Source organism: Liolophura sinensis, chromosome 1, assembly GCF_032854445.1.
Source record: "Liolophura sinensis isolate JHLJ2023 chromosome 1, CUHK_Ljap_v2, whole genome shotgun sequence".
NCBI lineage: Eukaryota > Metazoa > Mollusca > Polyplacophora > Chitonida > Chitonidae > Liolophura > Liolophura sinensis.
Genome location: NC_088295.1, coordinates 94,594,828 through 94,739,006, shown reverse-complemented (window position 1 = coordinate 94,739,006; position 144,179 = coordinate 94,594,828). Strand labels below are relative to the sequence as shown.

General features: G+C 42.0%; 3 protein-coding genes across 6 annotated transcripts in view; 2 read left to right on the top strand and 1 right to left on the bottom strand.

Annotated features, from left to right (window-relative positions):
- Positions 1–489, bottom strand: part of LOC135462164 (Golgi pH regulator-like) — a 19,055-nt gene extending 18,566 nt beyond the window's left edge. The window contains exon 1 of the mRNA XM_064739541.1: positions 418–489. Coding sequence (XP_064595611.1) covers positions 418–459 — 42 coding nt within the window. The 5' untranslated portion in view covers positions 460–489. The remainder of the gene's footprint in view (positions 1–417) is intronic.
- A 60,287-nt stretch (positions 490–60,776) lies between these two features.
- LOC135466006 (fibrillin-1-like) lies at positions 60,777–85,466 on the top strand. The gene is made up of 26 exons (XM_064743394.1): positions 60,777–60,831; positions 60,932–60,979; positions 62,601–62,720; positions 64,029–64,151; positions 64,685–64,810; positions 65,978–66,100; positions 66,864–66,986; positions 67,811–67,933; positions 68,181–68,303; positions 69,063–69,185; positions 69,751–69,873; positions 70,299–70,421; positions 71,516–71,631; positions 74,732–74,888; positions 75,474–75,596; positions 77,046–77,168; positions 77,700–77,822; positions 78,044–78,544; positions 78,679–78,798; positions 79,156–79,278; positions 80,509–80,631; positions 81,092–81,214; positions 81,834–81,956; positions 84,227–84,349; positions 84,695–84,817; positions 85,112–85,466. The coding sequence occupies exons 1-26, from the start codon at positions 60,777–60,779 to the stop codon at positions 85,285–85,287; spliced, it is 3,510 nt and encodes a 1,169-aa protein (XP_064599464.1). The 3' UTR covers positions 85,288–85,466.
- Positions 85,467–86,534: 1,068 nt separating this feature from the next.
- On the top strand, positions 86,535–138,462 carry LOC135462159 (uncharacterized). Of its 4 annotated transcripts, none has more exons than XM_064739535.1 (31): positions 86,535–86,654; positions 87,056–87,185; positions 88,874–88,996; positions 89,182–89,304; positions 90,117–90,239; positions 90,705–90,827; positions 91,190–91,312; positions 91,496–91,618; positions 91,959–92,081; positions 107,132–107,254; positions 107,854–107,976; positions 111,964–112,086; positions 112,367–112,489; positions 115,711–115,833; positions 116,313–116,435; positions 117,045–117,167; positions 117,603–117,728; positions 118,134–118,256; positions 119,067–119,189; positions 119,726–119,845; positions 120,384–120,488; positions 122,715–122,834; positions 123,816–123,938; positions 124,253–124,360; positions 125,457–126,696; positions 131,251–131,368; positions 132,116–132,269; positions 132,817–136,581; positions 137,058–137,174; positions 137,435–137,611; positions 137,996–138,462. In XM_064739535.1, the coding sequence occupies exons 2-31, from the start codon at positions 87,080–87,082 to the stop codon at positions 138,451–138,453; spliced, it is 8,805 nt and encodes a 2,934-aa protein (XP_064595605.1). In that variant the 5' UTR covers positions 86,535–86,654; positions 87,056–87,079; the 3' UTR covers positions 138,454–138,462. The 4 variants fall into 4 exon arrangements, with proteins under 4 accessions (XP_064595605.1, XP_064595604.1, XP_064595607.1 ...); XM_064739534.1 differs by having other exon boundaries at positions 123,795–123,938; XM_064739537.1 differs by lacking the exons at positions 86,535–86,654; positions 87,056–87,185; positions 88,874–88,996; ... (6 more) ...; positions 107,132–107,254; positions 107,854–107,976 and adding an exon at positions 107,995–108,079 and having other exon boundaries at positions 123,795–123,938.
- Positions 138,463–144,179: the final 5,717 nt, after the last annotated feature.

The window sequence follows — 144,179 nt, the reverse complement described above, 5'->3', positions numbered from 1 at the left end:
CAAATAGGTACTCTTTTTACGATTCTTTGCTGTCTACAAACATGCAATATTGAATATTCTCCATGAATTTGTAGTATTTGGCAGACAAATCGCTCTTACTGCAATATTTTTTATTAGTAATCATTTGTTTCTCCTGTCAATCATTATTTATGCATATCCTACATTTTGTACGTAAAACGGAACACTGTGAGCACCATGTGAAAATATCACTTAAGCAAGAGCTATCAGTAGCATGATCGGCACCATAGGCCTTCAGTACAGCGCGCCTTTCATTCTGACAATACATGTTGTTGTTGCAAGCAGACGTCAACGTGACAAACACCTGTTCGTTTTAATTTGTAGCCTTAGAAACGCTTATTTATTGAATTCCAAGAAACAAGGGGGTAGGTGTTGTCATTTAACTTACTAACAGTTTACCTGAGAAAACAACATAACAAAGGAATCAACCAAAAACGACATGTTGACAACGCCACAACGCCAGCGTGTAACTTTTCGGTGACTCGTACATTGTAGATAAAGTACGAGACACGAATGAAAACTGATAACCACTTGTCCAACAGTACTCGTCAGCCTTGTCGCCTGCTGGATCCAGACTGATTGCTCAAGTATGCTTATCGCAACTTCTGCTTCCTCCAGGTCACCAGTGCAGGACATAAGTGCAAGGGTCAGCGAACTGTGGATTAGAAATGTCACACCTCTGAAAAAGATTAAACGGTAACATTTTTACTCTAGAACTTTATATTAACTGTAACTAAGCTAATATGAAAAGGCAAAGCCTAAGATCTAACGTAGTGTGTAGACCAACATAGGCCTATACATTAGCCTATAGGCCTACATCTATTTGGCAAATAATAGGTCTAACTACATGTATATATTATCTGCTATCAACATGTAGGCCATTTGATTTATACAGAAGCTGAAAGAGTAAACAAAGAATTTGTCAAATATATATTCGTGTTGTTGCATTTGGTGAATTTCTCCATTATTTGCCCAGAAGTAAGGGAGAGTGGGGTATAACGGACCCAGGGGGCAAAACAGACTTTCGCGCCACAACTTATGCTACATGTCATACCGTCTTTATGGTCATCTGTAGTGTTAGATATAACTATTTGTATAACATAAACGTTGCTGTCGATGATAAATGTCAACAAATAGTAATCCTAGAGGCCGGGCAAAATTTCGATCACCGATGGTAAGCATGTTTTTACCATCAGTGCACACAGCTTTTGTGTGTGCCTGTAATTCCAAAGTTGCATTTTGTTTCCACGACCATATCAACAAGCTCAAAAAAAAGATCAAGACGTAAACGACTGGTGAGCTTCTTTTGAAACGTGTCAACTTTAAAGCAAATTAACCACGTGGGGGCAAAACGGACCGCAATAAGTACGGGCAAAGAGGCACACTAGTCCGTTTTGTCCCGATCCACGTTCCATTTTGCCCCGTTACCTCGTATGCTCAATTAGGCCTAAATACCTTAATTTAGGCAAACACTCTTCAGTCTATTAAAGAATAAACAGCAATTTGAAAACAACAACCATAGCAAATGAGAAGAAACATGGAGAAACCCATAATTTATATAAACGTATGATGTATGATGGTTCAAACGTACAAAGCGTGTATCATGTACACTTTCACAGGAGCCTGAAATGGTAGTCCACGATGACAAATTAAACTCCCAGCCCTTCAGATATTGTTTTTCTTTGTCAATAATGTGAAATTATCCAAGCGAAATACATGTCATAAAATATACGCCTAAATATCAAGCAGACCCACACGAAAACACATTCCAAGAATATTATATTAGTGCATGACAAGCTGCTTAGCCACAATAGCATCCACACAGAAACATTTTATTCAACAAAAACCAGTCTAGATAAATGGAAATGAAGAAAAAGGTACCAACATAAGTATCTGCAATTAACAAAGGAGTTTATAGTGATCTAGGGTATTGCAACCTCTAAGCTTGCTGATCATGTGGTCCTTGAATAGTTCACTTACAGACAGATATACATATTTTAATTATCTATGGATGCGTGTGATTTAATTACCTACAAGTATATATATACTTGCACCAACTTTTTAATTTTATTTAATATATATGGGTATTGAAAATCGACATTTTTCATGAAAATGAATTATAATAATAATGAAATACATATGAATGTTATGGGACATTTGTCGGAAATCATACTGTTATTCATATAGGGGCTTATTATATATTTTACTTTTAATCTGAAAAATATAGTCAAAATCAAAACCATGCATATGTAGGCCACATATTACAAATTAAAATCAAAGTTACTCATCAGAGTTTATGTTTGTGTTATGGGCCATGTAAACGCATTTCAACTCCAGCCTTGGATGGTGTTTAGGTGTCCTCACACTTGCATGATTTCGCACATGTAAATGCAGGCAACTCTAGTAAAGCAACAAACTGAGTTCATTGTCTATTGAAGTCTTTCTAATTCCCTCTAACAACTGTTTTCTTATACATTAAAATTAAGTCTCCTTTATTGTTAAAATTCATCTGCTAAAGAAATGTGAAAAACGTTTTTGAAAACAATGTCTTTTGGGGCAAATTGAAACCCTAGACGTATAGGCAAAGCGGACTTTTCTCGGGTGAGAGTTTTTCACCTACTGCCGAAACTGGTTGTGTTTATAATGAAAGCTGACGTAGTCTATTATAACATGATCGTTTGTACGCTATCCAAGGAACTACTGAGACTCTCACCAGGGCCTCCGAAGTTAGCTAGTCCGTTATGCCCCACTCTACTTTAAATGCTGTCTGGCTGCGCATTATGTTGTTATTGATCGTTCCATCAGTCCCACGCCCTTCTACAAAATGGATAGTTAACAATGGGCAGATTGGGGAAAATGTAAATTTGAGGATAAAAACATATTATTGGTCGTTATGAGTTGCTAGATTCCTAGTAAATGTATGTCATTGATGAAATAAATCAATGAGCATACAAGTCCTATACGGCCTATCATAATTCGATATCGCAATGTATCTATAGCCTTATGTCTTAAATTATTTTGGTTAACACTCTTTTCTGTCTTACATGTTTAATATCATCAGTGATTACCGTCTATGTTTGTAGCTGCCAGAAAAATGTGATACCGTTTGCACGGTTTTCAGCTAGACCTCAACGTTTATTTTAATTTAAACTAATGTTGAATACAGTGTGAATAAAACTGAAGAACATGCCTATAAAATAGTTTTCGGATGGGCTTGATCGGTGAATAACAGAAAACTGTAATTCACAGTGGTATGATGCATGGTTCTATATGGTTTAGAATTGGCACACAGCATATAAGTAAAAAATGTTCGTGTATGGCATAAGAAACAACTGAATAAGCTACAAAAGAACTAAACGAGGTACCATATAAATTAGCTCTGTCTGCAAAATATATGCATTTAACAGAAGTCTGAAGAGTTTATAGTAAGGGTGTTGCAATGTCTTATTAGATATACATGTACATATATATGCCAGAAACATTTTGTTATTTAAAGTATCACCTGTACTATATAATTATTTGTTATTTTATTTAAAATTTTTTCATGTAGGCTATAAGGCTAATAAAATTAAAATTAAAGAAAAAAACGGATGTAGGAGATGAAAACATGTTTTTAAGAAAATGAAATACATGTATTAATAATGTATTCAGATGTTATTTACACTTGACTTGGTGCACGCCACTTGGCATAATTCGCTGTAGGCCTACACATGTTCAATGGTTTTGTATTTCTTTCAAATAATTGTCTCGTTATATATATATATTTTGAATCGAGTGTGATGTAGTTGAAAAAAAAGGATTTGCTAATGAAATACAAGCTACGTTAATGAAAACAATTCGTATTAAAACTGAAAAAAACGCTTCCACGGTCGGTGCTATTTTTACATCAGGACCAAGAAAAAGAGAGAGAAAAAACAGAATGAAAAGAGCAATGCCTGTGAATAGTAAGTATTGAGTAAAGTATCTGGCAAGTGTTAAGAGAACCCTCTCCATTTGAAGAAACATCAATTTACTTTCAACTGAGTCATGTGAAAAGCCCGTTGAAGCTAGCCTACAGCATGAGCCGATCGCTGATTTGCGCCTGATCACTAGGATAGACCCACCTCAAGGCTGAATTTCGTCGAGTATTCGTCTTTGGGCTCTTACGTCAACTACGGCTAAGTCACAGAGAAAGAAAACGCCATTCAAAAGATTAATGGTGATTATGTGTCATAAAACAAAAGCGATCAGCGCAGACAAATTCTAGAATCTGGAGAGGTTGACACCTTTTGGTACTTTTCCCATCATGATTTCAACGTAACAGCCATCATGAAAATCGGTACGGTATTTCAGTTAAATTAAACGTTGGGATCTATTTTCAACAATTCCTGATATTTACCTGCCTAGTTGCCGGTAATATCAGAAATTGTTGAAAATAGACATCAACGTTTAATATAACTGAAGTAAAAAAGCGGAGGTTTGGCGGTCATATTTACTGTGTCACACGAATATGACGGGTAAATGAATTAAACTTACACGATACATATAGGCCTCTCTTCGCTCGGCTCGGCTGTCGGCCTCGCCTCACTACGTCCGCTGTAAATCGGTACAGAATCATATTTGATTGCACATGCATGTAGGCCCAGGCTATAGGCCGATAGATGCCAATATTGGCAAAAGGCAAAAACGATAATACTATAAAATACATTAGTAAATAGTCTACATGAAAGCATTCAACGTGTGGAGAGCGTCGCAAGGTATAAAAGTACGCACGTGTGTGGGTGGGGGGAGGGGCGCAGAGGGGATCTATCCTAGCACATTTTGTTTTAGACAAGTGTCCAGTGACCCTACACTTCCTGCACGGCGCAATGACCCAGAAGCCTCTCACTCATCCCTGTGAGTGTAAGTCCACGTCATGCTGGCTTCCTCTCCGGTCGTACGTATGCCGGAAGTATAAGAGAAATGTTCTTCAGTATGGCGTAAAACATCAATGAAATAAATAAATATATTCTTATTAGTATGATCAATATGAAAGTCAAGAAACAATTTTATCAGGCTAGTTTTTTTTTAAATGAAGGACAGAAATAAATGTGACATTAAGACTCAATCGGAATCTTGGATATAGTTCTTCGCTCCAAGAATCGTGGACGTCGATGGGGAAATTTCTATCGATGACCTGAAACAAGACAAGGCTCGAGGCAAAAGTGCATTCACAAAAGCAAGGCATCATCTTTTACATCTGCTTGATGTCAAATGGAGAAAACTTGCCCACAAGTCGAGAGGTAAGAGCTTTGACAGCGTTTGTAAATTGTGTTCCAGCGAACCTGGGGTATAATCTTTTGAAATTGCGTCAGTTCATGAGCGGTGACGCTCTCACAGCAGTAGAAAGCCTCGGTCCCTCCACTTCAGCATGTGAAGCAGCTGCAAAAGATAGGCTACAGTGCAAATTTGGTGGACATAGTGGAAAGTTGGTAATTTACCTGCCCGAGCTGGAAATTATGACCACATTGTGAAATTCGCAGATTTATTAGATGTCATAAACTTAAAGGAAGTAGACAAAAGTGATGAATTGTGTGCAGTCTCAATCTGTCACAGTCAGTGGAATTTGTTCAGCAATGGATAAACAAAGAAACAGAATTCCAAGCAATTGCACATGAAACAATAAAAGTACTTGTTGTAAATGAAAACAACAAAGAAACAAGGAGAAGTAAAGGCAAGACAGAACAAGAACAATGTTTGGTACTGACATCGCTGCGTCTCGAAAACCGTGTGAACTATGTATTAATGCTCACGGTATTTGGGCATGCAGCAAATTTTGAGGTATGACAATTTAACAACACTGGGGCTATGCAAAAGAAAATCAGCTGTGTTACATGGGTGATAAGGTGATAACGACAAAAGTCAAGCTTGTACACGAAGTCGTATTTGATGCGGTCTAGATGGCTGTGAAAATAACCACAACATTTTACATAACGGACAAACAAATGTTAAACAAGCTAACACAGGTAATGCTAATTCTAAGTGAAATACTGAATCTACATTTCAACCCAAGGCTGATAGACTTTGATCTCCACCTAGAACAAGTCCACCTACGTACGTTCAGTGTAATACTGAAACGTGGAATTCGCAGAATAAAAGTAAATGCTATCTTAGATGATAGAAGCAGAAATATAAAAATAAATTTCGACAAAGCAGGCGAACTCGGACTTCAAGAAAAGATTCAGAAAGTTGCTGTCACTGTATCAAATGGAAACATTCGAGACCATGTCAGTTGTTCTACATGTAGGACTGGAAAGCTCGGACGGTATAAACATACAGATTAGTCCTTTTACCACAAAGTCACATGTTACATACGTGTTACATACTGGAACAAAGTGGAAACACCTTAAAACCCAGTTTTGGTTCAAGACCTAGTTGTCTGGTAGCAAACTTGAATTGAAAGTGAATACATCTTCGGCTGTAACCCATTGAAAGACATAACTGTACGAAATGGGCTTTTCTGTAGATCTGTCTGCGGAAACCTGTCTGTTGAAGGGATGTTAGCTAAAACTTTATGTGGAGTTTGATAGCCACTTGCGGAAAAGCATTCCTGCTGTGCTGAACAGTTCTATCTGCACAGTTCTACACCTTCTTTATCATCCATTACAGAGTCCATGTTATGATCGATGTATGATGATTTTAAGACTGTTTTAGATACATTTGGAAAACTTCAAGCATTTGTTTGTGACACAAGGTGCGCAAGAAACGGAGACGAATGCACTGCAAAAACCACACGAGTAAATTCGTGTTCATCTGTTGGTATACTTTGGTCCAAATCTCTCCATACTAATCTGTGGTATGGCCTATCATCTGGCTCTTTCTGGATTCACGGATACATTTTAGCTGTGCCAAAAAGTATACCTACCGGGTTCTTCCTGAATGTCAATAATACATTGAACAATTTTCTGTGTCCTTAATGTATAGCATTATTCGACACAGCCCGTCCAAATAAATTGCCAACAACCTTGTCGCCAAATTTACGCTCTAGTCTATTTTTTTCAGCTTCATGCGCTGTGGTCGAATGACCGAGGCTTTCTACTGCTCTGAGAGCGTCGCCGCAGTAAAAGCAGTTTTCCAACTCTCATTTGTTTTCAGATCTCCTGAAGAAGTGGAATTGATAATCCACGGAAAGTAGCAACTGTTTTGATCCGTTAGGATTTTTGTCGCCTTATGTTTTTTGGGCGAAGATCTTACCTCAGGAAATGGGGGCCGCAGGCATTGACTTGGACGATGACATCGAAGACGCCACAGAAGGAAAGCTCAACAAATGGTTTAAGGAACTGAACGATTTAAAGGAAAGGAAAGTGTACAGATGCCTCGGACTTCAAAACAACCAATTAAGTTTACGACATTGACTCTACACACATTTGTGGATGCTTCATAAGACGTGTACGATGCACGAGGACAATGAGTCTTCTATACGGCTGGTGACATGAAAAACTCGGTTGGCTCCTCTCACTGCAGTTAACATTCCACGTCTAGAGCTAAAAGGGCAGCCGTAACAGGACTTCGATTGGCAATTTCAACTTTTGGTGAGATGGAACTGAATATGACAGAAGTTTTGTTTTGGTAAGACAGTCAAAATGTGTTGTGGTGGGTAAGAAGAGGTTACAGCCATCAGTTCAAATGATTTGTAGCAAACCGTGTTGGTGAGATTCAAGGAAACTCCAACCCATGTCAGAGGAGATGACTTTGTACCGACTTTGCTGAATCCAGCGATAGGGCAACCAGAGGAACATCGGTTCAATGACTGGCAGAATGCAATGTGTGGTTGATTTTCTGTCTGGGCAAGAATCTATTCGACCAATAAATAAGATTCAGTCTGGTCAGCCGAAAAACCAGCTCAAATCGGTGTATAGAACACACTCAACAACAGTCATAACAGAAGTCGTCACGACAGTGACGAAGTAACAATCACATGTGGTGCAGAAGTTCGCTTAATGGAAGGCGACATTCAAACTGGTTGAAAATCTCAAGAATCCAGGCATGGTTATACAGATTCTTGGGAAATTGTCGACAACCGAAAGAAAGTAGAAGTAGGCCCTAGTGGAGATCTAACTCTAAAAGAAATCAAGGTTTCAGCACTCCAGATTATTAAAGGTTCTCAACGCAATGCCTTCTCAGTTGAATTCAGGCTTCTAGCCAGTGGAGAACAGATTCCCAACAAATCACGACTGGATCGTGTCTGGCCTCGAAAAAATTCAAGAATAGAAGAGAGTGTGTACCTTGAGATAGGATTGAAAGCATCGCTACGTGCCTTTTCCGAAGTTGCTGTAGATGACTTGTGTCCTCAGGGGAGAGGTATAAAAAGAATCAAGCGGCATTTACGCCTTTTCACATGCCGCTTATCCAGAGCTGTACATTTAGAGATGGCATATGCTCTTGACACGGATTCGTTTCTCAGTGCCTTCTACAGGATGGTAAGACGTCGAGGGCTACCTGAAGAGGTCATTTCTGATAGCGGAGGAAATTTCGTCAGAGCAGATAAAGAACTTCGGGAGCTTCTAAAGTTAGTGGACCACAAGGTACAGAGTTCAACGGCTAATCGGGGGATAAGAATAATAACATTTCAATCCGACATTTGCAACGCATTTTAGTGGGGTCCATGAAAAGATGATCAAAGCAGCGCAGAGAGCGACATACGCAGTCCTGGGAAATGCTGATGTAACGGACAAGAAGTTACAAACGACATTCACTGGAACTGAGGCACTTATCAATTCCAGACCTCGAACGTATTAGTCTGCCCATCCAACAGATGATACGCCTCTTAACACCACACCACTTCATCAGCGTTCGGATGGGAGGTCAGTTGCCCCTGAATTAGTCGATTCGAACGATATTCAATCCCTAGCGACGATGGCGGAGGGTCCAGGAACGTGTCAAGCATTTATGGCGTCCATGGCTGAAAGAACGGTTGCCAGAACTGACACCCAGAAAGATATGGCTTTTAATGCACAGATATTCACGTCGGAGTTGTCGTTATTGTGATGTCTGCGGATATTCCCAGACACTGTCTGCTGAATGACAAGATAACAGAAAGGTTAAAACTGCTAAGGATGTACTAATCAGACCTATCTGCAAACTCTGCCCCTTTTAAAGTATTTAAATGGACTATCGTAAAAAAAAATAACTGACTGTTTGCTGATGAATGTGTGAACACAAAACAGTAGCTCAGCGTGCGAACACAATGGTTATTACTGTAGGGCCTATAAATGACAATACTTCACTGTTACATGTTATATGCTAGCAGAAAAATGTTAAATGTGATAGTTAAGAGTGTTCTGTAAGACGGCTATTTGAAGAACTGTTAATTTTTAAATGCGCATTAAATTTACTAAATTGTTTTAGGGTTATTGAGATTTTATAGCATATCGAGAAAGAGTAGCATGGTGAGGAGTATGGTAATGAGAGTTATTTGTAATAGTTTAAATGTTTTAGTGTAACTTATATGTGCCTATATGGCCTGTACAAATAACTGCGTAATCCCTCGTCCACGCATAAGAAGATAGAGATTTGTATTGAAGAGTCAGTCGTCGTCGGTGTTAGGCACGTGGAAATGTGAAATGCTATGTTGTCAGTCGTCGCTCAAAATGCTGAGACGATAAGAATGACATCAAAACGGAATCGGAATCTTGGATATAGTTCTTCGCTCCAGCCTGTTCATCACTGCCTGTCTCCTTGTGTCCTCTCGCTCAGGATTTTCTTCGCTCCACCCTCCTCATCACTGCCTGTCTCTTGTGTCCTCTCGCTCAGGATTTTCTTCGCTCCACCCTCCTCATCACTGGCTGTCTCCTTGTGTCCTCTCGCCCGGAATTTTCTTCGCTCCAGCCTGATCATCACTGCCTGTCTCCTTGTGTCCTCTCGCCCAGAATGTTCAGCGTTAAAATTCATACCGGCCCAAAAATTAGAAAATTTCCATCGTTTTATTTTTAGACATTTTCCATACACCATAAAATACAAAGATAATTTTTCCACCCGAAAAACGGAAATACCAATAGAATACTGATTCATTGCGCCAATTTCAATCGACATCACAAGCTACTACAGGTATTTTTAAACAAACCTAGTATGTCAAGCACATTCCATAAAACGTCTTCGACTGAGTGTCCAATATCTCAGTGTCCAAATCGGCTTAACCTGGTGATAGCGGCTGTATATTCACCATGTTGAATTAAAGTGCTGCGTTGGATAGGCCTATAGGAACAGGTGCATTCAAAGCACGACTGGAATTCATATTTTATTATTAGCCACTTATATACCAGCATGATAGAACATTCATTCGCCTTGAACATTCCTTGTGTCTTTCCATCATCAATGAAAACTGTTTAATGCTTCTCTTTGCACGAAGATTTCTTACTGTGTATGCTTTCTTAGTTCTTTACTGGTTTATTTGGAACGTTGGTTTGGAAACTGGCCTTGCCATTAGTGACACGGAACGTTGATTTTGGTTGGCAGCTGGTCTGCGAATGTCGCCTAGAAGGGGCTAAGTGCTATACAGTTCATTCAAGAGATCGTTGATGAAGGTATAAAACACATTAAGTGCGCTTAAAACATTGCCCTGATGAACTCTCTGATAACACCGACAGCGTGTTGTAACCTGAGGAACAAGCCCTCGAAGCACACAGTGTCAAATGTCATGTTCAAATCTATAAAGAAATAAAATACTTTATTTTTGCCCTTTGAGAATCAGCAGTTGTTTTCAATGTAAAGATTTGGTCGGAGGATTGCTGACCTTTTCTGAACCAGATTTGAGACAAGTAAGATTCCACTTGTTTCAATATAACAATATAACAGTTTCCCCGGGCAGCTGTTGGCAGTTAGTCCTCTATAATTTTTTGACACTGTGGGCGACGTGGGCACTTTTATGGATGGGAACAGTCAAACCCCCCTCTCAAGCCTGAAGGAAGGCGCATTTATCAAGAAGCTCGTTCAAGACACATGTACACAGCAGTAGTGGAGTGAGAACAGGCAATCTCGATTTGATCATCGTACTGGTATACTCCTATCGGAGTCGGCAGCTTTGTTAGCTTTAAAGAATTTCAGAGCCAAAAGTAGTTCAGCCTCACTAATAGAGGCTATTCAGCGCAGACCGCAAGTGGCTGTCTCTACTGAATATAATTGACGTTTAACAATCTTATGTCTAGCTTCAGGAAAACCATCGTCAGACTCAGTTCCAAGGTGTTCAAACCAATCGTGGATTTCAATGTTTCCAGACACATCACAGGATCTTCCTAATTAAACTTTTCTAATAATTTCCATTCAGTAAATGAATCGCGGTCAAAATCGTGATTTTAATGTTCATTAAGTAACTGACACCAGTGGGTCAAGTCACACAGTTATGTATACTGCGCGTACCGCAAATCTGCCATGAACAATATCACTAACCACATGCTTTTGAATGTGGTTTATGATACCGTGTACGTAATGCTATAACCATGCCGATCTGGAGTACGTACTCATTATCATGTAACCAATGCCATAACGGTGCCGATCTGGAGTACGTACTCGGTATCATGTAACCAATGTCATAACCGTGCCGATCCGTTGAACGTACTCGGTATCATGTAACCAATCCTAGAACCGTGCCGATCTGCTGTACGTATTCAGTATAAATGGAACTATTTCCTGGGCCACCGCTACATGCACTTTTGCCAACTGTTACGCTACTGCAAAACCCCAGTGTCTTGAGTTAGATACAATGGACATATTGTTTGTGTTGTAAAAGATAATGCATTCTTGTGCCGTCTGCTTTCTTCCTGGAGTTCTGCTACGAGACTCAGATCTCAGGTCGGGATACAATATCTTCCGCTGTGGTGATGCACGCATGTGTTTCATGGACGCTCCTGTGGAGAATGCTTTATTAAGGTTGTGGTATTTATTTTATGTATTGAATTGTTTTTTAACACCATACACCAGGATTTTCCCTTATGCCTATACAGCGCTCAGTTTTAGGGGTGGAGGAAACCGGAGTGCCCGGTGTAAATCCTGAACATGTGGCGAGTCACCGACAAATTTTCCCACTTGAAGTACAGAGACCATATTGGTCAATCTGCATTGAACATTAGACTGTGCAAACATTCACCCGATCGCCGTTGTGCGCTTATTGAGCTCTTGGAAGGAAACGAACTGCGAGGGGAACTTGTGGTAGGACAAGAAACTATGCTGTAAATGAAACCTTCAAGCGACATATTAATATACACAAGGATCAAAGCGACCACTTATAAGGACTAAAATATGATTTGGGTTCAGCCCGGGGTTCAGGTTGTAGGTTGTTCGTGTAGCCGTGACCTGATCAATACGCGCTACGGGGCAGAGACTCGTACAAGTGGAGGATAACCAGAACGTATATAGACCTATACACAGCACAGAGGTATACACACAACACCACGGAGGTATACACACAACAGCATAGAGGTATACACACAGCAGCGCAGAGGTACACACACAACAGCACAGAGGTTTACTCGCAACAGCACAGAGGTGTACAGCACAGAGGTATACACACAACAGCACAAGGGGAAAACAAACAACAGCACAGAGGTATACACTCAACAGCACAGAGGTGTACTCGCAACAGCACAAAGATAAATACATAACAGAACAGAGGTATACACTCAACAGCACAGAGATATATACTCAACAGCACAGAGGCATACACACAACAGCACAGAGGTATACAACACGTAACAGAACATAGATACACATGCAACAACACAGAGGTATTCACACAACAGCGCAGAAGTATACACTTAACAGCACAGAGGTATGCTCAATACAGCACAGAGGTGTACACACATCAGCACAGATGTATACATACAATAACATGGAGGTATACATGGAAATACAAAGGTATACAGGCAATAAAAGAGGTATACACGCAATGACAGGTATACTCGCAATAACACAGAGGTGTACACGCAACAGAACAGGTATAAATGCAATAACAGCGATATACACGGAATAACATAGGTATACTCGAAATAACTCAGAGGTATACTCGCAATAAGACCGATGTATACACAACAGAACAGAGGTACATGTATACACATTAAACAAAGAGGTATTTGATTCTACCTCTTAGATAAAAGACCCTGACTTGTTCTCAGGATCTACGTCTTCAGCAAACCAATCGGAAACTCCAAGGCGTAAGCTTGTTTCTCCTGAATCTCATCTATCACGGGATGTCTCGTTGCAGTGGACAGTGTTGCTAATGTGTTTGCAATCCCCGGGGCCATGTGTTATCGAGGTTGTCCCGTCCATTGCGCCCTGCAGACTACAGAGACGGCCACTATGAGGTGTAGCGTAATTGCTGACTAAGACCGTCTCTGACTGTAGCGCTAAGAGAAGCCCCTGAGCTCCAGACCGAACCGTGCCATCTATAATGTGCTCATTTGCTCTGTCACATGACAACCCTCTTCTATTTCCGCCCAATTTATTTACTCTCAGGAAATGGCTTGATGGAATCGTTTTGGGAAAAGGTCACTATCCAGTGGCTCGGACTCCGACGCCAGTGAATCACAAACTTGTTGGATTTGCCAGAGGTAAGAAGAAACGAAAACATCGGTCTGAAAATAGAGAATACCGCATACAGGCAAGGAAGGTAAGTGGACAGTGCCATATCGACATGCCATGTAGCAAGCCGTTTGCTGCCATTTTACTTTTCTCCTTTTTCTTCTGATTTTAAGTACTGTAGCGGTTCAGATGTTGTAGGTATTTGTCCTATGTGCTTTCGTTTCTTATGGTGTCTTCTCAAGCATGCAGGTACCTATGAGTGCGACACCATTCAATTAATTTAATCCTGTTTGATATTTAACGTGCCGAGCGAAGCTTGTTAAATGAACAAACCAATCAGGATTCTTTCCCCTTAACTCGGAGACGCCGCTACTATTTGGATCCGATTTCATAACATTTCCTGAACTCGGGCTGTTATCCAATATGACTTGTGCATGAGATTTGAAATTCCTCTACGAAATGAAAGTTCTCCAACAACAGATTTCAGTGAATCAGATGATGAATATTTATTATGACGAGGGAGGAACCAGCAGTTGACACAAGTACCAAACAGTTGAGTGCCATATGGGACAGAGTCCCAGTTAAGTGTCATATGGGACAGAGTCCCAGTTGAGTGTCATATGAGACAAAGTCTCACGAGACTCTTGTCTCAAATTATGATGCCAAAGCTCAATTGATTTATTCTGGTATATTGTCCACTGTGATCCACTTTTGATATCTCAGGTAATTTTTACTTGCATGGCACTGGAGCTGGATTCCCAGATTTCGTGACACTGGAGAGTCCCAGAATTTTGGGACTGGGAAAGGTCTCACGAGACTCCTGTCTCAAATTATGGTACCAAAGTTCAGTTGATTTATTCTGGTGTATAGTCTCTGTGGTCCACTTTTGATATCTCAGACAAGTTCCACTTGTTTGAGACTGGAGCTGGATTCTCAGGTATCGTGAGACTGATGAGTCCCATAATTTTGGGACTGGGAAAATTCCCAGATTTTTGACATCGTATTCCCGGCTGCCTGGGACTGGTTCCCACAAAGTATCAACTGTCTGAATTCTCAAACTGGATCACAAATCACTTTTCCCGATACTGGGACTATTTCCCAGCAATTTGGTGTCAACTCTCGGCAAATTCCAAGGCCATCTGCAAACGCTGAAAAGTCAGCCTATTTATAGATTTCCACATGGTGTGGGAGGAGCCAAGAACCAAATCAGGAGACTCTGATTGGTCACAAAAGACATTTTTGGCAGTTTGTAAACACAGATGACACGATGACGTCATCACGATCACAACCAAGAACTACAAAATAATGGCTTTGCTTTGAAGCCAAAATGTAAATGTCAGTGTCTGAAAAGTCCATATTTTTATCCATATTACTCAAACAGTCTAACCAATTTCCACACAAGGGTATTAAATGATAAATTCCTTTTCAAACTGTGGCGAGAAAATCCTGGTCCGATTTCTAAAAGCCTGTAAGTGCGGGTTCTAGACACCCTAATGACCATAAATGTACAAAAATGGCGGCAACACAAACTTCTGCTTTCGAGGTTGAACTGAGGACAATGCATGTCATATTTTATGTGTGAAACAAGAACGAAAATAGAAGGTAAATATTTTCCAGATAAGGCAATGACATAGAATTTAGTAATTTCTACATTATGATCATTACATTGCTGAAAAGTACTTATAATTATCCCAAATATGTAGGAACGCCGATACAACAACAACATCACTCGTCCATGAAACAGATAAACGTAAGTTTAAAACTTCCTACTAGAATAAATAAACGCTATATTGGCAAATACTGACTTTGTAAATTAATTAGTATGGCCTCAGATAACGATCTTAACAAAAGCCCAATATTGTAAAGATATATTGATATCCTGCTTTTGGGCCACGCAGGCCTATGTTTGTGTTGTCAAATGCCGCGCCTTTCCCCGACCAGTGGCGCACCTCTCCCTGACCAGTAGCTCTCCCCTCGCTCTCCTGATCACTGGCGCCCCTCTTCCTGAGCAGTGGCACACCTCTCCCTGACAAGTGGCACACCTCTCCATAACCAATAAGGCATCTTTCCCTGAACAGTGGCACACCTCTCTCTCACCAGTGGCACACGTCTTCTAGACCAGTGGCGCACCTCTCTCTCACCAATGAGGCACCTCTCCCTGGCCAGTGGCACACCTCTTTCTCACAAAGGTGGCACCTTTTTCAGATGGGGAATTAGAACCACTGAATTTAGTGGATAATTTTAACAGCAAGCTTGGACACTGGAACAATACACCTTAAATCCATCACGGAATGATGTGAAGTTGTTGAGTATGAGCGTGATGTTCAGATCATCTTCTTGTCATATGCCATCTGACCTACAGTAGCTTCATGCGGAAGTAACAGGGATGTCTAAGTCGACAAAATCTTCACGTAGGCTATGGTTTGAAAAGATATTTCACTTTATCTATAATGAAGCTTGTTACTGTATCATTAAAGTCTGCCATTGTATACAGAAAAGGGTAAGCCAGAAGTTTCCCATAGCAATAATGGTGTGGAAGAGTGTTAACGTTGGGAAGATCGAAACTGAATGGAAGAACGAGCCTAATGAAGCCAATTAATCTTTATGTTGCCAACATTGTCGCTCTATCTCCAGACGTGAAAACATGGGTCAGAGATTAACATTTCTGTATCAACAGTAGAATCATGTTTATTCGTTTCTTTGTTTTCTGTTCTCTGGTTGTATTCGTGTTTGTTCTCTTTTTTTTTCTGGTATTTGTTCGTGTTTGTTTTCTGTTCTCTGGTATTTGTTCGTGTATGTTTTCTGCTCCCTCCTCGTACTTATGTTTGATTTGTATTTGTTTTCTGTTCTCTGATATTTGTTCGTGTTTGTTTTTCGTTCTCTGGTATTTTTTCGTATTTGTTTTCTGTTCTATGATATTCGTTTGTGTATTTTTTCTTTTCTCTGGTTGTACTCGTGTAAATTTTCTGATCACTTTTATTTGTTTGTGCATGTCTTTTGGTATTTGTTCGCGCATGTTTTACATTCTGTCGTACTTATTTGTGTATATTTACAGTTCCCTGGTATTTGTTTGTGTATGTTTTCCGTTTTCTGGTATTTTATTGTGTATGTTTTACGTTCTCTCGATAGTATTTTTATGTGTATGTTTTCAGCTCTTTGGTATTTTCTTATGTATATTTTCCGTTCTGTCATTTTCAGAGTATATTACACAGATAATATTTATTTATTTGATCAGATTGATGATTAATGTTTTGCTCGAGAATTTTTTCCTTTATATAACCGTGGATTTCCTGGGTGGCGGGAACGGGCTACCACCGCATTTTGAGTAATGTTTCTGTACTCCATGCCCCCAGACTAGCAGTGAAGATGAGAGTACTGGTGATTGGATGCCTGTTGGTGCTTCTCGTGTCCGCTGTGTGGGCGGAGGAGGCTGAGGGACATGGACCATACAGTGGTGCCAGTGTACAGCGAGGGCACGGAAGACTCGGAAAGGTAAAGTCAGCGCTCGTCACTTTCCATAAAAGCCTACGTCACCAGTCTAGCCAACCATCGAGCGGTGATTTCAGCATGACAACCTCCACAGTACTCAATATATGCAATTAATTGCAAATATTAGATACACCCAGACAATTTAACTGTATGTCAAATGTCATTTCAAATGGTCAGATAGTGAGCAAATCCAAATGAATTTACAACGAATGAATTAATGCTTGGGGTTTAACGTCGCACTTAACCATTTTCAGTCATATTACGACGAGAAGTGCATATATTGCGTAGTCTTGTGGCACGGCGAGTCCATGCCGCCAAAGGGCTGCCACCAATGAAGTATCATGCCTAGGACACAAGACATGAAACCCCATCTAGTCACATTATACTGACACCGGGCCGACAAGCCATGTTTCCATACACCAACCTGTCCATGATGAGCGCCAAGCGAGATAGCAGCAAGTACCATTTTTCTGTGAATTGATCCCGGGATTTCAGGACTTCGGGGCGGACCCTCTAACCATTAGGCCACCCAAGCGGTCTATAGAATTTAGAGCAGTTCAAATAATTACCTTTCAAAAAATACAAGCCTATAATCTGTGCAGGTGTTACCGTTCAAAATCGGTAATAAAGTTCCTCAGATATATAAAGCAGGTCGCATTATAAGATTTTTCGAACTTTGCACCATTTGAAGACTACCTGTGTTTTAATAGGTAGAACTGAAGAAGGTTTGAATGTTTTTGACGTTAATGTAAAGGTCATTTTTGAGTTCTTATGAACCCTGACATAGTTGACGCCTGAATGTTTTGCAAATACACATTGCCTTCCAAAAATTACTGATTTTGTCGCAGTTCCTTCGTCAAGACAATAGATATAAGTTTAGTGGTACAGCTTCTTACTGTCCTGAAATAAAGAAAGGAAATACATATTTGGTGTGATGGGATGCTATATCGGTGTGACGGGATGTTACAGGTAAACTATCTTTCATAAAGAAGTCATGATGTTTGCTTGTAAATGTTTTATTCACAACGTATGCGGTGATAGAATACGATAACGTCCCAGAAGCCCTTGTAGCTGTGTTTAACACCTCTGCAACAACTTGATAGTAATAATTACCGCAGAAAGTTAAAGTAGTCTGTTTCTGACAGAAACGTTTTTACTCCTAAGATCATAATAAGTCTGTACCTCTGTTGGCAGTTGTTTCAGCGGAAATCGGAGGGAGGGCATAGGTCGAAGAGAGCGTGCACCTGGTGGTTTGAGTGGAAGGTGAATGGTGCCAATGTAAACAATGAATACGTGACAAACCTTCTCAACAGTAAGTGTGCGCTGTAGAGGCGTCTCTGTGACAATACGTGGCAAACCTGTAAACAGTAAGTCTGTTCTGTAGAGGCGTTTCTGTAACAATACGTGACAAAGCCTCTTAACAGTAAGTCTGCTCTGTAGAGGCGTCTCTGTGACAATACGTGACAGACCTTCTAAATAGTAAGTCTGCTCTTTGAGAGGCGTCTCTGTGACAATACGTGACAAACTTGTGAACAGTAAGTCTGCTCCATAGAGGCACTCTGTGACAATACGTGATAGACCTTCTCAACAGTAAGTGTGCGCTGTAGAGGCGTCTCTGTGACAATACGTCACAAATCTGTAAACAGTAAGTCTGCTCTGTGGAGGAGTCTCTTTGACAAGACCTTACAAACATGGCCTTTGGGGGTATTTTTACGTCATTTTACATCTGTGCTGTATGACAGTGCTTATGTGTGCCTGATCTACAACTACGTCGTTTCGGACACTTGACAGATTTATCTAAGCTTGGGTTCTTGTAAATGTATAAGTTGTAATAATTTACAGCTCCCTATCACCCTGACGTAAGCAGAATTCAGTAAAAACAATACAGTGGTGTTAGTTATCATTTATTTGACGTCACTGGTCTAGAATTTCTTAAAATATTATGCCATCCAAACCTGTCATTACATATTATAAACAATCATGGAAAACATCGTGGACTTCACGGCCCAAATACCAAAAGAAACATTTCTCTGAAATTTAAAAAACTTGTTTCTGTTTGTTCTAGTGTTCTTCAAGAACGTGTGTGCGAAGTTCAGCTAAGCAGAGATTTTACCGGCAACACTTCTCGGGACTCCTTATGTTGTATTGTGTGTAGGGTGCGTCATTTTCACCGTAGTCAAGCGAAGGTAATGTGATCTCATCGCACCATGCCGTCTGTAGGCCTAAACTGTGACTCCGCACATTCTGACTTCAGAATATTGTGTGTATATACATCTGTACATTATCTACTACGTACCTTTACTTTTAGCTCTTCTTCATATCATGAAGTCGGTGTGTGTTGTTATCTGTTGACAAAGTTTTCGCGTTACGTTAGTTTGAACTCCAACGTGTGGTAACTCCTGGGCAACAGAACTCCTAAACATCGTAGCACTTGTATAGCGTGAGTGGTGAGCAGCAAGACTCCCAAATGCCTGGCTTCACATGCCAGGCTTCTGTGCATCACGATCTTTTAAGCAGTATGATGTATGGTGCTGTACCTCCCGTAACATTCTCAGTGGTTGAAGTGTAACTAAATGACATGGCTGGGCCAGTAACGAGAAGGCACAGAGTTCCGTACTTCTTGTATATCAAGTAATTCATACCTTCTGATCCATGTGAAACGGTGCTCCTATACTCCTGTGCAACATGACTACTGTAGGTTCGGAGTGTTGTGTGTCCTTAATTGTGTGCAACGGGATACCTACAGGCTCATACTTCTGTATATGGTGAATTGTGTGCAGCAGGATATCTACACATTAGGCCTACTTTGCAGCATCATGTTGAACGGAAATTTGTATACAGACAGACGCTCATGAGAATACCTGTGCACCACGACACCCACACAGCCAGACGTATTCACACCATGACAACCTTACTGCATGACCGCTGTATGTCGTGCCATCCCCACATGAGGATACCTGTGCACCATGACACTCACACAGCCAGACGTATTCACACCTTGACACCCTTACTACTTGGCCGCTGTATGTCTTGCCATCCCCACATGAGGATACCTGTGCACCACGACAGGCACACAGCCAGACGTATTCACACCTTGACACCCTTACTACTTGGCCGCTGTGTTTCGTGCCATCCCCACATGAGGATACCTGTGCACCACGACAGGCACACAGCCAGACGTATTCACACTATGACATCCTTACTACCTGACCACTGTATGTCGTACCATCCGCACATGAGAACACCTGTGTACAATGACACCATGTTTGTGTGCAGCACGGCCTGGGTAACACTTGTGATTCTGCATCTCTGATCTCTGTTCATCATTGCTTATTTATAACGCAAATGCTTCATAAAATTGCTGGCCTACTGTACAAAGCAAAGCGTTCGAGTACATGTATATGTTGATGTAAAAAGTGTGGTATTTCATGAACACACAAAAAAAGAGAGAACGTTGAATATATCAGAAGTTATATTAGCTATGCTTTATAAACGTAATTTGGTAAGTGGCTATTACGTGTACTTATGTCTCCTTCAACAGAGCTGGCCCGCCTCAAAATACCCATGAGGAAGTTATCAGGAACTATACAGTCCCATCATGTCGGCACAGGCCGTGTGCGCGCTTCTGTGTGTGTGTGTGTGTGTGTGCGTAATTGTGCGTGTGTGCGTGTGCGCGTCCGTGTGTGTGTGTGTGTGTGTGTGTGTGTGTGTGTGTGTGTGTGTGTGTGTGTGTGTGTGCGTGTGCGTGTGCGTGTGCGTGTGTGTGTGTGTTTTGGGTGGGGGTCAGAGGAACATGAGAGTGAAACAGGCGATAAAGGCTATAACCCCAGCACACGCGGCATGCCACAAAGCCATTTCTGACCTACGTCACAGTGTTTAAGCAAGTTACAGTAATAGAAGTTGAAAGTGAAATTTATATTTTACACCCTACTCAAAAATGTTTCACTTATACCGTGGCGGCCATCATTATGGTGAGAGGAGACCAGACAGAGCCCATGCGCAGGTTGTGGCAAAACCTTCTCACAGGTTTTTTAGTAGAGCTAGTAAATATGACACTATCATCTGTACTCTGTACAGTCAAAAGGACTGTGCTAATTAAAGCTGTACCGTTTGATATAAATACACTGAAATTGGCTATAATGAAGGTCTATGCACACCTATACACTTTAGGAATGAGGGCATCGAAAGTATATATTACATCACAGTCGCCTATTGATCAAAGGGTTCGCTAATCATTCATACCAATGCACAACTATTGATTTGTCGCCATTTGATTAAATAGATTATGTTAAGCCTGATCAGGAATAAAACTCTGTGTTATCACAATTAGCACAGCATGGTTTTGACATAATTTAAAATATGCAGTTTTATGTTAATAACACCTGCCAGGCATACCTAATTCCGAATCCTCAGATCCACTAAAAACCGGTAAAATCAGATATTAAATTTGTCTTTGTGACATCTGCCCGGTATATCGCTGCGAAGATGTGTCTACAGCAGTGTTAGTAGTTCTCAATGATGCAAGATCCTTCGTTGAAGCGGAACACGTTGATCTTGCCACAACGGGCAAGATGGTTGCCGTCATCGTATGGCCTGTTGCCGCCCGCGCTGCCCATGCAGGACCCTGCCTGGACGATCTGATTCTCCCAGAACCCTCCGCCGCTGTCTCTGGCCACGTAACCCTTCAAGTCAAACCAACCCCTCTCTGATTTGGAGCAGTCCATGATGATATCCAGGTACCAGTAGTGCTGACCGTATCTGTGGGTGAGAAGTTAGTTCGCGCCTGAAAACTCCACCAGCCGTCGACATACTGAACCTATCTAGCTGGTTTGAATTCAAAATCAATTTTATTACGGGTCATTCTTTCAGTAACACAAATTCAGGTTACAGCTTCCACCTCCTTTTCCAATTTATCTCGTAGAATTCTGCATTTGATCAAAGTTTTGTTTTCAGTGAACCTTGACTGTTACATCAGTTGCACATAATCTTGTAATTCTGAAAGTCAGTCCGCTGTATTCCGTTTTTTTTTTCTGTCGGTATGGAAGCTGCAAGAGCCAAAACTCATAGCTAACTGTGTCGGTATGGAAGCTGCAAGAGCCAAAACTCATAGCTAGAAGTGTCGGTATGGAAGCTGCAAGAGCCAAAACTCATAGCTAAAAGTGTCGATATGGAAGATGCAAGAGCCAAAACTCATAGCTAAAAGTGTCAGTATGGAAGCTGCAGGAGCCAAAACTCATAGCTAAAAGTGTCGATATGGAAGCTGCAAGAGCCAAAACTCATAGCTAACTGTGTCAATATGGAAGATGCAAGAGCCAAAACTCATAGCTAACTGTGTCGGTATGGAAGATGCAAGAGCCAAAACTCATAGCTAACTGTGTCGGTATGGAAGCTGCAAGAGCCAAAACTCATAGCTAAAAGTGTCGGTATGGAAGCTGCAAGAGCCAAAACTCATAGCTAACTGTGTCGGTATGGAAGCTGAAGGGCCAAAAGCCATAACTATATGTTACATACATGTGATTTTGTTCAAGTCTCAATTTTTAAAAGACTCAAGAGCGAGAGAGAAAACAAGATGACGTTGTGAACAGGACATTGTAAATACACATACGCTGTGAATGGACGAATAACAATAGTCGTTACAAGTAACGGTGTGAATACTGTTCCTTGTGAGGGGTTATTCTTATTGGTTAAGCGTGACATTATTTATATGAACAGTGTTATTCTCCTCTTCGAGCCAGACAAGGCAATTAACCTTTGGCAATGTACTTGTCAAGGGGAACAGTGTTATTCTCCTCTTCGAGCCAGACAAGGCAATTAAGCTTTGGCAATGTACTTGTCAAGGGGAACAGTGTTATTCTCCTCGATAAACTAGACAAGGCAATTAAGTTATCACAATGTACTTGTTAAGGGGAACAGTGTTATTTTCCTCGCTAACAATTATATATACTTGTTAAGCGGCGACACTATACATACTTGTTAAGTGGGACAGTATACTTACTTGTTAAGCGGGACGTAGCCGCTCTGTCCCGTGGTATCTGTGGTCCACACGGCAGGGGAGCCGTTGGCCTCTCGGTTGTCCCGCGCTCTCGTGCCCTGCGATGGCTCCTTCCCGTTCCAATCGAGGTAGGAGTCCCCGGAGCTCCAGGCCCTGTAGTCGGCGAAATGGGTGGAGGCTGGTATGGTGTTGTACCGGATGGGCAATGCACACGGATCGTTAGCTAAGTCAGCAGAACCGGAACAAACTGCAGGGACGAAGAGGGAATTGTTTCCGCTTCATTGCATATCTTTTTGAATTCTCCTTCCTCGAGCACTAACTTACAGCAAATTATTTATTTGTTTCCATTTCATTTATTTGGGCTTGAGTTAGGGTTGAATTTACCAGATAGCTGTTCAGAGTAATGCACCAGTGCGCATGCGCAAAACGGGTCATATGTGGGATAAACAGTGCTATTTACGTTATAACATTACAGATGTCAGCCCGGTGTTCAACTCTGTCCTAGTTGCATTAAATGTATTTTTATCTTTTCTGTATGAAACTATGATACCTAAAAAGGTGTCAAAGGCTCACTAAAGTCTCAGGAGGGGCCTCCATGGCGCAGTTGGTTAGCGCGCTACCGCAGCGTAATGACCCTAGAGTCTCTCACCCATGCGGTCGCAGCGAGTTCAAATCCATCTCATGCTGGCTTGCTGTTCGGCCGTATGTGGGAAGGTCTGCCGGCAGCCTGCGGATGGTCGTGGGTTTCTCCCGGGCTCTGCCCGGTTTCCTCCCACCATAGTGCTGGCCGCGGTCGAATAAGTGAAAAGTCTCAGGTGTCGCAAAGACTCACTAGAGTCTTAGGTGCAACAGTGGCTCACTAGAGTTTCAGGTGTAACAATGGCTCACTAAAGTCTCAGGTGTAACAAAGGCTCACTAATGTCTCAGGTGTAGCAATGGCTCACTAAAGTCTCAGGTGTAACAAAGACTCACTAATGTCTCATGTGTAGCAATGGCTCACTAAAGTTTCCGGAGTCACAAAGACTCACTAGAGTCTCAGGTGTAGCAACGGCTCACTAGAGTCTCAGGTGTAACAATGGCTCGCTAAAGTCTCAGGCGTAACAATGGCTCACTGCAGTCTCAGGTGTAACAATGGTTTACTGAAGTCTCAGGTGTCACAAAGACTCGCCAGTATTTCAAGTGTCACAAAGACTCACTAAAGTCTCAAGTGTAACAAAGGCTCGCTAGAGTTTAAGGAGTAACACTGGCTCACTAAAGTCTCAGGTGTAACAACGACTCACTAAAGTCTCAGGTGTAGCAATGGCTCACTAGAGTCTCAGGTGTAACAAAGACTCACTAGAGTCTCAGGTGTAGCAATGGCTCACTAAAGTCACAAAGGCTCACTAGAGTCTCAGGTGTAACAATGGTTTTCTAAAGTCTCAGGCGTCACAAAGTCTCACTAAGGTCTCAAGTGTCAGAAAGACTCACCAAAGTCTCAGGCGTCACAAAGACTCAGCAAAGTATAAGGTGTCACACAAACTCACGTAAAATACACGAAATTTGCTGGACAGTAGGTGAGTGCCAGAGTCACAATTGTTGCCATATTGTATTTCTTATGAAGTTTCACGCTTTCTTACTGATATGAAAGGACCAATGTCAAGATGACATATAAAAGGGTACAATATATATGGTGAAACCATCTCACTGACATGGAAGGACTTGTGTCATGATACATATGAGAAATTGTAGAACATAGCCATCTTACTGACATGTACGGACTTGTGTCATGATACATATGAGAAATTGTAGAACATATCCGTTTTACTGACATCGAAAGATTTGTGTCATGATACATATGAGAAATTGTAGAACATAACCATCTTACTGACATGGAAGGACTTGTGTCATGATACATATGAGAAATTGTAGAACATAACCATCTTACTGACATGGAAGGACTTGTGTCATGATACATATGAGAAATTGTAGAACATAACCATCTTACTGACATGGAAGGACTTGTGTCATGATACATATGAGAGATTGTAGAACATAACCATCTTACTGATATGGACGGACTTGTGTCACGATACATATGAGAAATTGTAGAACATAACCATCTTACTGACATGGAAGGACTTGTGTCATGATACATATGAGAAATTGTAGAACATATCCGTCTTACTGACATGGAAGGACTTGTGTCATGATACATATGAGAAATTGTAGAACATAGCCATCTTACTGACATGGACGGACTTGTGTCACGATACATATGGGAAATTGTAGAACATATCCGTCTTACTGACATCGAAAGATTTGTGTCATGAAACATATGAGAAATTGTAGAACATAACCATCTTACTGACATGGACGGACTTGTGTCACGATACATATGAGAAATTGTAGAACATAGTCATGCTTTTTTACTGGTATGAAAGGACTGGTGCAACAATACATGCGGCAGTGGAAGGCAAATCATGATCATACTTCTCTGATTGCTGCTGATACCACCTCGCAGAAACACGTTTTCTCCCGCCGATGACGAATAGAACAGGAAGATGGTCGTTCTCTGCCAAGCTAAACCAAAATACGGAAAGGGGTAACGTTAGCGTGAAATAATGTGATTAAAGGTTTTCTCAACCGAGTTTTTGTTTTATTATGGCGGTAAACTAGTGATTTCGATCCATGTAAACAACGATGTTAGGTGTGTCTGTTCGACTTACTTGACGCCGCCGTGGGAGTCGGTGTTATGACAACGACCGTTGAGGTAGGGGACGCTGCTGTTGAAGTCTCCGGTCTCTCAGTTGTCGTGGACTCATTGATGGCTCGGACCGTCGAAGATAACACTGATGTGGTGCTCCCGTGGGTCGTCTCGTTCATCCACCGCTCTGGCTTTTGTGTGTCCTCCACACGAGTTGGTGTCGTAACCGTGTTGTTATCCAGGCCAACAGCCTCAGTGGTATCCCGTGTCTGATTGCCACTCGGCCACTTAGTACCTGCAGCCAGTGTCGTATCTTGTACAGTACCCTCTATGATTGTATGGTTGCCCGTATTCTCAGCAGGAGGCGTGGTGATGTTCCAACTAGTTTCATTACTGCTTACCGTGGTTTGGTTTAGGTCATCATGAACCTGTGTGGTTTGGTTTTCGCTATCAGGAGCCTGTGTGGTTTGGTTTACGCCATCAGGAACCTGTGTGGTTTGATTTGCTTCATCGGGAACCTGTGTGGTTTGGTTTAGGCCATCAAGAACCTCTGTGGTCTGGTTCAGGCCATCAGGAACCTGTGTGGTTTGGTTTAGGCCATCTGGAACCTGTGTGGTTTTTACAGTCTGAGTGTCGCTCCCAGTAGATCCCGATACTGTCGCACAACATACAAGCAATGTGCATTTATTGCCGGTCAGGGCGTCCAAAAAATTCATAGCATTTCATATGTTTTAAAAACCACAGAAACACTTTTAAGCTTCAGGATTGAGTGAGTAATGTGTGGAGGAAACCTGAGTGACTAAGCCTACCGTTGACAGGTACCAGACGAACTTCTTGATTTAAAGCCGCAGGTGGAACAGTGAGTGCTGGATTGTAACACACGATCTCATTGGTCAAGCCTGATAGTCACAGCGAGAGAGCTCTTTGGTCATCTGCTCGGAGCATTCTCAGCTTTACAACGATCCGTGGAAAATATGGCAAGTCACCAAATTGCTGTCATCACTATTTCTGGGAACAAGTTTCTGTGACAAGCTTAAAAAGGCTATAGTGCAGACATGGCAGTCAACCCACATCAAATCGAATTTTTGTTATTGTTTTAGAACAGCCCAAATAATTATCTTTCACAAAATACCAGCTTCGTCTGTGCACTTGTTAATGTTCAAATTCAGTAATAAAGTTCCTAAACTTTATAAAGCGCTTTAAACTTTGGAATCAGGTAAGAATCTGATATTTACTGACAGGCAATAATTTGAGATATTCTTGCAACATTTTTTGCCTCTGTGTAGCCGCTTTAACTACCGTAGATTATAACATCATAATCAAAACTGACATTAATCATAAGACCGTGTAAATTTACTTACATGCCACTCCGGCCCCAACCCCTCCGCCTACTACCACCAGAACAGCCGCCGTGCCGACAAGCGCCAACTTCCACGTGGCAAACCTCCTCAGTCCACTGCCCTGGGCCTCAGTATCGCCGGTAGCTTTAGGACAATAAAGGAAACGCTTGGTTTTTATTTCTTAACATGGAGTATATAGTGTGGCCCAATACGTGAAAGCAGAAAAAAGCTTGTCAACTTTCTTCCAGAGGTGGAAAATGATTTCAAACTACAGTTTCCTAAGATCCTAGCTATCAGCCCGGAAATTAAGTAGCCTGTTGTGGTGTTTTCATCGATGACGTCATTTCCGAATATTCACGAGCACTGACAGAAAAGATGCATAAAATAGAGGGTTTATTAAAAAGTATAAAATATACCTCAAAACTGAAAATATTTTCCACGTTGATTTTAGCATATCCTTCTTCATTTTTTCTTAACACCAAAAGCTTGGTTTTATTGTGGTTTTCCATGTATCCATTAAGGTCAGTTAATGGTTCCCATAAAGCAGCATGGGTTAACAATCAGAAACTTGCATTTTAACACGAGACAGTAGAGGTAGAATTACTTTAACTTAAAATGAAGACGGACTGCATTGCCATGGTCCAATGGAGGAACCGCGTCTTGCACGTCACTGGTAATATGTTACCAGACACACGTTAATGGCTACTTTAGTTTAACCGTCTTTGTTTCCTTTCGTGGCAAATTATTTTGTAAATTAACAAATGGCACTGGTCAATAAACTAATGCCGACGGCACCACTCTGCTTAGGAGATTTTCATTACATACAAATCCGTCTGTGTCCGAAATTACAGTTGCAATCAGCAACATTTATAAGGTTGTAGTGAAGTGAAGCCGAAAGTAGTCCGGTGAAAGCTACGGTATGGAGATAAAAAGGTGATAAGAAGCCAGAAGAAAAAGGAATGAGAAAAATAGTCGATATAAAGAATGACAAAATATCTTGTTATATGTGGTTGGATTGAATATAGAATTCTCGCTTAATCAATCATTCCAAATGTTTTCAAGTTTCTATTTATACACATGGATGTCTCCCGTGACAACCAGTCAACAGTCGCTTAGCAACGAGGCCTTGTTATGGAGACAAAACTGAGGTAACGGACGTCCAAATTTAAGGGTACGTCTGTTCGATTGGCCACTGCGTTACCAGAAATACACATACAACACAAATGGTGAAAACATAAACTTTAAGAAAAGACTTTTGCTGAGAATTTGGAATGATCTGGGAGGGGATATATCTCTTGTCTAGTTGAACTAAGACAATTTTATGTGTCGAGTTTCAACACGTGGAAGATAAGGCTATGTTACATCCTGGTAATAGTAAACCCGATTAAGGCAGCTTGTAAGATAAGCTTAGAGAAACCTATCTGGAATTAGGCAGCATGTAAAATAAACTTTGAGAAGCCTATCTGGAAGTAGGCAGCGTGTAAAATAAACTTTGAGAAGCCTATATGGAATTAGGCAGCGTGTAAAATAAACTTTGAGAAGACTCTCTGGGATTAGGCAGCTTGTAAGATAAGCTTTGAGAAGACTATCTGGGATTAGGCAGCTTGTGAGATAAGCTTTGAGAAGATGGTCTAGAATTAGGCAGCTTGTAAGATAAGCTTTGACAAGACTATCTGGGATTAGGGAGCTTGTGAGATAAGCTTTGAGAAGACTATTTGAGATTAGGCAGCTTGTAAGATAAGCTTTGACAAAACTGTCTGGGATTAGGCAGCTTGTAAGATAAGCTTTGAGAAGACTATCTGGGATTAGACAGTTTGTAAGATAAGCTTTGAGAAGACTATCTGGGATTAGGCATCTTGTAAGATAAGCTTTGAGAAGACTATCTTGGATTTGGCAGCTTGTAAGATAAGCTTTGAGAAGTCTGTCTGGGATTAGGCAGCTTGTAAGATAAGCTTTGAGAAGACTATTTGAAATTATTCAGCTTGTGAGATAAGATTTGAAAAGACTGTCTTAATTTAGGCAGCTTATAAGATTTGGTTTTAGAACATAATCTAAGTTTAGGCAGCCTGAATGACATGGTTTTAGAACACTAAAATAGTTTCAGGCAGCTTGTATGATATGCTTTTCAAACACTATCTGAGTTTTAGACAGCTTGTATGATATGCTTTTAGAACAAAATCTAAATTTCAGGCAAAACTATCGTTAATATCTCACCAAGCAAATGGCACAACTGTTCACATCAGTTGTTTCGAAGAAGAAAATACTTAAAAGAAATCTAATTACGCATCGGTCAAAACTGATATTAGCGTCATGTTCAAAACAATGTTTTTCTTTCGCAGGAAGCTGGACGTTTTTGCGATGTTCTTACGAAACTGTTGCCCTCTGACATTCGGCGTGAAAGACTGGTCGACGTAACGTTAGTCTCAATACCATTGCCAAGAGATGAATTAACCAGAAAAATTATGTAATTCGCAGTTTGAAATGGTTTTCGTTGGAATAGAAAATCATGTTTCCTGGACAAAATGGGTAGTTCGTAGTTTTGGATATTTTGTGGTTAGAAAATAAAAAGTATCTGGTACTTTGGAATAGCAGATTTTGTTGTTGGAAAATTTCAAACAGACAACAAAAATATGATATTTACCACCACCTGGACTGACTCTATCGTTCGGCATCCTCAAGGTAAAGTGTTACTCAAGCTTGACTTGATCAAACTGCGCCTTCGAGATTGAAATTTTGAAAGAAGGCCAGAAATATGAACAAGAAATAAGTTTTCTTTGCGCATGCTTAAGAGTTGACATGACTACTGTCAAAACTGAGCGAACACAAACTTGACCGATTAAATCGTATTGAAGCAGTTTGCCAAATTTGGTTATCCAATGACAGAGATTCTGATGCAAATCGCGATAAAAATGTTTAAACACAGTTGTGAAGCTTTGTACCCGCCTGAGGCTAATCCTGTTGACTCTGGCGAGGTGATGAACGGAGTGTTGGTATCCCGTTACACGCTGGTCAGGTCTGTGGGTGGTCTTCCTCTCCACTCCATACGACAAAGCTCTATCCCCGTCACAAGGGTCCTTCCTCCAACCCCGGTAAACCAGTACACACATCGGCTGAATAACAATGGCCGGTGCACTTTGACATTGTCTGGATACAAGTCCAAACACCTTTCACCAATCAGGACAGAGCGGCCAGAATGAACCCTTCATCAGTAGTACAGGAACAAGAAAAAACCAGCTGATTTCAGAAACAATCTGACACCTCCATCTTTTTTTTTGAAGTTATATCCCTTATAATTATTCGCCTTTCTTCATATACGTTTACAGACAAGCAGTTTGTGAAGATGGTAATATTCTCGTGTATCGCTATGAAGCAACACAGCGCTATATAAACACAATGTCCTCGCATGTGATGAGACCATTTTCTGATTTGGCATGTGCGTGTCCAATAGATTAAGGCCACAGAGTATGCTTTATCAGGAAGATTTACTGTAAAACTATAATAATTGTTACACAAAAATTCCCAATGTCCACGGCGTTGACGTTTTAAGTAGTCTGAAAACCGTGCGCATTTTGGAAGATGAGTGGAGAAATCTATTTTTATTACGCTAATAGTATTATAAAGAAGAAAGCTATAATGTCGTACGCTGTGGAGTGAAAGATGACCTGGTGTTCAGCAGGCCGGAAGTGTTTAAAAAAAATGGCCATCTAAATGGCAGTACCAGATTCTCTGTTCTGATGAAAACATGCGGAGGGGAGATACTGGACTGCCGTTAGAGATTCTCTGTCCTGATGAAAACATGTGGAGGAGATACTGGACTGTCGAGAGAGGTTCCCTGTTTTGATGAAAACATGTGAGGGGAGATACTGGACTGTCGTGAGAGGTTCCCTGTTTTGATGAAAACATGTGAGGGGAGATACTGGACTGTCGTGAGAGGTTCCCTGTTTTGATGAAAACATGTGAGGGGAGATACTGGACTGTCGAGAGAGGTTCCCTGTTTTGATGAAAACATGTGAAGGGGAGATACCGAACTGTCGTGAGAGGTTCTCTGTCCTGATGAAAACATGTCGAGGGGAGATACTGGGCTGCCATGAATGGTTCTCTGTTCTGATGAAAACATGCGGAGGGGAGATACTGGACTGCCGTTAGAGATTCTCTGTCCTGATGAAAACATGTGGAGGAGATACTGGACTGTCGAGAGAGGTTCCCTGTTTTGATGAAAACATGTGAGGGGAGATACTGGACTGCCGTTAGAGATTCTCTGTCCTGATGAAAACATGTGGAGGGGAGATACTGGACTGTCGTGAGAGGTTCCCTGTTTTGATGAAAACATGTGAGGGGAGATACTGGACTGTCGAGAGAGGTTCCCTGTTTTGATGAAAACATGTGAGGGGAGATACCGAACTGTCGAGAGAGGTTCTCTGTCGTGATGAAAACATGTGGAGGAGAGATACTGGGCTGCCATGAATGTTTCTCTGTTCTGATGAAAGCATGTGAGGGGAGATACCGAACTGTCGTGAGAGGTTCTCTGTCCTGATGAAAACATGTGGAGGAGATACTGGGCTGCCATGAATGTTTCTCTGTTGTGATGAAAACATGTGGAGGAGATACTGGGCTGCCATGAATGTTTCTCTGTTGTGATGAAAACATGTTGAGGAGATACTGGGCTGCAATGAATGTTTCTCTGTTGTGATGAAAACATGTGGAGGAGATACTGGGCTGCCATGAATGTTTCTCTGTTCTGATGAAAACATGTGAAGGGGAGATACTGGGCTGCCATGAATGGTTCTCTGTTGTGATGAAAACATGTGGAGGAGATACTGGGCTGCCATGAATGGTTCTCTGTTCTGATGAAAACAAGTGGAGGGGACATACTGGACTGCCATGAATGGTTCTCTGTTCTGATGAAAACATGTGAGGGGAGATACTGGGCTGCCATGAATGTTTCTCTGTTGTGATGAAAACATGTGGAGGAGATACTGTGCTGCCATGAATGTTTCTCTGTTGTGATGAAAACATGTGGAGGAGATACTGGGCTGCCATGAATGGTTCTCTGTTCTGATGAAAACATGTGAAGGGGAGATACTGGGCTGCCATGAATGGTTCTCTGTTCTGATGAAAACATGTGAGGGGAGATTCCAAACTGTCGAGAGAGGTTCTCTGTCCTTTTGAAAACATGTGAGGGGAGATACGGGACTGCCGTGAGAGCTTCCCTGTTTTGATGAAAACATGTGAGGGGAAATACTGGGCTGCCATGAATGGTTCTCTGTTGAGATGAAAACATGCGGAGAAAGATAGTGGACTGCCGTGAGAGGTTCTCTATCCTGATGAAAGCACGGGAAAGGGAGACCGAATTGTCGAGAGAGATTCTCTGTTCTGATGAAAACATGCGGGGAGGGAAGGGGACCGAACTGTCGAGAGAGATTCTCTGTTCTGATGAAAAAATGCGGAGGGTAGATCCTGGAGACCGAATTGCGGTGAGAGATTCTCTGTCTGGATGAAAACATGCGGGGAGGGGAGGGGACCGAACTGTCAGAGAGATTCTCTGTTCTGATGAAAAAATGGGAAGGGGAGGCTGGACTATCGTGAGAGACTATGTCCGGATGAAAACATGGGAAGGGGAGACCGAATCGCCGTCAGAGGTTCCCGTTTCTGCTGAAAACATGGGGAGAGGAGACACTGGACTGCCGTGATTTGATTTGATATGTATACCAGCACATCTACTGGGCATGTGAATTCAGTCCGGCTGTGAATATAGTAGATGACTGTAAATTTTGTGTGGGGGCTTCTCCTCGTCTTTAGCAGTATTCCTATCCTCTTTCTAGTGTGCTCATTTGTTTACCACCACCCCAGTAACGGGGTAATGGGGCTGAACTCGCGCCGCGCGCTTTCACCACGTGGCCACGATACGCTTCGACTGTAGGAGAAAGGGCTCCATGCCCACACAGTATACAAAACCAGTATACCGGTAACAAATGAGACTTTACATCACAAAATAGTCATTATTTCTGTTTGTAGTCTCCCATCACTGACGGTACAATTATTACGTTTGTAGTCTTCCATCAGTGAAGGAGCAGTCATTACGTTTGTAGTCTCCCATCACTGATGGTGCAATCATTACGTTTGTAGTCTCCCATCACTGATGGTGCAGTTATTACGTTTGTAGTCTCCCATCACTGAAGGTACGATTTTTACGTTTGTAATCTCCCATCACTGATGGTACAGTCATTACGTTTGTAGTTTCCCATCACTAACGGTACAATTATAACGTTTGTTGTCTCCATCACTGATGGTACAGTCATTACGTTTGTAGTTTCCCATCACTGACGGTACAATTATAACGTTTGTTGTCTCCCATCACTGATAGTACAGTCATTACGTTTGTAGTTTCCTATCACTAACGGTACAGTTATTACGTTTGTAGTCTCCTATCACTGACGATACAATAATTACGTTTGTAGTCTCCCTTCACTGAAGGTCCAATTATTACGTTTGTAGTTTCCCATCACTGATGGCACAGTCATTACGTTTGTAGAATACCATAACTGATAGTACAGTCATTACGTTTGTAGGATACCATCACTGACGGTACCGTTATTACGTTTGTAGTTTCCCATCACTGATGGCAGAGTCATTACATTTGTGGTCTTCCATCACTGACGGTACAATTATTACGCTGGTACTGTCCTATCACTGATAGTACAGTCATTACGTTTGTAGCCTCCCATCACTGATGGTGCAATCATTACATTTAGTCCCCATCACTGATGGTACAGTTATTACGTCTGTAGTCTCCCATCACTGATGGCGCAATCATTACGTTTGTAGTCCTCCATCACTGACGGTACCGTTATTACGTCTGTAGTCTCCCCTCACTGCTGGCAGAGTCATTATGTTTGTGATCTCCTATCACTGATGGTAAAGTCATTACGTTTGTAGTGCACCACCACTGACTGTGCAATTATTATGTTTGTAGTACCTCATCACTGAAGCTACAATTATTACGCTTGTAGTATTCAATCACTAATGATAGATTTATTAAGTTTTTAGCCTAGCAAGCCACATTGTTTCCAAACAAAGGTATATCAAACGACTCATAAACGGATCACAGCGACTGTGAATTCGGGTCATCATGACAAATCAATAAAAGGCCTCTTACTGACTTCTCCGAGGTCACCTCAGGGGTCACCTCAGATTGACCTGGTGACAATCGTTCATACTTGGGCTGTCAAGTTTTGGGTGAGGAATGTGTAGGGTGCACACAGTCGTGACAAAAACTGACCAAGACAGGAGCGGCCAACAGACAAAAACACTCCTCACATGGATTAATACTGCTTCCGGTATTTTCTATATTTTGAAATGGCGCCTTTGTCTCCTTGCGGAATTACATGTGAGGATTGATGCCTGCTCCACGCTGAGCTCTTTGCCCCGTATGTACCAACGTGGATGAAGTCTTGGTTTAAGTCGTGATATTCTAATCTCTACTTAAGCTGCGATTAGAATAATGTTAATCTTATCTGCACCAACCTTTTTAAGTTCGAATTAACTAATGTTTAGATCTTTTTCGCTAAACGTCATATCTGCAAGCCCGAAAAGTGATCAGATGATTGCATTGCTGACTATAATGTTATAGGTACTTAAATTAAGGATAACTTTGCCGTGTATAGCAGTGACCATGTGGTTTGGTATAGCGCATTTTTCACGTAGCTGCTTTCCCTGTATAGCTTTAGAAGATCTGTGTATACCATAATGGCTTGTGAAGGAAGCGCAACAAAAATTTCTCTAAACTGAAAGAAGAATTTGCTTAAAAATCATAAATCTGTGATTGAAAACAAACGACATACCGGTAAGCAAATTGTGCAGACGGAGTGCGCATGGACACTGATAACCGAGAATTTAACACAGAGGCAGGAATTGTCTAACAAGACGTATCCCAAATAAAAATCCAGTAGAAAAATGCAAAAATATGGGTAAAGAAAGAAAATGTAACCGAAAAGACACCAAACAGGATTAGTTGCATTGAAGAGGCATTTCTTCCTACAAAGTGAATGATACGCTCTCAACTAACACCGATGGATAACCCGTATGATGATGACGTCAGTGATGACGGTAATGGGTCATCTTGGAACTCGCTCGCTATACCATGGAGTACATTCTGACCAGCAGGAAGGTAAGTAAGTTGCACATGTAGCAATTGTGTGAAATAAGGCTTTATTCGCCACTCATTGAAAACCATAATACATATATCCTTTCTCCAATAAATCCAGCTCATGTCGATTCATCTCTGACCTGACATAAACTTTCATGTGTGGTTTTTAGTCGTGCTCTGCTAAGCTATGACCCTCCTTTAACGGGTATAGCGGCAAGACTGACAGCATTCAACACAAATTAAGAGTATGATTTTGTTGTCGAGTGACGTACAAATAACGTCGGAGTCATAACTGTAATGATAGTTCACAAAAGTTATGATAATTCACAATCCATGCACTTTCTTTACATTATCCTGAGTTTCCTCCGGTACTAAATGAGCATTTCCAGCTTCCAAAATCTAGGGAAGCCGATAGAGAACATCTCGTTACCTCAACATTTCTTATATAGGGCAAGATAGCTAGGCAGCAAAACACTGTAGCGAGGTAGAAACGAAGCGAGGCAGCGTGTCATCGAGGTGGAGAAATAGAGAGGCAGCGATGCTAGACGGAGAGTTAGCAGTGCGAGGCAGGGAGGTAGCGGCATAGCTGCCTCGCTACTTCCTTTCCTTGTTACCTCGCTTTGCTACCTCATTACCTGGCTGTCTCGTCCTGTATTAGAAAGGTCGAGGCAGTCAGATATTCTCTGTCTGAAACAAACTGCGACATCGTTTGTGGCAGTCGACATGTGAAAACAGGTCAAAGGGATCTGAACGATCTCGAAACACACGGTCAAGTGATTTTATCCGATCTAGTGTGTCGAGACCATAGAGAAAATCCACCCTTTCTCACAATTCCAGATTAAAAGTTGGTGTATGGAGTTACCAAGTATGTCAGAATAAAATGGCTGTGACTGTCTAAGCCTTTTTCCACCTCTCTCCCGGAATAACCATTATTTAAATCTTGTAAAGAGGCTTGCGTAATAGTCACAAAGAGACGCTAAATTTTGTTTTAATCACAAAGACACACAAGGTGTTGTTTCAGTCACAAAGACAAGCGAAGTATTGTTTCAATCACGAAGACACGCAAGGTGTTTTAATCCGTAACATCTGTGTACAGGAAATTCTCAAGATTCTCTGGCCTATCGGGGCCTTTGCCGTAGTTTACTTGTCCACAGTCCGTGGTTTACAGGTGAATAGGTGAAACATTCTTAAGTTCGTTGTAAAACCCAAGAAAGAAATTAAAAAAAAATAAATAAAGCCATACTCTAGTAGCAAGGTATACGTTACTACTAAGATGGACTTTTGAAGTAAAAAAAATCACCAGCGTAAACTTAGTAAGCTCATCATGTATAAATTTACTTTCACTTTGTTAAACGTATCACATTTAAAGTATTTTCTCCGGCTCCTGGATAAGGTATGTTTCTCAGATGGTATCATTTATTTCGAGAAAACAATTTCATTTTATATTCCTTTACGACAATTGTCTTTTTTACTCTCTACATGCACCCAGAATTATATTGTGATTGACAAAGATATGCATCCATAATGGGTAAACAGAAGGATATCCATACAAACAGAAGGATGTCTATGCGAGCAAAAGCATGTCTATACGAACAGAAAAATGTCTATACGAACAGAAAAATACCAGAAGAATGTCTAAAGTTCACAATCTTAGGGCGGTAATTGACCAAGCTACTGAGGATAGACCCATTCTGATTTGATATATCATACAGGGTAAGTCATGTAACATCTACATAACTAAACATCGGTATTCTACAGCGATGCAGGCTGCAAACGCCAAAATTTCTAAAATCAACACAGGGCTCCAAATGGATCATGGCTAGATGTTTTAATTGTCGGCTTGGAATTGGACAGGCGTGTGTGGTTAGTCACATTCTGCGCATTTATTTTTAACTTGCGAGCCTTTCTTTTAAAAAAAATTGATTTGTGAACGTGTTCTTATATTGCAGTTCATTTAAGTGTGAAGCAAATATCCAATTAATGCGATGCTAAAGGTTATGCATGTTCAATTCCATGAGTTGCAATGGCGTCAGAGATGAAGAGTGTTGAAGCTCTGTAACATTGTTACACAGACATTACAGGTTGATAAATGTAATACAAAATGACAATTGTGCTCAGATGTACTCAGCCCTTAACCCATGTTTCATGCATTTAACCAAAAACAGGAGTGCATTCATTTTCTGTACCGTTTATGTAATATGTCAGTCATCTTCAACCATTGCTTTTGAACTGCACCATGTCAACATGATATGATGTATTGGGGTGTAATACCTGACGATCAGTAATGCCATCAGTTCTGCAATATTTACCGCATTGGGGGCTTTTTAAGACCCAAGAGAGAATGAGATACGAGAGATCGGACATACAAGGCCAATAACACATCCTCAATAATAATGCATTTCACAAGAAACGAGAAATTGTTTCGACACAAGGGTTAGATTAAATCAACCATAGAAAGTTAATTGCCAGATGACATTACCGTATTGTACATCAAGTCCTTTTGTCCTGAACAAGTCAGATCGCGTGTACGATTCCCACCCTAGCTTGTGCAGATGCGGCGGTACGTCAGGGGATCTGCCAGGTAGCTGGGCGAAGGGCGGTGGTTTGCTGCCTCACTGCGGTTTTACGCAAGGGGATCTATCAGATGGCTGGCGAAGGCCGATGGATTACTTCCTCACTGCGGCTGGTTTGCTGCCTCATTGCGGCTGGTTTGCTGCCTCATTGCGGCTTTACGTCAACGAAGCTGTCAGATAGCTGGCGAAGGGAGGTGGTTTGCTCCCTGACTGCGGCTTTACGTCAGTGGATCTGTCAGGTAGCTGGCGAAGGGCGGTGGTTTACTGCCTAACTGCGGATTTACGCCAGGGAATCTGTCAGGTAGCTGGCGAAGGGTGCTGGTTTGGTGCCTCATTGTGGCTTTACGTCAGAAGATCAGTCAGGTAGCTGGCGAAGGGAGGTGATTTGCTGCCTCAATGCGGATTTACGTCAGAAGATCAGTCAGGTAGCTGGGCGAAGGGCGGTGGTTTGCTGCCTCACTGCGGCTTTACGCCAGGGGATCTACCAGATAGCTGGCGAAAGGCGGCGGTTTACCACGGTCTCTGTTTGTTTACCTCCGTCTATTATTATAGTTACAAGTATGCTTACACAGTAATTTCATACAAATAAACACGCCTGAGATAGAAACGTTAACAAATACATCGCTAAAAGTATACTACCTAAATCCATTGCTTGGCATTAGAAACGGTAAACAAAATGATCTTAAAGGAAAACTGTAGTTTGCTCAAGCAAGATATTAAACCGTTCCCTAGTTTCTAACAAGAAATGTTATATGTTTTGAATAACTGTCACAAGTTGGCATTAATATCGACAGTATTGTTTTTGAGCACGACGTGATACATTTCCGTTTGTGGTTGTATAATCATATCTGGTACACGAGTTCATGTGGTTGGTTGTCTAAGCTCAGATCTGTTTCAGGACTATGACTTGTTCAGCAGCTTCACCACAAGGACAACACGTGCATCTATACATAAGCCTCAGTGGTGCGGTGCTCACCAGAGAAGTGCTGACGACCAGATGTTCTGTGCCAAGTGTTCCCGGAGCCCTACATTATTCATCAGGAGCCTGGACACTCGCCAGGCCCTTGGTGGTGCTTCCAGATTAAATATTCAATAATAATACTGCGCACCTAGTTTTTAACTATACAACTCGAAAGTGTTTATTAACGTGAAAATATTTTACGCTTTGACATTAAGTTGGTTTTGAACGCTAAGGTGTAAGCCCAATGAAGTTAACAAAATGTTTCAAAGGTACACAGTTTTTGCCCTGCAGATATTATGCCTTGTATACGACGTGTACGTCCAGCCATATCTCCCTAGTCACAATGTCACTCACCACACCTTGTATGTCATACAACAACCAAATGTGGAGATGGTAACATATTCACAAAGAATTCCATATGATGAGATAAAAATGGGTTCCAGTGATGTGAATGGTAAATGAATCTGTCTAGTAGCTTAGTAAATGGCGCAACCATAAAGGCGTTTCTCAAAGTGTGCCAAAGTGAGTACATTGTGACCATGGCTATCTTGTCTGGGACAATTTACCTTCTTTTTATCGGCATACTTATCTTTATCAGCAGAGGTCGGATTTCAGGTGATGCCAGTAGCTTTTGATCGCCACTTGTACCTATATCTGTGCATTATTTAGCAGCTAGTCAGTGGCAAATGTCCAGTAGCCCCTAGTTACTTCTGACGTCGATGAATGCCTTACAGTTAAAAGAGGATCAAAAAAGTTTCCCTTGAAAACAACTTTTCTCTATGTGGCACCATGCGAACCACGATACCAGCTACCTTTCGTTGAGGTTGTTTGACAACGTAGTAATGCATACACTTTCTCAAACCTTTTCGATGAGTGACAGCCAGTTATCAAGGTAATGCACATTTATTTTTGCTGAATCTAGTTGTCGATCACCTTGAATGATATTTGCACTTGTTTTAGGTGTCTGTAGAACACATCCTGCTATCAACCAGTTTGTGTAGTTAGACATTCTGTCGTTTCTGCTTGTTTGAGTTTTCCGTTGCTCTCTTAGCAATGAAATGTTATATTTAACTGATACAGTAAAATCCGACATTTTAGCGGTAGTGGAGAGAAAGCTGTATGTGTTACGTTAACTTTTTCTGAAGCACTTGAGTAAATCTGCCTTATCTGCCTATAAATTCAGCTGATATGGCGCTATGTTTTTCATTCTTAATGTTAAAAATCTTATAACAACATGTTACAACTTGCAAATAAATCTTTGCGCGGTGTAACCTGTTAAAATATTGCCTTCCACAGTTTACAACATCTAAAATATTGCATCATTTTAACACGAACACCGTGACATTCTAACATTAGCGTTTTAAGTGTACGTAGACCAGCTTGAGATCTACAATGAAATCCTATGTAGGAAACACCAGAGAACTTTTAGTGGAAATGACACCGAAAAATTGTAACGGAATTTGTGAATGATTTTTGTAAGTATTTTAGATTGAGGTTCTATGCCTTGATCAAGATCATTCCACATCAGTACGATGTCTGTTATGGGCATTGAGCACAATATAGCGACCAAGCTTTCCGTGTTAATATGTGTATGGGAATCTAACCATCGTCTGTCCGTGAATGGAGAAGTTGGAGAGAAGGCTAACCAACATTCCATAACAGGGTTTGTTGAAATTACAGCACTCAGCAAGGGACCCTTCCTTTGCCTGTTCGTGGGTGGACAAGCAAGAAAGGAGACTAATAAACATACCATAACAGCGTTTTTGGAAATTACAGCACTCAGCAAGGAACCCTTCCTTTGCCTGTTCGTGGGTGGAGAAGCCAGAGAGACTAACAAACATACCACAGCGTTTGTGGGAATATGTATGTCACTTAGCAGGGAAGCGTTCCTTCCCCCTGTCTCTGGTTGGAGACGTAAGAGCACTTAGTAAGAAACCATTCTTTCGCATGTCAGTGAGCGGAACATTAACAATGTAACCTAAGAAAATTTGCCGGGTGGGAGGTTGCGGGTATACAACTCTTAGGAAGTGACAATTTCTTCACCTGGTAATGATAAAAACAACCATAGATACAAGATACAAGATGGAAGGTTTTATTGGAATACACCGCTTAGCAAGTATAACGACTGATTGTCGCTTGTTCCCGTACACAGCGTTATATTGTCACATATTGTTACCTTGCAGAGCGTCTTGTTGCCGCTTGTTCCCTTACAGAATGTCTTATTGCTGCTTGTTCCCTTACAAAACGTCTTGTTGCCGCTTGTTCCCTTACAGAACGTATTATTGCTGCTTGTTCCCAAGTATAGCCTCTAATTTCACTCGTTCTCTTGCAGAACGGTGCTGTGGTTGCTCCTCGTGACACTGTTCAGGAACGGTGAGGCTGGCCTGGAGTCATGGGGGTTAGTACATGAATGTGATGGTGTTCATTTTACACCTCTGTCAACATTTAATCATATTAGATCTTTTAAAATATATTCAAAAATCTTGAAAAGTGTTAATCAGGTATTGCTAGATCCAGCGGAAACAATGGATTAGTTGTCATCCAGTGAGAGCTTTATCCCCATGAACATGTTATATTTCTGACAGATACCGCCATCCTTGTGTGTTTGTCTACAGGTCCAACGTGTGCACGTCTTATTCCCAGGCTACATACTACACCTACTACTCGCAATGGTACAGCTGTGGGACGTGGGGGTGGGGGAACTGCTACCGTTCGGTGTAAGCAAGTCTTAGCACAGTCTGCCATATAATACTGTCGTTAAGGGTAACTCTGAGTTCTTAACGACCGTATTATCTGTTATCTCATTATGTTTATCTCCGCCTTGTGTATGTCTGTATTGTCGACCACCTTATACATTCGGTGCGCCTATCTCTGTCCTATGTCTGAATCACTGCGTCATCTGCTGTCTTGTGCATGTCTGTATTGTCGGCCACCTTATACATTCAGTGTGCCTGTCTCTGTCCTATGTCTGAATCACTCCGTCATCTGCTGTCTTGTGCATGTCTGTATTGTAGCCACCTTATACATTCAGTGTGCCTGTCTCTGTCCTATGTCTGAATCACTGCGTCATCTGCTGTCTTGTGCATGTCTGTATTGTCGGCCACCTTATACATTCAGTGTGCCTGTCTCTGTCCTACGTCTGAATCACTGCGTCATCTGCTGTCTTGTGCATGTCTGTATTGTAGCCACCTTATACACTCAGTGTGCCTGTCTCTGTCCTATGTCTGAATCACTGCGTCATCTGCTGTCTTGTGCATGTCTGTATTGTCGACCACCTTATACATTCAGTGTGCCTGTCTCTGTCCTATGTCTGAATCACTCCGTCATCTGCTGTCTTGTGCATGTCTGTATTGTAGCCACCTTATACATTCGGTGCGCCTATCTCTGTCCTATGTCTGAATCACTGGGTCATCTGCCGTCTTGTGCATGTCTGTAATGTCGGCCACCTTATACATTCAGTGTGCCTGTCTCTGTCCTATGTCTGAATCACTGCGTCATCTGCTGTCTTGTGCATGTCTGTATTGTCGGCCACCTTATACATTCGGTGTGCCAATCTCTGTCCTATGTCTGAATCACTCCGTCATCTGCTGTCTTGTGCATGTCTGTATTGTCGGCCACCTTATACATTCGGTGTGCCAATCTCTGTCCTATGTCTGAATCACTCCGTCATCTGCTGTCTTGTGCATGTCTGTATTGTAGCCACCTTATACATTCAGTGTGCCTGTCTCTGTCCTATGTCTGAATCACTGCGTCATCTGCTGTCTTGTGCATGTCTGTATTGTCGGCCACCTTATACATTCGGTGTGCCAATCTCTGTCCTATGTCTGAATCACTGCGTCATCTGCTGTCTTGTGCATGTCTGTATTGTCGGCCACCTTATACATTCAGTGTGCCTGTCTCTGTCCTATGTCTGAATCACTGCGTCATCTGCCGTCTTGTGCATGTCTGTAATGTCGACCACCTTATACATTCGGTGCGCCTATCTCTGTCCTATGTCTGAATCACTGCGTCATCTGCTGTCTTGTGCATGTCTGTATTGTAGCCACCTTATACATTCAGTGTGCCTGTCTCTGTCCTACGTCTGAATCACTGGGTCATCTGCTGTCTTGTGCATGTCTGTATTGTCGGCCACCTTATACATTCAGTGTGCCTGTCTCTGTCCTACGTCTGAATCACTGGGTCATCTGCTGTCTTGTGCATGTCTGTATTGTCGGCCACCTTATACATTCGGTGTGCCTGTCTCTGTCCTATGTCTGAATCACTGCGTCATCTGCCGTCTTGTGCATGTCTGTATTGTCGGCCACCTTCTACATTCGGTGTGCCAATCTCTGTCCTATGTCTGAATCACTGCGTCATCTGCTGTCTTGTGCATGTCTGTATTGTCGACCACCTTATACATTCAGTGTGCCTGTCTCTGTCCTACGTCTGAATCACTGCGTCATCTGCCGTCTTGTGCATGTCTGTATTGTAGCCACCTTATACATTCAGTGTGCCTGTCTCTGTCCTATGTCTGAATCACTGCGTCATCTGCCGTCTTGTGCATGTCTGTATTGTCGGCCACCTTATACATTCAGTGTGCCTGTCTCTGTCCTACGTCTGAATCACTCCGTCATCTGCCGTCTTGTGCATGTCTGTAATGTCGGCCACCTTATACATTCAGTGTGCCTGTTTCTGTCCTATGTCTGAATCACTGCGTCATCTGCCGTCTTGTGCATGTCTGTAATGTCGGCCACCTTATACATTCGGTGTGCCTATCTCTGTCCTATGTCTGAATCACTGCGTCATCTGCCGTCTTGTGCATGTCTGTATTGTCGGCCACCTTATACATTCGGTGTGCCTGTCTCTGTCCTATGTCTGAATCACTGCGTCATCTGCCGTCTTGTGCATGTCTGTATTGTAGCCACCTTATACATTCAGTGTGCCTGTCTCTGTCCTACGTCTGAATCACTGCGTCATCTGCCGTCTTACACTATCGTTGTCGTTATATCTCTATTTCATGCAGAAACCACTGCGTCATCTGTCATCTTATATTGTAGACATGTCTATCTCTAGCTTATGTTGAAACTACGACGTCATTTGTCGTCTTACAGCATCGTTATTCATATCTCTGTTTCATGTCGATACCACTGCGTTATCTGTCATCTAACGATGTCGGTATGTCTGTCTTATGCCAAAACACAGCCTTATTTGTCATCTTAAAATATCGGTATGTATGTCTTATGTCTAAACCACAGAATTATCTGTCATATTACAATGTCGGTATGTCTATCTCTATCTTATGTCTAAACCACAGATTTATCTGTCATCTTACAATGTCGGTGTGTCTATATCTTTGTAATGTCTGTACCACCGCATTGTCTATCTCTGTCTTATTTTAGCTAATAAATTACTTTGCAATGGAATCTGTCACTTCAGTAACGATTCGTCTATCTAGTACGGCACTTAACGAAAATATTCGTACTGCACAAAGGCCCCACACCTATCCATCCACTTGTTTAAAAAGAATTCAATCTGAAGCTGATGATGAATATGAAGCTGAATGTTTCCATGGTTACAGAGCGGAGGCAAAATACTACAGCACTCCGAACTACGACTGTTGTTCGGGCTGGCACCAGGTTAACTACTGGGACTCGGGTTGTACAAAAGGTGAGAGTTACTAAAGACAGGTTGCTCAAAACCAGCTAGGTCTGGTCTGGGCTGAGCTTTTGGTTGGTTTGATGAGAACCTGGTTCGGCCACCAGTAAGTAACAAGTATATGTAAGCATAACCTGCCGTAACTGTCGAATCAGTCATCTCTGTATGGGGTGTAAGCACACCATCCAAACACAGCTACTTCATCTCTCCATTTCCTCTCGCTTCCTGTAACGCGTATACTGGTACACACAAAATCTGCCGGGTGTCGTTACCTGAAACACTTATACCGGTACACACAAAACATGTCAGATATCATTGTCTGATATCCTTATACCGGCACACACAAATAATGTTAAATATCAATGCCTGAAATCCCTACATCGGTACACACAAAACATGTCTAATATCAATGCCCGAAATCCGTATACCGGTACTCACAAAATCTGTCCGATATCGTTACCTGAAATCCTTATGCCGCTACACACAAGACATGTCAGATGTTCTTACCTGAAATCCTTATACCGGTACACACAAAATCTGTCCGATGTCGTTACCTGAAATCCTTATACCGCTACACACAAAACATGTCAGATTTTCTTACCTGAAATCCTTATACCGCTACACACAAAATCTGTCAGATATCGTTACCTGAAATCCTTATACCGGTACACACAAAACATATGAAATATCATTGCCTGAAATCGCTATAACGGTACACACAAAACATGTCAGATATCATTACCTGATACCCTTATACCGGCACACACAAAACCTGCCAGGTGTCTAGACCATGGACGTTATTCTAGACCATGTGCGTTATCCTAGACCATGTGCGTTATCCTAGACCATGGACGTTATCCTAGACCATTTGCGTTATCCTAGGCCATGTGCGTTATCCTAGACCATGTGCGTTATTCTATGCGATGCGCGTTATCCTAAACCATGTGCATTATTGTAGACCATTTGCGTTATCCTAAACCATGTGCTTTATCCCACACCATGTGCGTTATCCTAGACCATGTGCGTTATCCTAAACCATGTGCTTTATCCTAGACCATGTGCGTTATCCTGAACCATGTGCTTTATCCTAGGCCATGTGCGTTATCCTAGGCCATGTGCGTTATCCTAAACCATGTGCTTTATCCTAGGCCATGTGCGTTATCCTAGGCCATGTGCTTTATCCTAGACCATGTGCGTTATCCTAGACCATGTGCGTTATTCTTTGCGATGTGCGTTATCCTAAACCATGTGCATTATTGTAGACCATTTGCCTTATCCTAAACCATGTGCTTTATCCCACACCATGTGCGTTATCCTAGACCATGTGCGTTATCCTAAACCATGTGCTTTATCCTAGGCCATGTACGTTATCCTAGACCATGTGCGTTATCCTAGACCATGTGCGTTATCTATCTATGACTCATGCCTATGATTTCAGCCAAATGCCACCATTACGCTGTAGGAACTTGTGACAATGGCGGTACATGTGAGTCCCCAAACTCATGCAGGTGTCCCGGCTGGGGAAACTTTCACAGCAGTGACTGTTCAGGTAAGTGGGCTTACATCTGCTAATCCCTGTTACACAGGGAAATGACTACACAGGTAATCTGCTGTTACAAATTGCAGTGACTCCATCTGGTAACCCTTTTATATGACAGTGACTGTTAATTTAAGTGTATTTTCAGCTGTTAATCTGGTTATGTAAGTATATTTACACCTCATAATCCCTAAATATAAGAATGACTGGTTATGTAAATATATTTACACCTCACAATCCCTAAATATAACAGTGACAGGTGATGTAAGTGTATTTACCTCTGCTAATCCTTATATATGACAGTGACTGGTTATGTAAGTATATTTACACCTCATAATCCCTAAATATAACAGTGACAAGTGATGTAAGTGTATTTACCCCTGCTAATCCTTATATATGAAAGTGGCTGGTTATGTAAGCGTATGCACACCTGCTAGTCCCTGTATATCATACTGATTTGTTATGTAAGTTTATTTACACCTGCTAACCCTTATATATGACAATGACTGGTTATGTAAGTGTATTTCCACCCGCCAATCCTTATTTGACAGTGACTGGTTATGTAAGCGTATTTACACCTGCTAATCCTTACATATGACACTGATCGGTTATGTAAGTCTATTTACACCTGCTAATCCGAATGACAGTGACTTGTTATGTAAGTGTATGCTCACCTGCTAATCCTTATGTAAGTGAATTTACAGATGTTAATCCTTATATATGACAGTGACTGGTTATGTAAGTATATTTACACCTGCTATTCCTTATATATGACAGTGACTAGTTATGTAAGTGTATTTACACCTGTTAATCCTTATATGACAGTGACTGTTTATGTAAGTGTATTTACACCTGCTATTCCTTATATATGACAGTGACTAGTTATGTAAGTGTATTTACACCTGTTAATCCTTATATATGACAGTGATTGGTTATGTAAGTGTATTTACACCTGTTAATTCTTATATGACAGTGACTGGTTATATAAGTGTATTTACACCTGCTAGTCCTTATATATGACACTGATTGGTTATGTAAGTGCATTTACACCTGCTAATCCGAATGACAGTGACCTGTTATGTAAGTGTATGCACACCTGCTAATCCCTATGTAAGTGTATTTACACCTGCTAATCCTTATAAGACAATGACTGCTTATGTGAAAGTATTTACACCTATAAATCCTTATATATGACAGTGACTGGTTATGTAAATGTATTTACACCTGCTAATCCTTATATGACAGTGACTGGTTATGTAAGTGTATTTACACCTACTAATCCTTATATATGATACTGATTGGTTATGTAAGTGTATTTACACCTGCTAATCCGAATGACAGTGACCTGTAATATAAGTGTATGCACACCTGCTAATCCTTATGTAAGTGAATTTACACCTGCTAATCCTTATTAATGAGAGTGACTGATTATGTAAGTGTATTTCCACCTGCTAATCTTTATATATGACACTGATTGGTTATGTAAGTGTATTTACACCTGCTAATCCTTATATGACAGTGACTGGTTATGTAAATGCATTTACACCTGCTAATCCGAATGACAGTGACCTGTTATGTAAGTGTATGCACACCTGCTAATCCTGTTATCTAAGTGAATTTATACCTGTTAATCCTTATATATGACAGTGACTGATTATGTAAGTGTATTTACCCCCCGCTAATCCTTATATGACAGTGACTGGTTATGTAAGTGTATTTACACCTGCTAATCCTTATATATGAGAATGAATGGTTATGTAAGTGTATTTACCCCTGCCAATCCTTATATGACAGTGAGTGGTTATGTAAGTGTATTTACACCTGTTAATCCATATATATGACAATGACTGGTTATTTGAATGCATTTACACCTGCTAATCCGTATATATGACACTGATTGGTTGTGTAAGTGTATTTACACCTGCTAATCCTTATATTTGACTGTATTTGTTTTTCCACTGGCTGTTACATAAAGATCGCAACTGTCTAGCTGGTGCACATAGCACCAAACTTATAGTGTAATTTATAAATAAGTTTCCTATTTGAGCACATTGATCGACAGTGAAATAGTTAGCCCCTAACTTTACATTGCTGAGCACATTGAGCGACAGTCAAATAGTTAGCCTCCAATTTTACATTGCTGAGCACATTGATCGACAGTGAAATAGTTAGCCCCTAACTTTACATTGCTGAGCACATTGAGCGACAGTCAAATAGTTAGCCCCTAACTTTACATTGCTGGGCACATTGATCGACAGTGAAATAGTTAGCCTCTAACTTTACATTGCTGAGCACATTGAGCGACAGTCAAATAGTTAGCCTCCAACTTTACATTGCTGAGCACATTGAGCGACAGTCAAATAGTTAGCCCTTAAATTTACATTTTGCTGAGCACATTGAACGACAGTCAAATAGTTAGCCCCTAACTTTACATTTTGCTGATCACATTGAGCGACAGTCAAATAGTTAGCCTCTAACTTTACATTTTGCTGAGCACATTGAGCGACAGTCAAATAGTTAGCCTCCAACTTTACATTGCTGAGCACATTGAGCGACAGTCAAATAGTTAGCCTCCAACTTTACATTGCTGAGCACACTGAGCGACAGCCAAATAGTTAGCCCTTAACTTTACATTTTGCTGAGCACATTGAGCGACAGTCAAATAGTTAGCCTCCAACTTTACATTGCTGAGCACATTGAGCGACAGTCAAATAGTTAGCCTCCAACTTTACATTTTGTTGATCACATTGAGCGACAGTCAAATAGTTAGCCCCTAACTTTACATTTTGCTGAGCACATTGAGCGACAGTGAAATAGTTAGCCCCTAACTTTACATTTGCTGATCACATTGAGCGACAGTCAAATAGTTAGCCCTTAACTTTACATTTTGCTGATCACATTGAGCGACAGTCAAATAGTTAGCCCTTAACTTTACATTGCTGAGCACATTGAGCGACAGTCAAATAGTTAGCCCCTAACTTTACATTTTGCTGAGCACATTGAGCGACAGTCAAATAGTTAGCCTCCAACTTTACATTGCTGAGCACATTGAGCGACAGTCAAATAGTTAGCCTCCAACTTTACATTTTGTTGATCACATTGAGCGACAGTCAAATAGTTAGCCCCTAACTTTACATTTTGCTGAGCACATTGAGCGACAGTCAAATAGTTAGCCCCTAACTTTACATTTGCTGATCACATTGAGCGACAGTCAAATAGTTAGCCCTTAACTTTACATTTTGCTGATCACATTGAGCGACAGTCAAATAGTTAGCCCTTAACTTTACATTGCTGAGCACATTGAGCGACAGTCAAATAGTTAGCCCCTAACTTTACATTTTGCTGAATCACATTGAGCGACAGTCAAATAGTTAGCCCTTAACTTTACATTGCTGAGCACATTGAGCGACAGTCAAATAGTTAGCCTCTAACTTTACATTTTGTTGATCGCATTGAGCGACAGTCAAATAGTTAGCCTCCAACTTTACATTGCTGAGCACACTGAGCGACAGTCAAATAGTTAGCCTCTAACTTTAAATTTTGTTGATCACACTGAGCGACAGTCAAATAGTTAGCCCCTAACTTTACATTTTGCTGAGCACATTGAGCGACAGTCAAATAGTTAGCCTCTATCTTTACATTTTGCTGAGCACATTGAGCGACAGTCAAATAGTTAGCCTCCAACTTTACATTTTGTTGATCACATTGAGCGACAGTTAAATAGTTAGCCCCATAACTTTACATTGCTGAGCACATTGAGCGACAGTCAAATAGTTAGCCTCTAACTTTACATTGCTGAGCACATTGAGCGACAGTCAAATATTTAGCCTCTAACTTTACATTGCTGAGGCACATTGAGCGACAGTCAAATAGTTAGCTCCGAATTTTACATTTTGCTGATCACATTGAGCGACAGTCAAATAGTTAGCCTTCAACTTTACATTTTGCTGATCACACTGAGCTCAATTAAAGTGCTTTAATTGACGTACGGCTAACACATATACTTTGTTCCCATCTTGCTTCAGAGGAGTTGTAGGATGTGTACTTCCTGGACATGAAACAAGACTTCTTATTCATTTATACACCTGAACTAAGGACATTTGCACAGCTGTGGTAACTTGTTTGTAATTGTGGTAACTTGTTTGTAGATGTGAAGGAGTGCTCCTCCAATAATGGTTGGTGCGAAGACGGGTGCTCAGAAAAGATCGGAAGCTTCGAGTGTTACTGTTGGGCTGGACGAGGGCTACTGGACGATGGCAAATCCTGTGACTGTAAGACTGTGTTCTTCTGACTTTCCCTGGGGGATTGTGTAGATTCCTCTACTTTCATTGTTGTGACATCAGAAGGTTTACAATGTGGTAGGTTCTGTAATCTATCATGCGAAGAACTCTTGTCTTCCACTAATATGGTGTTCTTACATGTACCTGCACGTCACACGTGAGTAAGACCGTCAGTAACTTGCCAAAGGTTCTCCGCTCACTCCAGTTTCCTCCCCTGTACATTCGATCACTAACTGGACAACTTTTGAGCAATGCGTTGAATAGATATTTTTCTACATTACAAATTAACCGTGTCTTTAGAATCTGAAATGGATAATGTTAATCATGTGGAGCAGTTTGTAAAATGATGTATTTTACTCACGTGAAGTGGCTATGGCTTTTATCAGATAGGGTTAGCTGATATGTCATGGTGGTCAGGTGCCAGCAGTTACCCGCAGAGTGTCATATTCTTACCATTAAGTTTGTGAGCTCTGTATATGTTACTCAATTAAATTGAAGATAAATTTAATTCAGTTTTTCTACTTCATATCAAAGGCTTTAAAAATGGTATTTTTTGCTGACAGATTAGAGCAAGAAAACAGGACTGGTTGGCCTGGTGCCAGTATAATGTGACTAGGTGGGGTGTCATGTCTGCTGTCTACGGAATAATACTTCAGTGGCGGCAGCACTTTGGCGGCATGGACTCGTCCTGCCGCAAGGAGACACAGGATGTCCTCCTACTGACCCCTCGCCGTCGTATGATAAGTGCGAGGTTAACCATAAAAAGCATAAATCATAATGCCTCTACTAAAAATCCTGATAACTATCTGTCTATCAATTATCCAGACCGTTTTGTGGACAAACACGTCTGTCCGACTGTTCCATACACATCTGGTTTGTTTTGTGTACAGATAACTGTTTCTTTGGTTGTTTTGTGTACATACATGTATGTTTCGTTTGTGTTCAGATATCTGTTTCTTTTTGTGTACAGATATTTGTTTTTTGTTATGTGTACAGATAACTGTTTCTTTGTTTTTGTACAGATAACTGTTTCTCTGCTTCTTTTGTGTACAGATATATGTATTTTGTTTGCACTTTGCATAGATGTCTGCCACGGTCAGCCAGCAGGGACCTGCCTGAACGGAGGAACGTGTACGGACATTGACGTGTGTGCTTGTGCCGAGAACTACTACGGAAATGACTGCTCGGGTAATCTCATCAACTGTTGTCCCATACGGAAGGATATTGTTACTAGTCAACAACTGCTATCTGTAACAAGGAATACAGCAAGCATGTGTGGATATGTGAATTCACGAACTGAAACATAAGTGAACATATGTGAGGTATGCGAGAGGGAATGCACGAAATCTGTGTGAATATGTAATATCTGTAATATGGAAAACACCAAACTTGTGTGAATGGGTGATATCTGATTGTGATAAGGAAAAAACCAAACATGTCTGAATGCGTGATATCTGTATGTGATAAGAAAAACACCAAACATGTGTGAATGCATGATATCTGCTTGTGATAAGAAAAACACCAAACGTGTGAATGTGTGAAAGCTGCATGTCATATAAAAAACACCAAACATTTGTGAATGCCTGATATCTGCATGTGATAAAGAAAACACCAAACATGTTTAAATGCATGATATCTGCATGTGATAAGGAAAACACCAAACATGTTTGAATGCGTGATATCTGCATGTAATAACGAAAACACCAAACATGGGTGAATGCGTGATATCTGCATGGAATAAGGAAAACATCAAACACGATATCACGTTTGAATGTGTGATATTTGCATGTGATAAGAAAAACACCAATGGATGGATATTGTTACTAGTCAACAACTGCTATCTGTAACAAGGAATACAGCAAGCATGTGTGGATATGTGAATTCACGAACTGAAACATAAGTGAACATATGTGAGGTATGCGACAAGGAATGCACGAAACCTGTGTGAATATGTAATATCTGTAATATGGAAAACACCAAACTTGTGTGAATGGGTGATATCTGATTGTGATAAGAAAAACACCAAACATGTGTGGGTGCTTGACATCTGCTTGTGATCAGGAAAACACCAAGCATGTTTGAATGCGTGATATCTGCATGTTATAAGGAAAACACCAAACATGGGTGAATGCGTGATATCTGCATGGAATAAGGAAAACACCAAACACGATATCACGTTTGAATGCGTGATATCTGCATGTGATAAGAAAAACACCAATGGATGGATATTGTTACTAGTCAACAACTGCTATCTGTAACAAGGAATACAGCAAGCATGTGTGGATATGTGAATTCACGAACTGAAACATAAGTGAACATATGCGACAAGGAATGCACTGTAATATCTGTAATATGGAAAACGCCAAACTGGTGTGAACGCGTGATATCTGCACGTGATAAGAAAAACACCAAACATGTGTGAATGCGTGATAGCTCCTTGTTAAAAGAAAAACACCACGCATGTGTGAATGCGTGATATCTGCTTAAGACAATAAACACAAAACATGTGTGAATGCGTGATATCTACATTTGATGAGAAAAATACCAAACATGTGTGAATGCATGATATCTGCATGTGATCAGGAAAACACCAAACATGTGTGAATGCCTGATATCTGCATGTGATAAGGAAAACACCAACATGTTTGAATGCGTGATATCTGCATGCCATAAGGAAAAGCACCAAACATGTTTGAATGCGTGATATCTGCATGCCATAAGGAAACACCAAACATGTTTGAATGCGTGATATCTGCATGCCATAAGGAAAACACCAAATATGTTTGAATGCGTGATATCTGCATGCATAAGGAAAACACCAACTTTGTTGAACGCGTGATATCTGCATGGAATAAGGGAAACACCAAACACGATATCACGTTTGAATGCGTGATATCTGCATGTGATAAGGAAAACACCAAACATATGTGAATGGGTGATATCTGCATGTGATAAGGCAAACGCCAAACGTGTGAATGGCGCGATATCTGCATGTGATAAGGCAAACACCAAACTGTGAATGCGTGATATCTGCATGCGATAAGGCAAACACCAAACATGTTTGAATGCATGTAAGAAATAGATTTTCTGTCACAAGGAATGTACTGTTACTATTAACTACATACTAACAGTACTGTTAATATGTTATATTTGTGGCAAAGGAATGCATGGGTCATATATGTAACTAGGAATAACAAAATATATATGCATGGGCGATATATGTAACAACAAATAACCAAACATGTATACACTTGCGATATACTATTATGTAAGGAATAGCAAAACATGTGCGGATAGAAGCACATAAAATTGTGAAGCTTTTAGATGTAAGATACAATGTTTTACACTATGCATTGAGAAATATCCCGCGTGTGACATTAAACGATTAAATAAATTGACGAATTCAGTTTTCATGTACTCTTAAATAAATGAACAATCTGACTTTTGTGACAATTGCCTGTGGTATACAAGTTACATGTCTCACTCCTGCTTTCTGATTATCTCCCCTCCATCAGACTTCGATGAATGTTCCGCGAATAACGGGGACTGCTCTGTCAGCTGCCACAACACAGCCGACTCCTACTACTGTAGCTGTCACACGGGTTGGGAACTCGCTTCAGACCAGAGAGCCTGTCAAGGTAAAAACAACACAAATTGTTTTCGCTCCACTACTCAGTGGAAAATAAGTTATGTGGGTATTGAAATGTTTTTATATATTGAAACATGAAATTACATATAGCTTATGTATATGTAGTTATTACGTCTTCTTGCAAGGTAAAGATCTATCTTCCCATGTTTTAAAGTACACATGAAAAGGTTTTATCACACCAAAAGTACGGTTTTAAGGAACATGAAGAAAGGTCTGCAACAAAATTTCATTTTTGAGGTATATTTTACATTTCTTAATTGTCCCACTACTTTATGCATATTTTTCGCCAATGGTCGGGAATATTCGGAAATGGCGTCATCGATGAACATACATGCTGGGAACGCAGAGCTAGTTTAGTGCACCCAATTCGAGCTCTCCTCCAGATAAAGTTGTTTTGAAAGCTATCACCGGTGATGTCGCAACAGCGGCCTGCTTAATTTCCGGACTGACCGCTGGGGCATAAGGAAAACTATAGTTTTCAGCCATTTTTGCACCCCAAGAAGAAAGCTGATAAGCCTTTTTGTGCTTTTATATGTTAGGCCACATTCTAAGCTCCATATTAAGAAATAGAAACCAAGTATTTCATGTATCCTTTGCTCCCCGTTAAGCGTATATGGATTTAGATTTTAACACTATTTTTGTGACTTAATTTTACGCGAGTCCTTCGAATTTGTCTGCTGCACGTTTGACATGGTATATTAAAAACTTATAGATGAGAAATTGAAGCGTCTAGAAACTTCAGACTGGATTTGAAAAACAATTTCAACATGACAAAACATCAAAATATGCAATAATATTTATATCTGAATTGTTGCGAAGCTGGACTAAAGATTTATTTCATCTGATTATCGTATCACAAATGAAATTTCAAATAGGCAAACATTTCAGCTTGTAATTTAACGAGTATGGAGGGAATATAAGAGTTGGGGGTGGGAAGCGTGGAATGGTCGGCACTATCCCAACACCTCATGCAGGCTACGGTTCAGGTGATGCATAGAGACACGAAGTTTCGGTTCCGGGGAAGATTTAAGAGCTATTTTTGCCCTTTAAGTGATGATATGGCATCAAAAACAGATGGTACAATGCCATACCACCACATGTAGCTTGCACTTTTCTCCACAACATATCAAAAAATCAACCTAGCGTGACCACCATTTTTTTAGCCGTGGTTGCTGGAAGTGAAGTCATATATAACCAAACAAGCATACACATTAACATGTTTACGTTAACTTGGTATCCTGAAGGGTGGGAGTGGGGGTGTTGGGGAGGTAATAAGTAACACTGGCAAAAAAGTTTTCAGTTCTATCCGAAAACAGACAAAATTCTGATATATTTTAACTAGGTGCAAACTAGCAGTGCAGAAATGTATAGTGCATCATTGTTCTAAAAAGACTGTGTGGTAGTATTACCCAACCAGTGCTCCTTCACTTTTCAGTTCGGAGGCAGATCTAGGACCCAACTGCCTGAATTGCGCATGTCTAACCTATAGAGGTTATATGCACGCAAATCGAAAAGCAAAATCTGGTGAAGAATACTGTGTATAGACCTGTTTTCATGCAGTTGATAATAATGTCGCAAGACATTAAGGCACTGTTAAGACAAGTTCCAAGCGCAATGAATAAGCCCCTATATGTAGGAAGATTACAATTTGACTATTACAATGTAGGCATACCTGTCACCGAGTACGCCTATTTTTTTTTACTTAAATATGACTGATTGGCAACTAGTAGACATAAGTTGTTTACGTTAGCACATGTATAGGTGGTAAATTGAAAGGACTATGATATGGTGCTCCGAAAAGGTATAGACCTACTGTACGTGAGGCATCAGTGAGGATAAGGTCCTATGTATACAGTTTAATGTTCCTCAAAGGCCTCTGACATAGGCCTCTGCTGAAGGACACCTCGAGGGATAAGGCCTAACAAAATGAAGCCATCGGATTACGTCTTGCTTCGCGCTTCTGTTGAAACAGTCATGCATGTATGTGACACTACCACTGGATGATTATCTCGGGGCCCGAGGTCTTTTTCTAGAAGTTTTTCTTTTTTCTTTGCCTGCTGAAAAAAAGGAAAAAACTCCAACCCGATCTCTGAAAGATTTTCTTGTTTTTTGGGGGGGGGGGAGGGGGGGGGGGGGGGGGCTGCGTACAAAATTCTAAAAAATGAAAAAAAAACGCACAGTTAAAATAAATGAAAGAAAACCGCCACGTCCCTTTTACGGCGCGGTAGTTTACATATAGTCGAATGTCTCCTCCCAGTTTGAAACTTGGTTTGACAGCCTATACTTACAACATCGTTGTCAGAGTTGTCAGAGTTCCTAACTTGAATCAGAGCATTTCACATCTAGGAGCTACTCGCCTCTCCTAGCCTGGATAAAACCTTAAGTGTCGACTGCAAGCCGCAATATCTTAATCATGGATAGCAAACGTAAGTTGGAAATGGACCTATTAAAAAATTTTAGAAAATGTAGTGGGTAACTTTACCTTGGAAAATGTCGCAAGACATAACTTTATTCAAAACAGACGTTTTACAGCGGCATGGTAGGCCCTTAATTTTTTTTGCAGGTCATATAATGTTCCAGGAATGATCAGTGGTGGAACAGCTATTAGTTCTCCGCCCATTTCCGCCAGCTCTATGCACCCTGTAGGCCTGTCTGCCTTTCCCGCCCATTTTCGACAGTTCTCTGCACTCTGCATGCCTAACTGCCTAATCCATTCTCGCAAGTTCTCTGAACACTCTCTGCCTGTCAACATTTCCCGCCCGTTTCCGTCAGTTCTCTGCACTCTGCAGAACTGTCTACCTTTCCCGCCCATTCCCGTCAGCTCTCTGCAATCTGTAGGCCTGTCTACCTTTCTCGTCCATTTTCGCAAGTTTTCATCTGCACTCTGTCTGCCTGCCAGCCTGCCTGCCTAGCTTTCCCGTGCAGTACACCAGCTTATCAGTCTGCCTGCCTAGCTTTCCCGTGCAGTATACCAGCTTATCAGTCTGCCTGCCTAGCTTTCCCGTGTATTACACCAGTTCATCAGTCAGCCTGCCTGGCTTTCCCGTGCATTACACCAGCTTATCAGTCTGCCTGCCTAGCTTTTCCGTGCATTACACCAGCTTATCAGTCTGCCTGCCTTGCTTTCCCGTGCAGCACATCAGCTTATCAGTCTGCCTGCCTGGCTTTCCCGTCCATTACACCAGCTTATCAGTCTGCCTGCCTTGCTTTCCCGTGCATTACACCAGTTTATCAGCCTGCCTGCCTAACTTTCCCGTGCATTACATCAGCTTATCAGTCTGCCTGCCTGGCTTTCCCGTGCAGTACACAAGCTTATCAGTCTGCCTGCCTGGCTTTCCCGTGCATTACACCAGCTTATCAGTCTGCCTGCCAAGATTTCCCGTGCATTACACCAACCTATCAGCCAGTCTGCCTAGCTTTCCCGTGCATTACACCAGCTTATCAGTCTGCCTGCCTTGCTTTCCCGTGCATTACATCGGCTTATCAGTCTGCCTGTCTTGCTTTCCCGTGCATTACACCAGCTTATCAGTCTGCCTGCCTGGCTTTCCCGTGCATTACACCAGCTTATCAGTCTGCCTGCCTAGCTTTCCCGTGCATTACACCAGCTTATCAGTCTGCATGCCTTGCTTTCCCGTGCAGTACACCAGCTTATCAGTCTGCCTGCCTTGCTTTCCCGTGCATTACATCAGCTTATCAGTCTGCCTGCCTAGCTTTCCCGTGCATTACACCAGCTTATCAGTCTGCCTGCCTAGCTTTCCCATGCAGTACACCAGCTTATCAGTCTGCCTGCCTAACTTTCCTGTGTATTACACCAGCTTATCAGTCTGCCTGCCTGGCTTTCCCGTGCAGTACATCAGCTTATCAGTCTGCCTGCCTAGCTTTCCCGGGCATTACACCAGCTTATCAGTCTGCCTGCCTTGCTTTCCCGTGTATTACATCAGCTTATCAGTCTGCCTGCCTGGCTTTCCCGTGTATTACACCAGTTCATCAGTCTGCCTGCCTGGCTTTCCCGTGTATTACACCAGCTTATCAGTCTGCCTGCCTAGCTTTCCTGTGCATTACACCAGCTTATCAGTCTGCCTGCCTGGCTTTTCCGTGCATTACACCAGCTCATCAGTCTGCCTGCCTAGCTTTCCCGTGTATCACACCAGCTTATCAGTCTGCCTGCCTGGCTTTCCCGTGCTGTACACCAGCTTATCAGTCTGCCTGCCTTGCTTTCCCGTGCATTACACCAGCTTATCAGTCTGCCTGCCTAGCTTTCCTGTGCATTACACCAGCTTATCAGTCTGCCTGCCTAGCTTTCCCGTGCATTACACCAGCTTATCAGTCTGCCTGCCTTGCTTTCCTGTGCATTACACCAGCTTATCAGTCTGCTTGCCTAGTTTTCCCGTGCAGTACACCAGCTTATCAGTCTGCCTACCTTGCTTTCCCGTGCAGTACACCAGCTTATCAGTCTGCCTGCCTTGCTTTCCCGTGCATTACACCAGCTTATCGGTCTGCCTGCCTAGCTTTCCCGTGCAGTACACCAGTTTATCAGTCTGCCTGCCTAGCTTTCCCGTGCAGTACACCAGCTTATCATTCTGCATGCCTGGCTTTCCCGTGTATTACATCAGCTTATCAGTCTGCCTGCCTGGCTTTCCCGTGCATTACACCAGTTCATCAGTCTGCCTGCCTGGCTTTCCCGTGCATTTCACCAGCTTATCAGTCTGCCTGCCTAGCTTTCCCGTGCATTACACCAGCTTATCAGTCTGCCTGCCTTGCTTTCCCGTGCAGTACACAAGCTTATCAGTCTGCCTGCCTGGCTTTCCCGTGCATTACATCAGCTTATCAGTCTGCCTGCCTAGCTTTCCCGTGTATTACATCAGCTTATCAGTCTGCCTGCCTAACTTTCCCGTGCAGTACACCAGCTTATCAGTCTGCCTGCCTAACTTTCCCGTGTATTACACCAGCTTATCAGTCTGCCTGCCTGGCTTTCCTGTGCAATACACCAGCTTATCAGTCTGCCTGCCTAGCTTTCCCGTGCAGTACACCAGCTTATCAGTCTGCCTGCCTTGCTTTCCGGTGTATTACATCAGCTTATCAGTCTGCCTGCCTTGCCTTCCCGAGCATTACACCAGTTCATCAGTCTGCCTGCCTAGCTTTCCCGTCCATTACACCAGCTTATCAGTCTGCCTGCCTGGCTTTCCCGTGCATTACACCAGCTTATCAGTCTGCCTGCCTAGCTTTCCTGTGCATTACACCAGCTTATCAGTCTGCCTGCCTGGCTTTCCCGTGCATTACACCAGCTTATCAGTCTGCCTGCCTGGCTTTCCCGGGCATTATACCAGCTTATCAATCTGCCTGCCTAGCTTTCCTGTGCATTACACCAGCTTATCAGTCTGCCTGCCTAGCTTTCCCGTGCAGTACACCAGCTTATCAGTCTGCTTGCCTAGATTTCCCGTGCATTACACCAGCTTATCAGTCTGCCTACCTTGCTTTCCCGTGTATTACACCAGCTTATCAGTCTGCCTGCCTAGCTTTCCCGTGCATTACACCAGCTTATCGATCTGCCTGCCTAGCTTTCCCGTGCAGTACACCAGTTTATCAGTCTGCCTGCCTAGCTTTCCCGTGTATTACACCAGCTTATCATTCTGCATGCCTGGCTTTCCCGTGTATTACATCAGCTTATCAGTCAGCCTGCCTGGCTTTCCCGTGCATTACACCAGTTCATCAGTCTGCCCGCCAGGCTTTCCCGTGCATTACATCAGCTTATCAGTCTGCCTGCCTAACTTTCCCGTGCATTACACCAGCTTATCAGTCTGCCTGCCTGGCTTTCCCGTGCATTACACCAGCTTATCATTCTGCCTTCCTAACTTTCCCGTGCATTACACCAGCTTATCAGTCTGCCTGCCTAGCTTTCCCGTGCATTACACCAGCTTATCAGTCTGCCTTCCTAACTTTCCCGTGCATTACATCAGCTTATCAGTCTGCCTGGCTAGCTTTCCCGTGCATTACACCAGCTCATCAGTCTGCCTGCCTGGCTTTCCCGTGCATTACACCAGCTTATCAGTCTGCCTACCTAGCTTTCCCGTGCATTACACCAGCTCATCAGTCTGCCTGCCTAGCTTTCCCGTGCATTACACCTGCTTATCAGTCTGCCTACCTCGCTTTCCCGTGCATTACACCAGCTTATCAGTCTGCCTACCTAGCTTTCCCGTGCAGTACACCAGTTCATCAGTCTGCCTGCCTAGCTTTCCCGTGCATTACACCAGCTTATCAGTCTGCCTACCTAGCTTTTCCGTGCATTACACCAGCTTATCAGTCTGCCTACCTCGCTTTCCCGTGCATTACATCAGCTTATCAGTCTACCTACCTAGCTTTCCCGTGCATTACACCAGCTCATCAGTCTGCCTGCCTGGCTTTCCCGTGCATTACACCAGCTTATCATTCTGCCTGCCTAGCTTTCCCGAGCAGTAGGGCCTACACCAGCTTATCAGTCCGCCAGCCTAGCTTTCCCGTGTATTACATCAGCTTATCAGTGGAAGAGGTACAAACACACTTCATCAATATCAACAGTATCAACTAGCTGCTGTCTAGCTCAGTAATGTAACCAACAGTTAATTACGATAACACCCTGATTTAGCAAAGACAAGAAGCCTACAAAATTTAGGACACAAAAATATAAAAACTCAAGCTTATAGCATTGGATGGACGGCATACATGTTGGCCTAGCTGTACATCATGATCAACAACCACTGTTGCAGTTGTCATCAATCATTGTTCACAGTTTTGCTACCTTACACGGGTCATCATGATAGCCTTCGGCTCATCGCACCAAATTGTCGACCATAGATGTTCATTACTGTATTGACCGACTCTATGCTTCGAACATTAGCGCCATCAAGTAGTTACTAACCACTCTACGCAAGTATCCGAGAAGGACGCCACCTGTCGGCAATTTCAGCATGCTAAAGCCATCGTCTGCTCGCCGCTTTGAAACCATTAGAGGGTACTTTCTGCGTAAATAGTATGCAAAAGTCATTTAGGATAATTAGTGATGTGCCATCATAGAAGTACGGTAGGCCCACTAGAAGTGATGCATTATGCTTCAACTCTCAAGCAATCACTGAGCAAACTGAATCCAACGGCAACGGAAATTTGGAAACAAGTAAGCAGGTGAAATAGGGGTTTCATTGTTCTGAACAACCGTCGTTTATAGAAGTAATTATAGGGTATACTGTGATTAGTTCATTCTAGTGAATGAGTCTGCGAGTTGAATTATAATTAAAGGATCAAACGAAGCTAGACAGGTAAACACTCTGCCAGTAAATATCATTGAATATCGAAAACTGAGCGCTGCATAATGGGGTACATGTTACAACACTCATAATATCAGTGGTCTATCTCTGCATTCTTTACTCGATCAGTGACTGATAAATATATAACTTCATCATTCTCCATTAAAACAGCTTCGTGATCCAATTATCACACAGCCAATCAAATGGCCGAAATGCATGCCCAGGAGTCAGGGAAAGTTTACATCCAAAGTGTATGACGGTGGGTTTATGTCCTGTGATCTTATTAAAGTCTCTTACAACATGACATGACTGAGTGAGAGGTGGAACTGTGAAGACTAAAAAAGAAATTTAAACATTTAAATAATAAACTGAAACTAAGGTTTTTGGAAAGCTGTTTGAAAAAAGACAGGCTTGTATATGCTGACTGGCAGTGGAAAGGCACTGTGCTATTGTGTTGTTGACCGACTTGAAGTGAAGGCAAGGGTACGTTCAGTTCGTCGATCTGACCACCACTGGTTGCAGATTCCGCAGTCACAGTGTGACGTCCCAATGTTCTGGAACTCCACCGACATCAGATTTGGCAGTGGTACAACTGGTCTCCTCCAGTGACCGATGGAACGACACGTCATTGGCCACTACCTCCTCCAGTGGCCACCTGGGAGCAAATAGAACGGACCCCAACAGAAACAACAGCCGATCAACCAACTCGTCTGAAATGTTAGAAGGCTATTATACTGAACCTTACTGCCAGTGGGTTTCCAGACGTGTAAGGAAGTGTGATGGGGAATTTAATCAGGGACATAACTGAAGCCGTTGTCCAGTAGACATTTTTCTTACAACAGCTGATGTGGAACCGCGTTCATTGGTTGACACAACTTCTAAATACTCATGTCGCAGGGAATTCCCCCAAGTATAACAGGTGGATTGAGCATAGAATGATGAGATAGGTCACTGATATTACAATGTGAGTGTAACATGCTACTTCGTTCTAAATAATGATATTGACTAGCATGGATTGAGGTACGTACTGGTCCCGTGATGAGAGCAAGTTAGTCAGCAAAACAATCACAAGGCACCATAGTCTTGGTCCAAGATAGAAATCTTTGTGACGATACGAGCGTTGCTTGCATTTAAATAAAGTTTTGAAGTGAACCGATCACAGCGGATTTAAAGACGATGGGCAACATTAGCGGAAAATGAATTGAACGTTTGAGATGGTTGAGGAGAATGATCATTACACTGCAACAAATGGGCCGGCCCGTTGTAATTAATACTGGGTAGTGCTATTGTTGTGTAATATTGAAGTGTCAGAATCAGTGCCATATATGCAGACCATAAATTATAAATACCGTGCAGTGTTGTATACAGGTGCAGCATCAACATCAGCATCATGTAAGGGTCGTGGTGTGTGTACAGTATTCAAATGTTAGAACATTATCAGTCTGACCCGGTCCACTACTTTCTTGGTTAAATTGTTTTCTGGTTTTGTAGATGTGGATGAATGTGCTGGGAATCATGGCTGTGGGCAGATCTGCTCTAACAACGAAGGCTCATACTTGTGTAATTGCTGGCAGGGTTACTACCTGCACTCTGACCAGAGGGCCTGCTATGGTGAGTATACAGAGGTATAGAACCGGTGGTTTGTTAGCTGTAGGTACGTCTCTTCACACAGTGAGGACTCATACTGGTCTACCTGTAGACAGGGTTACTACATCCATTCTGGCAAACAGGCCTGCCCAACATAAGGTGTACGCCTAAGCTGAGGTGTATATGGTCTTTATGAGGCAATGTATCTCAGATACACCTCAGCAACTTTGAGAAACATCAGCATTATTAGGAAGATATACCTGAGGTACACCTTAGGAAGTTTTTTAATTTTTAAGTGATCAGCCACTTTCAAACTTTTAAAATAAGAGATGGCAGTTTTAGACATTTTATCTCGAAGAGAATGGTGACTACAAAATTACAAATGTATTTGTAGAAAAAAAATTTACGAAATAAATGTGAACTTTTGTCTCACCCTATACTTGCCAATCAGTATGCAAATATTGACCAATCACAGAGCACAAATGTATTTGCCCCTGTTATTCCCTTATGGCCATTCCAGACTGTGGAGAAACGACTCAGTTATGCACTGATTGATGCTTCCTTGAACAGAATTTGTAAGATTTGAGGGATGAAGAAAAGTTCAAAATATGGCCTAGAAAAAGAGTAGGCTAGCATTTAATTTTGATCAGCTAGAAAGCTTCATGTAAATGTATATCACTGTTGTTGTTGTAAACCAGCTAAAATTTACAGATCTATGCTGTAAGCAAAAAATTTCACTTTAATACAAACTTACAGCTTGATTTATAATTTATGCAGCAAGTATCACTTAAACTAAAAGTGTTTTGATCTTATTTTCTGTGAAAATAAAAGTGGAAATAGTGTGTCAAATGTGAGTTACACTCAGGTACATCTACCCTGCCAATAAACATACCTCAGCTATACCTCCAGCTGTTCCTTAAGTACACCTCAGGCATCTTATTTTTTCCTCAGTCTTTCCAGGGTACACTTCCACTTAAGGGTTACTTGAGATATTAATTTGCATCATTGACAATACATCAGATGTACTGCTGGTACACCTCACATACACCTCAAGTATACCTCAGACGCCTCAGATCAGATATGCTACACCTCAGTGATACCCCTCAGATGTACCTCAAGTATGCCTCCAGTACACCTTGTTAGAGTAAAGGTGCTACGGTCACTATACAGAGATGCAGAACCTTTAATGTTTAGGCTGGCGGTACATCTGCTGTAGTGAAGGCTCATACTTGTGTACTTGTAGACAGGGTTACTACTGATAGTGGCAGGATAAAATGCCAAAATATTTGGTCCCTTGTATATCAAATTGTTGTATAATTGTTCGGTTTGCAGACATTGATGAGTGTTCTGACAACAATGGAGGTTGTGAGCAAAGCTGCAGTAATTCTGAGGGCTCCTTCTCGTGTGGCTGTGACACAGGCTACTCCCTGGCCATTGATGGGTTGGCTTGTGAAGGTAAAGTGAGACCCCTGGAAGATGCATAGCAGATATATGTAGCTGATATGTATTACCCTATTTCTTCTAAAATTTGGGCTGCCTGGTCGGCTGATTGTAGACAATATGTATGTAATTCTAGCAGCAGTATTGTTACTTTGTTCTCACATCTAATGAACAACATAGGCCTACTCATATCTTTACTTTTCCAAAAGCCTGGTAGAGAAATGTAATATTATATTTTCAACACTACTAATATTTGTCCCAAATATTAGTAGAATTAGGGCAAGTGAAATACCCCTGTAATCTCTGGTCAAGTGATTGTAGAAATAACTGTTGTTACAATCTTGACAGTATTTGGATGTACTTACTAGCAGTAGCACATCTAGTTAATATATATGTGCATTTTTCTATGGTTTTTGTATGTATATCCTTACACTAAAGTTAAATGTTGAACATAAAATTAACCCAGGATCTTCATAAAGTTATACACTCAGTTGTCAGTAATCTTTTGAGAAATGGTATTTGAAATGTGATAATTTGACCATTTGCAGATATTGATGAATGTGCAATAGACCCTTTGACATGCACAGCTAATGGAGACTGTGTGAACAATGATGGATCATACACATGTGATTGTCATGCAGGTTATGAGTTTCATCCAGACGTAGCCTGTACAGGTAAGTGCCTTGTCGCACATGTTATGAGTTTCATCCAGACTTAGCCTGTACAGGTAAGTGCCTTGTCACACAGGTTATGAGTTTCATCCAGACTTAGCCTGTACAGGTGAGTGCCTTGTTGCACATGTTATGAGTTTCATCCAGACTTAGCCTGTACAGGTGAGTGCCTTGTCACACAGGTTATGAGTTTCATCCAGACTTAGCCTGTACAGGTGAGTGCCTTGTCGCACATGTTATGAGTTTCATCCAGACTTAGCCTGTACAGGTAAGTGCCTTGTCACGCAGGTTATGAGTTTCATCCAGACTTAGCCTGTACAGGTGAGTGCCTTGTTGTACAGGTTATGAGTTTCATCCAGACTTAGCCTGTACAGGTAAGTGCCTTGTTGCACAGGTTATGAGTTTCATCCAGACTTAGCCTGTATAAGTAAACGCCCTATCACACAGGCTATGCGTTTCATCCAGACTTAGCCTGTACAGGTAAGTGCCCTATCACACAGGTTATGAGTTTCATCCAGACTTAGTCTGTACAGGTAAGTGCCTTGTCGCACAGGTTATGAGTTTCATCTAGACATAATCTGTACAGGTAAACGCCTTGTCACACAGGTTATGAGTTTCATCCAGACACAACCTGTACAGGTAAATGCCCTACCACACAGGTTATGAGTTTCATCCAGATATAACCTGTACAGGTAAACACCCTATCACACAAGTCATTAGTTTCATCCAGATATAACCTGTACAGGTAAATGCCCTATCACACATGTTATGAGTTTCATCCAGACATAACCTGTACAGGTAAATGCCCTATCACACAGGTTATGAGTTTCATCCAGACATAACCTGTACAGGTAAGTGCCCTGTCACACAGGTTATGAGTTTCATCTAGACATGACGTGTACAGGTAAACGCCCTGTCAAACAGGTTATGAGTTTCATCCAGACATAACCTGTACAGGTACAGGGTTATCAGTTTCATCCAGACTGGATACATGTATGATATTTATATAAATGCTACTTATGTGAATGCTACTTCCCTACCTTTCATCCTTTTTGGTGTAGATTGGTTGAGATGAAGCCTGGAGCATCAGGAGGTAATTTGCCATGATTTGGCAGTGTTTGATTGTAAATGTAGCCCAACACTGTTGGTACATGTATGTTGTGTTTGCAGACACAGATGAGTGTGCTGTAGGTAATGGGGCATGTGGACAGATCTGCAGCAATTCTGATGGCTCTTACAGCTGTAGTTGTCAGGATGGGTATGAACTCAGCAACGATGGCCACACCTGTGAAGGTAAACTATTCTTTTAATAAAACATTTTAGCTGCGCTAGCTGAGTGACTACATCATAGTACCTGACATTAACATAAGCTGAGAGCATATATTGTGTTATGCTGTGTTTTGTCATCACTTCATTGGCAAATCTCTTTAAAATGTATGCAGTTCTGTGCTCATTTCACCAAACCAAACTGTAAAGCAATTTAGTGTCACTGTTCTTCTGCGGGGTGTCTCTTGTCACCTAGACAATTTTATTTGCAATGCAATTTCATACCAGAAATGTGATTTTAAAATTTTGTGAAAGTGGACTCTGGTGGACTAGTGTTAGTACACTGTGAACAGGAAGGGTTTGAAGTATGGTGTCTGAAATATGGCATTGTGACATGGCGTTCCAGTGAGGCAGCACTATAAGTGTGTCAGCATGGAGAACTGCAGCAGAAGGAGGCATTGTGTCTCAGGCATGTTCTTCCGGTGAGGCACCGCTATAGACGTGTCAATGTGAAGGAGTGCTGCAGACGAAGACACTGTGTCTGAGGCATGTTGTTCTGATGAGGCTTCGCTATAGACGTGTCAGCATGGAGAAGTGCTGCAGAGGAAGACAGTGTGTCTGAGGCATGGTGCTCAAGTGAGGCAGGACTATAAATGTTTCAGCACATGTAGGTAAAACACTATACACTGGGCATTGAATTCTAATAAGACATTGTGGTGATTCTACAAAACTAATGCTGAAAGCTATGTTAAACATGGGTTAATAAATCAATCTACTCTACTGTTTTCAGACATTGACGAATGTTCCTCGTCCAATGGTGGCTGTGACCACACCTGTGTCAACATCCCTGGGTCATTCACTTGTAGCTGTGACTCTGGCTATGAACTAGGTTCTGAGGGATTGACCTGCTCAGGTGAGTGGAATCTTGCTCTCGGCTCTGTGGTGCCTGACAGAAGGGTATGAGGCTTAGGTAATGTTAAAGGCTAAGTATGAGGTGTAGGCTACCAGTGATAATACCAAGTGTAGAGTACAGGTGTCTGGTGATAAAATCAAGGGTGTGATACAGGTGTCAGGCAAATTAACCAAGGATGGAGTAGAGGTGTCTGGTAATATGACCAAGGGTGCGGTACACGTATCAGGTAATAAGACCAAAGGTGGGGTATATGTGTGTGGTAATAAGATCAAGGTGCCAGGTATTAAGATCAAGGGTGAGGTACAAGTGTCAGGTAACATAACCAAGCGTGGGGTACAGGTGTCAGGTAATAAGATTAAGGATAGGGTACGTGTCTCTGGTGATGCGACTTTCATGGGTGTGGAACAGAAGTCAGGTAATACAACTTTACTGTTGAATACAGATGTGCAAAATTAGGGTAGGATACATGTCACAGGTAACAATGTTTAGGGTGTGGAACAGTTACCAGGATTAGAATGTGTTAATGTCACCATTAGTTCCTCTAATGGGAATATTTAAAAAATGACATTATGTACTTTACCATGCTGTCCTCTCTTTACACGTTGGCATAAATGTCAATGTGTTTACTGTTAACACCTTTTGAAGCAAAAATATAATCCACTTGCATTTGGTAAACAGATGTACTTCACATGTATTTTAAACCCTGTTGTTTTGTCTTTTCCTGAGGGCTTGTCAACCATTGCTATGTGTGTTTGTACCTCTTTCTGTGGTAAGGATGACTAGGAAGGAATGGATGGCTATCTTGATGTAAATTCTTCTTTCAGATATTGACGAGTGTTCCTCATTAAATGGTGGCTGTGATCACACTTGTTCCAACATGGCAGGATCATTTACCTGTAGCTGTTTGAGTGGGTATCAACTGGACAATGATGGCTTTACCTGCTCAGGTGAGAAAACTTGTAGTATATTTGAGTGGCTTCAGTGAAAGTGAAAATGGTAAAGCTGATAATAAGCGAGAAAGTACGTATGAATCTGAGCATGCTATCATTTCTTCATTCATCCTAAATAAAGCAATGAAAATGACCAGTACATGACTGAAACATGACTACTTGCTGATTAACAGAACTACACTGAAAACCTGTTCTCAAGCATTCCATCCAAGTACATCTAACTGTGCATTATTTTTGTCTTCAGACATTAATGAGTGTTCTTCATCCAATGGTGGCTGTGCTCATATCTGTCAAAACTCAGCTGGTTCCTACACCTGCAGCTGTAACTCTGGATACAACCTCCAGGCAGATGAGAGAGGATGCTCAGGTAAGGAAATGTTGATCAGTGACAGGTGTATGTCGACTGTAGATGTAACTGTGGGTACAACCTCTAACCAGATGAGAAAGATGCCCAGGTAAGGAAATGTTGATCAGTGACAGGTGTATGTAGACTGTAAATGTAACTGTGGGTACAACCCCCAACCAAATGAGAAAGATGCTCAGGTAGGGAATGTTGGTCAGTGACAGGTGTATGTAGAGTGTAGATGTAACTGTGGGTACAACCTCCAGCCAGATGAGAGAGGATGCTCAGGTAAGGAAATGTTGATCAGTGACAGGTGTATGTTGACTGTAGATGTAGCTGTGGGTACAACCTCCAGCCAGATGAGAGAGGATGCTCAGGTAAGGAAATGTTGATCAGTGACAGGTGTATGTTGACTGTAGATGTAGCTGTGGGTACAACCTCCAGCCAGATGAGAGAGGATGCTCAGGTAAGGAAATGTTGATCAGTGACAGGTGTATGTTGACTGTAGATATAACTGGGGGTACAAACTCCAACTGGATGAGAGAGGATGCTCATGTAAGGAAATGTTGATCAGTGACAGGTGTATGTAGACTGTAGATGTAACTGTGGGTACAACCCCCAACCGGATTAGAAAGACACTCAAGTAAGAGAATGTTGATCAGTGACAGGTGTATGTAGACTCTGGTATAAAACTCTGATTAGACTAACTATTTTTCTTCTGTGACATGCATGGAACAGTATCCTATTCTATCAGGGGCTTGACAGTCAGTGTTCATGTTTCAGATGTTGATGAATGCCAGGTGAACAAAGGAGGGTGTGAACACACCTGTTCAAATTCGCTGGGCTCTTTCAGCTGTAGTTGCAACATAGGCTTTGAGCTGGACGCCAATAACAAAGGCTGCTCAGGTGAGAGTTTACATTTCTGTACCCTAATGAGCAAATCACATAATGCACAGCAGATGTTTCCCATCATTTTGCCTATTGTTCCAACTAGTTATATTGGTAAATGTGATAATGCAAAATGAACATGATGTCCATTTGATGATCTGACATTCACACAATTAAATATTCAACAGAACTAGAAACCATACCAAACCAGGGACCCTCCAACTTTCTCTGACAGTATTTATTTATTTATTTATTTTGATTGGTGTTATACGCTGTACTCAAGAATATTTGGCTTATACAACGGTGGCCCAGCATTATGGTGGGAGGAAACCGGCAGACCCCACAACCATCCGCAGGTTGCTGACAGACCTTCCCACATTCGGCAGGCGAGGAAGTCAACATGAGCTGGACTTGAACTCACAACGACACTGCATTCGTGAGACAGCCAGGCCCTTCTCTGAGCAGTATTAGCTTAAAAAAGTGTAGTTGTCAGAGCAATCAAGTCATATATTCAATTGTACCAGTACATGACTCTCTAATCTCTACTGAATGATTTGACAGTTTTCAAATTTTCTTACTTCAGATATCAATGAGTGCTCTTTGAACACTGACGGGTGTTCTCAGGTCTGTTCTAACAACATTGGGTCTTTCCAATGCAGCTGTAACAGTGGCTACTCTCTCTCATCAGATGGTAAAACCTGTGGAGGTAGGGCATAGGATAAGGAGGGCCTGGGGAGTTGTCTCCCTGTCCGTCTGGTTTGTACAGCCAACAAAATAAAAAAGAAACAAAAAACAAATAATAAATGGATATTTTACATGTACCTCCAAGCAGTGGGTGGCCTGTTGATGGCGAAATGTATTCTTAATGCATGCCAATCTATAGTTGAAGTCCCTATTAGTACCCAACACCTACTTAAAGGCTGTTTCTCTGGTGTCTTATATAAATGGAATCAGTAATGTTTAGTTATGGTATTAGTATGTTTTAAACAAGTGAATTTGAAGATCTCTTCAAATTTGTGTCTATGGAGGAAAAGAATTAATAAAAATAATATTGTGTTTTTGAATGAGGAGTTCATTTGGAAAGTTTTATACCTGCATACCACTGTGAAGTGTGATTGATTTTTCTTTCAGATATTAATGAATGCGACCTTCAGTTGGATGGCTGTTCTCAGGTTTGCAACAACAATGTTGGCAGCTTTACCTGCTCATGTAACCCGGGTTATATCTTAGCCAATGATGGAAAAGTATGTGATGGTAATGCCCTGTCCTATGCTACCTGATTGGCTTTTAGGAAATAGATTTGGTTTATTCTTGTAAACCTTACTGTATAAATGTATTGCTTATATATAGTTTTACTTCATGTTGTACAGTAACTTTCTAATTAAACTCTTTTTAAGTGACAAGAAAGCACCTTTTTTAATCTTAAATGAAGACTGATATTGAAGTTAAGTGTCTAAACATAGTTTTGAGTGTGTTTTGTGGTTAATTTTCTGGTAAAGTTTCAGTTGTCCGGGTAGCATGTGTCGAGGTAAAACCTCACTATAGAGTTTGTCTCTCTGATATAATGATGGCTGTTCTCTGTTTTTGGCGCATGAACACATTGATACTCGTGGAGATGTTGGCATGAAAAGATAAAGAGTTCTCATCAGAGTCAAAGTCACTGTCTGAAATTGTTGCATGATGAATATGCATGTAAACCAGATAAACTTGAATGAGAGAACATTTGGAATATGTTCTCATTTCGTAGTTGTTACCTTTATGGGAGGACAAGCTCATAGCATGTGATCTGCACCTAAAGCTTAGCATAGTGCATGTGAACAGTATGCTTTATTTCACCTAAAGGTCCTCATTTTCCAAGTGACACATTTTGCTTAATTTCTTATTTCCCATCACAAGTTTCATTTTAAGACCTTTTTGTGCTTCTGAAAGTGAATTTTCACATACCAAAGTTTTGATGAAATACAGTACATGTACTTTATAATGAACCAATTCTTTCTGTGACACAAATTATTTTTTTAAGAAATTTTAAATTGATCAGTTTTATGGGTGGAGGAAAATGAAGTCTTGAAATAAACTTTTGACCTTTGGCATCTTACTGACAAACTTTCACACATATGACATGCAGATATGCACGCCACACTGGTGGAAGGCAAGTGCCCCTTAATGAATGTTAAACAACGCAGACGGCTGTATGCCAAGCATCATCACCAACAGTAGGAGTGGGGGAGTTAAAGCCTTTAAAGCCTAACTTGAGTGTCCTAGAAGGCTACCACCATGCCCATTGGGCCACAGCCCACTCCCTGTATTCTGTTGAAGGTGGTACATGTACATGTGTGCTTGTGTTTCAGATGTGAATGAATGCAGCAAAGGTAGCCATGATTGCTCACAGCAGTGTCAGAATGTCCAAGGCTCTTTCACCTGTTCCTGTTTGATTGGTTACACACTCCAGGGGAACGCCGTAGCTGCTTAGGTATGTGTATGTGTGTGAGACAAACGAATAGGGCAAAGGAATTAAGCCATTACACTCACAGCAGTGTCAGAATATCCAGGCCTCCTTGATGGCTCTGAAATCGCAAGTGTCCTTACTGCTCTGGCCCTGAAATCATATAGCAATCTTAGATTTAAATCAAAATTTCAAATCACATTAAACTTGTTAATTTTTACACCACATAAATTCTGGGCAAGTTATAATGATTGAAAGTTTTATAGTACTTATAGTCTAACCTGGCTTTTTAATCCCGGGGCCTGGAACATTGAGTGTTTTAACTCCTCTGCAGCTTTGAGTATCGTAATGGCTCAAAAGGTTTCAGGTGTTCTAACAGTTCTGCAACTTTGAGCATTTTAATGACTCTTGAGTGTTCTAATAACTCTACAATCTGAAGTATTTTGAGGACTGGGCAACCTTGTGTGTTCTAATAGCTCTACATCCTGAACTATTCTGACGGCTGGACAGCCTTGAGTGTTCTAATAGCTCTACAGTCTGAAGTATTCCGAGGGCTCTGGAGCCTTGAGCTACATAGAGTATTATATTTGCTTTCCAGGCAAAATCAACAGGGAATAAAAAGCCAAAACAGAATCGGATCCTTCAGAATTGCCACATATAAAATACGCCACTTGCTGTTCTCACCCTCAGACCCTCACACCCATCCTGTTTTGCGTGAGACATAATTTTTTATAATTCCTGCATGAAACGCAAGACATGACATTGAGCTAAAATAAATCAAACCTCCATATGATGGATGTTGGTTTTGGGCAGATGGGTGTTTTTTTTTGTTTTTTCGACAATGTTGGTAATCGGACACTGAGAGGGGCTGAATTAGGCAGTGCCTGTGCCCTCAGTGTACCCGATGATTGCTGTTAAGTACATGTATGTGACATGTTGTGTAGTTGGCTGAACTATGAAAGGCTTGGCAGATAGGGCCAAAAAATACGCCACTTGCTGTTCTCACCCTCAAGCCCTCACACCCATCCTGTTTTGCGTGAGACATAATTTTTTATAATTCCTGCATGAAACGCAAGACATGACATTGAGCTAAAATAAATCAAACCTCCATATGATGGATGTTGGTTTTGGGCAGATGGGGTGTTTTTTTTGTTTTTCGACAATGTTGGTAATCGGACACTGAGAGGGGGCTGAATTAGGCAGTGGCCTGTGCCCTCAGTGTACCCGATGATTGCTGTTAAGTACATGTATGTGACATGTTGTGTAGTTGGCTGAACTATGAAAGGCTTGGCAGATAGGCCAAAAAAATACGCCACTTGCTGTTCTCACCCTCAGACCCTGACACCCATCCTGTTTTGCGTGAGACATAATTTTTTATAATTTCTGCATGAAACGCAAGACATGACATTGAGCTAAAATAAATCAAACCTCCATATGATGGATGTTTGGTTTTGGGCAGATGGGTGTTTTTTTTGTTTTTCGACAATGTTGGTAATCGGACACTGAGAGGGGCTGAATTAGGCAGTGGCCTGTGCCCTCAGTGTACCCGATGATTGCTGTTAAGTACATGTATGTGACATGTTGTGTAGTTGGCTGAACTATGAAAGGCTTGGCAGATAGGCCAAAAAATACGCCACTTGCTGTTCTCACCCTCAGACCCTCACACCCATCCTGTTTTGCGTGAGACATAATTTTTTATAATTCCTGCATGAAACGCAAGACATGACATTGAGCTAAAATAAATCAAACCTCCATATGATGGATGTTGGTTTTGGGCAGATGGGTGTTTTTTTTGTTTTTCGACAATGTTGGTAATCGGACACTGAGAGGGGCTGAATTAGGCAGTGGCCTGTGCCCTCAGTGTACCCGATGATTGCTGTTAAATACATGTATGTGACATGTTGTGTAGTTGGCTGAACTATGAAAGGCTTGGCAGATAGGCCAAAAAATACGCCACTTGCTGTTCTCACCCTCAGACCCTGACACCCATCCTGTTTTGCGTGAGACATAATTTTTTATAATTCCTGCATGAAACGCAAGACATGACATTGAGCTAAAATAAATCAAACCTCCATATGATGGATGTTGGTTTTGGGCAGATGGGTGTTTTTTTTGTTTTTCGACAATGTTGGTAATCGGACACTGAGAGGGGCTGAATTAGGCAGTGGCCTGTGCCCTCAGTGTACCCGATGATTGCTGTTAAGTACATGTATGTGACATGTTGTGTAGTTGGCTGAACTATGAAAGGCTTGGCAGATAGGCCAAAAAATACGCCACTTGCTGTTCTCACCCTCAAGCCCTCACACCCATCCTGTTTTGCGTGAGACATAATTTTTTATAATTCCTGCATGAAACGCAAGACATGACATTGAGCTAAAATAAATCAAACCTCCATATGATGGATGTTGGTTTTGGGCAGATGGGTGTTTTTTTTGTTTTTCGACAATGTTGGTAATCGGACACTGAGAGGGGCTGAATTAGGCAGTGGCCTGTGCCCTCAGTGTACCCGATGATTGCTGTTAAGTACATGTATGTGACATGTTGTGTAGTTGGCTGAACTATGAAAGGCTTGGCAGATAGGCCAGTAGGGTGTCAGTGGTGTATTGCCTCATGCAGGAATCAAAGGCTCACAATCTGTGTATGTGTTGTATATTTCAGATGATGATGAGTGTGCGCTGAACACCGATGGCTGTGGACAGAACTGTCACAACTCTGAGGGGTCGTTCACCTGCAGCTGTAGCTCAGGATATAGTCTACAGCCAGACTATAAAACCTGCTCAGGTAACTTTGTGTGACACACACCTCAGACCAGGTAAATAACACTGATGGCTGTGGACAGAACTGTCACAACTCTGAAGGGTCATTCACCTCAGGCTATAGTCTACACACACCTCAGAACAGGTAAATAAGACTGATGGCTACAGCCAGACCATAAAACCTGCTCAGGTACATGTAACTTTGTGTGACACACACCTCAGATCAGGTAATAACTCTGATGGCTCGATCTGGACAGAACTGAAATAACTCTGATGGGTTGTTCACCTGCAGCTGTAACACAGGCTAGAGTCTGCAGGCAGACAATAAAACCATCTCAGGTAATTTTGTGTGACACACACCTCAGACCAGGAAAACAACCCTGATGGCTGTGGACAGAACTGTAACAAGTGCCAGGTTGTTCACCTGCAGCCGTAACACAGGCTACAGCCAGACTACAGAACCTGCTGAGGAAGAGGCATTACATGATCTGCTTACTTTGTGTCAGCCACTCCTCAGACCAGGTCAGTTTTGGTGTTACTGGTTTTGTGAGATTTCATTTCTGATAATCATCCCACATGAACATATCATAATGTGACCATATACCCAAAACTGTGAGAGACTTCATGAAAAAAATACTGTGTACAGTATTTAAATGACGAAACCTTGGCCCGGTTGGATGGCAAGCTAACACGGCGCAATGACCCAGGAGCCCCTCACCAATGTGGTCACTGTGAGTTCAAAACTTTTTCTCCGGCCGTATGTTAAGAAGTCTGCCAACAGCTTGTGGATGGTCAGGAGTTTCACCTGAGCTCTGCCCAGTTTTATCCTGACCGTGGCGTGTAAGCGAAATATTCTTGAGTACAGTGTAAAACATGAATCGAATAAATAAATAAGTGAACAGAATGATGAAAGCACTTGAAAGATGTCTGTAAAATAATACATATATGCAGGATCTTCTGGCTTGCAAGAAACGGTTAACAAAGTCACAAAATCTTTATCAGAAGGCAGGTACATGTTTGTAAGGATTTTCTGGTATGGTAACTTTCAGATAATAATCAGAAGTTGTTATCCTCATCATTTGACAGATATGGTTGTTCTGATTACAGACATAGATGAGTGCTCCCTGGACAATGGGGGATGTGGTCAAATTTGCCAGAACTCACAAGGGTCCTTCACCTGCTCCTGTACCCCTGGTTACCTCCTACTCAATGATGGGTCATCGTGTCAAGGTAAATTACGCACAAGGGGTCTAGGGCTCCTTTACCTGCTCCTGTACCCCTGGTTACCTCTTACTCAATGATGGGTCGTCGTGTCAAGGTAAAGTACTCACAAGAGGTCTAGGGCTCCTTTACCTGCTCCTGTACCCCTGGTTACCTCTTACTCAATGATGGATCGTCGTGTCAAGGTAAAGTACTCACAAGAGGTCTAGGGTACTGGTTACCTCTTACTCAGTGATGGGTCATCATGTCAAGGTAAATTCCTCACAAGAGGTCTAGGGTACCTTTATCTGCTCCTGTACCACTGGTTACCTCTTACTCAATGATGGATCGTCGTGTCACGGTAAAATACTCACAAGAGGTTTAGGGTACCTTTATCTGCTCCTGTACCACTGGTTACCTTTTAATCAGTGATGGGTCGTCGTGTCAAGGTAAAGTACTCACAAGAGGTCTAGGGTACCTTTACCTGCTTCTGTACCAATGGTTACCTCTTACTCTGTGATAGGGTCGTCGTGTCAAGGTAAATTACTCACAAGAAGTCAGGGGTACCTTTGTCTGCTCCTGTACCAGTGGTTATCTCCTCCTCAGTGATGGGTCGTTGTGTCAAGGTAAAGTACTCACAAGAAGCCGAAGGTACCTTTACCTGCTCTTGTACCAGTGGTTATCTCCTCCTCAATGATAGGTCATTGTGTCAGGGTAAATTAATTACAAGAAGTCAGGGGTACCTTTACCTGCTCCTGTATTGGTTACCTCTTTATACTCAGTGATGGGTCATCATGTCAAAGTACTCACGAGAGGCCTATGGTACCAACACCTACATGTAGCTACCTGAGTAGCTACCTAAAGTAGATTGTAAAAGAAAAACATATTACCCAGTAACAAATCATTTATACCCTTAGCCAAAATAACAATGCATACCAGGTGTTTAAACTACATGTAATATTGACACAGTCACTTATATCACTGAAATATGACAACTCTTCCTAGAGATTTCTTCTGGGCTTCCCAAATGGCACAAGTACATGTAAATCCCTTAGGGGAGAAACACATGTACTGTATGCCCTGTATGTATCCCCCAGATGGAAGGAACGTGACTTAAGGGAGACACACCTGTACTACTGTATGTCCTTTTTGTATCCCCCAGATGAAGGGAATGTGACTTAGGGGAGACACATGTACTGTATGCCCTGTTTGTATCCCCCAGATGGAATGAACGTGACTTAAGGGAGACACACCTGTACTACTGTATGCCCTGTTTGTATCCCCCAGATGGAGGGAACATGACTTCAGGGAGACACACCTGTACTCTATGCCCCATTTGTATCCCCCAGATGGAAAGAACGTGAGTTAAGGGAGACACACCTGTACTGTACGCCCTGTTTGTATCCCCCAGATGAAGAGAAAGTGACTAAGGAGAGACACATCTGTACTGTTAATGCATACCCTGTTTGTATCCCACAGATGTGGTGGAGTGTGGCACACCTGCTGATGACTGTGCTCAGAATTGCTTGAACACTGCCGGCTCCTACACCTGTAACTGTGACAATGGATTTCAGACGAGTGATGGCGGCAAGACGTGTACAGGTTTGTACTCTTGATACTACGTACACAGAGATCAGTTACTGGATTGGTAATACAGCTAAAATTTAATATTGCCAAGCTAATACATAAGTTATGAGACAGGCCCAGATACATGTATGCATTTAAACTGTTTGTATTTCCAGAACAAAGCAAACAAAGCTCTTAATATTGACCAATGAGCTTGGCTCGGTTGCTCAATCTGTCCCTCAAGAGACTATTGGATTTGACAGTTATAAGATGTGACTGGATGGAATTTTACCAATAAATGCCAAGAAGTGAAATGTTGATTGGTCAGATCATTGAATAAATGTTAAAGGTTAGAAAGGATAGCAGGTGCATGTATATGTAATATAGAGCCGTTTTAAACTTTGAATCATGAATTTTGATTTTTAGTGGCTGGAAAAAATAGAAGTTGACAATGTGTAAGAAGTATACATGAGAATATAACATTCAGTGTGTGCCGCCGACAGATGGTGGCTCTCACCTTAACTGCCGCTTTGTGAAGATCAGCTGTACTGCATGCTCTGATTACAGATGTGGACGAGTGTGCTGTGTCTAATGGAGACTGTGACCACAACTGTCACAACTCTGTGGGCACGTTTACCTGCTCCTGTCATTCTGGCTATTCCACTGTGGATGGAGGATTTACCTGTACAGGTGATATTTTTTGGAAATTCATTTTGTACTTTTCTCTTAGTCTGGTTTATGTTTTGCCATATTTATCAATAATGGTAGAGCCCTAGTAAAATTTTGCTAGAGTTAACAAAGGTCAGTGTGCACAATTGCGGATGAGTATGTGTGTACATGTCAAAATCATCAACTGTTAAGACTTGAAGTGCAATGGACATGATTTCAGGATTGTATTTTGTTATTTATAGATGATGATGAGTGTGTGGATAGCAATGGTCAGTGTGCTCAGATTTGTACCAATGAACCTGGGTCATGGAGCTGTACCTGTGAGACTGGATACATCACTCAGGAACAAGGGCGGACCTGCACAGGTGAGGTGATGATAAGTGTGGAGAGCAATGGTCAGTGTGCTCAGATTTGTACCAATGAGTCAGGGTCATGGAGCTGTACCTGTGAGACTGGATACATCACTCAGGAACAAGGGTGGACCTGCACAGGTGAGGTGATGATAAGTGTGGAGAGCAATGGTCAGTGTACTCAGATTTGTACCAATGAGTCAGGGTCATTGAGCTGTACCTGTGAGACTGGGTACATCACTCAGGATCAAGGGCGGACCTGCACAGGTGTGGTGATGATAAGTGTGGAGAGCAATGGTCAGTGTGCTCAGATTTGTACCAATGAGTCAGGGTCGTGGAGCTGTACCTGTGAGACTGGGTACATTACTCAGGATCAAGGGCTGACCTGCACAGGTGAGGTGATAATAAGTGTGGAGAGCAATGGTCAGTGTGCTCAGATTTGTACCAATGAGTCAGGGTCGTTGAGCTGTACCTGTGAGACATCACTCAGGATCACTCAGGATCAAGGGCTGACCTGCACAGGTGAGGTGATGAGAGTGTGGAGAGCAATGGTGATTGTGCTCAGATTTGTACCAATGAGCCATGGTCATGGAGCTGTACCTGTGAGACTGGATACATCACTCAGGATCAAGGGCTGACCTGCACAGGTGAAGTTTGTAGATGATGATGAGTGTGTGGAGGACAGTGAGCAGTGTGCTCAGATTTGTACCAATGAGTCAGGGTCGTGGAGCTGTACAGGTGAGACTGGCTTCTTTGCTCAAGATCAAGGGCTGACCTGCACAGGTGAGGTCTGACCGATCATCAGTAGATGGTCTGAGATGCAAGATTACTTTGCACTGATATAGAACTGGTTTGTTGTCTTTCTGCCTGTACTGATACTTTATTGTACCCTGTTTTTAATTTTGCCATTTTTCTGTTAATGTGACAGTCGTCTCTCCTCCAATATCACATTTATAATGTATTACAGTTTATACCTGGGTAACACGTGGCTTGTTTTCTTTCAGATGTTGATGAGTGTCAGGCGTCTAACAGCGGCTGTGCTCATAACTGTCACAACTCTGCTGGGTCCTTCTCCTGCAGCTGTCAGCCAGGCTACAGGACAGATGATGCCGGCTTCACCTGCCAAGGTAAGTCATTTTGTGAGCTGGTGCCCTAGACATGTGTCTTCATAGTTGGACATGATGATGTACAGGTACAGTCTGTCCACAAAGCTCTACATGTATAAAAAGTAGATGTCTTTTTGTCTTTCACTTTTTTATACATCTAGTTGGTATATTGTAATAGTAGTGGAACTCTTGTATTGAATAGACCGTAGATATATTGTACTCAACCAAGTATCTCTCGTATTCAACCAAGGATCTCTTGTATTCAGCAAAGGATCTCTTGTATTCAACCAAGGATCTCTTATATTCAACAAAGGATCTCCTGTATTCAATAGGGGATCTCTTGTATTCAACAAAGGATCTCTTATATTCAACAGATGATCTCCCGTATTCAATATGGGATCTCTTGTAATCAACAAAGGATCTCTTGTATTCAACAAAGGATCTCCTGTATTCAATAGGGATCTCTTGTATTCAACAAAGGATGTCCTGTATCCAGTAGGGGATCTCTTGTATTCAACAAAGGATCTCCTGTATTCAATAGGGATCTCTTGTATTCAACAAAGGATGTCCTGTATCCAGTAGGGGATCTCTTGTATTCAACAAAGGATCTCCTGTATTCAATAGGGGATCTCTTATTGAAATATTTCATATATATTCTTCATTCAGATGATGACATTTCTGCAGGTTTTCTTCCATATACATGTGCCTTTTTTCTGTGTTTATTAATTACTTCACTTTACTTGACTTCAGCCCTAAGATGATAGCTGTCATTAATTTTTGTCCATAACATAGATGTAACATAGTGACTGTATCATTTAAGCATAAAGAATTCACAGGGGAGATTGTACAGACCACTCATTGACTAACACTATCATGCCACTGCTCACTCGTATTAAACTGACTAACACTATCGTGCCACTGTTCACTCGTATTAAATTGACTAACACTATCATGACACTGTTCAATCATGTCAAATTGACTAACACTATCATGACACTGTTCACTTGTATTAAATTGACTAACACTGTCATGACACTGTTCACCTGTGTCAAATTGACAAACATTGTCATGACACTGTTCACTGGTGTCAAATACATGAGTGTTTTGACAGGGCATGAATGGTCTATCATGGAGCGAGTTGACTTTTCCCTGTGTATTCTTTAAAAGTCTGGTGAGTACATGTACATATACTTAAATTATGAGCTGCTTATAGGCTAGATTTGTAGTATTAATATAAATGTATCTTTGCAGAAATAAATGAGTGTAGCGAAGATACAGCTGGATGTGATCACAGTTGTTCTAACACACCTGGCTCCTTTACCTGTAGCTGCAACCCTGGTTATGATCTTCACTCAGATGGCAGATCCTGTCAGGGTAAGACTGATTATGTGATCACAGCTCTTCCAACATACCTGGCTCCTATTCCTTTGCCCTTGCTATGATCATCACCTTGGTAGCAGATCTTGTCAGGGTAAGGCTGATTATGTGATCACAGCTGTTTTAACACAACTGGTTCCTTTACCTATAGCTGTAAACCCTTGCTCTGATCTTCACCCAGATGGCAGATCCTGTCAGGGTAAGGCTTATTATGTGATCACAGCTGTTTTAACACAGTTGGTTCCTTTACCTGTAGCTGTAACCATTGCTATGATCTTCACCCAGGTAGCAGATCCTGTCAGGGTAAGACTGATTATGTGATCACAGCTGTTTTTTTACACAACTGTCTCCCTTACCTGTACATGTAGCCATGACTAAGCCATGGTATAAACAGTGCTGCTGATCTTGTTCTTTATTTATATGATATGTGTTAAACTACAGTGTGTTTTTATTGTAGATATTGATGAATGCCTGTCAAGCAATGGAGGGTGCAGCCAGCAGTGTATCAACAACCCAGGTTCATACACCTGCAGTTGTGGATCAGGCTATGTTCTGGAGCAGGATGGAAAGAACTGTGCAGGTAAACAACACAGTAACCTGGAGACGAAGCTGATTTGTACATGTACACATGCGACTTATGGTGGAGGCATAGTAATAACAGATGTCTTAAACAGATGTGACTCATTGTAGGAGAAATAACTTACTTGCGCAATAATGTGTCTGTTTCATATGTGAAGGATAGGGCATCACACTCATAACGACCACCTGAAGGTTGCTGTCAGACCTTCCCACTTACAGCTTTCATATGTGAAAGGTAGGGGTGTCAAACTCATAATGTGTATTGTGACTTTCATATGTGAAAGGTAGGGTGTCACACTCATAATGTGTATTGTGACTTTCATATGTGAAAGGTAGGGGTGTCAAACTCATAATGTGTATTGTGACTTTCATATGTGAAAGGTAGGGGTGTCACACTCATAATGTATATTGTGACTGTTTCATATGTGAAAGGTAGAGGTGTCGCTCTCATAATGTGTATTGTAACTTTCAGATATCAGTCAGTTTTACAAAGATAATTTGACCCGTGTATACTGTGACTGTTTCAGATATCGGTCAATTTGACACAAACAGCTTCTAACAGCAGCTTGTACATATAACTGTTTCAAACATGATGCAGGTGTGTATTTTGACTATTTCAGATGTGAATGAGTGTGACACAGACAATGGAGGATGTGATCACCTGTGTCACAATAGGAATGGGGATTTTTTCTGTAGCTGTAGGTCTGGCTATGACTCACCTGATGCAGACGTTACCTGTATTGGTAAGATGCTGTTTATAAACTGAACACAGACTGATTAAAGCCTCTTAAAGCAGATTTTCACCTTGATATTAACACCTCAGTTTTAGTTATTTTATGCAGGGCTTCAGCTGTTCTTTGTAAAATACACAGTCATTGTACTTTTAACTCGCTTGTACTTTAGTATCTGTGTCAGCGTCCAACAAGAGGGAAAGCAATGTTAAACAAAATGTGTGGGGTGGTCTCTTAAATAAGTACTGAATGTATCAAACTCAAGTTTTGCACAAATGTGGCACACAATATCACAGTCGGGATGCTGTGTGTGTATTAAATAATGTAAATTACAAAATTCAGGACTTTGTGTTTATGTTGTGTATTGAAATCACTTTACCAAATTACCAAGTTGACAAATTGAGTACCTTGTGCTGGAGGTTTGCCAGTCCTATTCAGTGTTGGTAGGGTTGTGCTGAATTGACTTCTAAATGGTCATATAATTAGGTGTACATGTACATTTAAGTACATGTGCACTTTCTCAGGTGGCAGGGAGGACTGTCTTCTGCTCGATGTCCCAAGTTCTGATCTAACACCTGCATGCAGTTTGTCAGGTACCGGATGTAGGGCACTGGTTTCCTCATGTTTTTTTAGGTGGGTGGTAAAGTGTAGTGGTTTCCTTGTGCAGCCTGTCAGTTAGTGGTAAAGTGTAGTTGTTTCCTTGTGGAGCCTGTCACGTGGCTGGTAAAGTGTAGTGGTTTCCTTGTGCAGCCTGTCAGGTGGCTGGTAAAGTGTAGTTGTTTCCTTGTGCAGGCTGTCAGTTAGTGGTAAAGTGTAGTTGTTTCCTTGTGCAGGCTGTCAGGTAGCTGGTAAAGTGTAGTTGTTTCTTTGTGCAGCCTGTCAGGTAGTGGTAAAGTGTAGTTGTTTTCATGTGCAGCCTGTCAGGTAGCTGGTATCTGTAGTAGTTTCCTTGTGCAACCTGTCACATGACTGGTAAAGTGTAGTAGTTTTCATGTGCAGCCTGTCAGGTAGCTGGTAAAGTGTAGTTGTTTCCTTGTGCAGCCTGTCACGTGGCTGGTAAAGTGTAGTGGTTTCCTTGTGCAGCCTGTCAGGTAGCTGGTAAAGTGTAGTAGTTTCCTTGTGCAGCCTGTCAGGTAGCTGGTAAAATGTAATTGTTTCTTTGTGCAGCCTGTCAGGTAGCTGGTAATGTGTAGTAGTTTCCTTGTGCAGCCTGTAAGGTGGCTGGTAAAGTGTAGTAATTTCCTTGTGCAGCCTGTCAGTTAGTTGGTATAGTGTAGTAGTTTCCTTGTGCGGCCTGTAAGGTGGCTGGTAAAGTGTAGTAGTTTCCTTGTGCAGCCTGTCAGGTAGCTGGTAAAGTGTAGTAATTTCCTCATGCAGCCTGTTAGATAGGTGGTAAAGTGTAGTTGTTTCTTTGTGCAGCCTGTCAGGTAGCTAGTAAAGTGTAGTAGTTTCCTTGTAGAGCCTGTAAAGTAGCTGGTGAAGTGTAGTTGTTTCCTTGTGTAGCCTGTCAGGTAGCTGGTAAAGTGTAGTAGTTTCCTTGTGCAGCCTGTAAGGTGGCTGGTAAAGTGTAGTAATTTCCTTGTGCAGCCTGTCAGTTAGTTGGTATAGTGTAGTTGTTTCCTTGTGGAGCCTGTCACGTGGCTGGTAAAGTGTAGTAGTTTCCTTGTGCGGCCTGTAAGGTGGCTGGTATAATGTAGTTGTTAGCTTGTGCAGAATGTTAGGTAGCTGGTAAAGTGTAGTTGTTTCCTTGTGCAGCCTGTCAGGTGGCTGGTAAAGTGTAGTAGTTTCCTTGTGCAGCCTGTCAGGTAGCTGGTAAAGTGTAGTAGTTTCCTTGTGCAGCCTGTAAGGTGGCTGGTAAAGTGTAGTAGTTTCCTTGTGCAGCCTGTCAGGTAGCTGGTAAAATGTAATTGTTTCCTTGTGCAGCCTGTCAGGTAGCTGGTAAAGTGTAGTGGTTTCCTTGTACAGCTTGTCAGGTAGCTGGTAAAGTGTAGTAATTTCCTTGTGCAGCCTGTCAGGTAGCCGGTATCTATAGTAGTTTGCTTGTGCAGCCTGTCAGGTAGCTGGTAAAGTGTAGTTGTTTCCTTGTGCAGCCTGTCAGGTAGCTGGTAAAGTGTAGTGGTTTACTCGTGCAACCTGTCAGGTGGCTGGAGTTTACTGACTACACTAACTACATGGTTACCAATAAACCAGGCTGCACATCTAAAGTAAAAAAATTCAAAAAGAAGGTCAATGAGCAACAATAAAGATCAATAGACAAGCTATTGTTCGGCATTTCTTTGCAGACATTGACGAGTGTGGCAGTAATAATGGTGACTGTGACCAGACCTGTCATAACTCTGCAGGCTCCTACTCATGTAGCTGTGGTGTAGGATACAGTCTGCAGTCTGATGGGCATGCCTGCCTGGGTGAGTTAAACCTTTCATTGACAAACATTACTAATTATGACTTCTGTCACACCTACTCTTGCAGCTACTGATTAGAGCATCCACTTTAAAGTTGGGAGACCGGGATGGATCATGGGTCGATTCATACGAAAGACTGAAAGTACTGTGAGCCAGGAAACAGTATTGGTTGGCCTGGTGTCAGTATAATGTGACTGGGTGGGGTGACTGGTTGGCCTGGTGTCAGTATAGGTGACTAGGTGGGGTGTCATGTTTGATGTCTTCACTTTGATGGTATGAACTTGCATTTCAAGCATACTTACATACATACTGTTTATTAATTTGACAACCTTTAAATTTGAATTTCAGACAATGATGAGTGTTCCCAGGCTAATGGTGGCTGCTCCCAAACCTGTACCAACTCTGTGGGGTCTTTTGACTGTAGCTGTCTGGATGGTTATGACTCCCCAGATCAAGGGGTCACCTGTACAGGTATGTTGACTGTAGCTGTCTGGATGGTTATGACTCCCCAGATCAAGGGGTCACCTGTACAGGTATGTTGACTGTAGCTGTCTGGATGGTATGACTCCCCAGATCAGGATGTCATCTGTACAGGCATGTATTTTCCAAATTTAAAATTTTCATGCACACACAAAAGTTAAACCTAATAGAAGCTAAAAAGTATGAATAACAACTTTAATCAGTGAAATTCATGATGGTTGGCTAAGAGGAGTAGAGCTATTTGCTGTTTACCATTAATTTTACATGTTGAGTTTCCCTCCACAGATATTGATGAGTGTCAGACATCTAATGGGAACTGTGCTCAGAACTGTCACAACTCGGGTGGATCGCACTCCTGCTCCTGTAACTCCGGCTACATCACTCAGGGATGGTGGCATCACCTGCAATGGTCTGTTCTTCTGCTACACAGTTTCTGGTGTTCAGTTTGTACATTCTGTTGAATTGTGTTGAATTTCAGGTTCAGAATTTGAAAAACTGACTTCAGTAGATGTGCTCATACACTGTACGTCTGAATTGTGCGATCTCCTTTAATTTGCTATCAGTTTTTTGAGGCTAGTTTATTCCTCATTATTTTTATTGGATGAATTGGATTTTATGTTTTTTGATCATAATTTTTGGCACTGTCAAATTACATACAGTTGATAATCAGCATTTTTTGTTGTTGACTGAGTAGTGTTTCCTGATTTGTTGGTCAGATGTGGACGAATGTTCCAGCGCCACATGGTGGATGTGCTCAGACGTGTACCGAACTCTCCTGGAAAGTACTTTTTGCAGCTGTGCTAAGCGGTACAACCCACGAGACGATGCAAAGTTCTGTGATGGTATGGTTTTTGGTGTGCTAGCGGGTACAACCCACGAGACGATGCAAAGTTCTGTGATGGTATGGTTTTTGGTGTGCTAGCGGGTACAACCCACGAGACGATGCAAAGTTCTGTGATGATATGGTTTTTGGTGTGCTAGCGGGTACAACCCACGAGATGATGCAAAGTTCTGTGATGGTATGGTTTTTGGTGTGATAGCGGGACAACCCACGAGACGATGCAAAGTTCTGTGATGGTAATGGGTTTTTGTGTGCTAGCGGGTACAACCCACGAGACGATGCAAAGTTCTGTGATGGTATGGTTTTTGGTGTGCTAGCGGGTACAACCCACGAGACGATGCAAAGTTCTGTGATGGTATGGTTTTTGGTGTGCTAGCGGGTACAACCCACGAGACGATGCAAAGTTCTGTGATGGTTTTTGGTGTGATAGAATAATACTCATTGTTCATGTTCCGTGTGTACACCAGTACTCTTTGAGTCACAAAATAGTCGATCATGGTATTTAATTTGTGAGTCATGATTTGATGAGTGTCAGTTCTGTAAACATTTGGTTTTTGCCACTTTAGTACATTACAGAAGAAGATGATAATAGAGTTTTTGTGTTTACAGACATTGATGAGTGCGCTGTCAATACGGGGGATGTTCTCAAACCTGCACAAACTCAGCTGGAGATTTCCAGTGCACCTGTCTGCAGGGCTACGAATCCAATGATGGAGGCATCAGCTGCTTTGGTAAGCACTTTTGCTTCGTTAAGCTATACAGATAGGTCATCTTAAATAAGTCTGTGTTAATAATAGTGGGGCTGTTGTTGATAAGCTGACTGTTGAGTCTTAACAATAACGATGATAAACAAATTGTTGTAGACGTGGAGGAGTGTGGAGCAGGGAATGGCGGCTGTCAGCATAACTGTCACAACAGTGCTGGGGGGTTCTCCTGCTCCTGTAACTCAGGATTTGTCCACCACCGACCAGGGCATTACCTGCACAGGTAGGCACACATCAAAGGACAATTCTAGATTCTGGCACATCTCACTGTTCTTAGGGCGTTAATGACAATAAGTGGTCAAACATTTGGGATTATGGTGTTAATAAGAAAATAAGTATGTAAACGAATGAAACAAAGAACACTTTTACCTGTAATAGTTAATATGTTGATGTGGAGATTCCCTTTTTTGTCCAGTATACATGCTGGTTTCTTTGAAAGCTTGCTCCACAAATCCCATGGTTAAACTGAGCATAGATAAAGGCTTTAAATGGCATATTTCAGTTGTCTCAACCTGTAATATTGCACTCATGATTGAAAAACCTCATATGATCAGATACAGCTCAGTCGTCTGCTTTTAAACACTCATGCTTGTGCTGACGTAGTTTGTGTTGTTGTTGTGTCAGATGTAGACGAGTGTCAAACCCTTAATGGTGGATGTCAACATAACTGTGCCAACCGACCTGGATCATTCCAGTGTAGCTGTAACCATGGATACAATGCCCGGGAACCGGGAACAGGCCAAATACTGTGATGGTGCGTACGGGTAATCGCATCAGACAAAATGCTCCATTTTTCACTACACAGCAGGAGCCTGCATAATAGACTTCTCATAACAGGGGGGATACCCATATCCTGCAGTCAAAAATAATATGCATCTGCCTACTAGATTATATGCCTAGTGCTTGCCTGTGAAAACTGTTTAGCTGTTCGGTCTTTTGCAGGATGAAGTCATTAGTTACCTAGTTACAGGATACATAAATATATGAGGTCAGTGTCTCCCGTTATGAGTTACTGACCCCATGTTCATGTATGTTTCATATTCACTGAGCAACTGGGTGACTAAATAGAACATAAACATTGTTCCCACAGCCTACACCTAGTTGTTAGCTTACACCTACTTGATAACCTACTCCTGGGTGTTAGCCTACACCTGGTTGTTAGTCTACACCTGATTGTTAGCCTACATCTGGTGTTAGCCACACCTAGTTGTTAGCCTACACCTTGTTGTCAGCCTACACATGGGTGTTAGCCTACGCCTAGATGTTACCCTACACGTGGTTATTAGCTTACACCTGGTTGTTAGCCTACACCTAGATTTTAGCCTACACCTGGTTGTTAGCCTACACCTGGTTGTTAGCCCACACATGGGAGTTGGCCTACACATAGGTGTCAGCCTACACATGGTTGTCAGCCTACACCTGGGTGTCAGCCTACACCTGGTTGTTAGCCTTCATGTGGTAGTACATGCAGCTCAGTATTTTGTGACCTGCGGAATATGGAGGCCGTCATGTGGGAGTACATGTAGCGGTATTTTGTGACCTGCGGAATACGGAGGCCGTCCTGTGGGAGTACATGTAGCGGTATTTTGTAACCTGCAGAATACGGAGACCGTCATGTGGGAGTACATGTAGCGGTATTTTGTGACCTGCGGAATACGGAGGCCGTCATGTGGGAGTACATGTAGCGGTATTTTGTGACCTGCAGAATACGGAGGCCGTCATGTGGGAGTACATGTAGTGGTATTTTGTGACCTGCGGAATACGGAGGCCGTCATGTGGTAGTACATGTAGTGGTATTTTGTGACCTACGGAATACCAAGGTTGTCGTGTGGCAGTACATGTAGTGGTATTTTGTGACCCGCGGAATACGGAGGCCGTCATGTGGTAGTACATGTAGTGGTATTTTGTGACCTACGGAATACCGAGGTTGTCGTGTGGCAGTACATGTAGTGGTATTTTGTGACCTACAGAATACCGAGGTTGTCGTGTGGCAGTACATGTAGTGGTATTTTGTGACCTACGGAATACGGAGGCCGTCATGTGGGAGTACATGTAGCGGTATTTTGTGACCTGTGGAATACGGAGGCCGTCATGTGGGAGTACATGTAGCGGTATTTTGTGACCTGCAGAATACGGAGGCCGTCATGTGGTAGTACATGTAGTGGTATTTTGTGACCCGCGGAATACCGAGGTTGTCGTGTGGCAGTACATGTAGTGGTATTTTGTGACCGGCTATTCCCGTGTTGGATTTCATTTGATTTGAAGCAATAATTAAATAAACATATATAGTTTTATATATATGTATTTTAAGCATATCTGATTTTGTTGTCATAAAATATACATATTCAAGCATAACATGTCAAATCCCTTGCTGCAGATGTTTTGCAGTGCTTTGTTACAAGTGCAAATATCTTGTGACTAATACTTGTGTTATGCTATCAGATGTTGACGAGTGTTCTAACAACAATGGAGACTGTCAGCACACCTGTACGAATTCTCCAGGGTCTCATACCTGTAGCTGTAAACCTGGATTCAGCACTGAGGACCAGGGCAAGACCTGCCATGGTAAGACAGACCCCTCGAGCATACATGTACTCCTTTAGTGACTGTAACCATAGAGAGCTTGTTAATGTTTGCCTTAATGTTTGTAAATCTTAAAATGACAAGGAAAGTAACCCTTGTGGTGCCGATGATGATTTCATTTCAGAACTGAAGTCATTCAGCCTGTAAATGTTTGATCTTTGTGACAGATATTGAGGAATGTGCTGTTGACAATGGTGGATGTGACCATAACTGTCACAACTCTGCAGGTTCCTTCTCCTGCTCCTGTGATTCTGGCTACAGCACACCTGACCAGGGATCTACCTGTACAGGTGAGTGAACCACTCCTAACCAGAGAATTACCTGTATAGGTGAGTCAACCACTCCTGACTAAAGATTTACATGTACAGCTGGGTAAACCATTCCTGGTCAAGGAATTGCCAGTATAGGTATCACTCCTGACCAAGGATTTACCTGCACTGGTACCACTCCTGACCTGGGATTGTAGCTGTACATGTACCACTCCTGACCAAGGGTTTACCTGTTCAGGTACCAATCCTGACCAAGGATTTACCTGTACACATACCACTCCTGACCAAGGATTTACCTGTACAGGTACCACCCCTGACCAAGGATTTACCTGCACTGGTACCACTCCTGACCAAGGATTTACCTGTACAGGTACCATTCCTGACCAAGGATTTACTTGCACTGATGGCGCTCCTGCCCTGGGATTTAAATGTACAGGTACCACTCCTGTCATGGGTCAACGATCTCAAGGTGAGTCAATCTTCCGTGACCAAGGATTTACCAGTACAGGTACAAATACTTCTCCTGTCCTGGGATGGGTCAACTATCCCAAGGTGATTCCATCTTGCCTTATCAAGGATTTACCTGTGTGTTGGAGTAAGTTATTCCTGATGAGGGATTTACATGTACATGTGCCTGTAGAGGTGAGTAAACAGATCTTGACCAAGGATTTTTATCAGGAATTTACATGTACCTGCAGGTGAGTAAATCACTCTTGACAACCAGTATGGATTGTACAAGTACCTGTTTATGACATTTGAGTCAACCATAAAATACAGCATTTGTGTTAAACCAGATTTTGCCTTGATACATTTATCATACTGTTATATTTCAGACATTGATGAATGTGGCACGAGTAATGGGGGCTGTTCCCAGAACTGTCACAACGCCCCTGGGTACTTCAGCTGTAGCTGTGACTCTGGCTACAGCACTCCAGATGATGGAGTCACCTGTAACAGTGAGTCATACACACAATCAACATATGCATGAAATGCTCAAGTTTTGTTTCTAAATTTACAGCTTAGCATGTATCATAACATATGACAATTTGAGAAGTCTTTTCAGCCGGCAGTCAAGAGTGTTGTTATGTCAGGATCGATACATGTAGTTCTCAAAACAGGTCTGTTGGGTAAGACTGGATTGGGTGGGGTAGGGCCATGAGCTCTTCAACTCACTGTTGACATCACTGCTGAAAATTTGTTGACTGAAAATATACATAACACAGAAGGGTAGTTAACAGGTATAAATGTGCCCCAAAATTAAAATTGATTGGCATAATGTACTTTTCATAAATCATTTTTGAGGTGTCATATCTGGTTACAACCATTGTCAGAATGGCAAACATGTAGATATGTTATGAATACAGTGTAAAAGCATGTATTCTCCTGGTAATGCCCGTGTCTAACCATCTTGTCCTCCACAGACATTGATGAGTGTGCCACAGATAACGGGGGCTGTTCTCACATCTGTGAAGACTCACCTGGTTCTTTCACCTGTAAATGTCACCCAGGATATGACTCACCAGATGATCAGGTCTCCTGTTTTGGTGAGTCTCCTCAGGTTGTTTTTCTTTCTTGTGTAATTACCATATTGAGTCAGTTCACATTTCCGTTTGTCATGCAAATGTGTTGAGTGGCTTGACTTTCTGCTCAGGCAAATGTCGTTAGCTTTGTGTCTGCATACAACTGGATATTTAGCTGTGCCAAATGCCTTGACAGTATCCAGGTATTATATCTGAGGTATTATTTCAAGTGAATAAATTTAATGTTTTCCTTAAAGGCTATGTGATGTTGGAAAGAGACTTTATTTAAGTCACTATGTTTAATAGGTGTTTTGTTTGCGAATATTTTCCTCAAGCCTCATCATTCATTTGTCCTTGAATGTGTTTGATTTGTGCGTCATTTGCAGATATTGATGAATGCCTGATGTCTAATGGAGGCTGCAGCCATAACTGTCATAACTCCGATGGCAACCACTCTTGCAGCTGTCGCTCTGGTTACTATAGCAATGATAACGATGTTACCTGTCTAGGTAAGAATGTACTTGAGATGTGATGTCAGGAGTCTCATTAATGTCATTAACTAAGACAAGTTTAGTTGAAATCCCACCAGATTGACTTTCTCTCTCCTTCATTGTCTCCTTCCACCAGTCAGAGGTAGGGCTAAGGTTATGATCATGGTGATGTAATCACTGTCAAATGTTGTGATGTGACAGATATTGACGAGTGTCAGACAGATAATGGCGGGTGTTCCCAGAACTGTCACAACTCACCAGGATCCTTCTCCTGTAGCTGTAACCAGGGATACAATTCACCTGATAATCAAGTTACCTGTAACGGTAAGTGGTCAGTGTTAAGTTGCTTGTAATGGTAAGTGGTCATCTGGATATTTGAGTACATGTAAGGGTCGAGCCATCGGACAGTGAATTTAATGGCCAAGTCACCTCCGAGGGTAACTTATACTTTTATGTTGCCTTTATATTAGCAATTATGGTAAATTATATCACGACATCAGTCACTTTAGACTACACGGTGAGATCATCAATATTGGGAAAATAAACTTGTTCATAATGAAATGCTGTACAATTAATTTGCTATAGGCCATGTCAGAATCACCTGTAATGGTCAGTTGTAAGTTTCAACAACCATACCTGTTGCTTTTTTATTTGTTTGACATAGATATTGATGAATGTGACAACAACAATGGGGATTGTAACCATGACTGTCACAACACAGCTCCTCTGTACTACTGCACTTGTCGTCCAGGTTTCAGTACCCCGGATAACCACGTGTCATGTTTTGGTAAGTCATCATGTATCTTTGACTGTCCGTGTGATACCACACAGAAATAAACACTAATTCATGTACAGAGTGAGCTTTCTACATAACTATGTGTCTTGTTTAGTGAGTCACGGTGTATCCTTCACCGTCAATGTGAAATCACGCAGAAATAAACACCAACAACACGTCCACATTACATGGTGGCTAATGTATCAGTGTGAGAGAATATTTTATGGCATACTTGTGAACAGGTCCACATTACATGGGGGTTAATGTATCAGTGTGAGGGAGTATTTTGTGGGATACCTGTGGACAGGTCCACATTACATGGTTGCTAATGTATCAGTGTGAGGGAATATTGTGTGGGATACTTGTGAACAGGAGCACATTACATGGTGGTTAATGTATCAGTGTGAGGGAGTATTTTGTGGGATACTTGTGAACAGGTCCACATTACATGGTGGCTAATGTATCAGTGTGAGGGAATATTTTGTGGGATACTTGTGAACAGGTCCACATTACATGGTGGCTAATGTATCAGTGTGAGGGAGTATTTTGTGGGATACTAGTGAACAGGTCCACATTACATGGTGGCTAATGTATCAGTGTGAGGGAGTATTTTGTGGGATACTTGTGAACAGGAGCACATTACATGGTGGCTAATGTATCAATGTGAGGGAATATTGTATGGGTTACTTGTGAACAGGTTCACATTACATGGTGGCCAATGTATCAGTGTGAGAGAATATTGTATGGGTTACTTTTGAACAGGTCCACATTACATGGTGGCTAATGTATCAGTGTGAGGGAATAGTGTGTGGGTTACTTGTGAACAGGTCCACATTACATGGTGGCTAATGTATCAGTGTGAGAGAATATTGTATGGGTTACTTGTGAACAGGTCCACATTACATGGTGGCTGATGTATCAGTGTGAGAGAATATTGTATGGGTTACTTGTGAACAGGTCCACATTACATGGTGGCTAATGTATCAGTGTGAGGGAGTATTTTGTGGGATACTTGTGAACAGGTCCACATTACATGGTGGCTAATGTATCAGTGTGAGGGAGTATTTTGTGGGATACTTGTGAACAGGTCCACATTACATGGTGGCTAATGTATCAGTGTGAGGGAGTATTCTATGGGTTAGTTGTGAACAGGTCCACATTACATGGTGGCTAATGTATCAGTGTGAGGGAATATTTTGTGGGATACTTGTGAACAGGTCCACATTACATGGTGGCTAATGTATCAGTGTGAGGGAGTATTTTAAGGGATACCTGTGGACAGGTCCACATTACATGGTTGCTAATGTATCAGTGTGAGGGAGTATTTTGTGGGATACTTGTGAACAGGTCCACATTGCATGGTGGTTAATGTATCAGTGTGAGGGAGTATTTTGTGGGATACCTGTGAACAGGTCCACATTACATGGTGGCTAATGTATCAGTGTGAGGGAGTATTCTATGGGTTAGTTGTGAACAGGTCCACATTACATGGTGGCTAATGTATCAGTGTGAGGGAGTATTTTGTGGGATACTTGTGAACAGGTCCACATTACATGGTGGCTAATGTATCAGTGTGAGGGAGTATTTTGTGGGATACCTGTGGACAGGTCCACATTACATGGTTGCTAATGTATCAGTGTGAGGGAGTATTTTGTGGGATACTTGTGAACAGGTCCTCATTACATGGTAGTTAATGTATCAGTGTGAGGGAGTATTTTGTGGGATACCTGTGAACAGGTCCACATTACATGGTGGCTAATGTATCAGTGTGAGGGAGTATTCTATGGGTTAGTTGTGAACAGGTCCACATTACATGGTGGCTAATGTATCAGTGTGAGGGAGTATTTTGTGGGATACCTGTGGACAGGTCCACATTACATGGTGGCTAATGTATCAGTGTGAGGGAGTATTTTGTGGGATACTTGTGAACAGGTCCACATTGCATGGTGGTTAATGTATCAGTGTGAGGGAGTATTTTGTGGGATACCTGTGAACAGGTCCACATTACATGGTGGCTAATGTATCAGTGTGAGGGAGTATTTTGTGGGATACCTGTGAACAGGTCCACATTACATGGTGGCTAATGTATCAGTGTGAGGGAGTATTTTGTGGGATACTTGTGAACAGGAGCACATTACATGGTGGCTAATGTATCAATGTGAGGGAATATTGTATGGGTTACTTGTGAACAGGTTCACATTACATGGTGGTTAATGTATCAGTGTGAGAGAATATTGTATGGGTTACTTTTGAACAGGTCCACATTACATGGTGGCTAATGTATCAGTGTGAGGGAATAGTGTGTGGGTTACTTTTGAACAGGTCCACATTACATGGTGGCTAATGTATCAGTGTGAGAGAATATTGTATGGGTTACTTGTGAACAGGTCCACATTACATGGTGGCTGATGTATCAGTGTGAGAGAATATTGTATGGGTTACTTGTGAACAGGTCCACATTACATGGTGGCTAATGTATCAGTGTGAGGGAGTATTTTGTGGGATACTTGTGAACAGGTCCACATTACATGGTGGCTAATGTATCAGTGTGAGGGAGTATTTTGTGGGATACTTGTGAACAGGTCCACATTACATGGTGGCTAATGTATCAGTGTGAGGGAGTATTCTATGGGTTAGTTGTGAACAGGTCCACATTACATGGTGGATAATGTATCAGTGTGAGGGAGTATTTTGTGGGATACTTGTGAACAGGTCCACATTACATGGTGGCTAATGTATCAGTGTGAGGGAGTATTTTGTGGGATACCTGTGGACAGGTCCACATTACATGGTTGCTAATGTATCAGTGTGAGGGAGTATTTTGTGGGATACTTGTGAACAGGTCCACATTGCATGGTGGTTAATGTATCAGTGTGAGGGAGTATTTTGTGGGATACCTGTGAACAGGTCCACATTACATGGTGGCTAATGTATCAGTGTGAGGGAGTATTCTATGGGTTAGTTGTGAACAGGTCCACATTACATGGTGGCTAATGTATCAGTGTGAGGGAGTATTTTGTGGGATACTTGTGAACAGGTCCACATTACATGGTGGCTAATGTATCAGTGTGAGGGAGTATTTTGTGGGATACCTGTGGACAGGTCCACATTACATGGTGGCTAATGTATCAGTGTGAGGGAGTATTTTGTGGGATACTTGTGAACAGGTCCACATTACATGGTAGTTAATGTATCAGTGTGAGGGAGTATTTTGTGGGATACCTGTGAACAGGTCCACATTACATGGTGGCTAATGTATCAGTGTGAGGGAGTATTCTATGGGTTAGTTGTGAACAGGTCCACATTACATGGTGGCTAATGTATCAGTGTGAGGGAGTATTTTGTGGGATACCTGTGGACAGGTCCACATTACATGAAGGCTAATGTATCAGTGTGAGGGAGTATTTTGTGGGATACTTGTGAACAGGTCCACATTACATGGTGGCTAATGTATCAGTGTGAGGGAGTATTCTATGTGTTAGTTGTGAACAGGTCCACATTACATGGTGGCTAATGTATCAGTGTGAGGGAGTATTTTGTGGGATACTTGTGAACAGGTCCACATTACATGGTGGCTAATGTATCAGTGTGAGGGAGTATTTTGTGGGATACCTGTGGACAGGTCCACATTACATGGTTGCTAATGTATCAGTGTGAGGGAGTATTTTGTGGGATACTTGTGAACAGGTCCACATTGCATGGTGGTTAATGTATCAGTGTGAGGGAGTATTTTGTGGGATACCTGTGAACAGGTCCACATTACATGGTGGCTAATGTATCAGTGTGAGGGAGTATTCTATGGGTTAGTTGTGAACAGGTCCACATTACATGGTGGCTAATGTATCAGTGTGAGGGAGTATTTTGTGGGATACTTGTGAACAGGTCCACATTACATGGTGGCTAATGTATCAGTGTGAGGGAGTATTTTGTGGGATACCTGTGGACAGGTCCACATTACATGGTTGCTAATGTATCAGTGTGAGGGAGTATTTTGTGGGATACTTGTGAACAGGTCCACATTACATGGTAGTTAATGTATCAGTGTGAGGGAGTATTTTGTGGGATACCTGTGAACAGGTCCACATTACATGGTGGCTAATGTATCAGTGTGAGGGAGTATTCTATGGGTTAGTTGTGAACAGGTCCACATTACATGGTGGCTAATGTATCAGTGTGAGGGAGTATTTTGTGGGATACCTGTGGACAGGTCCACATTACATGGTGGCTAATGTATCAGTGTGAGGGAGTATTTTGTGGGATACTTGTGAACAGGTCCACATTGCATGGTGGTTAATGTATCAGTGTGAGGGAGTATTTTGTGGGATACCTGTGAACAGGTCCACATTACATGGTGGCTAATGTATCAGTGTGAGGGAGTATTCTATGGGTTAGTTGTGAACAGGTCCACATTACATGGTGGCTAATGTATCAGTGTGAGGGAGTATTTTGTGGGATACTTGTGAACAGGTCCACATTGCATGGTGGTTAATGTATCAGTGTGAGGGAGTATTTTGTGGGCTACTTGTGAACAGGTCCACATTACATGGTGGCTAATGTATCAGTGTGAGGGAGTATTTTGTGGGATACCTGTGGACAGGTCCACATTACATGGTTGCTAATGTATCAGTGTGAGGGAGTATTTTGTGGGATACTTGTGAACAGGTCCACATTACATGGTAGTTAATGTATCAGTGTGAGGGAGTATTTTGTGGGATACCTGTGAACAGGTCCACATTACATGGTGGCTAATGTATCAGTGTGAGGGAATATTCTATGGGTTAGTTGTGAACAGGTCCACATTACATGGTGGCTAATGTATCAGTGTGAGGGAGTATTTTGTGGGATACCTGTGGACAGGTCCACATTACATGGTGGCTAATGTATCAGTGTGAGGGAGTATTTTGTGGGATACTTGTGAACAGGTCCACATTGCATGGTGGTTAATGTATCAGTGTGAGGGAGTATTTTGTGGGATACCTGTAAACAGGTCCACATTACATGGTGGCTACTGTATCAGTGTGAGAGAGTATTTTGTGGGATACCTGTGAACAGGTCCACATTACATGGTGGCTAATGTATCAGTGTGAGGGAATATTTTGTGGGATACTTGTGAACAGGTCCACATTACATGGTAGATAATGTATCAGTGTGAGGGAGTATTTTGTGGGATACCTGTGAACAGGTCCACATTACATGGTGGCTAATGTATCAGTGTGAGGGAGTATTTTGTGGGATACCTGTGAACAGGTCCACATTACATGGTGGCTAATGTATCAGTGTGAGGGAATATTTTGTGGGATACTTGTGAACAGGTCCACATTACATGGTAGTTAATGTATCAGTGTGAGGGAGTATTTTGTGGGATACCTGTGAACAGGTCCACATTATATGGTGGCTAATGTATCAGTGTGAGGGAGTATTTTGTGGGATACCTGTGGACAGGTCCACATTACATGGTGGCTAATGTATCAGTGTGAGGGAATATTTTGTGGGATACTTGTGAACATGTCCACATTACATGGTAGTTAATGTATCAGTGTGAGGGAGTATTTTGTGGGATACCTGTGAACAGGTCCACATTACATGGTGGCTAATGTATCAGTGTGAGGGAGTATTCTATGGGTTAGTTGTGAACAGGTCCACATTACATGGTGGCTAATGTATCAGTGTGAGGGAGTATTTTGTGGGATACTTGTGAACAGGTCCACATTACATGGTGGCTAATGTATCAGTGTGAGGGAGTATTTTGTGGGATACTTGTGAACAGGTCCACATTGCATGGTGGTTAATGTATCAGTGTGAGGGAGTATTTTGTGGGATACCTGTGAACAGGTCCACATTACATGGTGGCTAATGTATCAGTGTGAGGGAGTATTCTATGGGTTAGTTGTGAACAGGTCCACATTACATGGTGGCTAATGTATCAGTGTGAGGGAGTATTTTGTGGGATACTTGTGAACAGGTCCACATTACATGGTGGCTAATGTATCAGTGTGAGGGAGTATTTTGTGGGATACCTGTGGACAGGTCCACATTACATGGTGGCTAATGTATCAGTGTGAGGGAGTATTTTGTGGGATACTTGTGAACAGGTCCACATTACATGGTAGTTAATGTATCAGTGTGAGGGAGTATTTTGTGGGATACCTGTGAACAGGTCCACATTACATGGTGGCTAATGTATCAGTGTGAGGGAGTATTTTGTGGGATACCTGTGGACAGGTCCACATTACATGGTGGCTAATGTATCAGTGTGAGGGAGTATTTTGTGGGATACCTGTGAACAGGTCCACATTACATGGTGGCTAATGTATCAGTGTGAGGGAGTATTTTGTGGGATACCTGTGAACAGGTCCACATTACATGGTGGCTAATGCATCAATGTGAGGGAATATTGTATGGGTTAGTTGTGAACAGGTCCACATTGCATGGTGGCTAATGTATCAGTGTGAGGGAGTATTTTGTGGGATACTTGTGAACAGGTCCACATTACATGGTGGCTAATGTATCAGTGTGAGGGAGTATTTTGTGGGATACTTGTGAACAGGTCCACATTACATGGTGGTTAATGTATCAGTGTGAGGGAGTATTTTGTGGTATACTTGTGAACAGGTCCACATTACATGGTGGCTAATGTATCAATGTGAGGGAATATTGTATGGGTTACTTGTGAGCAGGTCCACATTACATGGTGGCTAATGTATCAGTGTGAGGGAGTATTTTGTGGGATACTTGTGAACAGGTCCACATTACATGGTAGCTAATGTATCAGTGTGAGGGAATATTTTGTGGGATACTTGTGAACAGGTCCACATTACATGGTGGCTAATGTATCAGTGTGAGGAAATATTTTGTGGGATACTTGTGAACAGGTCCACATTACATGGTGGCTAATGTATCAGTGTGAGGGAGTATTTTGTGGGATACCTGTGAACAGGTCCACATTACATGGTGGCTAATGTGTCAGTGTGAGGGAGTATTTTGTGGGATACTTGTGAACAGGTCCACATTACATGGTGGCTAATGTATCAGTGTGAGGGAGTATTTTTTGGGATACTTGTGAACAGGTCCACATTACATGGTGGCTAATGTATCAGTGTGAGGGAGTATTTTGTGGGATACTTGTGAACAGGTCCACATTACATGGGGGTTAATGTGTCAGTGTGAGGGAGTATTTTGTGGGATACCTGTGAACAGGTCCACATTACATGGTGGCTAATGTATCAGTGTGAGGGAATATTTTGTGGGATACTTGTGAACAGGTCCACATTACATGGTGGCTAATGTGTCAGTGTGAAGGAATGTGTTATGGGTTACTTGTGAACAGGTCCACATTACATGGTGGCTAATGTATCAGTGTGAGGGAGTATTTTGTGGGATACTTGTGAACAGGTTCACATTACATGGTTGCTAATGTATCAGTGTGAGGGAGTATTTTGTGGGATACTTGTGAACAGGTCCACATTACATGGTGGCTAATGTATCAGTGTGAGGGAGTATTTTGTGGGTTACTTGTAAACAGGTCCACATTACATGGTGGCTAATGTATCAGTGTGAGGGAATATTTTGTGTGATACTTGTGAACAGGTCCACATTACATGGTGGCTAATGTATCAGTGTGATGGAGTATTTTGTGGGATACCTGTGGACAGGTCCACATTACATGGTGGCTAATGTATCAGTGTGAGGGAGTATTTTGTGGGATACTTGTGAACAGGTCCACATTACATGGGGTTTAATGTATCAGTGTGAGGGAGTATTTTGTGGGATACCTGTGGACAGGTCCACATTACATGGTGGCTAATGTATCAGTGTGAGGGAATATTTTGTGGGATACTTGTGAACAGGTCCACATTACATGGTGGCTAATGTATCAGTGTGAGGGAATATTGTATGGGTTAGTTGTGAACAGGTCCACATTACATGGTGGCTAATGTATCAGTGTGAGGGAGTATTTTGTGGGATACTTGTGAACAGGTCCACATTGCATGGTGGTTAATGTATCAGTGTGAGGGAATATTGTATGGGTTAGTTGTGAACAGGTCCACATTACATGGTGGCTAATGTATCAGTGTGAGGGAGTATTTTGTGGGATACCTGTGAACAGGTCCACATTACATGGTGGCTAATGTATCAGTGTGAGGGAATATTGTATGGGTTAGTTGTGAACAGGTCCACATTACATGGTGGCTAATGTATCAGTGTGAGGGAGTATTTTGTGGGATACTTGTGAACAGGTCCACATTGCATTGTGGTTATTCTATCAGTGTGAGGGAATTTTTTATGGCATACTTGTAAACAGGTCCACATTACATGGTGGCTAATGTATCAGTGTGAGGGAATATTTTATGGGTTACTTGTGAACAGGTCCACATTACATGGTGGCTAATGTATCAGTGTGAGGGAGTATTTTGTGGGATACTTGTGAACAGGTCCACATTACATGGTGGCTAATGTATCAATGTGAGGGAATATTGTATGGGTTAGTTGTGAACAGGTCCACATTACATGGTGGCTAATGTATCAGTGTGAGGGAGTATTTTGTGGGATACTTGTGAGCAGGTCCACATTACATGGTGACTAATGTATCAGTGTGAGGGAGTATTTTGTGGGATACTTGTGAACAGGAGCACATTACATGGTGGCTAATGTATCAATCTGAGGGAATATTGTATGGGTTACTTGTGAACAGGTTCACATTACATGGTGGCTAATGTATCAGTGTGAGAGAATATTGTATGGGTTACTTTTGAACAGGTCCACATTACATGGTGGCTAATGTATCAGTGTGAGGGAATATTGTATGGGTTACTTTTGAGCAGGTCCACATTACATGGTGGCTAATGTATCAGTGTGAGAGAATATTGTATGGTTTACTTGTGAACAGGTCCACATTACATGGTGGCTAATGTATCAGTGTGAGAGAGTATTTTGTGGGATACTTGTGAACAGGTCCACATTACATGGTGGTTAATGTATCAGTGTGAGAGAGTATTTTGTGGGATACTTGTGAACAGGTCCACATTACATGGTGGCTAATGTATCAGTGTGAGGGAGTATTTTGTGGGATACTTGTGAACAGGTCCACATTACATGGTGGCTAATGTATCAGTGTGAGGGAATATTTTGTGGGATACTTGTGAACAGGTCCACATTACATGGTAGTTAGTGTATCAGTGTGAGGGAGTATTTTGTGGGATACCTGTGAACAGGTCCACATTACATGGTGGCTAATGTATCAGTGTGAGGGAGTATTTTGTGGGATACCTGTGGACAGGTCCACATTACATGGTGGCTAATGTATCAGTGTGAGGGAATATTTTGTGGGATACTTGTGAACAGGTCCACATTACATGGTAGTTAATGTATCAGTGTGAGGGAGTATTTTGTGGGATACCTGTGAACAGGTCCACATTACATGGTGGCTAATGTATCAGTGTGAGGGAGTATCTTATGGGTTAGTTGTGAACAGGTCCACATTACATGGTGGCTAATGTATCAGTGTGAGGGAGTATTTTGTGGGATACTTGTGAACAGGTCCACATTACATGGTGGCTAATGTATCAGTGTGAGGGAGTATTTTGTGGGATACTTGTGAACAGGTCCACATTGCATGGTGGTTAATGTATCAGTGTGAGGGAGTATTTTGTGGGATACCTGTGAACAGGTCCACATTACATGGTGGCTAATGTATCAGTGTGAGGGAGTATTCTATGGGTTAGTTGTGAACAGGTCCACATTACATGGTGGCTAATGTATCAGTGTGAGGGAGTATTTTGTGGGATACTTGTGAACAGGTCCACATTACATGGTGGCTAATGTATCAGTGTGAGGGAGTATTTTGTGGGATACCTGTGGACAGGTCCACATTACATGGTGGCTAATGTATCAGTGTGAGGGAGTATTTTGTGGGATACTTGTGAACAGGTCCACATTACATGGTAGTTAATGTATCAGTGTGAGGGAGTATTTTGTGGGATACCTGTGAACAGGTCCACATTACATGGTGGCTAATGTATCAGTGTGAGGGAGTATTTTGTGGGATACCTGTGGACAGGTCCACATTACATGGTGGCTAATGTATCAGTGTGAGGGAGTATTTTGTGGGATACCTGTGAACAGGTCCACATTACATGGTGGCTAATGTATCAGTGTGAGGGAGTATTTTGTGGAATACCTGTGAACAGGTCCACATTACATGGTGGCTAATGTATCAGTGTGAGGGAGTATTCTATGGGTTAGTTGTGAACAGGTCCACATTACATGGTGGCTAATGTATCAGTGTGAGGGAGTATTTTGTGGGATACTTGTGAACAGGTCCACATTACATGGTGGCTAATGTATCAGTGTGAGGGAGTATTTTGTGGGATACTTGTGAACAGGTCCACATTACATGGTGGCTAATGTATCAGTGTGAGGGAGTATTCTATGGGTTAGTGGTGAACAGGTCCACATTACATGGTGGCTAATGTATCAGTGTGAGGGAATATTTTATGGGTTACTTGTGAACAGGTCCACATTACATGGTGGCCAATGTATCAGTGTGAGGGAGTATTTTCTGGGATACTTGTGAACAGGTCCACATTACATGGTGGCTAATGCATCAATGTGAGGGAATATTGTATGGGTTAGTTGTGAACAGGTCCACATTGCATGGTGGCTAATGTATCAGTGTGAGGGAGTATTTTGTGGGATACTTGTGAACAGGTCCACATTACATGGTGGCTAATGTATCAGTGTGAGGGAATATTTTGTGGGATACTTGTGAACAGGTCCACATTACATGGTGGTTAATGTATCAGTGTGAGGGAGTATTTTGTGGGATACTTGTGAACAGGTCCACATTACATGGTGGCTAATGTATCAATGTGAGGGAATATTGTATGGGTTACTTGTGAGCAGGTCCACATTACATGGTGGCTAATGTATCAGTGTGAGGGAGTATTTTGTGGGATACTTGTGAACAGGTCCACATTACATGGTAGCTAATGTATCAGTGTGAGGGAATATTTTGTGGGATACTTGTGAACAGGTCCACATTACATGGTGGCTAATGTATCAGTGTGAGGGAATATTTTGTGGGATACTTGTGAACAGGTCCACATTACATGGTGGCTAATGTATCAGTGTGAGGGAGTATTTTGTGGGATACCTGTGAACAGGTCCACATTACATGGTGGCTAATGTGTCAGTGTGAGGGAGTATTTTGTGGGATACTTGTGAACAGGTCCACATTACATGGTGGCTAATGTATCAGTGTGAGGGAGTATTTTGTGGGATACTTGTGAACAGGTCCACATTACATGGTGGCTAATGTATCAGTGTGAGGGAGTATTTTGTGGGATACTTGTGAACAGGTCCACATTACATGGGGGTTAATGTGTCAGTGTGAGGGAGTATTTTGTGGGATACCTGTGAACAGGTCCACATTACATGGTGGCTAATGTATCAGTGTGAGGGAGTATTTTGTGGGATACTTGTGAACAGGTCCACATTACATGGTGGCTAATGTGTCAGTGTGAGGGAATGTGTTATGGGTTACTTGTGAACAGGTCCACATTACATGGTGGCTAATGTATCAGTGTGAGGGAGTATTTTGTGGGATACTTGTGAACAGGTTCACATTACATGGTTGCTAATGTATCAGTGTGAGGGAGTATTTTGTGGGATACTTGTGAACAGGTCCACATTACATGGTGGCTAATGTATCAGTGTGAGGGAGTATTTTGTGGGTTACTTGTAAACAGGTCCACATTGCATGGTGGCTAATGTATCAGTGTGAGGGAATATTTTGTGTGATACTTGTGAACAGGTCCACATTACATGGTGGCTAATGTATCAGTGTGAGGGAGTATTTTGTGGGATACCTGTGGACAGGTCCACATTACATGGTGGCTAATGTATCAGTGTGAGGGAGTATTTTGTGGGATACTTGTGAACAGGTCCACATTACATGGGGTTTAATGTATCAGTGTGAGGGAGTATTTTGTGGGATACCTGTGGACAGGTCCACATTACATGGTGGCTAATGTATCAGTGTGAGGGAATATTTTGTGGGATACTTGTGAACAGGTCCACATTACATGGTGGCTAATGTATCAGTGTGAGGGAATATTGTATGGGTTAGTTGTGAACAGGTCCAAATTACATGGTGGCTAATGTATCAGTGTGAGGGAGTATTTTGTGGGATACTTGTGAACAGGTCCACATTGCATGGTGGTTAATGTATCAGTGTGAGGGAATATTGTATGGGTTAGTTGTGAACAGGTCCACATTACATGGTGGCTAATGTATCAGTGTGAGGGAGTATTTTGTGGGATACCTGTGAACAGGTCCACATTACATGGTGGCTAATGTATCAGTGTGAGGGAATATTGTATGGGTTAGTTGTGAACAGGTCCACATTACATGGTGGCTAATGTATCAGTGTGAGGGAGTATTTTGTGGGATACTTGTGAACAGGTCCACATTGCATGGTGGTTATTGTATCAGTGTGAGGGAATTTTTTATGGCATACTTGTAAACAGGTCCACATTACATGGTGGCTAATGTATCAGTGTGAGGGAATATTTTATGGGTTACTTGTGAACAGGTCCACATTACATGGTGGCTAATGTATCAGTGTGAGGGAGTATTTTGTGGGATACTTGTGAACAGGTCCACATTACATGGTGGCTAATGTATCAATGTGAGGGAATATTGTATGGGTTAGTTGTGAACAGGTCCACATTACATGGTGGCTAATGTATCAGTGTGAGGGAGTATTTTGTGGGATACTTGTGAACAGGTCCACATTACATGGTGGCTAATGTATCAGTGTGAGGGAGTATTTTGTGGGATACTTGTGAACAGGAGCACATTACATGGTGGCTAATGTATCAATGTGAGGGAATATTGTATGGGTTACTTGTGAACAGGTTCACATTACATGGTGGCTAATGTATCAGTGTGAGAGAATATTGTATGGGATACTTTTGAACAGGTCCACATTACATGGTGGCTAATGTATCAGTGTGAGGGAATATTGTATGGGTTACTTTTGAGCAGGTCCACATTACATGGTGGCTAATGTATCAGTGTGAGAGAATATTGTATGGTTTACTTGTGAACAGGTCCACATTACATGGTGGCTAATGTATCAGTGTGAGAGAGTATTTTGTGGGATACTTGTGAACAGGTCCACATTACATGGTGGTTAATGTATCAGTGTGAGAGAGTATTTTGTGGGATACTTGTGAACAGGTCCACATTACATGGTGGCTAATGTATCAGTGTGAGGGAGTATTTTGTGGGATACTTGTGAACAGGTCCACATTACATGGGGTTTAATGTATCAGTGTGAGGGAATATTTTGTGGGATACTTGTGAACAGGTCCACATTACATGGTGGCTAATGTATCAGTGTGAGGGAGTATTTTGTGGGATACTTGTGAACAGGTCCACATTACATGGTGGCTAATGTATCAGTGTGAGGGAATATTGTATGGGTTAGTTGTGAACAGGTCCACATTACATAGTGGCTAATGTATCAGTGTGAGGGAGTATTTTGTGGGATACTTGTGAACAGGTCCACATTACATGGGGTTTAATGTATCAGTGTGAGGGAGTATTTTGTGGGATACTTGTGAACAGGTCCACATTACATGGTGGCTAATGTATCAGTGTGAGGGAGTATTTTGTGGGATACTTGTGAACAGGTCCACATTACATGGTGGCTAATGTATCAGTGTGAGGGAGTATTTTGTGGGATACTTGTGAACAGATCCACATTACATGGTTGCTAATGTATCAGTGTGAGGGAGTATTTTGTGGGATACCTGTGAACAGGTCCACATTACATGGTGGCTAATGTATCAGTGTGAGGGAGTATTTTGTGGGATACTTGTGAACAGGTCCACATTACATGGTGGCCAATGTATCAGTGTGAGGGAGTATTTTGTGGGATACTTGTGAACAGATCTACATTACATGGTGGCTAATGTATCAGTGTGAGGGAATATTTTGTGGGATACTTGTGAACAGGTCCACATTACATGGTGGCTAATGTATCAGTGTGAGGGAGTATTTTGTGGGATACTTGTGAACAGGTCCACATTACATGGTGGCTAATGTATCAGTGTGAGGGAATATTGTATGGGTTAGTTGTGAACAGGTCCACATTACATAGTGGCTAATGTATCAGTGTGAGGGAGTATTTTGTGGGATACTTGTGAACAGGTCCACATTACATGGGGTTTAATGTATCAGTGTGAGGGAGTATTTTGTGGGATACTTGTGAACAGGTCCACATTACATGGTGGCTAATGTATCAGTGTGAGGGAGTATTTTGTGGGATACTTGTGAACAGGTCCACATTACATGGTGGCTAATGTATCAGTGTGAGGGAGTATTTTGTGGGATACTTGTGAACAGATCCACATTACATGGTTGCTAATGTATCAGTGTGAGGGAGTATTTTGTGGGATACCTGTGAACAGGTCCACATTACATGGTGGCTAATGTATCAGTGTGAGGGAGTATTTTGTGGGATACTTGTGAACAGGTCCACATTACATGGTGGCCAATGTATCAGTGTGAGGGAGTATTTTGTGGGATACTTGTGAACAGATCTACATTACATGGTGGCTAATGTATCAGTGTGAGGGAGTATTTTGTGGGATACTTGTGAACAGATCCACATTACATGGTTAATGTAGCCTTAACTCATTCACTACTGAGTTGGATCATGCTTCAACTCTAAAGTAAGCAATCTTGGTAGTTTCTCTCTTGACATTTAGTATTCCGGGATCAGCTTCAAAGTACTGTTTGAACAGGTGTCTTGTACGATGACTGCGTGTCTTTGACATGATTTTCTATTAAATGAATGATCGCTTTATATACATACATACACCAAAAATGAGATGTCACATACAAGTACATAAATATTGTAAATGGGACATCCACATGATGTGATTTAAATAATTTTAAAAAGGGAAATTAATCCCAAAAGCACCAAAAACTTTGTACTGAGATACCCTTATATTGGATGACATCTTACTCTACATGTATGTCCTTTGTTGCAGATGTTGACGAGTGTGCAACAAACAACGGGGGGTGTTCACAGAACTGTCACAACACAGAGGGCTCCTCCCACTGCACCTGTAGGCCTGGTTATGACAGCCTTGATAACCAAGTCACTTGTTTCGGTGAGCACTTTGATTCCAGAAGTCTACCTTTCAACAATTGTTTGGACTGTAATTTGTATATGTTTCAGTGATGTACTTGTCTTTCATCTGTAGCATACTGTACAGGTACATGTACAGGTATAAACTACATTAGCACAAAAAAGGTTCAAAAGGACAATATTTATCATAAAAAGTGACAGCCAGGCCCAGCAGTAAAAGTCATTTAAACCTGTGTTGGGTCATGCTACAAAAAACTACTGATGGGTAGTTGTTTCGCTTTTTTGGATTGGTGCATGATGTCCAAAGGTTATATCAAGTACTTTTAGTATGTTGCTCTTTGGTGTGGCATTTAAACTGGTGCCTGCAGCATGTCATGCCAGTGAGGCATCACATGCTTAAGTTTCTATGTCAGAATAGTGTAGAAAATGATGTTTAAACCAAGCAAACAGCCAAAGAAACTAAATAAAAAACACAGTAATCACAAGCAGTGCTTCTTAAAAGGTGTCAGCTTATTTTGTGTTTTTAAGTGGTGTGGAATGTAGATATTATTTTTGATGTTGTTTTAAGGTGAAGGTGTTTCACTGTTGACACCCCTCTGCTTTTGTCCTCTCAATTCCCAGACATCGATGAATGTGACACAGATAATGGAGATTGCTCCCAGACCTGTTCTAACACCAAGGGGGCATATTTCTGTACCTGTCTTACTGGCTATAGCAGTCCTGATAATGGTGTTTCCTGCTATGGTAAGTTTTGTCTGCTCCCAGACCTGTTCTGACACCATGGGGACATATTTCTGTAGCTGTCTTACTGGCTATAGCAATCCTGATAATGGTGTTTCCTGCTATGGTAAGTTTTGTCTGCTCCCAGACCTGTTCTGACACCATGGGGGCATATTGCTGTAGCTGTCTTACTGGCTATAGCAGTCCTGATAACGGTGTTTCCTGCTATGGTAAGTTTTGTCTGCTCCCAGACCTGTTCTAACACCAAGGGACATATTTCTGTAGCTGTCTTACTGGCTATAGTAATCCTGATAACAGTGTTTCCTGCTGTGATAAGTTTCGTCTGCTCCCAGACCTGTTCTTACGTCAAGGGGGCATATTTCTGTACAGGGCATTAGCCAGGATCTGACAATAGGATCTCTCCAAAAGGCAGGGGGTTTGGGGGCCGCCACTTGAGGCCCCCGTAAATAAGCAGGGGGTCTGCCGCCGGAGACATTTTATCGCCACTGTATCATTTAAAATCCTTTTAATAGCTTTAATTGCCATTATACCACTGGAAATAATGTATTACCATTAGACCCAAGAAATTGACAGTTTTTAGGGGCACCCAATATATCACACTTTTCCCACCAATGACTGACACTGAGTGCGAATCACTAAAAAGAGTACATAAATTTTATATTAAACTATGTAAGGTTACAATCTGTGATGCTTTGGACAACCAAGTGTGAAACAGGAGGTAGAAAAACAAATTGAACTGTAAAATACACAATTCAATACAGATGCAAGGAAAACAATGGCAATTTGGCATTGCAGTTCTGACAGTTTAGGTGTGAATTCTGTGAATCAGGAGGTAGAAATAAATAAACTGTGAACAATAAAATACACAAAAATACATATAAAAGGAAAACAATCAAAATGCATGGTAATTTGGCACAGCAGGTGCATGTCACTCACAGTTACACTACTTCACATTAAAATGCAACGGAACCAAATCAGAATACAGTATACATAGCTCTTACAACTGAGACTGAGAACAGGCAAAATTATCACCACTGAATCTGTGACTGTCACTCACTAAAAAGAGTAGTGTCACCAATCACCATACGATTTGAGCAACTAAGTCACAGTAGGTAGAAATAAACTTTGTAAAATTCAAAGAACAAAACAAAACAAAAAACAATTCAAATACATGTACTATCAGTCACATATCTATGTCGAGAAATTAACTTTTGGCACAGTGACACAGTAGTGCATGTCAAACATCATTTCTGTCATCTGAATACATATATGAATACACTTTGAAAACTTACATGTTAGAAAAATATTCACAATCTGGTATACATACATATAATGTTAATACACTTTGAAACAAAAACAAACTTCAGAAAAATAATCATTTAGAGTACTGTACATTAGATAACAAACATAATCACAAACTTCTTCAGGACGTCTTAAATGGATTTGTCAAAGGTGATATAAAAAAACTCTTCAAAAATTAACAATAGTGGAAAATGTAAAGGCCAACTGGTCATCACAAAATAAGCTGGTTATAGCTAAGGCAATACGTGTAAGGTTTGTAAACACATTTCATAAACAGTGATTGAACTTCTTTGAATGTCTTAAATCAGGCTGCCATACTTCCTGTTGGGCATTTCTTCTGTAGCAAGCCAGTGAGCTGTTTTAAGCGCAGTCACTATTGCTTTTCTCCTTTCCTCCCTTTCTTTCTGCCACTGGGTATTAAGAGAAACCTGTCCAGGCTTCCAGACTGTCCAGACTTCCAGCAGCTGTGGTTTTGTGAGCATCTGAAGCATCATGCTCCTTTACGGTCTTTAATCTAAAGAAAAAATAAATAAATCTACATGAAGTATGTTGTCACTGTTAAATTTAATAACTGAAAAGTAGGCATTTATCTTTTGAGATCAGTCAATCTTAATTTTTTTCTCCATTTTTAAGTACACTATAGCCAGCATAGGCCTAACCACTATCATATGATAATTCAATCAAAGTGAGTGTAAAACTCACATTGATACTGATTAGGCCTATATTGTAGATACTGGTTTTACACTGACATATTGACAAATCAAGTGTCGATTTATTTTATGTAGAAATTACAATGTAACTTGTAAGACGAGTAAACCGATATGGGTACCAAAGTTTGAGCTGACACTAGCCTAACATAACAAGTGACAGTAGTAGTGACAGAATACAATCGTACCTGAAATTGTTATTTCCGGTTGACCACGAACCTTCTACTCCGAATTCTCTACAGTCTTTGCACACCATAACATTCTCAACTTCATCATATTCCAGCCATGGGAATTGGTCGAGCCAGGAATTTAGAAATTTTCGAATCCGTCCACTTTGTTCTGGGGTAGCGGTCGTCTTGCGGCGTTCGCCACTGGCACTCCAGCTCGGCCCACTTGCGCTGGCAGTAGGCCTACTAGTACTGGTCTGTGGGCTGGGACTCACCGTGCCTGTCGCGCGCTTAATGGGAATCCTGTCTCGTGGGTTGTCTACAATTTCTTCATCGCCGTCACTCTCGCTGCTGACATCGACATGGCTACTGCTGCTACTGGGATTTGCTATTTCTTTTGACCGAAAAAAGTCCGTAATTTTCCCTTTCGACATGCCTACAACTGGTAAAAACCCATCGCACAAACTGACAATTTAATGAGCACGTGTGAAAGAAAAAGTTCTCGGACTACGCAGTTGCAATCCCAATCGTCAATCTTCGGGTTTTCCCGATCCTTTCCGGTCGGCACTGTGTACAGAGCGCAAGTCTGAATCCCTTCTCAAAATTAACCCGCGAACTTTACTATTATTGTACCTTAAAATATCGTATTTTGACGAAAGTAGTTCGGATCCATATCCTTACTTGGTCATTTGCAGATGATTTTGTCACTGATTACGAGCACCAATGCAGACAACAACAACAACACAATCTCACGTATGTTTCGATGGAACGATCTTGAATATATTTATTTTGTTTTTAACCCCCCAAAAAAAATGTTGATTCAAAATTTTGCCCGTCCAAAATACCCCTTTTGGCTGGATTACTGGTCCAGTTGGACGGGTGGACGGGTGTGTGGCTAGCCTGGTGTTTCTGTAGCTGTCTTACTGGCTATAGCAGTCTTGATAACGGTGTCTCCTGCTATGGTAAGTTTTGTCTACTTCCAGACCTGTTCTAACACCAAGGGACATATTTCTGTAGCTGTATTTCTGGCTATATCAGTCCTGATAACGGTGTTTCCTGCTATGGTAAGTTTTGTCTGCTCCCAGACCTGTTCTAACGCGAAGGGGGCATATTTCTGTAGCTGTCTTACTGGCTATAGCAATCCTGATAATGGTGTCTCCTGCTATGGTAAGTTTTGTCTGCTCCCAGACCTGTTCTGACATCAATGGGAGCATATTTCTGTAGCTGTCTTACTGGCTATAGCAATCCTGATAACGGTGTTTCCTGCTATGGTAAGTTTTGTGTGCTCTCAGACCTGTTTTAACACCAAGGGGACATATTTCTGTAGCTGTCTTACTGGCTATAGCAATCCTGATAACGGTGTTTCCTGCTATGGTAAGTTTTGTCTCCCAGACCTGTCCTAACACCAAGGGGACATATTTCTGTAGCTGTCTTACTGGCTATAGCAATCCTGATAACGGTGTCTCCTGCTATGGTAAGTTTTGTGTGCTCTCAGACCTGTTCTAACACCAAGGGGACATATTTCTGTAGCTGTCTCACTGGCTATAGCTGTCCTGATAATGGTGTCTCCTGCTATGGTAAGTTTTGTCTACTTCCAGACCTGTTCTTACACCAAGGGAGCATATTTCTGTAGCTGTCTTACTGGCTATAGTAGTCCAGATGATGGTGTCTCGTCCAAAGTGGTTGTCAAGCACTTGCAGTTTAGAAAAACATACTTGCATTAATTGGGGAGTTCCTACATGCCTCAAACCATCTGATGGTGTTTACAGTGAATACTGCTGTGTTGATTGGGATTACATGTATTTGTGTTTCAGATGTGGATGAGTGTGCCTCTAACAATGGGGACTGTGCTCATCAGTGTATTAACAGCGACGGGTCTTACGAGTGTTCCTGTCAGTCAGGTTATAGTACACCTGACCAGGCCAGGACTTGCTATGGTAAGACACACTTCTCAGGTCTACAGAAGTCTTGGTGGATTATCTGCCCTTGCCAGAGACGCAGCAATAATGTAAACAGTATAGGTGTAATGTAAATGTGTCTTCAAAGCTCATTGGCAACTCTGGTGATTTATTCCTGCATCGTAGATGTACTGAGGGAAATATTCTACATTGTGGTGATAAACATCAATCAAGTGAATAAATGTAAGGGAGATATTGACGTTTTGATGACTGATACAGGCCATAATGTGAGAGATGAGTACTGTGTGCTGTGTTACAGACATTGATGAGTGTGCCACGGACAATGGCGGCTGTGACCACAACTGTCATGACACTGATGGCAGTTTCAGTTGTACCTGCAGGCAGGGTTATAGCACACCTGACCATGGCTTCACCTGTCAAGGTAAGTAAGGGAGCTTAATTAAGCAGAAACATTTTAAACATTGATGAGTGAGCTGTGAGTAAATGTGGGTGTCAGCAGAACGGTCAAAATACATGATATATTGGGGCTGCTCTGACATCGGAGACATTGATGAGTGAGCTGTGAGTAATTGTGGGTATCGGCAGAACGGTCAGAATGCATGATATATTGGGGCTGCTCTGACATCGGAGACATTGATGAGTGAGCTGTGAGTAATTGTGAGTGTCAGCAGAATGGCCAAAATGCATGATATATTGGGGCTGCTTTGACATTGTAGACATTTATGAGTGAGCTGTGAGTAATTGTGGGTGTCATCGGAGACATTGTAGACATTGATGTGTGAACTGACTAATTGTGGGTGTCAGCAGAACTGTCAAAATACATGATATATTGGGGCTGGTCTGACATCGGAGACATTGATGAGTGAGCTGTGAGTAGTTATGGGTGTCAGCAGATATATTGGGACTGTTCTGACATTGTAGACATTGATGAGTGTGCCTTGGGTAGTGGTGAGTGTCAGCAGAACGGTCAAAATACATGATATATTGGGGCTGCTCTGACATTGTAGACATTGATGAGTGAGCTGTGAGTAATTATGGGTGTCAGCAGAACTGTCAAAATACATGATATATTGGGGCTGCTTTGACATTGTAGACATTTATGAGTGAGCTGTGAGTAGTTATGGGTGTCAGCAGAACGGTCAAAATACATGATATATTGGGGCTGTTCTGACATTGTAGACATTGATGAGTGTGCCTTGGGTAGTGGCGAGTGTCAGCAGAAAGGTCAAAATACATGATATATTGGGGCTGCTCTGACAACGGAGACATTGATGAGTGAACTGTGAGTAATTGTGGGTGTCAGCAGAACGGTCAAAATGCATGATATATTGGGGCTGCTCTGACATCGGAGACATTGATGAGTGAGCTGTGAGTAATTGTGGGTATCGGCAGAACGGTCAGAATGCATGATATATTGGGGCTGCTCTGACATTGTAGACATTTATGAGTGAGCTGTGAGTAGTTATGGGTGTCAGCAGAACAGTCAAAATACATGATATATTGGGGCTGCTCTGACATTGTAGACATTTATGAGTGAGCTGTGAGTAGTTATGGTGTCAGCAGAACAGTCAAAATACATGATATATTGGGGCTGCTTTGACATTGTAGACATTTATGAGTGAGCTGTGAGTAGTTATGGTGTCAGCAGAACAGTCAAAATACATGATATATTGGGGCTGCTTTGACATTGTAGACATTTATGAATGAGCTGTGAGTAGTTATGGGTGTCAGCAGAACGGTCAAAATACATGATATATTGGGGCTGCTCTGACATTGTAGACATTGATGAGTGAGCTGTGAGTAATTATGGGTGTCAGCAGAACGGTCAAAATACATGATATATTGGGGCTGCTTTGACATTGTAGACATTTATGAGTGAGCTGTGAGTAGTTATGGGTGTCAGCAGAACTGTCAAAATACATGATATATTGGGGCTGCTGTGACATCGTAGACATTGATGAGTGAGGTGTGAGTAGTTATGGGTTTCAGCAGATATGTTGGAACTGTTCTGACATTGTAGACATTGATGAGTGTGCCTTGGGTAGTGGCGAGTGTCAGCAGAACGGTCAAAATACATGATATTGGGGCTGCTCTGACATTGTAGACATTGATGAGTGAGCTGTGAGTAATTGTGGGTGTCAGCAGAACAGTCAAAATACATGATATATTGGGGCTGCTCTGACATTGTAGACATTGATGTGTGAACTGAGTAATTGTGGGTGTCAGCAGAACAGTCAAAATACATGATATATTGGGGCTGCTCTGACATTGTAGACATTGATGTGTGAACTGAGTAATTGTGGGTGTCAGCAGAACGGTCAAAATACATGATATATTGGGGCTGCTTTGACATCGTAGACATTGATGAGTGAACTGTGAGTAATTGTGGGTGTCAGCAGAACGGTCAAAATACATGATATATTGAGGCTGCTCTGACATTGTAGACATTGATGAGTGAGCTGTGAGTAATTGTGGGTGTCAGCAGAAAGGTCAAAATACATGATATGTTGGGGCTGCTTTGACATTGTAGACATTTATGAGTGAGCTGTGAGTAGTTATGGGTGTCAGCAGAACGGTCAAAATACATGATATATTGGGGCTGCTCTGACATCGTAGACATTGATGAGTTAACTGTGAGTAATTATGGGTGTCAGCAGAACTGTCAAAATGCATGATATATTGGGGCTGCTCTGACATCGGAGACATTGATGAGTGAGCTGTGAGTAGTTATGGGTGTCAGCAGAACGGTCAAAATGCATGATATATTGGGGCTGCTGTGACATTGTAGACATTTATGAGTGAGCTGTGAATAGTTATGGGTATCAACAGAACGGTCAAAATACATGATATTGGGGCTGCTCTGACATTGTAGACATTTATGAATGAGCTGTGAGTAGTTATGGGTGTCAGCAGAACAGTCAAAATACATGATATATTGGGGCTGCTCTGACATCGTAGACATTTATGAGTGAGCTGTGAGTAGTTATGGGTGTCAGCAGAACGGTCAAAATACATGATATATTGGGGCTGCTCTGACATCGTAGACATTGATGAGTGAGCTGTGAGTAATTATGGGTGTCAGCAGAACAGTCAAAATACATGATATTGGGGCTGCTCTGACATTGTAGACATTGATGAGTGAGCTGTGAGTAATTATGGGTGTCAGCAGAACGGTCAAAATACATGATATATTGGGGCTGGTCTGACATCGGAGACATTTATGAGTGAGGTGTGAGTAGTTATGGGTGTCACCAGAACGGTCAAAATACATGATATATTGGGGCTGCTCTGACATCATGGACATTGATGAGTGAGCTGTGAGTAGTTATGGGTGTCAGCAGAACGGTCAAAATACATGATATATTGGGGCTGCTCTGACATTGTAGACATTGATGAGTGAGCTGTGAGTAATTATGGGTGTCAGCAGAACGGTCAAAATGCATGATATTGGGACTGTTCTGACATTGTAGACATTGATGAGTGTGCCTTGGGTAGTGGCGAGTGTCAGCAAAATTGTCAAAATACATGATATATTGGGGCTGCTCTGACATTGTAGACATTGATGAGTGTGCCGTGGATAGTGGCGAGTGTCAGCAAAACTGTCAAAATACATGATATATTGGGGCTGCTTTGACATTGTAGACATTGATGAGTGTGCCGTGGGTAATGGTGGGTGTCAGCAGAATTGTCACAACATCCCAGGGTCCTTCTCCTGTAGCTGTGAGGACGGCTTTACCACACCCGACTGGGGGGTCACCTGTAAAGGTAAGCTTTGCACGTACACATGACTAAGCTTCTCCTTGTCACCACTGGGACTGTACTTTGGTTAGTTGGCTGGCAATTTAGTGACTCTTTTAGGGAGTCGTGACAACTGACATTGCAGAGGCATGCTGATGAAGGCCCGTAAATACATGTATGGTTAGAATGGAAGTAAGTTTAAGTGTGGTTTTAGAAGGAAAATACACAGCATAAAGATGAATGTATAATAGATCTTTTGTTTGCTATTGTTATCTGACAGAAGATGTTATTGTTATTGCCTCATGCACAAGGTCAAGTTTTAGAAGTCATGGTCAAGAAGTATATCATAATAATGCACCACAAAATTGAATTTATTTTGAAATTTGCGATTTGAAATATGTGAATTATTTCTCTTTTGTGTATGTCTCCTGTTCTGAAATTTTTAGAGAAATTAATTTTTCTTTTCAAGAAAAATTTCCCTTTCATTACAATGCTGTTTGTTTCAGATATAGATGAGTGTGCAGTGATGAATGGTCAATGTGAACACACGTGTTATAACTGGGCAGGGGGTTATGAGTGTCTGTGTGACGAGGGTTACAGCACTAAGGATGAGGGGATTACCTGTAATGGTAAGTCTGGTGATGTCAGCTCTCATTGCTTAGGTGTGACGGGATATATGCTGTGAGCATACCTTTGGTAACTGGGCAGGGGGTTATAAGTGTCTGTGTGAAGAGGGTTACAGCACTAAGGATGAGGGGATTACCTGCTATGGTAATGATGTCAGCTTTCATCAGGATTTATATGGTTCACATATCTGTGATGTCAGCTTTCATTGCTAAGGTGTGACAGGATTTATACCGTCAACACATCTGTGGTGTCAGCTGTCATTGCTCAGCTGTCACCTGATGCAGGCACCAGGGTACTTACATGCACTATTCCCTGAACCCAAAGCAAGAAGACAGCCATGTACATGTATTAAAGCTGCTATTTTGAGGAAATGATGATAACGGCTGATTGTTTAATTCCTCCTGGTGCCAGTAGAACCAGCTTTGATTGGATAAAGTATAATCATGTACACAATCCACAGTGATTGAAGTCAGACGAGCTTTGTTTTGAAGAGATAGTTTTTGATTCTGTCTTGCAGCTCCTTATCTTCACAGTGTTTTTATATGATTTCCAAGTTTGTTGGAATGCTGTTCGCCCCCATATTCATTTAAAATTTCGTTTTAAAATTCCAGACATAGTTGAGTGCGCCAATAACAATGGCGGCTGTACCCACACATGTACGAATACAGATGGGTCATTTATCTGTACCTGCAACCAAGGCTTCTATCTTTTACCTGATAAGAAAATATGTAAAGGTATGTGTATCAGCTAAGCGTCACTGTTTTACTGTTACACTGTTTTTACATTTTCATTAACTTTCCTTTTTTTACACTGCTTTGCAATAAAAATTAGTATAAATATTGTGTTTCTTAGTTTCCACTGGATCATCTTTAATATGCTCATGTACAGTTTTGTTTTTCTCTCGTGTATTTGATATGTTTGATAAAAGCTTCATTTTATGAACAGTGTAGTATTCATTTAGGGAAGCATTCTAGGATTTTGCGGGTGGGACCATGACTTTAAGTCAGGAGACAAGAGATGAGGAGGTCAGGAGCATAATTTAAGAAATAAACACTTGAGAAAGGTTCTCTTATTATTATAAAGTTAAGGTGTTCTTTACTGTTTTACCATGGATTTGTTGAGATGTGTTTTTATTCTAAAAATGAGACTTCAATTACCGTGAAATTTAGACACAGATGAATGTGCAACAGCCAATGGTAACTGTGATCAGATCTGCACCAATGAGGAAAGTAGCTACACATGCAGCTGTCAAGTTGGATACCTCTTGGATCAGAGTGATGAAAAGGCATGTCATGGTAAGCTGTTCATTTATTGGTACTGACCAGAAAACATGTCATGGTGAACTGAATCATACTGACCAGAAAATATGTCATGGTGAACTGCATGATACTGACCAGAAAACATGGAAAAACCTACAATGTAAAGCTACTGAAACTTGGCAGAAAACATGACATGACCACAGAATGAACTAAAATGGCAGAGTTTTCCAGAATTCCAAAATAAGATAAGTATTTTCATGAATGATATTAAACAAAGCCATACATAAAGAGACATCAACAAAAATTTCTGTAAAAACTAGATTGTACATGTGAGAATTAACATGTAATACCTGTGCAATCAGCTAAGGCTGTAGATGTGATGTAGTTTACATATACTGTATACATGAATATGATGAGTGATTTTTGGACTTCTGTGTACAGACATTGATGAGTGTTCCAGTAACAATGGTGGTTGTACACATACCTGTACAAACTCTGACGGCTCATTCACCTGTACCTGTAACAAGGGCTACTTCATACAAGTCGACCAGAAAACATGCCTAGGTAATTCACGCGCACACTTTTGTGGCAAAGTTATGTTAACTGTATGTAGATTATTGCAGTCATTGAAAAAACAAACAAACAGTCCAGTGTTTTCTGAACTAGTATGGTACATGTCATAAGAAATGACAGGGTAGGTCTCTACTGAATTACCTACCTTGTCCCATCAGTGCAGCTGTAATGTACAGGGGTTATGTTTTTGTTTTGTAAAACTATAATTGGGACCTTCATACCCAGCAAAGCATTCAGTCTGTAGATTGCATCATAACTGTGATAACTGTTTCCTCAGGACTAGAATGTGGTAAAACCTTGATATTTGTCATTGAAAGGTGTTCAGTGAAGTTAAACTTGTGCAGCTCAGTCAGTATGAACATGTACGTATTCGCCCAAGCTGTCGGTTCTGTTTCATTTAGGGTTTGCATTTTCTAATTTCTGATAAAAATGGCAAAAAAAAAAAAAAAGAAACTTTTCCTTTTACTTTTTTGTGTCATGAGTCCTAATTTCTTGAATACTTTCCCCAGTTCTTTGGAGGTTTGTGTTAGAGTTAACGCTGTGTTGGGAATTGGTCATGTGGCTAGTGAACTGGGATGCCCATTATGGTGGACAATTTGGATATGGATTACTTATCCTTTTTGAGTCCCACATAATAACAGAGCCCTCCAGAAATGCACCTAGAAGTCTGAAACAGTGACCACAAGGAGGGTAATTCAGCTTGGAGGTATTGTCATTAATAATTTATACTATTCTAATCAGTACACTGCAGTGTGTTCTATACCACCCTGTAATGCACTTACCCTTGTTATTTTCTGCAAGACATTGATGAGTGTTCAGATAACAACGGGGGCTGTTCACACGACTGTGAGAACAGTGAGAGCTCATACAGCTGTAACTGTAACACTGGCTTCTACCTGCTGGATGATGACAAGACCTGTCAAGGTAAAGTTGTGAGAACAGAGAGAGCTCATACGGCTGTAACTGTCACATTGACTTCTACTTGCCAAATGATGGCAAGAAAAATAAGGAAGGCTAATGACTCATCCAATTCACTGAACATTGCCCGGGCCTCAATGACTCAGATACTTACATATGTGCTCATATAAGTGGTTGGTTCCCCCGGGCTCTGCCTGGTTTCCACCCACTATAACGCTGGCCACCGTCGTATAAGTGAAATATTCTTGAGTACGTCGTAAAACACCAATCAAATAAATAAATAAATAATATAAATGGATGGCATTCACCAGCTACATGTATCAGATGCATAAATCCTGTGATATAATGGGATAATGAAATGTGTAACAGACAATTTTGTCATGACTAAGGAGGAACCAAATTATACTAAAAACACTGTCATTTTGTTGTGTGGAGAGAAGTGTTAAAAAATGAGTTGAAAAAGATTATTGCACAGTTTGTTATCTAGTTTCTCTTCTGATAGCCCATTAAGCACTGCCTATAATACTAATTTTGATGTGCAGATGTTGACGAGTGTGCCATTGACTTGGGGGGATGTGCAGAGAAGTGTGTTAACTCACCTGGCTCTTACGCCTGTACCTGTGAGGAGGGCAGGGCGTTTGATCTGAACGGCATCTGTCAACGTAAGCCTCCAATGACTCCAAGCCTGGTTTGTGACCCAGTCAGTCAAATTGCCTTTACATTAGTTGTTCTGGGTTTATAGAGGAAGATATGTGGTGGAAGGCAAAATCTAAGTGTTCTATAGGATTCTGTTGAGGTGCTATATTATTTTGCCTTCTGTCCCACCCATTCGTGTGTCAATATTTCAGAGTGTCACAACCACTTATTTGTTTGTAATTTCTTCTACAGGCAGCCTCTTCTTACATGTTCTTTGATCAGTGCTGCACATTCACCCAGGAGCCTCTCACCAATGCTTGAGTTCAGGTCCAACTCATGCTGGCCTCCACTCTGCCCATACATGGGAAGGTCTGTCAGCAAGCTGAGGATGGGTGTGGGTTTTCCTGGGCTCTGCCCGGTTTCCTGTCACCATATTACTGGTTGCCGTCATATGAGTGAAATATTCTTATATTGCTTTAAAAATCAATGAAATGAATAAATGTTCTTTGATACATGTAGTTGCTGATCCTCCCCACATTGTTTGATATCGGGTCTTTATCTCAGCGGTGTGTTATGATTACGCCCCGGGGGAGTGTGGTGCTGGCGGACGGTGCCGATCTCCAGGAGTCTGTGACTGTAAACATGGCTATGAACCAGTTAAATGCCTTGGTAAGACAAGAACACACTCATTGTTTGTGACAAGATAAATCTTAAGCTGAGTAACAAGTAGTAGTAACAAGTTAATAGTGTTGATGTGGTATAAAACAGCTTGGAGCATCAAATCTAGAGAGAAAACAGGGCATTACATACTTGTAGTAACCAGTTAATAGTGTTGACGTGTTATAAAACAGCTTGGAGCTTCAAATTTAGAGAGAAAGCTGGGCAGTACATACATGTAGTAACAAGTTAATAGTGTTGATGTGGTATAAAACAGCTTGGAGCATCAAATCTAGAGAGAAAACAGGGCATTACATACTTGTAGTAACCAGTTAATAGTGTTGACGTGTTATAAAACAGCTTGGAGCTTCAAATTTAGAGAGAAAGCTTGGCAGTACATACATGTAGTAACAAGTTAATAGTGTTGATGTGGTATAAAACAGCTTGGAGCATCAAATCTAGAGAGAAAACAGGGCATTACATACTTGTAGTAACCAGTAAATAGTGTTGACGTGTTATAAAACAGCTTGGAGCTTCAAATTTAGAGAGAAAGCTGGGCAGTACATACATGTAGTAACAAGTTAATAGTGTTGATGTGGTATAAAACAGCTTGGAGCATCAAATCTAGAGAGAAAACAGGGCATTACATACTTGTAGTAACCAGTTAATAGTGTTGACGTGTTATAAAACAGCTTGGAGCTTCAAATTTAGAGAGAAAGCTGGGCAGTACATACATGTAGTAACAAGTTAATAGTGTTGATGTGGTATAAAACAGCTTGGAGCATCAAATCTAGAGAGAAAACAGGGCATTACATACTTGTAGTAACCAGTTAATAGTGTTGACGTGTTATAAAACAGCTTGGAGCATCAAATCTAGAGAGAAAACAGGGCAGTACATACATGTAGTAACCAGTTAATAGTGTTGACGTGTTATAAAACAGCTTGGAGCATCAAATCTAGAGAGAAAGCTTGGCAGTACATACATGTAGTAACCAGTTAATAGTGTTGACGTGTTATAAAACAGCTTGGAGCATCAAATCTAGAGAGAAAACAGGGCATTGCATACTTGTAGTAACCAGTTAATAGTGTTGACGTGTTATAAAACAGCTTGGAGCATCAAATCTAGAGAGAAAACAGGGCATTACATACTTGTAGTAACCAGTTAATAGTGTTGACGTGGTATAAAACAGCTTGGAGCATCAAATCTAGAGAGAAAACAGGGCATTACATACTTGTAGTAACCAGTTAATAGTGTTGACGTGTTATAAAACAGCTTGGAGCTTCAAATTTAGAGAGAAAGCTTGGCAGTACATACATGTAGTAACAAGTTAATAGTGTTGACGTGGTATAAAACAGCTTGGAGCATCAAATTTAGAGAGAAAGCTGGGCAGTACATACATGTAGTAACCAGTTAATAGTGTTGACGTGTTATAAAACAGCTTGGAGCATCAAATCTAGAGAGAAAACAGGGCATTACATACTTGTAGTAACCAGTTAATAGTGTTGACGTGGTATAAAACAGCTTGGAGCATCAAATCTAGAGAGAAAACAGGGCATTACATACTTGTAGTAACCAGTTAATAGTGTTGACGTGTTATAAAACAGCTTGGAGCTTCAAATTTAGAGAGAAAGCTTGGCAGTACATACATGTAGTAACCAGTTAATAGTGTTGACGTGGTATAAAACAGCTTGGAGCATCAAATCTAGAGAGAAAACAGGGCATTGCATACTTGTAGTAACCAGTTAATAGTGTTGACGTGTTATAAAACAGCTTGGACCTTCAAATTTAGAGAGAAAGCTGGGCAGTACATACATGTAGTAACCAGTTAATAGTGTTGATGTGGTATAAAACAGCTTGGAGCATCAAATCTAGAGAGAAAACAGGGCATTGCATACTTGTAGTAACCAGTTAATAGTGTTGACGTGTTATAAAACAGCTTGGAGCTTAAAAATTTAGAGAGAAAGCTTGGCAGTACATACATGTAGTAACAAGTTAATAGTGTTGACGTGTTATAAAACAGCTTGGAGCTTCAAATTTAGAGAGAAAGCTGGGCAGTACATACATGTAGTAACCAGTTAATAGTGTTAGCCTGGTAAACCGGCTTGGAACAAGTCAGCTTGATGTTGAGGATGCCCAGAAACCAGCACCTATTCATCAGGATGTTATTGAAAGAAATAAAAAGGTAAAGCTTGCTTAATGATTGAGGGTTTATTGTTATGAATTCTTTCCCCTTGTAGACATCAATGAGTGTGCGGTGGAGAATGGCAACTGTACGGGCAAGTGTGTGAACCGACCTGGCTCATACTACTGTACCTGTGAACAGGGCTTTTATCTGGAGGATGGCCACACTTGTATGGGTAAGTCCACTGTTAGCATCAACCATGTTAGCAGTTAACCATGGTATGAGCTACATGAAGAGGATTGTTGGTTTTGTATTAGGCCAAGACTGGTATTAAGCTTTATGTCTGACAATTCTTTTGGAGCTACATGTACTGATGTGTAGCAGACAGGACAGTTCTATACATACATGTGCTTTATGACCAGCAGATATTTATTATCTGTTTGTGATATGATGGAAAGATTGCTTTTCTATAATGACAATACGATTTGAGATTAGAAGCAGAATGTTACATCTTGTGATGCTGTACAGTTGTAATGTGGTGTTGTACAGAAGTAATGTGATGCTGCATAGATGTAATGTGATGTTTTATAGGTGTAATGTGATGTTGTATAGGATTAGTGTAGTGTTGTATAGAAGTAATTTGTTGTAGAGAGTTAATGTGATGCTGTACAGATGTAATGTGATGCTGTACAGTGGTAATGTGGCCCGGTACAGAAGTTATGTGATGTTGTACAGAAGTAATATGGTGTTGTACAGATGTGATGCGATGCTGTACAGAGATAATGTGGTGTACAGAAGTAATGTGATGTTATACAGAAGTAATATGATGTACAGAAGGAATGCAATGTTGTACAGAATTAATGTGGTGTTGTACAGAAATAATGTGATGTTGTACAGAAGTAATGTGTTGTAGAAAATTAATGCGATATTGTACAAAAGTAATGTGTTATGGAAAAGTAATGCGATGTAAAAATGTGGTGCTACACAGATGTAATGTGACTTTGTACAGTTATGTAATACTGTACCAGTATGGTGTGTTGTTGTACAGATTTAATGTGATGTTGTACAAACATAATGCAATGCTCTAGTGATGTCATGTGATGTTGTACAGATGTAATGTGATGTTGTACAGATGTAATGTGAAGCTACACAGATGTAATTCAATGCTACACAGATGTAATTCAATGCTGCACAGATGTAATATGCTGTTGTACAGATGTGGATGAGTGCAGTGGAGGGATGGATATCTGCTCTCATACCTGTGTGAACCTGTATGGGTCCTTCAGGTGTGAGTGTCCCACGGGCTACAAGCTACAGCTGGCTACCTACACCTGTCAATGTAAGCATCCCCCACCCCACTCAATGCTTCCCCAGGTGTGTCAACATAACTCAAGTCCCAAAAAGAACACTTTTTCATTCAAGATTCACATTAAGTCAGGCACATGAAAATACCACGTCAGCTGCCTTCAAGTGGTGTATGCATAAGCAAACAATGAGTATAACGTAAAAAAAGCATTTGTAAAATAAGTATGTACATGTACGAATGTATTGTTTAGTTGGAGATTTTCCACCGTATTTGTACAAACTTCAGTCAGTGTGAAAAGGCTTTTTTCCTCACTTCTGCCAGATTTATTCACCTTTCTACCTTTGCAGTCTGCCCACCAGACGATCTAGACTGTTGGCCTATGTGTACCCATGTGGGGTCAGACTGTGTGTGTGAGGACAGCTTCACACTGCACCAGGACAGACTGCACTGTATTGGTGAGTCCCTGACTGTTGGCCTGCGTGTACCCATGTGGGGTCAGACTGTGTGTGTGAGGACAGCTTCACACTGCACCAGGACGGACTGCACTGTATTGGTGAGTCCCTGACTGTTGGCCTAAGTGTACCCATGTGAGGTCGGACTGTGTGTGTGAGGACAGCTTCACACTGCACCAGGACGGACTGCACTGTATTGGTGAGTCCTTGACTGTTGGCCTAAGTGTACCCATGTGGGGTCAGACTGTGTGTGTGAGGACAGCTTCACACTGCACCAGGACAGACTGCACTGTATTGGTGAGTCCCTGACTGTTGGCCTGCGTGTACCCATGTGGGGTCAGACTGTGTGTGTGAGGACAGCTTCACACTGCACCAGGACGGACTGCACTGTATTGGTGAGTCCCTGACTGTTGGCCTAAGTGTACCCATGTGAGGTCGGACTGTGTGTGGACAAATTCACACTGCACCAGGACTGACTGTTGGCTAAAGTGTACCGCTCAGGGATCAGACTGGGTATGTGAGGACAGGTTCACACTGCACCAGGAAAGACTGCACTGTATTGGTAAGTCTCTGACTGTTGGCCTAAGTGTACCCATGTGAGGTCGGACTGTGTGTGGACAAATTCACACTGCACCAGGACTGACTGTTGGCCAAAGTGTACCCCTCAGGGATCAGACTGGGTATGTGAGGACAGGTTCACACTGCACCAGGAAAGACTGCACTGTATTGGTAAGTCCCTGACTGATGGTCTGATTGTACCCCTGAAGGGTCAGACTGTGTGTGTGAGGACAGGTTCACACTGCACCAGGACAGACGGCACTGTGTTGTTCCTTACTGTTGGCCTGAGTGTACGGCTGAGGGGTCAGACTCTGTGTGTGTGTGTGTGTGTGTGTGTGTGTGAGGACAGATTTACGCTGCACCATGAAGGACTACGCCATATTGGTAGGTCCCTGCATCAACTGTCTAAATCAATTCGGAACAAGCTAAGAATTATGAATGTCCTGGAGTGGATCATTAATGGAAAGTACATGTACAAGTGTAGTCTGAACTTTTCTGAGGGGAATCTTGAGGATAAATTATCCTTTATTTCCTGTTTTAGCATCCTGCCCGTGCCGTAATGGTGGTGTGTGTACTTCAGGTTACCCTGACTTTGTCTGTAACTGCAGTGGGACTGATTATGGTGGAGCTGTATGTGAGGTGGGGTCAGTGGATATCCCGGAACAACTCTTCTTCCACTATGGCTATGAGAAAATGACAGTCCAAGTTCACGCCCTGTCTGACAAAACTCTGGTTCTGCTGACAACAACGGCAGACGAGTTAACGCTCCAGCCATCCCAGATAGTTATCCCTCCTTTGTCTGGGGGCAATAACTTCACCCTGGAGGGCTCTAGAATGGGCATGTACACTGTGGACATCAAACTGGCTGGGTCTGGGTACAAGCTGTTTGAGCCTCCCAAACCCATCAGGGTTCTAGTAGGGGATGTATTTGTGAGACTACAACTCAGCCACAAGCAGTTTCCAGTGGGATGTTTCCCTATAGAGTTCAGTATTCCCTCCCAGATTAGCTCTGCAGACAGTACAGATTTAGTGTTCAAGTTCCTCTCTACTTCTCCGTGGTACAAAGTGGATGGCTCAGAGGTTGTCTTCTTCACGCTTGGGGTGCCTATGACTGATACTCTGGTCACCTACCCGGTGTCTCCTCGAGGTGTTGAAATAAACACATCTGATGGAAAGATTCGACTGGGACCCATTAGTTCTCTCCGGGAAATCTCACGGGGAACAACTCCAGTGACCCAGGCTGAGGACAGTGACTGTGAGGTAATACCTCTGTCAAGAGAAGATAAGCTAGACTTTGACAAGGCTGAAAGTGCTCTCCAAACCCTGCTGAGACGTGTGACCAATATCTTACCTGAGGGCTTTGACCTGTCAATCAGCACAAATCCCACCTCCAAATCAAAAACAGACGATTTCCGTGCTAACATCCACAGTGGGAGTGAGGTGAAGATGCTGCAGGTGTGCTCTGGAGCCCCTGTCCTGGACCACAGCCTGTATCACGTGTTCCAGTTTTCTACGAGTGAGCTCAGCCTCTACCTGCTGTCTGAGGAGCTGGTCCTGCCTGCAACTCGCTTCTGTGTAATTGTCGACCTGGTGGAGGATGAAGGCCAGACTGTGATGTTCCTCTTTGATCAGCCCATGTGCCTTCAGGCTACTGGCATGTTTGCCCCCCTCAGCAGCTTATGGGGCCTTAACATGTCTGTCTCAGGACTGGCTTTCTCCGCCTCAGGCCGGCTTAGCTCCCCTTTGGGTCAGAACAGTCCCTGGAAGAAACTTCTCCCTAGGTAAGGCAGAATATTGTATGAACAAGTCCAGGTAGTCTGAGGATAGCTGTCAGGTTCTTGTCATTGCTGTGTAGATTTGTGTGTGGAAAGAACATTTGCTCTCATGCCTTTTGTCAGTGGAGGTTAAGCACACCGACATGGATAAGCTTGTTGTCATGTTGTTCATTTGACTATCTGATGTTGTTTAGCGCCTCCCCTTCAGTCTGAGCGGAGTTAAACACACTGTTATAGATAATCTTGTCATGTTTTCGTGCAACTATCTGATGTTGTTTAGCTCCTCTCATCCAGTGTGGGCGGGAATAAACAAAGCAAACCCTTGTTGTTTGTGTGACTATCTCATGTTTTTGGGCTCCTCACCTTCAGTGGGTGATGTTAAATACACAGCTGCAAAACCTTGTTGTTCATGTTACTATCTGATGTTATGTAGCTCTTCTCCTGTGTGCGTGGGTCTAAACACACAGCTGCAAAACCTTGTTGTTCATGTGACTATCTGATGTTGTTTAGATCCTCTCCTGTGTGGATGGGTCTAAACACACAGTTGCAAACCTTGTTGTTCATGTTACTGTCTGATGTTGTTTAGATCCTCTCCTGTGTGCGTGGGTCTAAACACACAGCTGCAAACCTTGTTGTTCATGTTACTATCTGATGTTATGTAGCTCCTCTCCTGTGTGCGTGGGTCTAAACACACAGCTGCAAAACCTTGTTGTTCATGTTAATATCTGATGTTGTTTAGATCCTCTCCTGTGTGGATGGGTCTAAACACACAGTTGCAAACCTTGTTGTTCATGTTACTATCTGATGTTATGTAGCTCCTCTCCTGTGTGCGTGTGTCTAAACACACAGCTGCAAACCTTGTTGTTCATGTTACTGTCTGATGTTATGTAGCTCCTCTCCTGTGTGCGTGGGTCTAAACACACAGCTGCAAACCTTGTTGTTCATGTTACTATCTGATGTTATGTAGCTCCTCTCCTGTGTGCGTGTGTCTAAACACACAGCTGCAAACCTTGTTGTTCATGTTACTGTCTGATGTTATGTAGCTCCTCTCCTGTGTGCGTGGGTCTAAACACACAGCTGCAAACCTTGTTGTTCATGTTACTGTCTGATGTTATGTAGCTCCTCTCCTGTGTGCGTGGGTCTAAACACACAGTTGCAAACCTTGTTGTTCATGTTACTGTCTGATGTTATGTAGCTCCTCTCCTGTGTGCGTGGGTCTAAACACACAGCTGCAAACCTTGTTGTTCATGTTACTATCTGATGTTGTTTAGATCCTCTCCTGTGTGCGTGTGTCTAAACACACAGCTACAAACCTTGTTGTTCATGTTACTGTCTGATGTTATGTAGCTCCTCTCCTGTGTGAGTGGGTCTAAACACACAGCTGCAAACCTTGTTGTTCATGTTACTATCTGATGTTGTTTAGATCCTCTCCTGTGTGGATAGGTCTAAACACACAGCTGCAAACCTTGTTGTTCATGTTAATATCTGATGTTATGTAGCTCCTCTCCTGTGTGCGTGGGTCTAAACACACAGTTGCAAACCTTGTTGTTCATGTTACTGTCTGATGTTATGTAGCTCCTCTCCTGTGTGCGTGGGTCTAAACACACAGCTGCAAACCTTGTTGTTCATGTTACTATCTGATGTTGTTTAGATCCTCTCCTGTGTGCGTGTGTCTAAACACACAGCTGCAAACCTTGTTGTTCATGTTACTGTCTGATGTTATGTAGTTCCTCTCCTGTGTGGATGGATCTAAACACACAGCTGCAAACCTTGTTGTTCATGTTACTATCTGATGTTATGTAGCTCCTCTCCTGTGTGCGTGGGTCTAAACACACAGTTGCAAACCTTGTTGTTCATGTGAGTATCTGATGTTGTTTAGATCCTCTCCTGTGTGCGTGGGTCTAAACACACAGTTGCAAACCTTGTTGTTCATGTTACTGTCTGATGTTATGTAGCTCCTCTCCTGTGTGCGTGGATCTAAACACACAGCTGCAAACCTTGTTGTTCATGTTACTATCTGATTGTATGTAGCTCCTCTCCTGTGTGCGTGGGTCTAAACACACAGTTGCAAACCTTGTTGTTCATGTGAGTATCTGATGTTGTTTAGATCCTCTCCTGTGTGCGTGGGTCTAAACACACAGTTGCAAACCTTGTTGTTCATGTTACTATCTGATGTTATGTAGCTCCTCTCCTGTGTGCGTGGGTCTAAACACACAGCTGCAAACCTTGTTGTTCATGTTACTATCTGATGTTATGTAGCTCCTCTCCTGTGTGCGTGTGTCTAAACACACAGCTGCAAACCTTGTTGTTCATGTTACTGTCTGATGTTATGTAGCTCCTCTCCTGTGTGGATGGGTCTAAACACACAGCTGCAAACCTTGTTGTTCATGTTAATATCTGATGTTGTTTAGATCCTCTCCTGTGTGCGTGGGTCTAAACACACAGTTGCAAACCTTGTTGTTCATGTTACTATCTGATGTTATGTAGCTCCTCTCCTGTGTGTGTGGATCTAAACACACAGCTGCAAACCTTGTTGTTCATGTTACTGTCTGATGTTATGTAGCTCCTCTCCTGTGTGCGTGGATCTAAACACACAGCTGCAAACCTTGTTGTTCATGTGAGTATCTGATGTTATGTAGCTCCTCTCCTGTGTGCGTGGGTCTAAACACACAGTTGCAAACCTTGTTGTTCATGTGAGTATCTGATGTTGTTTAGATCCTCTCCTGTGTGCGTGGGTCTAAACACACAGCTGCAAACCTTGTTGTTCATGTTACTATCTGATGTTATGTAGCTCCTCTCCTGTGTGCGTGTGTCTAAACACACAGCTGCAAACCTTGTTGTTCATGTTACTGTCTGATGTTATGTAGCTCCTCTCCTGTGTGGATGGGTCTAAACACACAGCTGCAAACCTTGTTGTTCATGTTAATATCTGATGTTGTTTAGATCCTCTCCTGTGTGCGTGGGTCTAAACACACAGTTGCAAACCTTGTTGTTCATGTTACTATCTGATGTTATGTAGCTCCTCTTCTGTGTGTGTGGATCTAAACACACAGCTGCAAACCTTGTTGTTCATGTTACTGTCTGATGTTATGTAGCTCCTCTCCTGTGTGCGTGGATCTAAACACACAGCTGCAAACCTTGTTGTTCATGTGAGTATCTGATGTTATGTAGCTCCTCTCCTGTGTGCGTGGGTCTAAACACACAGTTGCAAACCTTGTTGTTCATGTGAGTATCTGATGTTGTTTAGATCCTCTCCTGTGTGCGTGGGTCTAAACACACAGTTGCAAACCTTGTTGTTCATGTGAGTATCTGATGTTGTTTAGATCCTCTCCTGTGTGGATGGGTCTAAACACACAGCTGCAAACCTTGTTGTTCATGTTACTGTCTGATGTTATGTAGCTCCTCTCCTGTGTGGATGGGTCTAAACACACAGCTGCAAACCTTGTTGTTCATGTTAATATCTGATGTTGTTTAGATCCTCTCCTGTGTGGATAGGTCTGAACACACAGCTGCAAACCTTGTTGTTCATATTACTATCTGATGTTATGTAGCTCCTCTCCTGTGTGCGTGGATCTAAACACACAGCTGCAAACCTTGTTGTTCATGTTACTGTCTGATGTTATGTAGCTCCTCTCCTGTGTGCGTGGATCTAAACACACAGCTGCAAACCTTGTTGTTCATGTGAGTATCTGATGTTATGTAGCTCCTCTCCTGTGTGCGTGGGTCTAAACACACAGTTGCAAACCTTGTTGTTCATGTGAGTATCTGATGTTGTTTAGATCCTCTCCTGTGTGCGTGGATCTAAACACACAGCTGCAAACCTTGTTGTTCATGTTACTGTCTGATGTTATGTAGCTCCTCTCCTGTGTGGATGGGTCTAAACACACAGCTGCAAACCTTGTTGTTCATGTTACTGTCTGATGTTATGTAGCTCCTCTCCTGTGTGGATGGGTCTAAACACACAGCTGCAAACCTTGTTGTTCATGTTAATATCTGATGTTGTTTAGATCCTCTCCTGTGTGGATAGGTCTGAACACACAGCTGCAAACCTTGTTGTTCATATTACTATCTGATGTTATGTAGCTCCTCTCCTGTGTGCGTGGATCTAAACACACAGCTGCAAACCTTGTTGTTCATGTTACTGTCTGATGTTATGTAGCTCCTCTCCTGTGTGCGTGGATCTAAACACACAGCTGCAAACCTTGTTGTTCATGTGAGTATCTGATGTTATGTAGCTCCTCTCCTGTGTGCGTGGGTCTAAACACACAGTTGCAAACCTTGTTGTTCATGTGAGTATCTGATGTTGTTTAGATCCTCTCCTGTGTGCGTGGGTCTAAACACACAGTTGCAAACCTTGTTGTTCATGTGAGTATCTGATGTTGTTTAGCTCTTCACTTTTACAGTGGGTGGGGCTAATACTTAAACACAATATTAAAACCTTGGTGTTCATGTGACTATCTGATGTTGTTGAGCTCTTCACTTCTACAGTGGGTGGGGCTAATACTTAAACACACAATATTAAAACCTTGTTGTTTCATATGACTATCTGATGTTGTTCAGCTCCTCCCCTTCAATGTGGGCGGGGTTACAGGTGACGTCAGAATCAGATGATAGTACAGCCCTACATATCGCATCTGCAGTCCAAGCTTTCTTTTTTGATAAACCTGCTGAATCAAAGGTGAGACATATCTAACAGTAACATATTTACGTTGTATTTACACTCCAGGAGCATCAAAAACTGGTACAGTAGGTGTGCTTTATTCAGGAATGAAACTCTGCATTCATATGTCGTGTTTTGTAATGATTGCCAAGATGAAATGCAGTCATAATCATTCAAATTAGTTCCATTCATTTTATTTGATCACCCAACTTTGTATACTGATGGCAGTAATAGCCTTTTGTCTCCTTGTGTAATAATAGTGCCCCACTGAATATTTGAACTGAGGAAAACTGCAGGGTATTGATTGATGTTGTTATGAGGTTGATTATTCATGTAATGGAATGTTAAACATTTATCTTGTCAGGCCATCATGGGTTTAGTTGCAATTTTACCCCATTAAGTCGTCTTCTGTTATCAAGCCTAACACCAAACCTCCACCTATCTCCTAATGATACACCAATACAATCATGCAATCCTTCTCTGTTGTCTTGAAGTTACATCATTCCAAAATCTGTTTGTACAGTAGTTAGGCCAATCCAAATCTCCTCTGTTTGCACAGTTGTTACACCAATGCAAACCTCCTTTGTTTGTACAGTAGTTACACCAATCCAATCCTCTTTTGTGTTGTAGTTACACCAATCCAAATCTCCTCTGTTTGTACAGTAGTTATATGTACACCAGTCCAAGCCTCTGTTGTCAGGTAGTTACACCAGTCCAAATCTCCTCTGTTTGTACAGTAGTTACACCAGTCTTCTTGTCTTGTAGTTACAAACTCACCTGATACTTGATGAGCGGAGTTTTCTGCTGAGCCTGACTCAGCCGTTTGTGGTACGCCTGCAGATAGAGGCCCATGAGCAAATAAGTACATTGACTGTCAAGAGTGCAGACGTGGACAATTATGTCACAGTTTCTGTTGGAGGTAAGATGTGTCTTATGTTGTTACAGGCTGATAATACACTAAAGGTTGTGTAGTATTCTGTTTAGTGGAAATATCAGTCATGTAAACAGAAAAGGGTTATACAAATGCCATATGATTGCTTAATAATGTAAACATTTTTATATAATCATTTACAGTGCGTATGTCAGGTGTTCCTTAAGGTTCAATATGCCAAATTAACACTCATAATTAGGGTTAGCGCTTGAAGTTTAGTGCAGTTTTCCCCCATCAAGAATATGTTGCTCTTATGATGGCCAGTGATCTTCTGGAAGAAAACACCCACACCTTCTCAGGAAACTGTTAAACCTCTTCACATAACAACCACAGCTTAGCAAATAGGATAAGCATTTGTGAAGTGTTTTCAGGTTACTTCACAGGTACAGTGCTATCATATGCCCTTGTTACCAAATGACCAACAGTATGCGCTTGGGTTTTACGTGTCTCCCAACCAGGGGACTGAAGATACTTTGTAAGAGAACGCTACACACTCTTGCCTGACTGTATTGTACATTGTACTGTCCTGTTTCAGAGTCTGGCTGTTCCAGGAATGCTAATGGGGTGATGGTGAACTTCATGACCAGCACTGAGGAGAAGTTAACAAGCCGCTCAGGTGTGGAGATCTCTGGAGGGAGTCAGGTGTATGTCCGCCTGAACGGTGTGGCAGCACCAGGACCCATGTTCAAATCTGCAGACACCGATCCCTTCCTGAAGCACCTGAAGGCATTCCGCCACACATTGGACACACTGGTTAAGTCAGAATCACAGACCATCGATGAGGTGAGCCAGACAGAGTTCAGCTCCATCCTGGAGACTCTGCTGGGCTTACAACATGATGTGCAGTCTCTGTTAATGTGGGAGGATGTGTCAGAGGTGAGAGAATTTGCAGACAGATTGGTCACCCTAAACACGGCTATGGGCAGTGTTAGACACGGACTGGACACCATCGAGGACCACTTGTACCTCACCCTGCAGCCTGAGCTTCAGGAGAGGCTTGGCTTTGCCACATTTTTCCTCTCCCAGCTGGAGAGTGAGCTGAACAAACTGACCAGCAAGCTTCATGTGGTCACCGTGGAGGGTCTGTCAGCTAAGGTGCTGATAGACCCTCTAGCAGCTGGGCAATCCAGCAGCTGGGGTGCAACCGGCATTATGTCTGTTGACCTCCAGGACTCGACTGTCATATTGAGAGGCAGCCTTGACTACTCTGCCACTGGCCAGTGCTGCCCAGGAGAGAACTTCTGTGATGTGTCAGGAAAAGGCTTGGAGCTGCAGGTCAGTGGGAGCATTCAGAGTCACTCTGTGACCTTGAGCAGCGTGTGGACAAAGAACATGTGGCAGTTTGTGGAGGTGCAGCCTGGTGCAGCTCTTATATATGGCCTGAGCAGGAAGGAGAGAGCTGTGAAGGCTACACTGACAGACAAGGTCGTCCTGAGAGTGTTTGGCATGGATGCCCCAGCCACAGTGAACATGGAGGATGAGAGGTTAGCGATGGACTCTGTGGGCCAGGTGTTTGGTCGGTATCCGGCGAAGGTACAGCTTCGTGGTTCATCCCTGCAAGACGCAGATGACTGGGGACTGTCTGCTTACGTACAGCTGCTACTAGGCGAGGATTCCTTTCCCGAACACCTGAAGAAATCTCTAAATTCTGCTGTACAAAAGAACATTTCTAAAACTGTTGAGCGTCTGGAGACTGCGGAGGAAAACCTGAAGAGATCAGAATTCAAGTTGCAGTTGGAAGCTGAATCACTAAATGCGTCTCAGGCGGCTTATAATGACCTGCTGCAAGAACTTGTGGATACAGAACTTCTAGAAGAACAGGCCACAGCGGAGTTAGCAGAGGCAGATAACAAGATGTATGCATTCCAAGATAAGATAAAGCTGTTGAATGAAGTGTGTAAGCAGACAGAATGTGATGACCAGTGTAGAATCTCTCCTGAGATGAAAGTCTGCAAGGAGGAAGAAGCTACAGATATTCAACTGAAGTATCCATGCCTCGTCTGGGGTGAATGCTTAGCCGTCATTTCCAACTACAAGTGTCATATTGCCAACCTGGTCTGCTACTATGTTCAGAAACAGGTGCTCATCAGGAACGAGGGCTTTGGTTCCGAGGAATTCCTCCAAACATATCTTGAACATGCAGAAGTAGACAGAAGGGTAGCAACGCTAAAATTAGAACGAATGGAATCGGAAATGGCGGCACAGAATGCAAAGGGCATTCTCAAGCGAGCTCAGTCCCGCCATGACCTTGTGAAAGAGGTTATGGAAGCACGGCAGGTTGAAGTAGATGACTTAGTCAATCAGAAACAGTCCACAGCCTACTTGACTGCGTACTCCAACACTCACAGCCAGAATCTGTTCCAGGTCAGGAGCTGTGCCTTTGGGGATCAACTGGATGGCATGCATGCTACGCTGTTTGAGGTACGTTGTAAAATAAACTCGTTGGACACGGGCTGGATATGGTACACTTTCAACAATGATTTTGCCAAAACGGATAACAGTCTTGCTCAGACTGCAGTGCAGGTGTTCAACCGCTTTCATACTCGAGTGAAAACAGCCTTGGAGAGCGGAGTGAGCGTGAGGAGGAAGCGTGAGGCTGCCAGTGTGTTGGACGTCCTAGATCAGATTGCCACCAATAGCTCTCTGGACACAGTTGTGGGCAATCCGGGAGAGCAACAGTGGAATGATACCTGCTCACTGTATAAAGTCATCTTCAATTTCCTTCTTGCGTCCATGCAGAGCTTGCAGCGCATTGTGAAGGCATATGTAAATGAGGTGATATTAGCCAATGAGAGGATTGCCAGTGGCATTGTAAACCTGCAGTTAAACAACTCACTGAGCCTGCAGGATGGTGACATCAGTGAGTCTGCCCTAAGCTCTTACGGTGTGAGTCAAGAGGAGCTGGTCAGGCTGCTGGCCTCCATCAACCCGCAGCAAGACCCGCTGATTGGTCACCTTATCAACACCTCCAAGATTCTTACGGACATGAACAAAGGTGTGGTGTCTGCAATCTCTCACTATGACATCCTCATACTCTGGCTGAGACAGATGGACAATCTGACGGCACTGTACGAGTTCACAGATTGCTCACGCTACCAAGACTGCGTCAAGTGGGCCTTTGACTGGTACGCGGACAGACTGGATGAGCTTGGCCCAGACGTTGTCACATCTGCTAACCAGAGCTTGACGGAAGCAGCAAAGCTCTTCATTCTACTCATCCACAGCCAGGCCTCCAGCATGGAAGAAATGAACAAGGTGGCACGGGACATTTCACAGCTTCTCACTAACGTTTCCTTAGATGACATCCTCTGCGGGTCCAAGTCAACATTTGCTGACCATGATGTAAGGAACATCAGTGCTGTGGTGGGACAGAACGTCACCCTGGCATGTGAAGCAGAAGGCACTCCGACCCCTGTGATAACCTGGTGGAGGATAGGCTCCCCTGGCCCCCTACAAAACAAGTCCTCCAGTCAATATCTCCACCTGACAAGGGTCACTACAGCCCAAGCAGGCGAGTACTACTGTCTGGCTGAAAACTATATTGGCTCTACGGTCTCCCCAAGTATCATGCTTCATGTGGGGTATCCTCCCGAGGTAACCTCGCGCTTCCCTGCGGACATTGACCTCTTGGTGGGTGACTCTTTGACCTTGACCTGTGAGTCATCTGGAATACCCGAACCCAAGATCAGCTGGCTCACTTCTTCTCCAGAAACAATAAACATGGTTAACTCGACTTACCATCAACGTTCCCTGATGGTTAGCCACAGTGGGCTGCACAAGTGCCAGGCTGAGAATCTGTATGGTCATGATGAATCTAACGAACTGTACATTCGTGTGAGACAGGCCACGGCCATCTGCCCAAGCACCACCCTCAAGGTGGGCTACATCGCACAGGCGTCCAAGTCACCTGTGAGCGATACAGGTGTGGTTGTGGATGTCCCATCACTGGAGGATTATTTCTCTGCAGCCATGGTTCTTATCATCCAGAACATGGAGGGGATGATCAACATCCGTGACCTGAACATCAGGGAAGTGGACCACTCCATCGAGTTCTCTGTCGGCATGAGCACGTGTGAGAACGAGCAGAAGTGTAAGCGGTCAGCCTGCGAGAAGCAGTACATTTTGTACACCCTGAAGGTGCAGGCAGCCATTGATGCTCTGGCACTGGCTGTCTACAATGACACTTACCTGTTCACCAAGGACAGACAGGCCTACTACCTGAACTCGGCACTGTTGGAGGTTCAGCCTATGGACAGGGGCTGCCCATCTGGACACGAACTCGTCACAGCCTATGTTTGTGGTAGGTAGTCCTGCAGTCCCCGAGGTAGAAACAATGTTGATGACATGACTGAAGTAGTATTATAAAATTATGACCTTATTGCAATATTTTTATTAAGGCTGAATCATGAAGTGTATTTTCAGCATGCCAAAAAAAAAATTCCTTCTAGTATTCTATGAGTGTCTTCTGAAAAACGGCTAGTTGTAGTTTGGATGAAAATGTCAGACATTGTGTTTAATATCTTGTAAAGATTTATCTATATATCGGGACACCAATGGCCCAAGCTGACACAGCTATTGACAATAGCTCTCAGAGACACAAAAAAACATTAATTATTGTTGGAATATGGACAAAATGTTGTTTGTTAGAGTTTGAATTTTACTGTGAAATGTTTTACTAAGTTAGTGATATGTCTAGAAGTATTTGACAAGCACCCGACAGTTTTGCCTTTTGGAAGTGTTCATGTACATAGCTAATACATTTGTTGGTCGTTCCAGCATCGGCTGATGCAGTTGTGCACGTGCTCCCCCCGGAAAACCTGCGCAGCCTGCACCAGAACAATCAGCAACAGATTCTTTGGGACATGAATCAGCGTCACCAGCCCTTCATACAAGGTCAGTTTTCTCTGCCATCCAAACGTCCATTATCCTAGGTCATTGCTTTCTTTCATCCAAGGTCATTTCTTCCTTTACTCCAAGATTTTTCTCTGCCATCCAAAGTCAGTTCTCTTTAACGTTCCCTGATAGTTAGTATTTTGCTCAAGTTTTGCATTCATGTGTATCCTACAGACAAGCATTATGGAAATCTTACATTTGGTCCCGGTTAGATCCTCAAGACATTTGTGATAAATTCCTGCCTTCACTGTCTCCACCAGGTTACGAGGTTGTGCTGCAGGACAATGGGAATACAGTGATCAACGAGACCGTGAATACCACTCGTCTGCTGGTGAGCGAGGACCTGGCTCACAACCGCTACCAAGTGATGGTGAGGGCATTCACTCGCTCCTACTACAGTGACTGGGTGGAGAAGCCAGTCACATTAGCCAGTGCAGGTAACACTTCATGCTCTCATCCATTAAAAAACAATGGTTCAACCAACCAATCAAATCATTCAGTCAACCACTGGGCCTTTACATCTGCTGTTTGCTACATGTGCAATGTACGTCAACCCTAGCTAAACTGAGAAGGATCTTTAGGGATCCGCCAGTAGGAGAAATTCCATCTGAGTTTGATGCAAAAAGATTCTCTTTTCTGTAAATAGACGTTCTCACTTGACAGGATACCTTAATTGATTTATAAGCCAAAGTACCTGGTGAGAAAAAGGTAATGGTATTAAATTTGGACATGATGAAGTTTTGTAGAGCCTACCACTATCACTTTCATTTGTTTGCTGTTAAATTGATATTGTTTGATGTGCACATGTTGCTGTGTGGCAGTGATGAGCGAGTCATCCTATGATTGGGTTGTTGGCTTGGTGGTTACCCTGCTGCTGGTTGTCCTTCTCCTCATGTACCTGGCTTACCGCCTCAAGAAGTCGCACATTGGGCCGAGTCGTGAAGCTTCAGCTGTGACGCTCACCTCCAGCACATCGGGTACCCACTTCAGCTTAGAGCTGGCTCCGTCTAAGATGAAGCACTTCGTCATCCCTCACGGGGTGAGAGGCAGTACCGGGGTGCTGTCCAGTGATGGCTCTTTACCTTCCACTAACACGTCTTTCCTCGCAGCCAGCGAGAGCGCATCAAGGGAGTGCATCCAGGCAGGCGAAATACCGTACTACTGGGAGGACCCTGCTGATGATTTGCCCGAGGCTGTTAGAGATGACGGACCCTGGGACTTGAAGCCGGAGGACATCACCGTGGGAAGAAAAAGTGTTGACCTCTCCTCCCCACGCTGAGTTCAGCCTGTGGTGTAACTGCTCAAGAGTTGTCATGACTCTATGTGGTGACTGGCTGTGACGGTCAGGATCTGTGCTGACGGCACACGGAGACTAAGCTCAGCCGTTTACAGATCCGATAGTCAGTTTTTCACCTGTCAGTTATCAGAATGTGATGTCACAAATATCGGTGTTTGAATATAACCACATTTGCTCTGAAAGTTTCTGTAATGATTACATGTATCAACAAAGATTACTTTTCCTTGGATTACAAAGGACTTTTTAACTCTGCAACAGTTGAATAAAGATTTGAAAAACAGTCTTGGTGAAACTAGTTGCATGAAGCTACAACAAATCACAAATCAGTTGAGTTCAAGAAGTTTTTTGTTGTTTTTTTTTTTTTCATTTGTTTATTCTGTATGCTACAGTGAACACTTGCGCCTGGCACAAATCATGGTAATAATAAATGTTAAGCTTTTTTCATTTTAAAGTTAACAAGCATAAAGAGTATATCAAAACCAGCTAGACTGAGTGGTAGATGTGAAGTGCTCAAATATAAATTTGCACTTGACATCTCTGTTTTCTAGTTTTCTTTTTGGCACCCAGATGTAGACAAGAGTTTCTCAAGTTATCGGACAGACAACTGGAAATTATGCATTTAGAGACTTTTCTGCATTCCTTTTAGAATTTCTTAAATCATTAAAGTGCATTCTGATGTTTGAATTGAATGGTGGGCTTTATGAACTATATAACCGGTGGTAAGGAACCAAGGTGTGAAAACAAATATTTCACTCTAATTGCTTAGTGTTGGAATAGCTCTTCTTTATCTTGAGTAACAAAATTAGTTAAATAATTGTTCACAAAGATTTCTCGTGTAGGTGAATATACAACGATGTGGCAATGCCCTGAAGTCCACCTTAGAATTGAAACATTTGAATGCATTTATTCTCAAAACATATAAATATATTTGTACACACCGTAGTCACTGTCGTTGTTCATTTTATTGGAGTCTTTTACGCTATACTAAAAAATATTTCACTTATGCAACATTTTTGTATAGTTTGCTGGCAGAGTTTCCATTCAGACTAAAGACAGTAAGCCATGGTCCATGTTCAGCAAGTCACGTGGTGGATGTGACAGGTCACCCAAAGCCTCATCATTGCACACGGGCCTGAAGTCCAGACATTGTTTGTATGAACACAAAATGTTTTTGTGACTCAACCTTGTCTGAAAGAGGTTTGGAGTGAGAATGCACACTTTTCACCCGAAAATCGTGTCTGTATGAGCCAAACTCCTGGTTGTGTTTGGATGAATGTTTAGTATCGACCTCAGAATTAAAGGACAAAGTTTTACCATGATCTTTCAGACTGGTGTGAATTGTTAGTGGTTAATTAAGTTTTTCGCATTTGTGTTTCTTTTGCTGATTTGCATAAAACACCTTTGTTTTATCGACACTACGTGCACGAGTGTAATGAAGAGGAAATTGTGTGATTAGACGGCAAAACCATGCAGTCCACACCATCCATTTGTTTGAGGCAGACTGCTTTCTCAAAATTATCACACAAAAAAGTCAGTTATATAGGCGGGGAGAATCTATAATCTTGACCTTTGCAAGACACAAGACAAAACTCACAGCCAAATTGTTAGGAAGATCAGACTGCGCAATCTCACTGGTCAAATGCTGATCAACTGTGTGGCAATTCTCTACCAAGCACAGGCACGATAACTTCAGTGGTCAATTGCTGATCAACTGTGTGGCAATTCTCTATCAAGCACAGGCCCGATCACTTCAGAATAAATAACCCTTTATAATCATTCGCTTGGCAAAAATTTGTACGAACATTTATTTGATTTTTAAAAGAAAAAAATGTAAATCATATCATATATAGCACATAAGTAGATGTCACATGACAAAACAAATGGAGTTTTATAAAGTCTGCCAAGGTACAAACATATACAACACACAATAAAATATCCAATACTGCATCTGCACCGACATTTGTAATGATCTACTGCAATATACAGCTCTCTGAAACAACACAAAATATATATTATTATGGTATAATACACGTGGCCACGGCTCTAGAAACGGCTAAAGGAACCTACTTCATATAAATAAGAGCTTCTACAGTGTAGACGACTGGCAAGACTACTGGGTCAACAGATCCACATTTACACAAGACATCTTGCGCTACAGATCAAAACAAAATGCATCATAGCACACATTTAAGTGAGCCTAAAACAGCAGTGGCAGGAGATGTCATGCCAATTATAAAGCAACACGTCACAAGATGAGGGAAGCCCGAGCTTGCATAGGCCTGCAGTTTGTATGTACTTTAAACTCATCACACAACGACATCCTGACTAGAGAAAATGGTAAGTCATGTACAGAGAAGTCAAATATCAATGAAGACAATTCTGCAGTGGTTTGTTTTGAATAGTTAAAATGCAAGAATCACACACAAAAAGTTTTAAATGTTTGTACACATTGCTCATCTGGCAGAAAAATGTATTCTGACAGTCTCCCGCCAACAACAGAACGTGTAGGTGCTAAAGTTCATAGAAGTAGACGCTGCTGGTTAAAATCTTGGCAAAAAGATAGATTAGCATAATAACTAGTAAGTAAAAACTTGCCAAGACGTTAAATTTTAAATACACTATATATACATGTATATATACAGACATGCAAGATGGCTTAAAATTTTTGTTCATTTTAAGAGAAATAAAATGAGATTATGCACTAGAGTGTACATGGTGAGTGTACAGGTGCGAGTGATACACATGGTTAAGGTAAGCTGCTAATTACAAACCTCACCTGATACATTCATATTATGATTCTTCGTAGCTTAAAAGTCAATGCTAGCATAAGATGATGTCCACTTACCTGACAGAAATTGCTGAGATTAATTTTTTTTTAATTCATTCTGAGAAAATGTATACTTGGTGACAGAATGTAACTAATTTTCATGAGTGTGACAACTCATCTGAGCAGCAGTGATTTTCACAAGGTGACGGTTTGCCACGAGTCCGCAACAACACAGTGGACAAGTAAGCAGTAATACTGAAGCTACAAAGATACTACACTTTACTTCAGCAGACACCACCAGAAATTCACACACAATCACACAGAAATGCAGAAAAAGTTGAGAGCTCACTCCACACATGGACAGCTCTCTTCCACCGATGAATGGAACAGGGGGAATAACTCAGCGTTGCTTTAAGAATTCCTACCAGATAACAGAGCCACATATACAGCTGGAAACAACGCACACTAATATGAGTTATGGTACACGAGACAAAAAGACTGAATACCATGTGTGTTACAAAGTGTACTATATACAGAGGCAATGTCGATGTCATGCAGAATGTAATATGTCGCATTAACAACCTTAGATTACAAATACACGCACAGTTATAATATTGCACTGTTTCATTTCTTCAAAAAGGTTTGCTCCTCAATTTTCACAACATATAAATGAATAGCATTCTCAACAGACCTGGCACACATATCATACTTCTGATATCAGAGGTTCTGGACAAGGACGTGCTCCTAACACATGATCCGAGACAACCATTTTGTAAGTATAGGATTAGCTTTTTTCTTTTGTGTACAATTCAATGGTGACTATACAGTAAAAGTTATAGTTCCATCTTCAGTCGATTTTGATGTTTAGTGCACTTGACAATAGAACTCAACATATCAATGTCACTGAATTACATTTGAACCTTTTCTTCCCACAAACCCGCTGAATGGTTAATGGCTCTCGGTATAACCGCAATATGGTTATTCATGAACCAGCAATGTGAGGTCATGTTCTTCCCACAAACCCGCTTAATGGTTAATGGCTCTCGGTATAACCGCAATATGGTTATTCATGAACCAGCAATGTGAGGTCATGTTCTTCCCACAAACCCGCTTAATGGTTAATGGCTCTCGGTATAACCTCAATATGGTTATTCATGAACCAACAATCTGAGGTCATGTTACCATTCAGCGGATCTTCATGTTTAGACTGGATTTGAAGCAAACCCAGTAGCACCCTCCATTAACACACAGCTCTGTAGCACGTGAAAATCCTGGGTGCTTTTTGCTGCATAATCCTCTGTAGTGTTTAGTACAACATTATGTATAATCTATGTAACATCCCTTAAGGATGTCGTTACTAAGGTCTTAGCACAAGACGGCTTTTTCTGTCCACATGCCAGTCTTGTGTCAGCTATTTGGTACTGCACTGCCGGTGTGTTAACCTACCAGGGTTCAACTAGAAAACATCACAACACATGCGAGCACACGGCTAATATGCTTCAGGGTGGGAAAGAAAAAAGTTCATACAAAAATATCCATGTCCTAGAGCATTACTAACGATGAAATAGCACAGGGTACATCATAACGCAAGTGCCAGGAAATGATGACAGATGAGGTGAATAAAAATGATGACCATTCAATTCCAATGTTATTTTGATTTCATGATTTGCTGGTGGCCTTAAAACACCTTTTATACACTTTTACATCTCCTCACACACCATCTCCTCCATTATGATCCAGGATATCTGTGATAGACTCCATGCCAACGTGGGTATTCTGATGTGAAATGGAGTACAGGAGAGCACCAAGTGTGAGATGTGATCTGTATGTGTCCACTACGCTGTCAAGTGTGAGATGTGATCTGTATGTGTACACTATGCTGTCAAGTATGAGATGTAATCTGTATGTATCCACTACGCTGTCAAGTGTGAGATGTGATCTGTATGTGTTCACTATGCTGTCAAGTATGAGATGTGATCTGTATGTGTCCATTATGCCGTCAAGTATGAGATGTGATCTGTATGTATCCACTATGCTATCAAGTGTGAGATGTGATCTGTATGTGTCCACTATGCTGTCAAGTGTGAGATGTAATCTGTATGTGTCCACTACGCTGTCAAGTGTGAGATGTGATCTGTATGTGTCCACTATGCCGTCAAGTATGAGATGTAATCTGTATGTGTCCACTACGCTGTCAAGTGTGAGATGTAATCTGTATGTGTTCACTATGCTGTCAAGTATGAGATGTGATCTGTATGTGTCCATTATGCCGTCAAGTATGAGATGTGATCTGTATGTATCCACTACGCTGTCAAGTGTGAGATGTGATCTGTATGTGTCCACTATGCCGTCAAGTATGAGATGTAATCTGTATGTGTCCACTATGCCGTCAAGTATGAGATGTAATCTGTATGTGTCCAATATGCTGTCAAGTATGAGATGTGATCTGTATGTGTCCATTATGCCGTCAAGTATGAGATGTGATCTGTATGTGTCCACTACGCTGTCAAGTGTGAGATGTGATCTGTATGTGTCCACTACGCTGTCAAATGTGAGATGTGATCTGTATGTGTCCACTACGCTGTCAAGTATGAGATGTGATCTGTATGTGTCCACTATGCTGTCAAGTGTGAGATGTGATCTGTATGTGTTCACTATGCTGTCAAGTATGAGATGTGATCTGTATGTGTTCACTATGCTGTCAAGTGTGAGATGTGATCTGTATGTGTTCACTATGCCGTCAAGTGTGAGATGTGATCTGTATGTGTCCACTATGCTGTCAAGTGTGAGATGTGATCTGTATGTGTCCACTATGCTGTCAAGTATGAGATGTGATCTGTATGTGTCCACTACGCTGTCAAGTATGAGATGTGATCTGTATGTGTTCACTACGCTGTCAAGTGTGAGATGTGATCTGTATGTGTCCACTACGCTGTCAAGT

What these genes read in the sequence shown, in the direction of transcription:
- LOC135466006 (XM_064743394.1), top strand. Translation starts at nt 60,777, where the DNA reads ATGCTAAAGCCATCGTCTGCTCGCCGCTTTGAAACCATTAGAGGGTAC. An exon ending in TGATGGCTTTACCTGCTCAG is followed by an intron (nt 67,934 to 68,180) that starts GTGAGAAAACTT and finishes TTTTGTCTTCAG; the next exon opens with ACATTAATGAGTGTTCTTCA. An exon ending in TCAAGGGCTGACCTGCACAG is followed by an intron (nt 78,545 to 78,678) that starts GTGAGGTGATAA and finishes TGCACAGGTGAG; the next exon opens with GTGATGAGAGTGTGGAGAGC.
- LOC135462159 (XM_064739534.1), top strand. Translation starts at nt 87,080, where the DNA reads ATGGTGGATGTCAACATAACTGTGCCAACCGACCTGGATCATTCCAGT. An exon ending in CTGGGGGGTCACCTGTAAAG is followed by an intron (nt 115,834 to 116,312) that starts GTAAGCTTTGCA and finishes TGTTTGTTTCAG; the next exon opens with ATATAGATGAGTGTGCAGTG. An exon ending in TGGAAGAAACTTCTCCCTAG is followed by an intron (nt 126,697 to 131,250) that starts GTAAGGCAGAAT and finishes GATGTTGTTCAG; the next exon opens with CTCCTCCCCTTCAATGTGGG.